Here is a 144,179-nt window from a genome sequence, read left to right as displayed (position 1 = left end):
AACCGGTGAGTCTGACCTCTGGTTGGTAAGTTGATGGACAGGATTTATGAGCATTTAGAGAAGTTTAGTATGATCAGAAATAGTCACCGTGGCTTTGTCAAGGGCAGATCGTGCCTTACGAGCCTAGTTGAGTTCTTTGAAAATGTGACTGAACACATTGACGAAGGAAGAGCAGTGGACGTGGTTTACATGGACTTCAGCAAGGCATTTGATAAGGTCCCCCATGCAACTTTTCTTGAGAAAGTGAGAGAGCATGGGATCCAAGGGGCTTTGGCCTTGTGGATCCAGGACTGGCTTGCCTGCAGAATTCATGATGTGGACATGCCGGCGTTGGACTGGGGTAAACACAGTAAAAAGTCTGACAACGCCAGGTTTAAGTCCAATCGATTTTATTTGATAGCTGCTCCGTCTGAGGCCAGAACTCTCCATTCACCTGACGAAGGGGCTAACCCCGAAAAGCTAGTGAGTGTACTATCAAGTAAATCGGTTGGACTTAAACCTGGTGTTGTCAGACTTTTTACTGTGTTTGCCTGCAGAAGGCAGAGAGTGGTTGTGGATTGGTCTTTTTCTGCATGGAGGTCGGTCACCAGTGGAGTGCCCCAGGGATCTGTTCTAGGATCATTTTCATAAATGACCTGGATGAGGAAGTGGAGGGATGGGTTAGTAAGTTCGCCGATGACACGAAGGTCAGTGGTGTTGTGGATAGACTGGAGGGATGTCAGAAGTTGCAGCGTGACATAGATGCAAGACTGGGTGGAGAAGTGGCAGATGGACTTCAACATGGACAAATTTGTAGTGGTCCATTTTGGCAGGTCCAGTGGGATGAAGGAGTACAATATCAAGGGTAGGATTCTTAGCAGCGTTAAGGAGCAGAAGGACTTTGGGGCCTGTGTCCATAGGATTCTTAAATTGGCCTCGCAGGTGGAGGATGTGGTCAAGAAGGCGTATGGTGCGCTGGCCTTCATTAATCAAGGGATTGAGTTTAGGAGTCGGGAGGTAATGCTGCAACTGTATAGGACCCTTGTCAGACCCCACTTGGAGTACTGTGCACAGTTCTGGTTGCCTCACGACAGGAAGGATGTGGAAGCTATTGAGAGGGTGCAGAGGAGATTTACAAGGATGTTGCCTGGATTGGGAGACATGCCTCATGAAGATAGGTTGAGGGAGCTAGGTCTCTTCCTGGAGAGACAAAGGGTGAGAGGCGACCTGATCGGGGTTTGTAAGATGTTGAGAGGTGTAGATCGGGTGGATTCTCGGAGGCTATTTCCAGGGCTGAAATGGTCGCTACGAGAGGACACAGGTTTAAGGTGCTGGGGAGCAGGTACAGATGAGATGTCAGGGGTAAGTTTTTCACTCGGAGGGTGGTGGAGTGAGTAGAATCGGCTGCCTTCAGTGGTGGTAGAGGCAAACTCACTGGGGTCTTTTAAAAGACTTCTGGATGAGTACATGGGATTTAATGGGATTGGGAGTTACAGATCGTTCTGTGGCCTGGTTTGGTATGGATATGATCGGCGCAACTTGTGGGCCAAAGGGCCTGTTTGTGCTGTAGTGTTCTATGTTACCTGATAGGCTGCAGGAAAGGATGTCCCAAGGCACGGTACATTGGGGAGACCATGCAGATGCTACAAAAATGGATGAATGTACACTGCTCGACAGTCACCAGGCAAGACTGTTCTCATCCTGTTGGGGAACACTTCAGCAGTCACAGGCGTTCAGCCTCTAATCTTTGGGTAAGTATCCTCCAAGGTGGCCTTCACGACGCACAACAGTGCAGAGTCGCTGAGCCAAGTTTCGCACACATGAGGACGGCCTCACCCAGGATTTTGGGTTCATGTCATTACTATCTGTAACCCCCACAACTTGCCTGGACTTGCAAAATCTCTCGAACTGTCCTGTCTGGAGACAATACACATCTCTTTAATCTGCGCTTAATGCTCTCTCCAGTCGCACTGTCTGTACCTTGTAAAGACTTGCGTTCCAATCATTATTCTGTGAATTGAGTTTGTCTTTATATGCCCTGTTTGTGAACAGATCTCCCACCCACCTGATGATGGAGCAGCGCTCCAAAAGCTCGTGGCGTATGCTACTAAATAAACCTGTTAAACTTTAACCTGGTGTTGAGAGACTTCTTACCATGTTCACCCCAGTCCAACGCCAGGATCTCCACATCATGTTTATGGCTTACCCATATCCAAAGCCAAGAAGTCTATTGACTTTGTCTCCAAGTTTGAAATTTACGAAAACAGAACTGGAGCAACCAGTTAAACACAAGTAGGTATGGATAATCATCATTGTGTCTCATTGTGGAGCAATAGCTTCAGACTTGTTTGTGGACAACAGCCATTTATCATGTGACCATAACTGTCTAAAATCATGGCAATCTGCAAAGAACACCCACGACAAAATACCAGTTACAGAAAAGGGCAGTAACACCTATACCTTTTTAAACCTGGTGACATGTCCATATTAAGTTTCCCAGCCTCATTCCTATTCAAGTTCACCTGAGAAGAAACGTGATCTGGAAAGAAAAACTGCTAATGACTAACTGGCCGATCTAATGAACGTTATCTCTTCTAGGGATTCCTACAATGAATTTGATATCTGACTCCCAACTATTGATGCCACCTAAACTCCAGTGTTGCCTGCAATGATTATTCTTCCTCTGACAAGCCAAGCATGTGAACTATAAACTCTTCTGTTTTACAAGTTGGTTAAAAACGAGCTCTTCTCTTAACATGTATCTTTCTTGTGTGCTGTCAAGTTTAGAATTAAGGGGTGAATAATTAATCCAGTCATTTAAATCCATATGAGTTTGCTGATTTTGTTTATCTTGACACTTCATTGGAGCTAGAAAACACGCATTGTTGGACAGTAGTGGAAAGGGTACAAGGATTCCAGTTCTTGCCTGACCTTGTTTGGCGGCACAGTGGGACCAGTACAAATTGGACAGTCTGTATCTGGGCAGGACTGGAATCCGTGCCTTAGGGGGAGTGTATGATAATGTTGTTGGGGAAGGTTTAAACGAATGTGGTGGGGGGAATGGGAACCAATGCAAGAAGCCAGGGAATGAAAGTGGGAACAGAAACAAAAGGCACGCGAGGGAAAAGTGGAAGGCAGAGGAACCAAAGATAAAAATCAAAAAGGGCTACAGTACAGAGTAGAGAGACTGGAGAACTGAGTGAATGTGTCCAGTAAGGCTAAGAGCAATAAAACGCAAGCAGAGTGCACAAAACATGACAGGCCTATAAAATAACGAGGGACATAGATCAGCTAGATGGCCAATATCTTTTCCCAAAGGTAAGGGAGTCTAAAAGTAGAGTGTGTAGGTTCAAGGTGAGAGGGTCCCAAGGGACAGTTTTTTCACGAAGGGTGGTGAGTGCCTGGAATGCCTTTTAAAAGACAAAATTGTATCCACCTCTGCAGCCTCTGGTGGAGAAGCCAGAGGCAGTAGTAGAGGCAGATACAATTTTGTCTTTTAAAAAGCATTTTGACAGTTACATGGGTAAGATGGGTATCGAGGGATATGGGCTCAATACAGGCAATTGGGACTAGCTTAATGGTAAAAATTGGGCAGCGTGGACAAGTTGGGCTGAAAGGCCTGTTTCCATGCTGTAAGTATCTATGATTCTGTAGTTAGCACTGCTGTCTCTCAATGCCAGAGATCCAGGTTTGATTCCTGGCTTGGGTCACTCTGAAGTCTGCAGCGTCTGCGGGGGTTTCCTCCCACTGTCTAAAAGATGTGATTCGGTGTATTGACCGTGCTGAATTCTCCCTCGTGTACTTGAACAGGTGCTGGAGTGTGGTGACGAGGGGATTTTTTTTTTTAAACAGTAACTTCATTGCAGTGTTAATGTAAGCCTGTTTGTGACACAAATAGGCTTTAAACTGTTTGGGATATTTGCAGATTTTCAGATGAGGACAAGTTGATGTTAGATGGGAGGCTGACCAGGACAGCATTGCTTTATGTATTCTAGAGATCATGATCACGAATGAGACGAGGTGGAATTGGATGATGGAGGTGGAAGTAGGCAGCTTGAGTGATGAAACAGATATGTTGGGGAACTGATTTAAAGCAGAAGCAGAACACCAAAATTGCAAATGATTTGGCTTGACTTCAATTATTTGCGTTGGGAGTAGGATGAAAGCAACAGATAAAGAATAGAATTTTGATGACCAGAGGCAACAGTCAGTCTGATCAATACTTCATTGGAGGAAATTTCTACTGGAAGTCAAACAGTGGGAAATCCAAGAATGGAAAGGCCAAGAGAGGTGAGGGTGCAATAGAGTAGTGTATATATGGAACTTGATGTATTCATGGATAACATTGCAAATATAAAACTGGAAAGGGATTGAGGATTGATCATGGAGGAAGAGACTCTGTTGTTAGTAGATTTGAGGATGGTCTGATGAATAGAAGGGTAATCGCTGTCGCCCTGAGAGCATATTCAAGAACTCTTTCTGATCCTTCTGAATTGTTGGGTAATTTGCAGTCAAATGGGGTTTGTTACAATAATAATTGGTATCATTATTTGAAGTGGAATCTTCTAAGCACCCTTAAAGTAGGACACTTTTAAAATTGCTATCTGCTTTGTGCTTAATCCTGATGGTGATCTATTATCAGAAAAATCTCAAGGTGTTGCTCTTCATGTGACAATCAGTTGCCCCCCATTTGGCCAATCACTTGCGACAACCAGTTGAATGCCAGAGTGTTACAAGGTTGAAAAATACTTCTCTGTGCACATTTTTAGTATGGGACAAGACATATAATTATCCTACTGGGTGTTGTTCCACATATGAAATGTATACAAATGCAAGGTATGTGAACTCCATCTCCCAAAATTATATATAACTCAGAGCCTCATGGCAGAGCTGTGTCAGCAGACCTTGATCCGTTTAAAGTGGAGTCAGTATGCAGAACTGTTCTGTCACCATCTTGTATTTTTGTCAGAATCCTCTTAGTCTCTGGCCATGGTGACCTGTGCTTGTTGGCTGTGGGTTTGAGAAATGTGGTGATGTTGTTGAGCATTTTGTGACTGTACAATGCTGGGATTTGAATGTTGACAGGCTGAGAAATTTTCAGCTACTTGCTACCTGGCCAACCCTTTGCTCCCTGCAGGTCAGGGATAGGTGCAATCAATTCACTGTAGTAACTTTTCCCTTCGGTTGAGCAGCATAAAACTAGTCTGAAGCCAAGCTGATTGAAGATACCATGGTGGGGAAAAGTACTGGAAAATGCAATTTGCTTTTCATGAGATCAGCAAGACTCAACAGAGCATTTTTCTGATGGTCTGCTTCATGTAATCCTCTGGTGTTATGTGTATTCAAACTCTTGATCAATTGCAGCAGAAACCGGAATAACAACAATGTGTCTTTATCTCCTGCCTTTGCGCAATAACGTGTCCCGAGGCATTTCATGATTCCACTGTTTGCAAGCAGTCAGATGGCCCAAAACTTCAAAAGAGATTGTTTGAAAAGAGGGAATTCATATAGTAGGAAGCATATTCCAGAGAATAGGCTTCAGTCAAATGATGGTGCATCCACTGATGGTTGAGCAATTCAAGTGTCCAGCAGGCCTGATTTAGGGGAGCATACATAGCTCAAAGGGTTGTTTCGGTGGAAGTGATTATAGGCATGGGGAGGGGCGAAGCCATGGAGGGATTTGAAAGCAAGGAAGAAAATCTTGAAATCGAGATATTTCACTGGGAGCTGACATTGGTCAGCGAGCATTGGGGTGATGGCAATGGGAATTCGTACAAGTGAAGACAGGCAGCAGAATTTGAGAAAGAAGCAATGAGTACATTTTAGAATGAGGGTTTCGGTTTTGGATAAAAGTGGACACAATACTGAGAAGTTACGGTGTGAATGAGATCAGCATCTTGGATCAGGGTCAAATATGACATCAGGGCTATGAACAGTCTGATTTGATCTCACTGCTGTCAGGGAGGGAGGATTGAGTTGGTGGCTGGCAAGTGGGGACCGAAGACAATGCCTTCAGTCTTTCTAATGTTGAACGGGAGGGAAATTTGTGTTCATCCAATACATTGCAAGTCTTCTGAAGTAGTCTGATATGCTAAAAGTGGAGGATTTGAGAAAGGTGGTAGTGAGAGAGCTGGGTCTTGTCAATGTCTTGTGGAAATTAACATTTCAGGTGATTCATTAAAGAGAGCAACAAGAGACAGTGAAGGATACATGTGCGGAGACAGCAGGGGTTATGGTCTAAGAACAGGAGACAAGTATTTCTAATGAGATTTCTTTTTTGAACGGAGGTGCAAGAAGGACAACAATGGGGAGAGAATTTTCAACAATATCAGCTTGGGGAAGGCCAAGTTACCGGTGAGCAGTTTGGTGGACATGGGTTCAAGGGTGCAGATGGTGGCTCTCATCTCGAAGGCAAGCTCGAAGAAATGAAGGTGGACAGGAGAGAAACAATACATAAGTGAGATTGTGCATCGGTCATTGGGAAAATTTGGCACATGACCTCCAACTTTTGTATATTTTTTTCTGATGGGAGAACGTCGAAGTCCAGGTTACGTGAAGCCCTTGGTTATGCTGGCTGTTTTTCCAAGGCAGTGGGAAGTGAAGACTGAGTCAATGAATAGGAGACTGATTTGTGTGATGGACTGGGCTTCATTTACGACCCTTTTGTAGTTTTTTGTGGTCTGAGAGCAAGAGTCACACCAAGTTGTGATACATCCTTTCTATGGTGCATCTGTAGAAGTTGGTGAGAGTTGGCACGGACATGCCAAATTTCTTTAGCCTTCTGAGAAAGTAGTGTTGGCATGGATGGACTAGGACAATTTTTTTGGTGATCTGAACTCCTGGAAACTTGAAGCTCTGGACTATTTCCACTTCGTCCCCACTGATGTGGAGGACATACTCCTGTCGACATCATTTTCTGAAGTCAATGACGATCTCCTTCGTTTTGTTGACATTGAAGAAGAGATTATTGCCATAGCACCAGTTCACAGATTCTCTATCTCTTTCGCCATGTCATCAATGTTTTAAATCTGACCCACCATGGTGATGTCATTAGCAAACTTGAAAATCAAGTTGGTGGGGAATTTGACCCCACAACCATAGGTGTATGAGTACAGTAAGGGGCTGAGGATACAGCCTTGTGGGGTACTGGAGTTGAGGATAATCATGGAGGAAGTGTTGTTGCCTATCCTTACTGTTTGCAGTCTGTGGGTTAGGAAGTCTTGGATCCAGTCTGAGGAAGAGCCAAGCCCCAGGCCATGGGGTTTGGAGATGAGTTTTGTTGGAATAATGTTGAAGGCTGAGTTGTAGTCAACAAGAAGCAATCGTGGGACAATATCAGTCGCTCCGCGTCAGTGCTATGGTTAAGAAAGCCCACGAACACCTCTACTTTCTCAAGAGGCTAAGGAAATTTGGCATGTCTGCTCCAAGTTCCACAGATGCGCTGTTGAAAGTATTCTGTCTGGTTGTATCACAGCTTGGTATGACTCCTGCTCTATCCAAGACCGCAAGGAACTATGAGGTCGTAAACAAAACCCAAATTGGCTGTGATGTTTGTACGATGATCCATTACTTGGTTGAGGAATAAGTGGGCAGTCGCAACAGAATTAATGGGATTATATGATGCATACCGTGTTGCCAATATTAGCAAAATAACATTTGGTGTAAGAAATTGGATTTTAGGGTATTATCATTCAATTTAATCCTTAGAGGTTTCCAGATTGTGTCTCCTGAGAGGTGTAATTGGATATTGTTTTACAAGTTGCTTAAAAATTGACTTACAGCTACGTCATTGCTCTTTTAATTCAGTTACATTGGCTGGTATTTATCTCATGGTGACCTCCTTACAGCAACTTGAAATCAATAGAATAGTTTCTTTTTGCGAAGATTGGAGCTATCTTTCTTTCCCAGTCGTTTGAGATCAAAAGCTGATGAATGCGTCAGAAAAATGTTGTTCTGACTACTCCAGTGGTCCATTAAGTTTTAAATAATTAGTGTTTAATGTTTTTGTTTGTGGAAAAGTGGTGAACTGTTTGCTGTTGTGCGTGGCACAGACTGAATCTTTCTTCTTCCAGTAGATCTTAAAGCTCGTTGCATGCAGCAATAGCTGCCAAATGTCTCCATTTGCTGATGATAATAAGCCTGTTCCTTGGGTTCATTTGGATACTCAAAGGGAAAGCTTTTGCTTCACATAGCAAGTTGTGTATGAGGAATTGAATCAATTGAATGTAATATATATTTTGAAACAAAATTCTTTTTTAATAATGTGTTTTGTCAGTATTTGCCTGAATAACTATAAATTGAGCTTGCATGTTGATTCTTGACAAACCCATCTGTCAAGCTGTGATTCGTGATATAACATTTTTGATTCAGCTATATTTGCTAGCCAAGATATTGAAGGATATGAAGCCAAGTAAGATGAATGCATCCAGATTAACTTGTGGAACAGAATCAAGGGTCTGGACAGACGACTCATTTACCTTGTGTTGACAATTGTCATGCTTTCAGTCATTTTAAAAGCAGTATCCAATGGAACCTGAAGCATCTCTGGCAGATCTAACACATTATCGTTCCTTTCAGTTCTGACAAAGAGCCAAGGTTTCAAAACATTAACTCGTTGTCGCCTTGCAGATGCTCCCTGACCCACTGAGTTTTTCCAGCATCCTCTGAAAATTTGCAGCTTCTTTCTTTTATCTGTTTCAGATGTGCACTATTTTCACTGCTGTGATAGAGGAGAAAACCAAATTAGAGGAGTTCAAACATGGAATTGTGACAGAGGTATGGATTTGGGAAGATTATGGAGAGCAGAGAGGTTAGAGGGAGAGCAGTGGTTTCCATGAATAGCTTGTCGTTTTTTGTTGTGGAAAAGATGGGTGACGGCTGATTGGAAAGACAGGAGAATAATGCTGTATGTAACATTCAACAAGTATCGCTTCTCGGCCTTTTGGCTAAGATCAGGTGTAGTATGCTGTGTGTGCTTGGTTGAAGTCATTCGGTGGCATTTGGCCTTCGTTTGCTGCAATTTTTAAAAGCGGCATCTCGGCCTTTTGGCTATGATGCAAATGAGATCAAGCCTTGGAGGAGGAGCTAAGCCTACTCCAATCAGCTTGGATCATGTAGATCAAGCCCAAGACAGGAGGTGAGAGCCCTGTCTTGTCAGTTTGGATCGGGAATGTCTCAACTTGTTGAGACTTTGAATTGAACTTGATTGAATTGGAATATAAAAAAAGTAACATTCAACAAGCATGAACTGTTATGAGGGCCAAAAAGGGTTTTGGAAAAAAGCAGGAGCTTGTCAATCAGATGAACTTTCAAGGCATGAAGATTACTGAGAGGTGAATGAGAGAAATGTGAGAATTAAGAGTGTAGGTGGGTGGAGAGGCAGGCTGAGAAGTTGGATTTGGCAGGCAGGGAAAGAAAGAGGCGGCTGAGCAGCTCTCTTAGTTTTGCAGACAAAGGTCCGTTTCAGAACAGCCCTTTAAAAACAAAACAGTCAAATACAATTATTGTTCTCGTTTTATACTTCTCTTCCTGTCACACTCAACCTGCCCTTTATTTGGCAACAACTCTCGGTCAGTAACATGATTAAGGTTAGGAGTTCAAATGAGGAAATGGCAGATTTACATCCTTGACTCCATCAGACATGTTTACAGTACAGAAGAAGGTCATTTGGCCCACCCTGTCTGCCCTGGCTCTCTGAAAGAGCATTCTACCTAGTCCCATTGCTGTGCCTTATCCCTGGAACCTTGAATATTCCTTCTTTGCAGATAGCAATCTAAATCCTTCTCGAACACCCTGCTCAAATCAGCCTCCACCATTCTCTCAGGAGGTTTCTTGTAGACTCCAACCAATCTTCAGTGAAAACATTTTCATTCTGTTACCAAAATTAATCACTATCTATTCTGCACGGAACTTGATCTATCACTTGTCTACCGAGTCCTTTCAAAGTTCAAGGCTTTCCTCATTACAGTTAATCCTTCAATTGTCATGTCATTTGCAGATTTTGGAAAGAAGCCCAAGACACTACAGTTACGGTGTTTATCAGGAAGAAGAAGCGTCCCAATACCCCTGCACAACTCCACTCCAAACATTCCAGTCTGAAAATCATGCATTTATCATGACTGTTCTTGTTGCTCTGCCAATTTCATACCCAATTGCTTTTATATACGCTTTTCCATGTTGCACCATTTTTAAAGATGGGTTTTAATGGAGATTGTGACCTTGAATATTGGTCAATTGTCTCACACAAACTTAAGTCTTGATTTCTTGCCATTTATAGTGCCACCTGAACTCTGGTAGCAGCACAGTTAGTTGATGCCTCTTTTGGACAGCTGCGAAAGCAAAAATGAACGTGTCGATACCATATTTTTGGCATATTGTGCCAACTGTTGCATGTTTTTATGTTTTGTGCACGTGACGGGTAACTTGAGGAGAGATTCTGGAAGTGAGGAGAATGCTGCCGAGCTGTTCTTGTGTAACATATTGCTGACCAGTGTGAAATAGTATGACAGTTGTCAGAATTGCTGAGGTACTGTAATGTTTGGACTTCTACAGTTGGAGGTTTTTTAAAAGGACATGACAGTTAATAACTTTGTGGTTCTGGGGAGTCTTTCAATGAAAATTATAGCAAAGCTTTTTTGTATTAGATGGGTAAACAATTGACTGTGTTTGATAAAATGGACATGTCCAAATATTTAACAGTTATTGCGAGAGCCATCAGAGGGCAATAACTGAAGAGTGCTGATACAGCTGCTGTTCAGCTAATTACATATTTCAACTATTGTCTTTTTAATGCAATGTATTTTTTTCTTTCCATTTTGTGCTGCAGTAATAAGCTGTTCACTCTCCACCCATTATGTAATCATGTTTGTTCCTCATTGGAACAAGGTCTTTTGTCTGATCTTGTGATGGTGTGGTTAGCACTGCTACCTCACAACGCCAGGGAGTTTGATTCCAGCCTTGGGTGACTGCATTCTCCCAGTCTCTGTGTGGGGTTCCTCCTGGGTTCCCCAGTTTCCTCCCACACTCCAAATATTTGTAGATTAAGTGGATTCACCATGATGATTGTGCATGTTACAGGGGATAAGGCAGAGGAGGTCAGCCTGGGTTAGATGCTGTCAGAGATTCAGCGCAGACTCAATGGACTGGATAGTCTCCTTGTGCACTGTAGGGATTCTGTGACATTAATGACATCAACCATTTAAAGGGGCAGTTTACTCCAACACTTTGAGTGAGCACATTTCTAATAAAGCTCTTGTTTGTACCTCACTGGTCAGCAAGCCTATCCTCAAAAAATAACACACTACCGATCTACCCCAACCCCTGTTAGCAATTCATTTTGGATTTCTCTCATAAGTATCCAAGTACTAAAGCTTGTCCGTTCAATAATTGTGACAAAAGGTAAGGACACCAAAATAGGGAGAGAATGGTCTGGAGGACATAATGAGTTCACGTCCCATTGTGCAGTTGATGGGATATAAATTGAACCACTAAATCTGGAATATCAAGGTCATCTGAGTCAGTGTGACCATGACAACTATCAGCACTTAGTGTCAAAACCCATCTGATTCACAAATGTTCTTTTGGGCAGGAAAACTACTTTCTTGGTCTTGCCTGGCTGTGACTCCAAACCACAGCAATGTGATTTGACTCTTAACTGCCTCCTGAAATGGTCCACCTTGCTCGAATTCAAACAGGGGTTTAGCGTATGTGGCAAAAGGTCTATATATTCTCCAGGACAGAGTATATCTCTGGTGTGTGGACTTCACGCAGTGGTGAAAACGCAATGAATCAATCCCACCTGATATTGTTAAACCTGTCAGATGTTGTGTTGCAGAAGTTCACTTTTTATTTTAGTGCTGTGGCAACTACACTGGCAACTGATTCACTGTGAATTTGGTATCTTCTAACTTTCACTTTTTTAAAAACAGGCTTACCTTTGGCACTTTGTATCCTGCCTACACATCCTATAAAGCTGTCAAGACAAAAAATGTGAAGGAATATGTGAGTACTGTATCTTTAATCCAAAATGTTTTTAATTAAAACAGTGGTAATTGGTGTGCAACCATTCGCATATTACCTTGAGGTTCAAACTGTCAGCATGACAGCTGTGTCAGAAAGAGGAGGGTGACTGAGGTTCCTTCCCTGGTCTCGGTTGACTTTGGCAGTCTCAGGTGATGCACTATAGTTTGCCTCAACACCTGCAGTTAAGGCTAAGATGAGAAATCTGTCACGTTTCTAGGTTCAAATGGCTAATTGACAATCTGAAGTTGAAGCACTATTAATGCAGAAACTGGGATGTGACTGGTCCTGGTTGGACACAAGTTGAGGTGTCCATTGCTTAATCCAAGCAAGGAACAGCGCCATCAAACTGGCAGCTATTTGATTCTGTTTATGGAATAGTGATTGAATAACATGGTGTGCACAGTGATGGCTATGTAATTGGTTGGCTAAAAACTATAATCCCTGATTACTGGAAACTCCACAAGTGTATTAACCTTTGGACAAAGAGCTGCGAGTTGATGTTCCTTACTTTAAAGCATTTGTTGAAACAAATGGCTATTTGGCTTTTTCCATGTTGGGCTGAGTGTTTTGTCAATTCACTCTTTTTTACCTTTGAAGGGAGCAGTTATAACTTAGAGCTTTGCTTGTTTTAACTGATGCTTAGAAAATCAATTGGACACATTTAGAACCAAGTAACAACTTGGCTGGACTTGAAACACTGGCCCAAAAATTGCTGTTTAATTGGCAGAAAGCCGGGTGGGTTTGCTGATGTGAAAATACCACAGCACCTTCAGGAGAAGACAGATGCCCCTTTAAAAAGAAATTGAGAAATTACTGTTGGTGATATACCATTTGCTCACCATGAGCTTTGTAAAAAGAATAACTTAGTGGCTGGCTTCCCATTCAGATGAGTTATGTAGCCTGCAGTTCTTGATCTTGTCTGTTGGCTTCCATGTAATGAGGCTGTAGAATTGCAATTGAAGATTTTTTTTTTCTTTCTTGTGCTTTCTGTGCCTCATTTGGCAACGAAATTGTCCTTCTAATTTTATTGTTCAGATCTTGTTTCACCCTGTTTGACTTTGATTAAAGAGATTTGTTAGCTTAAAAGCTAAATACTGCAGATGCTGATAATCTAAAATAAAACAGAAAATGTAGGGAGAAAACCCAGCAGGTTTCACAGTGCCTGGAGCGAAACTGAGTTTCAACTCTATGACTCTTCAAAGCTGAAGGGTCAAATTGGACTTGAAGCATTAATTGGGTTTCTCTCCACAGATGCTGCCAAACTGTTCAGACTTTCCTGCATTTGCTATTATTTACCCAGTCAGCTTACCTGTAAACTGATATCCCACAGATTCCAGAGGCTTGGCATCCATTTCATCAGCAACTGACATAGACAGGCTGAACACTGAGTTCTATTTGTTGGCTTGGGTCATGATATTGTGGTTGCTGTTGTTCAGAATCTAAATAATAAGAGGTGTAGGATCTTTGAACACAGCCATGTGACTGGGATCTGAATTTGGAGGTTTGAACATATAATTGATTCTTCAATTGAATCACTTTATTCTGTAGTTCATGAACAGTTTAAAAGGGTATGTATGATGCAAGCTGTCTTGGTTGCTTTCCCAGTTATTTACTGTACAATGCACCTGACATTTGTTGCTGTGATGCTGTCTGTGGGAAACAGGCATTGAAACAAAAGATAGCTACCAGCAATTATGATGCTCTCATCCTAATTTGCAATGAAAGCCTCACATAGCAGGCAGCCTGTTACCAGATGATTCGTTATCGATTTGCTGAGGAATGTTCAACTGAATCTGTTGTAACATTGTTAACTGGGTTGTGAATCTTTTGAAATTCTTTATCGCAGATGGTTGTGAATGCTCCATTGCTGAATACATACAAGGTTGAATTGAGAGATTTATGGTGTCATGGTGAATGAGGGGTTATGGGGAGTTGAAGCTCAAGATCAGCCATGATGGAGCAAACTCAATGGGCTGAATGGTCTGCAACTCCTGTATCTTGTGTCCCTGTACTGATGCATCTGAAAAAAAGAGCTAAATTGAGGAAAATTATTAATTTCTTGCACTCCAAAATCCCTTAAGTGAATCTGGGTGACCATATACAAAAATATTTCAGCAGTTATTTTTTCTAAGAATTGAGACTTGCATACTTGGTATGTGGCTGAAGATTTAGCAAAACAAGCAGCCCTCCATCTTAACGTTTTAATCCTCCTTCAGTAAAGCTTAAACTTAAGCTCTCCATCTACAAACAATTTCTGCTTTCACAATTGCAGCATGCTAATTGTACTTTGAATTGCCTGCTTAACTTGTAACCACTTGCCTTGAGCATCAGAGAAATTAGCTAATTTAAAAATTTTGGGTTCCCCTTTGTGTGACCTCCAGACGGGATTTGCAGTATCAGCATGAGGCACCTCTCTCCTTGAAGCCTCCCTCAAAGTTTCATGTTTGACAAGATTAGCAACTCAAATAAATTTGCTGCGCAATAGAATGATGTATTGTTTAGATGTCTCTGTGCATTTTTGGTTGTACGCACAGACCATGCAGAAACTCAAGCTCATAATTGCTTTCTTGGGAGGGGTGCAACATGTAAAATAAATCCATTATTAAATGGCATTTGATAGGGCATCTATTGAGGTTCAGAAGCAGGAAGTGCTCCAGGAACCAAATGTAAACAACAGGAAATCACAAATCTGACTTGGAAAACTGAATCAAATTGAATTGGCAATACAAGCAGCTCAGTGAATTGCTGTTAATTATCTTTTTGGCAATCATAATGGCAGTATATGAAAATGAAGGCTAATTCTTGAGGCTTTATTTGCAAAATATGATCCCTCAAATTTTCTAGCCCTTACAGTACTTATAGTATGCAGTGATTTTGAAATTGTTGTAACTGAGGAAAGGCTCCCTCTAATGGCTCCCTTTTTAATCTGCACCAGTGCAACAAACAGAGCTAGAGAAGGTTGAGAAATCAGACAAAACACTGCAATCATGAGGTTTAGCAGTAGTTTTGATTCATCCAGTTGTTGTGTTACCTTGAGTACTAGGGAATCTGCATTAAAGTCAAACAAGTTTGAACTCTGGAAGTTAAGATAAAACTTAGTGTTTTGATTTTGTTTCTGTGTACCATGTAAAGGTACACAATAGTCTTCATTGCAGAAGCATTGTTAAAGGAATTGAGAATATTTGAGTGTTATTAAAGCTTGAATTCCAGACTGCACAATCTATAAAAAAAAAAGTTAATTTTTATATCCATTGACTGTTTGCAACATATTTTGAAATGTAGAGAACAAAAATTACTTCCTTCACACTGGCAACTTCAATGCAAGAGTGTACCTGTACTTTCTGGTCCATGGAAAATGACGAAGAGATTTTGTAAAAACAAAGTCTATCTCTGGTGCGTGCGTCACTGATTTAGGCCAGTATTTTTTGCCCATCCTTAATTTTCGTTCTGTTGCTGGTGGTGAGCTGCTGTTTTAACCCACTCAAGGTCATGTGTTGTACATACATTCCACCATAGTGACAATAGTGTTCCAGTATCGGGATGTTGTGTGGCTTGGAGGGGAGCTTTCAGGTGGTGGTGTCCGGATGCATCAGCCGTAATAGATATTGCGCAATTGAAATGACTCCACTACTTGACGGACTACAACAATGACCTTCCATTGTGGTTTGGAAGCGGTAACAGCAGATGGATCACTTACTTACTGATCAGGTGGCCACAATTTGCTACTGTTTGCATATTGCTGCCAATAATGTCTGTCTTTACTGCTTGCATGAATGTGACACGAACAATGTCAACAACTTGCAAGGTTGGCTCAAAACACTTCACAACATTTTGACAGGTATGTATTGTCAGCTGTCGTCAATGTCTCTCGTGAGTTGACAGCGAATGCTGTCACTTTTCAATTTCTGACATGCCTGCAAAGCTGATGTCATCCCCACCTCATCTCAGCAGGCAATGGCTTCAGTGGATGGGTGCCCCTTTTCTCACTCTCAACCAATGGATTCTTAGCTTTGAAGCCTCAATTACCGTCCAGAATGAAAGCCCCACAAACCTAGAACTGTTTTGATCTGATGGGCACAGTCGTTTTGGGTGATGTAATTGTTCATGTCAGTAACTTTGGTGAATGTTGTGGTGTTGCTCCCAGATGTGTATTTAAGGTGAGAATAGGAAACTTAAGGAAATTAACTATTGAAGGAAACATCTTTTGGCTGGCGACTTTGGAAAATATTTTACATATAAGCTCAAATAATGACCATTGCTGAAAAATTTGACTTGCTTATTTTTGATTTCATGCTCTGTGGAGGGTGTATATTAATCTTAGCCCAGCAGTAAATTTTAATGTGCATTTTATTTAAATCGAAGATGGAGCATCATGGACAGTTTTGGCCCACAACTTCCTATCTCTGGGCAGCCCTCATGTACGTTATGGCAGTTAGTGCTGTAAAAAAGATGGGGTGTGTGTTTACTACCATCCTCTCAACTGTTCTTGACAAAAGGCCTCAGGAAGCTGCTGCACTGCAGCTTTCTTACCTTGACCAAGTTGGCAGGTTCGGCAAGAAAGATGCAGCTGCATTGCATTTCCAGAGTAAGTGACTTGAGGACTGCGATTGTCACTCTACAGAAGCTTGGCTCTTTTATTCCCTTACTCCTTCAAAAAAAAAGTCTCTTCATTGAAGTTGTTTGCTGTACTCTGTTTTCCACTTCCATGTAATTTAAGACAATAGGAGCTTGTATGCTGGGCTGTTTGGAAAGAAATTTTGTGTTTTGATCGTGCGTAAAGCATCTAATTTCTCCTTAGGTCCGATGGATGATGTATTGGATTGTGTTTGCAATCTTCACAACCATAGAAACCTTCACAGACATATTTATTTCCTGGTAAGTTGTAAAATACATTCAATGTTTTGAAGATAGCTGAGAGATTACTGCACCTTTTCTTCTACACTGTTGGGAGAGAGGTATTCAAGAGATTTGATCGGGGTGAAGAAAGGTAGAAGCTGTCCAACTTGCTCTAAAATGGGCAACTTGACTTCATGCTGACATGAATTGTTTGCTGGAAGAGGATAAATAAGTCAAGTTGCTTTAATAGCATGGTGGGAGTTAAGCAGGAGATCTACACACGGAATCTTTTTGGATGAGGTGAACTGGCACCAAGCAAATTACCCAAGTGGATTTAACCTGTGAGGCAGAGCCCTGCTGCCAATGAAGTACATGATCAATGTCAGTGCTGCTTTACTTTTTGGTTGCCCAGGCAGAAGGCAACCCAGGTGAATTTGACATGACTGCCCTTGCGTATCCTTCCTTTATCACACTTGTGAGGTGTAATCTTGTGCTTTTTCCCAAAGCCAGTTGGTTGCTGGTATTGCAGAATCAGAGGTAGGTGAATGCAAGACATAAAAATGGGATTTTATGTATTAACTTAAATGAGTTGTCAAATTCTATGTTGAAACCAAACTTGAATACATTGATTTTTCTCCCCTTGGTGAACGAATCTTAATCTAACCTTTGCGGAATATTGTTGTCATGGGAGATGGAAGATTATTTTATTCCATGTGTGTAATTATTTGTGATAACTGACTTGAAGTTCTCTCATCGACAGGTTCCCTTTCTATTATGAAATTAAGGTTGCGTTTGTTGTCTGGCTGTTGTCCCCATACACCAAGGGCGCCAGCATGATTTACAGGAAGTTTATTCATCCCACACTTTCTTCTAAAGAACAGGTAAATAAAATGAGTTGAATGTTTCTCTTCAATGTTGCTGGGGTGCAGTACGAAGTAACATTGTGCTTTGATGGAAAGTTGCTCCTGAAGCTTCTCAAAAACCTTATCCATTTTTAAAAGTGAAGTAATATGATAGTCAAATGGTTTTGAGTGTCTAGTTATAACTGTAAAGTGCTAACTTTAAAGAGCACACCCTACATATGGGACAGCTTAAAATTAACAAATATTTTGCTTCGTTGCAACATCTTGGCTCTGTACATGGTTGGGCACTTGGGTTGCAAAATGCATCTGGTGCATTGCATTTTTTTGCATGTCAGATATTCACAGATTATACCTTGTCAAATAATTAGCTGCTTTTCTGTAATCTCTTTAAATTTAACCTAAAAATACTTTTTGCCAATCTTGTCAACATGCCCCACACTGCAGGTATGAAGCTGGAGCTATGAAGCATTAAGATTATGACCACATAACATTGTGTGGCGTTAGCACACTGCTTCAGTTGTACCTCTTCCTTGTCACTTAAGACCAAACTACCATGATGCTCGTATACCAAAGCTCAAGTGTCTAAACTGGAAAAGTGTTCTGTTGCCCTACTAATGGTCCGCAAAATGGAAAATAAAAATTGCAGTAAACTACTCCAAAGCTCAATGTATACAAGTACTTGTCCATGCAATGAAATGTTCCAGAATATTTTGCAGGACTATAGTAAAACAAAATATAACACTGAGCTACATCGGTTAGAAGGAGAAATTAAGTAGGGTTTTAAGGGAGGCCTTTGCAGCAAGGAATTTGCAGGAAATTCCAAAGCTTGCAGCCTTGTCAGCTGAAGGCGCAGTTAGCAATGATGGAGTGGTTAAAATCAAGATTATTGAATAGGCCAGAATTGCAGGAATGCAGACATGAAGGGTTGTGAGATTCACGGGGATTACAGAGATTGAGAGGGGCAAGAATCAGAACTTTAAAATGATGTTTGACAAAGAGTCAGGGTAGGTCAGTGAACACAGGAGTGAAAGAGGAATGGGACTTTTTGCGAGTTTACGGGCAGAACAGTTTTGAATGACATTGTTCACTAAGCATAGAATGTGGGAGACCAGCTCGCAGTGTGTGGGTAAAGTTGAGTCCAGAGATAGTGAAGACATGAATGAGAATTTTAGCAGCAGAGGAGCAAAATATTCAACCCAATGTAAGTGAAATGAAACATTTTGGCACAAGTCTGAAACATCAGAAACAGTACAATTCTTATGACTGGATGACCAGAAACACATCAATTAATCCAGTTGAGTTCTGATCAACCTAGCAAATAAATTTTTGCATTGTAGCCCATCAGTCAGCTGAGACAAGCCACTGCTTCATTCGGCTTAGCTGTCAGACTGACATTCTTGAAGTAGGAGGATGTTGGTTTGCTTTAGCAGTGCCAACTCTATTTATACTTGTGTTGTATATGCCCATCGATGACTGGATTTCCAATCACCTCTGGAGGGAAAACGAATTGTTACGAAGCGAATATTGATGGATTTTATTCACAATTGGCATCGTATCTAAGGATGCATCATTTCTCAAATGGACTGTTTTTTAAAATGAGGAACCTAAGTTTTGCAAGATTTGACATAAAACACGATTGGGGAAGGAGCGATCACAATTGCTGAATCATCAGTCACGATGTTGTGTGCTTTGAAGATAATCATTGGATTTTTCTTCTGGATCCAACTGCAAATGGAAGGGGGAAAAGCAACATGCTGCTTAAGGGGCTTGCAGTTTATATACATTGGGCCTGAGGGGGCCTTTGTTTCGTATCTCAACTGAAAGATGGCACTTCTGACAGTGCAATGCTGCTTCAGTACTAAGGTGGATTTGTGGCTGACATTTTTGTTCAACTCAGGAATCTCAAATTTTTACATACTTCAGACTTCTCTGTACTGAGGTGACTAACCATTGTTTTGCTGAGCATTTTTGCATGTCCAAGTGCTATCTCCAATACTTGGAATATGTGGCCTCCCTAGAATTGTGATCATTGTTGTCTGATAGGTTACTCAGCATTAGGCAGCACAAACAAGCACAATGATACCCACACCTGCTGCTGATATGGTTCTGACTATGAAGTCAGAAGCTAACAACCAGGAAATCTCATGCAATTTTTTGCCAATCACAACGCAATTGCAATCTTGCTTGAAAATCCTATTGTTAAAATATCCACCTGCATTGCAGTAAATGTATTGCATACAACCCGTTCCATTTCTATAATAAGCCCACTGACTCATTTCCACTTTGAATGATACTGTGGGGGAAAAAAAGAAATAAAAATGTATTGTGTCCTTTGTGTGCCCTGAACATCGTAAATTTTTTGACACGCTGAAGTGCAGTCACTGTTAACTGCAGGCTTATTCAGCAGCAAATCTCAAATAGTAAATTCATGAGCAAAGCAAGTTTTGGTAATATTGGTTTAGGGATAAATGGTGGACTGGATGCCAAAACAAATGCCTGTTCTTCACCTACATCAGTGGTATATTTTCCTTACAAAGAAATGCAGTCTTTATCTCGTCCAAACTCTCTGCAGTGGAGTGTCACTGATATTTTACCTTCAAACACACCTGGGTTTTAGTACCAACTGGACCACAGCAGGGTTGATGCAATTTGTTTTGCATGAAGGAAAAGCACAACCCAAGTGCTGGGCTGAGTAAATTGCTGTGTTAACTCCCCCTTCACCTTCAAAATGGAGGAGGTGCTAAAATAAAGAATTTTTTTTTTATTCATTCTTGGGACATGGGCATTGCTCGCTGGCCAGCGTTTATTGTCCATCCGTAGTTGCTTGAGGGCAGTTGAAAGTCAACCACATTGCTGTAGCTCTGGAGCCACACACATTAAGAAGTCTCACCTGATAAAAGGGCAGCAAGCGCTTTGAAAGCTAGTGGCTTTTGCGACCAAGTAAACCTGTTGGACTTTAAACTGGTGTTGTGAGACTTTAGTGTGTTTACCCCAGTCTAATACTGGCATCTCCACATTATGGCCACACAGAGGTCAGACCAGGCAAGGCCAGCAGATTTTCTTCCCTGAAGGACATTAGTGGACTAGATGGGTTTTTCTGACAATCGGCAATGGTCTCACAGTTATCTGTAGATACTTAATTCCAGATATTTTTATTTAATTCCAATCTTTCTATCTGCCATGGTGGGATTCGAACCCACGTCCCCAGAACATTAATCCAGAAATTCAGCTAGTAGTCTCGCAATCATCCTGCTAGACCATCACCTCCCTAGAGTAAGATGGGAGAAAGCTTTTTGCTGCTTGAGAATCTATTTTTTTGGGTTATTTCAAAACTAGGAACTTAATTCTGTACCTGTTAGCTTTTGAAGTGAATTTCATCTGGCCCTGTTTCTGGCTGCCAAAGTGATGGCTTTTTTTAAATTTGTGGAAGTGGTCAGCTTTCAATTCCATGAACCGAAATGAGCATATTTTAGAAATGATCGTTAGCTTTCAATGTCTTTGATGTTGAACTGGTAAACGTGTAGGGGACAACCTGCGTAATCACCTTTTTTTTAGCAAAAGAGTACTTTAGTTTTGCTACAGTTAGTGATTAAAAACACAAAATGCCAATAATGTGCAACCAGTTTGGTGTCAGAAAGAGAAGGTAATGTTTCGGTTGATGGGAAGATTCTTGAGACGGAAGAATATGAAGGAGTGACTGTTTTGCATTTGATTTTCTGCCTTCCTTCTTAGGAAATTGATTGCTACATAAGTCAAGCCAAGGAGCGTGGCTATGAAACCATGATGAATTTTGGCAGGAAGGGATTAAATATGGCAGCAACTGCAGCTGTGAGTGCTGCTGCAAAGGTAAGTAGTCGTAAACTACAATCATTACACAGTCATTCTTGTAACTTTTCAGTCATTTTCTCCAAACCATGATGGCTGTGCTGCAAATTGTTCATTGTATGACTGGACTGTGTCATTATGAATTAGTCAGCAAGACAGGACCTCGTTGCAGAGCATGAAGGAAACACCATATCAACTATCCTGTGAGGCCATTAAGAAAGCACTTGAGTCAAACAGGTAGAATGGAACTTGAGTCACAGGGGAGACAGATTCCCTTCATAAGGTTTTCTGACAACCATTGACCAGAATTACAGAATTTTTTGTACATTTTTCTGATCTGCAATATAGCCAGTAAACTGGGGATATGTTATTAATTGTTAATGGAGTTTGTTTTTCAGAGAGTTTATTCCTGGGATTGTTCTCTGAGCAGAGACGAAATAGATTGGGTCTGTATTGTTTAGAGCTTGGCGGAATGCAGGGGGATCTCATTGAAACATGGAAAATTCTTAAAGGGCCCAACAGGGTAGATACAGAAAGGCTGCTTCCCTTGGCTGCGCAAGCCACTTAAGACTGAAATGAGGAGGAATTTCTTGACTGAAAGGATGATGAGTCTTTGGAATTCACTTACCCTGGGGGCTTTGGAGGCTTCAACATTTATATTCAAGAGTTGAGATCAGTAGGCTTCTGCATATTTTTAAAAAAAAAATCAAGGGCTACAGGAGTAGTGCAAGAAAATGGTGATGAGGCAGAAGATGAGCCATGATCTCATTGAACTGCTCAAAGGGCTGGGTGCCTACTTTTGATTCTTTCTTGGAGATTTTCAGTATGTTCAACACTGATTGCTTATTACCTTGAGGGCTGCTGCTCCACCCTTTTTTCAACTGGGATTACATTTGACTTGTCTAGTGGCATGACAACACTTCATGCTGCTTCATTTAGACAAGTTTCAAAACAGAACGCATAAAAAGAACTTGTTAAACAAGTGCTTCCCTGCATTGTAATATTAACCATGACCAAAGGAGAAAAAGCATTGGAGATGCCCATTGTGTTTGACAATTATTTGGGTTACAATTTAATTCTGTTACAGTGCTATGTGACTGTCCTTTACATTAAAGTGCTGATCACCTGTGCATTTTCCTTGATAATTTTAATTTCACTTTAAGGTACCTTGCAGTATGAACAGTTTTTTCTGTGCTTGAGTGACATGTCCTCCTTGTTCTTATGTTGTAGAGTCAGGGAGCTATTGCCGGACGCCTACGCAGTTTCAGCATGCAGGATTTAACAAGCATTCAGGGGGATGAGCCAGTACATTACAGAGACCCTCTTTATCCTGAGGAGGAGATGAGGGGAAGGAAACCCATCTCTGCTGCGCGAGTGGAGTACTGTGAGTTTGAATCAATTTTGTGATGTTAAGAAAACATGGGACAGTCAAGCAGAATCAGTTTTGAGACTCTGTTTATTTTCCTGTTTGGATGTTAAAAGAGAAGTGGGTTGTATGATCTTGCAACTTAATATACCAATACACTCCACACCATAATTGCAATTTTCAAAGGAGCCTTCAGTCCAGCAGTGCGTCATTTTCTGTTGAATTCAAGGATTCAAATTACTGTGTTGAATATTGACTGCTGTTTGTCTGGAGGTTACTGACATCTTGGTGAGTATCTTGTGGGCCTTATGTATTCAGTCAGGTGCTCGTGCCATAATCTGTTATACCTGTATGTGGATATGAAAACGTGGACTTGCAGATTGTGAATAGATTGTTTGTTTGCTGGCAGTTCAGTGCTGCAGCACAATCATGTTCCGAGTGTTATGGCTAAAGACTGGATGAAACCCAACCACAATATTGCAATTAGTTTTAACCGCTTCAGTGTTCAACCCACGATGCAAATACTGAGGGACAGTTAAAAATGAAGTAAAATTCAAGTACAAATCGATTCCAGTGGTATTATAAAGTACATAATTCATCATTAGTTTTGCGTATGTCATCAGAATTCCAAAGTTTGAATTATTTGTTATTTTGTCAGCTTTATTTTACCAAATTAAAGTGTGTTTCAGTTATCTTTGGTGTTTAGGATTGATGGACTGAAGTATCTGTAGAGGGAAAGAGGAAAAAAGTGGTTTTCGATGGTGGTCTGTTCAACCTAAAGGGCAGTTGTAGGCCTTTATAGTCTGGGTGGGGCATCTGTATCTTGTCCTGCATTGTTTGTACTGGAAATTCAAGACTTTTGTGGACCAGGTAGGAAGTCTGTGCCCACGTAGCAAGTTGAAATGTTATGATCAGCTGCTTTAAAAATGTACAAATTCATTCTAATATGCCAAAAAGAGTTAGTAATGGTTAAATGCTCCGAAGTGCTATCTTGTGGGATCTGAAGTGAACTGGTTGAATGACATTTTGAGTTATGATCGATTTTTATCACACACTGTTGAATGGCATTGGTGGAAATAAGCCCCGCAGAAAAAAGGCATTGGCTGCCCTTTCAATCTTTGTTGTTTGTTTGTTAGCTGATTTCAGCAGTTGCAGCCAAACAGTGGTGCTAAGCATTACTATTGAGAAAAGAGACAGTCCTATTGACTAACCAGTGGTGCCTACCTCAGTGCTCATTTCTGGAGAATCGAATAGACTGTGGAGTTGACAAGTCGGCAAAATCTCGATACCCTCACATGGACAATAGCTGCTGAGTGAAAAACCCAAAGATTATTATCAAGTGTATTTCAGCCAAACTCATTGCCTCCAGGAAAGAGAAAGAGAAAAGACTAAATGTTATTTAGTGCTGAATTATAATTTGGGAGGTGAAACCAGTGCTTCGGTTAAGATCGTGTTTCTCAGCAATACTTTGTTGTTTCAGCTTCAAGACTCCCTGTGACTGCCCAAAATGATCGATTCGCAGGTGAGAGTGATTCTCAGGATGAGTACAAGTCTGATGGGGAGGCAGAATATCAAAGAAGTTTGTTGCGTCATCATGAAGCAACAAATGTCAAACGGACCAAACGAGTCCAGACCCACCAAGTGGCCAAAAAGAAACTGCAGAGCAAAGAGGTACAAGTCTCCCGTAGCACTAAAAAAAACCTGCAAAATTATTTGATCCATTCAAATCACGTGTGTTAGTTTCTGTACAGGCTAAATGGTTGCCTTGCTTCGAAAATTGTGTTTCTTAAAAAACACAAATGTCTGTCCAGAGCTAACGTTATCATGTCTGACAAGCACCCTGACTTGTCAGCGTTGCAAGTTGCTAAAAGCAGCGGTGTCTTGGCTGAACTGCCCTGTGCTTCCACGCTGCGGCAGTTCTGTAATCCTACTGCTTAAAAATAGAACTGGTTATAAACAACTTATTGTTTATAGCAGTTGACAACTTCTCTTAATCTTAATGATGCCGACTTGTTCAGTCTTCTGTTTCTATTTTTTTTCAAAATGGGTTTTGGGTTTGTATTTTCTTGGCGTGATTATTTTGATCTCCTGATCTTGCAGTTCACTGGAGGTTATGCTCTGTTTAATACTGAGTTAAAATATCATTTTAACATTTCAATGCAGATCCCGCCAGACATTAATCTGAATTTATCAACCTGTGTTTCTCTGAACTGCGTTCTGCTTTTTATTGAGCTTATTAATTAATGCATTTCACTACAAATGTTTGCAGCGCTCTCAGCTGGATTGCTGAAGGTTAAACCGGTTGAAATTGCAATGCAGATGGGTTGCTTTCTTTGATGCTTTGAGGGCCTCCAGTGGATGGCAATGAGAACTGCATTCAGTTGCCTCCAGTTGCAATCCGTGCTGGTGGCAATGACATATATGTGGTGCTGCAAACCCAAAGTCCTTTGCATCAATTTAAACAGACAAATCACTACCTCGTAAAGTAAATGATGTTGTCCAACTACATAAAACTCTGGCGGTCACCACCACCCTCCTCCTCCTTGGCTTCAGTCCTTAGAACTTCAGTAACTCTCCTGACTCTGTCCCCCAGTTCAAAATTCTTTTTGTGTGAACGAAGATAGTTCTGATAGGCAATTGCACTAGGAGGACATCACCATAAACCTGAATCTTGGGGCCCTCTTGCATTCAACAAGATTATCATTTGGAGTACCATTAGGAGGAAGAGTTGTGCCAAACATTTGTTTGCTTATTTCGATTATCTGCCTTTCCGTCCCCAAACTTTGGGTCACAAACCTTAGAACAGAATATCCAAGTGCAGGAGGAGTCAGTTTGGCCCATCAAATCTGCACTGACTCTCTCTGACAGAATATCTTACCCAGGCCCTTTCCCTCACACATTTACCATGGCTAATCTAATCTACACGCTAAGGGGCAATTTAGCATGGCCAGGCCATCTAACCTGCATGGTCTGGACTGTGGAAGGAAACAGAAGCACCCAGAGGAAACCCATGCAGACAAAGGGAGAATGTGCCAACTCGGCACAGACAGTGACCCATGCCTGGAATTGAACCCAGGTCCCTGGTGCTAAGAGGCAATAGTGCTCACCACCATGCTGCCTCGCCTGTTACTTGCTTTCAAGGACCCAGATGCTGCTTCAAGTTCATTCACCAGCATGTGGTGTTCAGTGGAAGTTGTTCCCACAACAATGGCAGAGTGGTTAGCACTCCTGCCTCACAGCAGGGACTCTGGTTTGATTCCTGGCTTGGGTCACTGTGTGTAGTGCCTGCATGTTCCCTCGCGTCTGCGTGTGTTCCATCCCACATATTGAAAAATGTGCTGGTTAGGTGCAGTGACCATGCTCAATTCTTCCTTGATGTACCCAAACAGGCATCTGTGTGCCGACAATGGGATTTTCACAGTAACTTCATTGCAACATTTATGTAAGCCTACTTGTGACACTAATAAACTTAAACAATCGAGACACCAGTGATGAAATGCAGGGGCATGCTCTATTTTTTTTACTGAGACATAATAAATGTGATTGTTGTCTATTCCTAGGTTGTGATAAAATCCAAAGTTAGACCAAAGAAGAAGGCTGCGCAGTCGAACTTTGACACATTATGAATGTGAAAAAAAAGCATTTCGCTGCTCGTTAGAAGCACTAAGCTCATGGGTAAAATCACCACTGCTATTTTTAATCACAGGCAATTTAAAATGGCCAAATGTTGTATTCTTGTACTACTGAGGCAAATATTTTGCAGTGTTGTTGCACGCCTCTTTTTAAAAAGTAACTGTTTTGTCAATGACGGTACCACGTGCTGGACCTGCATTAAAGACAAAAGCTCTTCCTAAAACCAAAAGATTGTTGAGGCCGAGTCTGTAACAGAATTAACAGATGAGCTTGAAGAGCGCCTTAGATTTTCTTTTTAATGAATCTGTTTCCCCCGTCATGGGATTTCTTGGTGTGGGTTGTTCTGAGGGAGTCTGGAACTCCCCTTTTTATTGTATTCCAACTATCAATGTGCCATGTTTGTAGATTGCTCTCAATTTGCCATGGAACACCTCAATGTGATGACAATGAGTTTGCACTGATCACTTTCGCGAATGTTGATCTGTTATCTACCTTTTACCCATGCTTAGATATTAATAGCATCAGAGTTAACCCCCTATTGTCACTACATCAATAATTTAAAGAGTTAAGCTCCTCTGGTAATAGTACATCTTCTCACGTGATTTGAGTGGATATATCACTACATTTATCTCACAAGGCAATGTATGAAAAACTGTGGACGTTTTGGACACCTGTGTTTTGAAGTGCAAACACTGTCAAAATGAAGGGCCTCTTGTCATTTGAATTTATGCAGCAGAACATGTCATATTCTTGTGATGAATTGTTTCATGTCATGAGTTCAGCATCTGAGTTGATGCATGGAAGAGTTGGACATGAGGGCGAAGCTTCAAGTAGTCGGAAACCTGAAGCAGTGGTTCTTGGCAATCCACCTACCTGGTTACTGCAAATATTATATATCTATTCATGAGAGGTAATTGTTTAATTTAACTTCAGTGTTAACAGCAATTCAAACAAACTGCTGGCCACTTCATGTTGACATGATCAGAGTTTCTGCGAAGGGCTCTGTCGTTAGCGGTAAGACTGCAGTTTCAAGCTGTCCAGTGACAGAGTTAGCACTACCTTGTAAGCCCACTCTCAGCTAATTATAGTGGATCACTTTAAAATTGACCCAGTTCGAGGGTGTTGGAATTGTCTGGGTGGCTCTGTAGTTTCATTTGGAGCTAAATTTAGACATGTTCTCGAGTCATTCAAAACATCTAAATGTTTTATTTTTATCTGCTTCGTGGATCCTCTCTGAGGCTCCTCTCCAATTCAAAAGTAAGCTCTGCATGTACACCTTATCGTTCAGTCAGGAGAGTTTACCTGTATCTTGGGAATCTCTGCCACAAACTAAAGAATTTCCTTGTTCTGCTGCAGCTTATTTCAGTGATAGTTGGCGTGCATCATTAGACTAACAGTTGTTCCACCAAAATGGTGGCATCTGTCCACACACATACCGTTCAAACTAGGTAGAAAATCTGCAATTTCCCCCCTGTAATATTAGCTACAGGTGCATATGGTCACTTGTCTCTCAGTCTGTTTGCCAGCTTTACATTCTGGAGCAAATTTTGAAGTGTCAATTCAAACCAAGTGACATTTATTTAAATCAAGGTGTCTTAAATAGCTATATTTTATATTTAAGAAATAGTTTGCTTGATTATTTGCAACTATAAGTTCATATTGCTGCTGAAAACAAGTCATAGTCTGTTAGAGAAAGTTGTGACCTTGCAACCTTTCTGACATAGAATGAGTGTACGAGAATGGGCTTGGAACAAAAAAGAAATTTCAACTCACCTCTCTCCAGTTTTAGTTACGGCAGAAGCTGTCCTGTTTGTCTGGACATAGGTTCTTTGTTTTGTTCTGACAAATTACATACTTACATCTCTTGAATGTTAAGGTTTTGCAATAAGCATGTGAATGCTGTGGACAATGTGATAAATGAGCAGGTTCTGAAGCAGCAAGCCTTCCCATCAGATACTGCAGCTGCTAGATATCATCATTGATTTATACAAGTGAAGTGAGGACAATACCAGCTCAAGTACCAAGTCTGCTCTCATCACTCACTGCATGTTCCTTTCTTCCTGTATTTACAATACACTGAAAAGAGGAAGAACACACCAATTTACCTGAGGCCCATTGCTGCTTGGAGCTGTCAATGCAAACTGCTTGAAGATCACTGGGAAAAAAAAAGCACAGGATTCATTGAGCTGCATGAGAAGCTCCACGCAATTGAATCGCAGGGAACAAAATTAGTCACTTGGGATCCTCTTGATATCTACTTATATCCTTGCTATTTATGTATGCTGTCCATTGTTTCTTAATCCTTTGAGTGGGTCTTTTCAAATCAATATTGTTTTCACAATAAAGTTGTTGGATAATAGTTGTATGGTGTTCTTAGTTTGTCTCATTTCATTTTATCCAATTTAGTCAGTTATCATTTAGGGAAAGAAATTTGCCATCCTCATGTTGTATGACTCCAGACCCTCCGCTGTGTGGCTGATTCAGTCGCAGCACTAAGCAGAGCTAATCATGAGATATCAACTGGGTAAAACTGCAACACAGGACTACTTGCATGCCAAACAGCGCAAGCAAAACTCAAGAGACAGATCCTACAATCAGCCTATCAAATCAGAACTTGGCAATTCTATTACAATCCACCATGAAGGCGGTAGAATGTCCAAAAACTAGCTGGAGGAAGTGGTTGTATAAAGCTCCCCATCTTTAATGACGTGTGGGAGGCCGGCACATCAATGCAAAAGATAAAGCTGAAATATTTGCAACCCTCCACAGCCAAAAGGGCAGAGTGGATTATCCATCTTTGCTACCTTCTGAGGTCCCCAGCATCACCACTGCCAGTCTTCAGCAAATTTCATTCACTCCCTGTTATCACGAAATGGCTGAAGTACGGACTACTGCAGATGCAGTGGGCCCTGGCAATATTCCTGAACACTTGTGCTCGAGAGCTAAGTCCCTGAACCAAGCTGTTGTAGTACAACTGCTGCACTCCAGTCTATCCCATCATGTGAAAAACATTTCAGGTATGTCATACTTGCAAATCCAAACTCCAGTTACTGCCCTTTCTTGGCATTGCAATCAAATGGCCCCCAGTAATAACCTCATTGTTCAGTTTAGATTCTGCTAAGATAACTTGGCAGAACCTAAACTGTAACTGTGTGTCATTCATATGAATGATTTGGATGAGAATATAGGAGGCATGGTTAGTAATTTTGCAGATGATACCAAGATTGGTGACACAGTGCACAGTGATGAAGGTTATCTCTGATTGCAATGGGATCTTGATCAATTGGGCCAGTGGGCTGACAAATGGCAGATGGAGTTTAATTTAGACAAATGTGAAGTGATACATTTTGGTAGATCAAACAAGGGCAGGACTTAATCAGTTAATGGGGAGAACAACAGAACAAAGATATCTTGGGGTACATGTTCATAACTCCCTGAAAGTGGAGTCACAGGTGGACAGAATGGTGACGAAGGCATTCAGCATGGGTCAGAATATTGAATACAGGAGTTGAGACTTGTTGAAGTTAGACGTAACATTGATCAAAGCTACACTTGGAATACCTGCTGTGATAGTGGAGTCGGACACTTTTGGAACTTTCAAGCGGTTATTGGATAGACACATGGAGCACTTCAGAATGATAGGGAGTGGGATAGCTTGATCTTGGTTTCGGCACAACATCAAGGCCAAAGGGCCTGTACTGTTCTATGACTAATGTATACAGTTTTGGTCACCTATTATAGAAAGGATATTATGAAACCAGAAAGATTTACTAGGGTGCCACCAGGACTTGATGGATTGAGTTATAAGGACAGGCCAGATACACTGGGACTTTTTTCTCTGGAGCGTAGTAGACTGAGGGGTGATCTTGTAGAAGTTTAGAAAATAATGAAGGGCATAGATCAGCTAGATAGTCAATATCTTTCCCCAAAGATGGGGAAGTCTAGAGGGCATAGATTTAAGGTGAGAGGGGAGAGATACAGAGGGGCAATTTTTCCATGCAGAGGGTGGTGAGTGTCTGGCACAAACTGCCAGAGACAGTAATAGAGGCGGGCACAATTTTGTTTTTTAAAAAGCATTTAGACAGCTACATGGGTAAGATGGGTGTAGAGGGATATGGGCCAAATGTGGGCAACATTGGGACTAGCTTCAGGGTTTTTAAAAAGGCATCATGGGCAAGTTGTGCTGAAGGGCTGTTTCCATGCTGTCCTCTATGACTAACTTATTTTCAATTCATTACAGCCTTGGTCTGAAACATTGAACTAAGTGAGGTGGCATTTCGGGTGGGATTTGACTGAGTGTCTCATAAATGGAATTGATGAGAATCAGGAGGGGGGAACAGCGGTGATGAATTCCCACTGGTTAGAATCGTGTTAAGAACAAAAACAGTTGTTTGGAGGGCAATCGCATTAGTTCACGGATAACACTGCCAGGCTTTTTCCTTACCCTAACGTAACTGCGTTATTACCTTCCCTCAGTCAGAATGTCAGGGTGTTAACTGATAATGCAGTGTGTGGCGCCATGAGTGATAGTGAAGCAGTCAGTGTTCATAACGCAGCAAGAACCGGATGCCATTCAAGCTTGAACTGGTAAGTGGCAATTAAGTGCGAGGCAAGAACCATCCCAACCATTGTTTCTTGATAGCCAATGCAATTATGGTTTCTGAATTCTCTACCAGCAACCAGGAATTACCATTGATCAGGAATCAAACTGCACCAGCCATATAAATACTGTGGCTTCAGGAGCAAGTCAGAGGCTGAGAATATTGCAATGAGTAACTTCTCCAGAGTATGCCCAATATCACTAAGACACAAGTCAAGAATGTGTTGGAATACTGTCCGTTTGCCTGTACGAGTGTAGCTCCATTAGCACGAGAAGCTTGCCACTGTCTATGGCAAAGCAGTCTGCTTGATTGTCACTCAGTCCTCCACTCATTCCTTCCACAACTGACATGTAGTAACAGTGTGCCATCTCCAATATGCAGGGCGGAAACCCATCAGACTCGCTTTTAACAGCATCTTCCTACTCCAGATAGATCAGGTCAGTGGATACATGGTAACCCAAAGGATGCTGGAAGTGCAGGATTCAGTGCTGGTAATGCCATTGAATATCGAGGGGTGATGGTTACATTGTGTCTTTTTTTTGTAGATGATCATTGCCTGGCTCTTGTGTGACATGAATGTTACTTTCCACTTAGTCCAAGCCTGGATAGTGTCTAGGTCTCGCTACACTTGACATGGATTCTTTCAGTATCTTGCGAATGATACTGAGTATGCCACAGTACGATGTAAGGGATATCAAGAACTGTATACTATGAGAACAGAGTGCTGAGTGGTTGGCAAATGGCCTCGGTGCAAGTATGCTCATAGAATGTACCAGTTGATGCTAACTGACAGTTAACCACCAGGCACTGTCTGAGAGTTAAACCAGGCAGCATGACTCTAATTATCCTGAGGAATGAACCAGAAAGTGGCTGTCACTTACTTTGTTAAGCTGAAACAGGTACCATGTGTGAATTACTAAACAACTATTGACTGAAGACTGGGATCTATGATGACGTGGATATCAGAAGGAGGCCAGGATGGATCAGACACCCAACACTTCTGGCTAAAAATGGTTGCAAATGCCTCAGCTTTGTCTTTTGCACTGGTGTGCTGAGATCGCCAGCTTAACATCTCATTTTTCAGTATGCCTGGTATTTCTCCTGTCCTCCTGCACTCATCATGCATCCTAGGAATCATGCCAGCCTGCCTGGCTTTCCAAAGATCAGGATGGTAGTTTTAAAGGACACCCTGATTTCCACGCAGACAAATTACACCCCCTTCCACCCCCCCCATTCTCCCACTACCATGATGGTTATGGCAACCCAACTGTAAGAAGTCTCACAACACCAGGTTAAAGTCCAACAGGTTTATTTGGTAGCAAACGCCACTAGCTTTTGGAGCACAGCTCCTTCATCGGGTGAGCGGGAGATCTGTTCACAAACAGAGTATGTGAAGACACGAACTCAATTTCCAGCATAATGATTGGAATGCGAGTCTTTACAGCTAATCAAGTCTTAAAGGTACATTGTGAGTGGAGAGAGCATTAAACACAGGTTAAAGAGATGTATATTATCTCCAGACAGGACAGTTAGTGAGATTTTGCAAGCCCACACAAATCGTGGGGGTTACAGATAGTGCGACATGAACCCAAGATCCTGGTTGAGGCCGTTCACGTGTGTGGAATGGAACATGGCTATCAGTCTCTGCTCAGCGACTCTGCGCTGTTGTGTGTCATGAAGGCCGCCTTGGAGAACGCTAACCCGAAGATCAGAGGCCAAATGCCCGTGACTGCTGAAGCGTTCGCCAACAGGAAAAGAACAGTCTTGCCTGGTGATTGTCGAGCGGTGTTCATTCATCTGTTGTCGTAGCGTCTGCATGGTCTCCCCAATGTACCATGCCTCGGGACGTCCTTTCCTGCAGCGTATCAGGTAGACAATGTTGGCCAAGTAGCCAACTTTGGCGACCTGATACGTTGTAGGAAAGGACGTCCCGAGGCATGGTACATTGGGGAGACCATGCAGACGCTACGACAACAGATGAATGAACACCGCTCGACAATCACCAGGCAAGACTGGTCTCTTCCTGTTGGCGAACGCTTCAGCAGTCACGGGCATTTGGCCTCTGATCTTCGGGTAAGCGATCTCTAAGGTGGCCTCCACGACAGTGCAGAGTCACTGAGCAGAGACTGATAGCCAAGATCCCCACACGAGGACGGCCTCAACCGTGATCTTGGATTCATGTCACACTATCTGCAACCCCCCGCAACTTGCCTGGACTTGTAAAATCTCACTAACTGTCCTCTCTGGAGACAATACACATCTCTTTAACCTGTGCGTAATGCTCTTTCTACTCACATTGTACCTTTAAGACTTGATTAGCTGTAAAGACTTGCATTCTAATCATTATTATGTGTAATGAGTTTGTGTCTTTATATGTCTTATTTATGAATAAATTTCCCACTCACCTGCCGAAGGAGCAGCGCTCCGAAAGCTAGTGATGTTGCTACCAAATAAACCTGTTGGACTTTAACCTGGTATTGTGAGACTTCTTACTGTGTTTACCCCAGTCCAATGCCGCCATCTCCATATCATGACAGCCCCGACTGTGGGATGGGGAACACCGCCAACCCATCAGCAGAGAGGGACATCCTCTTCTTCCCCTACCCACCCCTCATCAGTGAAAGAATGGGTAATCTACCCCCATACCATTCAAGCATGAAGGTGACCCCCCCCCCCCCCTCCCCCCAAACACACACCAACCCACAAGAGAGAGACTCCAAGCTGAGGGCCCCTCAGGAAGACCAGTTGAACCTTGCACAGAACTCTGGCAGAGATACCTTGACCTGGCGTGGTGCCTTGTCCTGCAGGGGTGGGTGGGGCAGGTAGAGGCAAGGAGTTAAGTAGTGTTCCATGTTCCCCTCTGCCAGGCTGCAGAGGGAAGGTCCCCTAGGAGACATTGAGTTGGGGTGGGTTTGGGCTGCAAGGGAAGGACTTGACTGCAAGACTTTTCCCTGTGATGGGGGTCTCATGGCTGCACTTGTCCTGGGAAAGGATGCAGTTCAGGTTCAGAATGGTGGATTCCAGTCCACTTCTGGAGCACAATATTCGTTATTGTCTGTCCTGTGAAATCTTGGAAGTGCACTTTGATATGCCTGTTACTTGGACACCTGTAAGTTTTCGAAATCACCGCAGCACTCCATTTCACAATCAGGTTTGGCCCAAGTGTTTAAAGCCCTTTTTACAGTCTGTCAGGATTTCCTGGGCGATCCCTTAGCTTTCTCTCATAGCCTACAGCTACTGTGAAACCCGTATTAACTGCTCTGATGGTCAAATGCACTGGGGAATATCCTTCTGACATGGGAAGATCAGCATCTGGTGTTTGCATCCATTGAAGTGCTTTGATTGATAAAGCAGGATTACTGACTTGCTTGTAAAGAACCTTGTTTGTTTTTCTTTCCTATCATGGTTGAATGCATCTCAAGTGTTTTGTGAAAATTGTGGTGCCAGGTCACAGTGCACTGCCAAGATGCCAGTGGGTAGTGCAAAGTTGGCACTAGACGTCCTGAATGGCAACCTCCCTCTTTACAGCCTGGCAGAGGGAGATATGAATACACCACTTACTCTTGTGCACCTACCCCACCTCCATCCTTCCTTCCCCAGTAGGCATCAGGATCTGCACTAAAACACACCTGGTGCAGTTCATGTTGATAACAGGAGGCCACTGAATAAGTGTACATTATAGAGACATAGACGTTTACAGCATAGAGACAGGCCCTTCAGCCCAACTTTCCCATGCTGCCCTTTTTTAAATCTCTGAAGCTAGTCCCAATTGCCCACGTTTGGCCCATATCCCTCTATACCCATCTTACCCATGGCACTATCTAAACATTTTTTTAAAAGACAAAATTATACCCACCTCTATTACAGCCTCTGGCAGCTCGTTTCAGCTACTCATCCCCCCCCCCCCCCCCCCTCCCCCCGCTGAAAAAAATGGACCCTTTTAGTATTTCTCCCCTCTCATCTTAAACCTATGCCCTCTAAATTTAGGCTCCCCTACCTTTGGGGAAAATATATTGACCATCAAGTTGATCTATGCTCCTCATTATTTTATAGGCCTCTATAAGATCACCCCTAAGCCTTCTATGCTCCAGAGAAGAAAGTCTTAGTCTGTCCAGCCTTTCCTTATGACTCAAACCATCAAGTCCCAGTAGAATCCTGGTATATCTTTTCTGCATTAAGTACGTGTTTGTTAACAGTTTTGCATAATCAGCAGGTTCCCATGCACTCTGGGTGGGAACCTGATCAGGGCCAGAAGGGCAAGCCCAGCAGGAATCCAGCTTTAGGCCCGATACCCCATGGATTCCTGTCAAGGGCCAGCAGGCCCGCTGAATCCCTGACCTTTGTGTCCATAAGGATTGTGCACTGTTTGGTGAGGATGAGATTAAATATGTGTTCCTTGCTGATGGTTCCCTCTCCACCTGTGACAGACTCAGTCTCGCACCCCTGTCATTGTGGGCTGGGCTCACTGGGTCTGGGTCTGTGTCAGTGTGACTCAGCCACTCTTGGTGATGGAGTACATTCTCCATGGCATCACAACAGGAACAATCAATCTTGTCTGGAATGAAACAGCAACTTGCAGGTGACAACTGGCTTCTTCACGCAACAAGTTAAATTTCTGCTGTTTCTTTCACACAACGTTAGGTGATGGTTATTCTCTGCGTGGAACCCTTCTATTGGAGGTGAAATGAATAAACTCATTGTAACCAGGCAGTACCAAGTTGTAAAAACCTATCAATTATAACACGAAAGGAAGGTGAGGATGCAAGTCATCCCAAAAGGTCAATACCTTGGGGAAGAGCAAATTGGACTCATAATCGTATCCTTTCTTCTAGCACACTCCCCAAGACTGCCTTTAGTGAAGCCTCCTTATGTTCCAGTTCATTAGCCATCTTTGAGACACTACATTGTCACCTTTCATCAGTGCCATAGATGATGCATGGTACAGGGCAGTTTGTGCAGTTGAAGTTTAGAAGTAAGAGATTTTGCAGGCAGTGCAAAGACCTGCAGTAGAAACCGAACGTGATGGATTATGATACTATGGCAGAAGACTTGAAGTTACATCTTCATGTTGTGGTGTCTCTTTGAAACTACCATAGTCCCACGTACGTTTGATAAATTTGGCTTGTAACTTCAAACTCATACCTTTCCCTTTGGGATACAGGTTGATATATAAGAGCCCGCAGTGCATTGGGTACGGGATATCATTTCTCCCTGATGTGTACAGAGTATGAGCAAGAGTGCTGATGTCTGAGTGGTGTAAGAGCCACGCTGCATAGCTGCAGAAAACACTGAGTTGTTATGGAGAAATAAAATTAAATGCAGGTGTGTTTCTTTCCTGGTACTGGGAATCTCAAGGACTCTGGATGTTGGTGTGGATTCTCAATACTGCATGAAAAGAGCCTGCAACTATTTTATTTTTTATTGTCACAAGTAGTCTTACAGTAACACTGTAATGAATTTGCTGTGAAAACCCCCTTGTAGCCACACTCCAGTGCCTGTTCGCACACACTGTGGGCAAATTTAGCTTAGCCAATGCACCTAACCAGCGTGTCTTTCTGACCGTGAGAGGCAACTGGAGCACCCAGAGGAAACCCATGCAGACATGGCGAGAAGATGCAGATGATGAAAGGGATGGATAAAGTAGACCTGGAACCGATGGGGCCTTCTAGGAAAAGAGGTCATCGTCTTAGGGTAAGAGGTAGCAAATTTAAAACAGAATTGAAGAGAAACAACCACTCCCAAAGGGTTGTGAATCTGTGGAATTTGCTATCCCAAAATGCGACGGATGCCGGGACAGTGAGTAAATTTAAGAGGAGTTAGACAGATTTTGAATTGGTAATGGGTTGAAAAGTTACGGGGAAAGGCAGAAAAATAGGGTAGGAGCAAATCAGCTATGATCAAATGGCAGAGTGGACTTGATGGGCCAAATGGCCTAATTCTGCTCCTATATGTTATGACCTCCGCATAGACAGTGACCCAAGCCGGGAATTGAACCCAGGTCCCTAGCACTGTGAGGTAGTAGTGCTAACCACTGTGTCACCCTGATACTTCCAACATGTGTTTTTATATGTTTACATGACTTTGTGCATTGGTTACTTATCTTCCTACCCACTATTTCTCACATGAAGGGTTTGACTCATGTTTTGCCTGGGACCAAGTTGCCCTTTGATATCTTTTCTAAGTCTTCATTCTTCACATGGACCAAGGCAGGCCACATTACTTGACCAGCAGAGCGTCGTAGCTGGCTGTTTCGCCATGGATGCAGACAAAACGTTTCACATTCAATAACTGTTCTGAATCAGGAAGCAATGTTTACTTCTTTCCATTCCAAGTCCAGCTTTAAAAGCTGGAGCAACTTGTTGCCACCCAGTCAGGCCGCTCGGCACAAATCATCTGGATTTGGTGATGGTCATGCATTGGGTAGCACTTTGCTCCTTAATCTATAAAGGGAACTCAAGCATGGTTCAAATGTCCATCTCAAATCCTGTGCTTTTTGCCTTTGGCCTTTTTAATTATTGAATGACCTTAACGATTAGCCAACTATGTAAAATGCTTTAAGCACCGATGCTTTAGTTACATATGAGCTGATTTTATTATGCTTTTGAACATGAGGTTACAACCAGCTTCCTCTGCAGGAGTTTGCATTCACTTATTTTTGACAGTTTTATGATTAGTTCAGTACTTAGTGATCAGATGCCAAAAGAAGGGCCAACATAATCGATTCAAACACTCACAACTTGCCGATCTGTTCAGACGTATACTTGATTGGCATTAATTTGCTTATTTTCAATTTACTACTCCTGATCACATTTTCAAGGCTAGGGGCAGCACGGTGGCACAGTGGTTAGCACTGCTGCGTCACAGCGCCAGGGACCCAGATTTGATTCTTGACTTGGTTCACTGTCTGTGTGGAGATTGTACATTCTCCCCATGTCTGCGTGCGGTTTCCTCCCACAGTCTGAAAGACGTATTGGTTAGGTGCATTGGTCTGAAGAGGCACCTGAGTGTGGTGATTAGGGGAATTTCACCGTAACTTCTTACTGATGACTAATAAATAAAATTTTAAACTTTAACTTTAAAGGCTGGCCTAAGTGTCACAGAATAAAAATATTGCGGATGCTGGAAATCTGAAAACAAAAAGTGCTGAAAATCAGGCAGCATCTGTGAAGAAAAGAGAGTTAAGGTTTCAAGTCAATGATGTTTCACCAGAACTTGAGTTGCTGAGTATTTCCAGCCTGCTTTGTTACTATGCCTCAAGTGTTTGCGGGCCTCAGAGTCATACTGTGTGGGCTCAAGGCAACTCCAGAGACTTGAGTACATAATGTCGGTTGAATCTGCAGTGCAGTAACATGGAAGTGCTGCACTCACTGTCTGAGATGCAATCTCACGGCATGGTAACACAGTGGTTAGCATTGCTGCCTCACAGCACCAGGGAGCCAGGTTCAATTCCCAGCTCGGGTCACTGTCTGTATGGAGTTTGCCCGTTCTCCCCGTGTCTGCGTGGGTTTCCTCCAGGTACTCCGATTTCCTCCCACAGTCCGAAAGACGTGCTGGTTAGGTGCAGTGACCCAAATGTGCACTGTAATGTGCCGACTCGGGGAATTTCACAGTAACTTCATTGTAGTGTTAAAGTAAGTCTTACCTATAAATACATTTTAACTTTATCTTTCAGATGAGACATTAAATCAAAGCCTTGTCAATCTCTTCAGGTGGATGGATAAGATCCTGCCATCCTAGGAAGAGCAAGGAATATGTCCCTCATGTTATTTCTTGCCGATTACAGATCAACATATTTTTAAAATGTTGCTTTAAGATACTGAAGGCTAATAACTCTGGAAAAATATCGTACCGACCCATGAAGTTAACTCTGTTTCTCTCTCCACAAATGCTGCCAGTCCTGCCGAGATTTTCCAGCATTTTCTGTTTAACTTAGGTTTATTGTTCCAATTTACTTTGTTCTTTAACCATTTGACAATGTGTTCAACAGTTAGAGCCAGAGTCTTAGTCCATTGTAATGATGTGCTCCTACGTTCTGAAAATGTGGTGATGTGAGGAGGGTGTGGATGTTAAAACATGTCGTAGAGGGTTCCTGGTTCACTCTCATCGCATTACTGATACTACCACGAAACCTGGATAAGTGAAAGCACTGTGGGATTTGTTGCAAACTAAGAAGCCAAAAACATCCAGAGTGCAAATAAATGGCCAAAAAAGAAACCACACCTCAGTTTTGGCTTTCACACGTCAAGAATACTTGAATAATAACCTGCAGATTTCACGTCAATTTAACACTTCAATTTGGTAAGTTAAGGGGGCAACAGGCCATTTTCAACTGGAATGCAGCAAACTGACAGATGGGACACCACTAGAAGTGGATCCTTGTTACTTGAAGGCCTGAGTTACAAGACTGACCAGGCCCAAGTGCTGGCTCAGGCTGAAGTGATGGCTCAGGTTTCAAGTTGACTGGACACAAAATATATGTCTGATTCCTTGCACATTATTTTGTTTAAAAAGATCATCGTGCTTCTGGGAGCTTGCTGTGTGTTCCTATATCACATTTCAGCACAAGCATTTTGGGACATGCTGAGGCAACAGAAACGTGTTGATTGTTCCCGAAAGTAATCTTTTGCCTCCTACTGTCCTTTGGATATTAGATCATAGAACCCTACAGGGCAGAAGGAGGCCCAGGTCCTATCCCCATAACCCCATGCATTTACCCTGCTAATCCCCCGAACATTAAGGGGCAATTTTGCATGACCAATCCATTTAATCCGCACATCTTTGGACTGTGGGAGGAAATCAGAGCACCTAGAGGAAACCAAAGCAGACACGGGGAGAACATGTGGACTCCACACACTGACCCAAGCAGGGAATCGAGCCTGGGTCTCTGGCACTGTGAGGCAGCAGTGCTAACCACAATGCCACCATGCTGACCCTGTGGAATGTGAAATGCATCTCTGCTTCTTTGACAAGCTTGTCACTTTGATAAGTCACTGGTATCCCCTTGCCAACAACCCACCATGGACTAAGTGAATTTTTATTATTTTTTTCTTTGACGGGATGTCGGAGTTTGTAGAATCATATAATCCTGCCAGCTCAGAAGAGGCCATTTGGCCCATTGAGTCTGCATGGGCTCTCGGAGAAAGTATCTTACCCAGGCCCTTTCCCGCACACTATCCCCGTAACCCCACACATTTTCCATGGCTAATCCCTCTAACCTACACATCTTAGAACACTGAGGGGTAAGTTAGCATGGCCAATCCACCCAGTTGCTGGCAGGCTCAGCATTAATTGTCCTTGAACTGAATGATTTGCTAGATTGTTCGTTTCAGAGGGGCAGTTAAGAATCAACCACATTTCTGCGCATCTGGAATCACATGTAGGCCAGACAAGGTAAGGTTAGCAGATTTCCTTCCGAAAAGGATATTGGTGAACCAGATGGGTTTTTATGACAGTCAATGATTTTTTCCAGCCTTTCTCATGATCTCAGTACTACCCAAAGCAAGTTTCAGTCAATAAATTTTTTTGTTTGGAAGACAGTCTCTGAGGAAATATATCAAAACCGTAAAGCCAATTTACAAACATGGGAATTAGGAACAGAAATAGGCCATCCTTGGTTAATAAGAATCTATCTAGCTTTGCCTTAAAATATTTAAAGACTCTGCTTCCAGTGCTTTTGTCAACTCTGGTGAATATAAGCCTATCCTGTCCAACAGTTCCTCATGAAATAACCTGTCCGTTTCAGGCATTCGTTAGTAAGCCTCCCCTGAACTACTTCCAATATGTTTCCATTTTCCCTTAAATATGATGTGGAGTTGCTGGCGTTGGACTGGGGTGAGCACAGTAAGTAGTCTCAGAACACCAGCTTAAAGTCCAACAGGTTTATTTGATAGCACAAGCTTTCAGATCGTTGCTCCTTCATCGGATGAGTGCCTGATGAAGAAGCAGCGCTCCAAAAGCTCCTGCTACCAAATGAACCTGTTGGACTTTAACCTGGCGTTGTGAGACTACTTGCTATTCCCTTAAATAAGCAGACCAGTACTGTACACAGTATTCACTGCGGTCTCAGCAATGGCTGAAACATTTTTTTCCACTTTTGCATTAAAATTCCCCTCGCAATAAAGAATATTCTATTAGATTTCCTAATTACTTGCTGCACCTGCATGCTCACTTTCTTTGATTCATGCATGAGAACATCCAGATCCCTCTGCATCTCAAAACTCTACAATCTCTCACCATTTAGGTATTGAGCTTATTTTTTATTCTCCCTGCCAAAATGGGCAATTTTTCCACATTGTACTCCATTCTCCAGATCTTTGCCCACTCACTTAACCTATATGTGTCCCTTTTATATCCATACATCTGCATCGCAACTTACTTTACTCCTTATCTTTCATCTCGTCAGCAAATTTAGCAACCATACCTTTGTTCCCTTTATCCAAGTCATTGATGGTAATTGTAAATAGTTGAAACCCTGGCACTGATCCCTGTGGTGCGTCTTTCAAATCAGAAAATGACTCATTTGTGTCTACCTTCCACTTCCTGTTAGTCAATCCTCTATGCACGCTAGTATGTTACCCCCCCCCACCCACCACCACCACGATGAGCTTTTACTTTGGCCAATGACCTTTGATGTGGCACCTTATCAAATGCTTCTGGAGATCTTTAATTCTGTTACATTCACCAGATTTCCATTATCCATAGCACGTAATAAGTTCTTACAGCCAGTAGATGCAATATGTGCCAAATCTATGTCAGATATGCTTTCGATATTAATGAGTGCCTGAATAACTGAGTAGTTAAAATCAGCTTCCTGCCTTTGGACGAAACGTAACTACAGCTGCCTGAATTAACTTGTTTTGAAACCAGTTTTCACACCTGAAAAGTGGTGTTAAAAGGTCAGATTAGGTGAGCATCCAAGCATTACCTGTCAAGTCCAGATTGGAATACTATTTAGAAGCATTGCTGTTTTGCTTTCCTGAGCTCAGTGTTTTATTGAACACTGAAGTCGCTGAGGATCTCACTAAGCAAATAGTGATGACGAACTTCAGTTCGATCTTATTTGCTCAAACAGGAGTAACTTTTATGCCATTTCTTCCCACTTTCTCCCTTACTCACAGAAAGTTGCTGACCTTTTTATTGGATTTTGGTTTCAGAGGTGCCAGTCACACTTGATTGCTTTGCGATTTCTGCTTTGCGTGTGTGCAGAAAACAAATGTAAGCAGCCTATTTGATGATGAGCAGTACCACCACTGAGACAGATTTCCAGCCTCGTTCACTGCCTGTGCATACATGCCCTTACAAGCAACTGATAGCAACCAGCGGTAAGAATTCTGGCCATGCTGCCACTTTGTGAGCCAACAGTAGAGTGTGCAAATGATGCTGGAAGAACAGGTAGGCCATGAAGTACATTGTGTTAAAAGACAAGAATGTTAGCATCTGAGCATATTCCCGATATTTGTCTTACCTCCAAAACACACAGTCCTGACCAAACTGTGACTGTGTGCACAGTGAGATCAGAGATAGCATTCCTCAGGTGAACAATGAAGCTTTATTAATCCCTGACGTGTGTTACCAAGACAGCATATTTCGTTGCGAGTTTCACCTCCATAACATCAATGGGAAGTAACATATGTTCATGTACTGCCCTTTATTAAAAGATCGGAAATAATGAGTGAATGGGCTACCATCACAGAATCCCTGCAGTGCAAAAGGAGGCCATTCGGCCCATTGAGTCTACACCAACCACAATCCCATCCAAGCCCAATACCTGTAACCCCACATATTTGCCCTGCTAATCCCCCTAACACTAGGGACAATTCAGCATGGCCAATTCACTTAACCCGCGCATCTTATGCTGAATGCATTAAAAAGTTAAAGTTTATTTATTAGTTACAAGTATGGCTTAGATTAACACTGCAATGAAGTTATTGTGAAATTCCCCTAGTTGCCACACTCCAGCACCTGTTCGGGTCAATGCACCTAAGCAGCGCATCTTTCAGAATGTGGGGGGAAACCAGAGAAAACCCACGCAAACATGGGGAGAATGTGCAAACACCGCGCACAGTCATTGATCCAAGCCGGGAATTGAACCTGTACTAACCAATGTCCTACCATGTAAAACCATGCAATGGAGGATTTCTTCTCCGTACTTTAAAACAGTTCCAAAATGTCATAGTCATCCCCTGAGCCTTAGATTATATCCAAAGAGGGGAGAAAGTCAAGTTACTAAATCCACCATTTGCCTCTGTCATGCTGGTCATCAGCAAATTGCTATTTGTGGAAGCTTGCTTTATGGAAATTGGCTGCAGTGTTTTCCTACATTTCAACACTTCAAAACGACCACATTGGTTGAAAAGTGCTTTCGACATTGTGAACGGTGTTAGATAAATTTCAACTTTTTTTCTTCAAAACCTACCAGCATGTCTTTCTGGCCCTTTCTTCATGTGTTTATCTAACTTCCTGTTCAATATATCTACACTATTCACTTGTGGTAGTGAGTTTCATATTCTAACAACTGTCTGGGTGAAGAGATTTCTCATGTATTCTCAGTGGTAACTGCCTTATATTTATAGTCCTTAATTCTGGTGCCACCTGCCTTGGGCAACGTCTTTCCTGCAGCTACCCTATTGAGTCCTTGTACAATGCTGAAGGTCTATCAGATCAAACCTTCGACTTATTTTTTCAGAAAGTTTATTTATAAGTCACAAGTAAGGTTTACATTTACTGCAGTAAAATTACTGTGACAATCCCCCAATCATTGCACCATGGTGCCTGTTCAGGTCAATGTACCTAACCAGCACGTCTTTCAGACTGGGAGGAAACCGGAGCACCCAGAGGAAACTCCATGCAGACACGGGGAGAACGTGCAAACTCCACACAGGCGGTGACCCAAGTTGGTAATCAAACAGGGTCCCTGATGCTGTGAGGCAGCAGTGCTGACCACTGTGCCACCATGCTGCCCAAAAAGAGCACAATCCTGTTGTTTACTGTTGATAGATATCGCTCCTCTGATAATTAATGCCATTATCTCTTACAACCTTCGATTTGCAGAATTATGTCCAAGCGACCATGCAAATATGGTGATATGGGGTGTGTAACTTGAATATGGTGGGGTACCGAGACATTGCCGCCCTTATCCTCCTCAGTGGTAGAGTTTGTGGGTTTGAGAGGTACGGTCCAAGAAGTGGCACTGGCTCTCTGCCTTGCAATCATTCCACAGCTCTGGGTTTTCTATGGACCATTTACCTAACCCTGACAACTGCGTGTGCACCATTGACTGCACCCTCTGCAGAAGACTGTGCTGCTCCTGCTGCTGCACGGAATTGGTTCTTTCTGCCTGCCGAGAACTCCTCAAATCATTTAAATCATTCTCTGGCAAATGGCATTGGCTTTAAACCATTTTTTCACATGCATCCAGACTGGAGATTTGAGATCTATTGTGGCTGAAAGGAACACCATTGCCCTCACTACTGTGAATAAAGGTTCTTATTCAGTCTAACCCCTCCATTCCTGATCATCAGTACCAAAGGTGTCAGAATATTTCCTGTATTATATTAACCCTGCTTATCCTGCTGCCAAGTGATGAGGTAGAAAAGATGGGCTGAACTCCCTTGTACTCCAGAAGAGCCCTCACCTTGTTTTCCAGTCTGTGCCCTGGATGCTTCTGTTGGTTGCTTTGTTTCCAACATGTTATGTTTCTTGTGTCGTGTCTGCACTGCGGTGCCTTACAAAGACAAACAGGACAGGGTCAGAGACTGGGTTGGACAAGAGTTACTCGTGCCTAGTTTCACAGTCTGGTAGTGAAGCCTCTATGATACTGAGGGGTTATTTCACAACTGGAATTGCTGAATTTGCCTTGCTGTATACCAGAACAAAGAGGCAATATTAGGAAGCAGATCTTATTCTGGATACGCTGCCTACTTACTTGTGTTATTATACTGATAACTGTCTCTCAATGCCAGTATTCAAGTATCTGGCTGGATCAGCAAATCGGCTCCCTATAACACAGAAGAGTAGCAACTCAGAATGCCGAACTAAGCTACTTCAAAGAATCGCTTGAAGGGGAAGGTGCACTTTATCTGTAGATAACTGTTCCTGAAAGTTGCTCACAATGACAAACAGAAGAGAAGTTGCAAGGATTCACACAGTTCTTGACATACTTGAGAGATCTTCCTGAAGGCTTTCAGTCGGTGGACAGCAGAGGCAGGAAGAGATCCATTCAAAGTGTTTGACCAGGGAGGCCAAGGCCAGGATGAGCCAGGGCAACACAGTTGCATGGTCATTAGTATTGCTGCCTCACAGTGCCAGGGACTCCGATTTCATTCTGGCTTTGGATGACTGTATGTGTGGAGTTTGTACATTGTCCCCGTGTGTGTGTGCGTTTCCTCCAGGTGCTTTGGTTGCCTCCCACAGCCCAAAGACATGCAGGTGAAGTGGGTTAGCTGTGGTAAATGCGCAAGGTTAAGATTAAAGGCCAGGAGGGGGTCCTGGGTAAGAGGCTGTTTCGGAGCATCTGCACCAACTGTCCAAAAGACTTGATGGGCTGAATGACCTCCTCCTGCACTGGCAAGATTCTATGAAAAGAAGCATTGTGCCTGAGTTCTCGCAGGGGCACATTATGACCATGGTTGCTGAGGTAAGATTTTGAACTCAATTCTGCATTACTCTCTGTTAAATTCTGCATGACCAATCGGACAAACACTCAGAACCCTTTTTCCCCCCCACTGCCCTCAAACCTGCTCCCCCACCCCTTACCAGACAAATTACCAGCACATTTCTCTATTCACTCTACCACCATATCCCAAATCCTGCTATTCCTTCTGCTGCAATCTACATTGACTGATCTTGCTCTTGCCTCCTATAGCTCAAGGCATGTGTGTTTGAACTTCGCCTGCACCTTGTCAATACAACTCAGTGGGCTGGAGCTCTCACACTGTCCCCACTTGTGATAGGAACTAGCAATTCAGAGATCCAGGGCAATCCTCTGGGATCCGGGTTCAAAATTTAAATCCCAATCAAAATATCTGGAATTAAACATTTAATGATGATCCCGAAACCATTACTGATTGTTGCAAAATCCCATTTGATCCACTGACGTCCTTTAGGGAAGGAAATCTGCCTTCCTTACTTGGCCTGGCCTCTCTGTGAATCCAGAGTCACTCTTAAGTGCCCGTTGAAATGACCTAGCAAGCCATTCAGGCAATGTGGGATGAACAACAAGTGCTGGACCAGCCACTGACAGGAGGAGGACGCATATGCATGAATACCTTCTTCCTTGTTGAGGAGAGTGTTGTCAAGATCATAAAAATGGGTCACGTCAGGCCTGGGGGAACTGGTCTGCCCTTGCACATCTCAGCCACAGAACATTTGACAAAATGCTCTCAGCAGTTAGTTTGATGTGAAATGCCTTTGTCCCTCTTTTCAAGCAAAGCATATGAACAGAATACAGGCAAAACGTATGAACAGAATACAAAGGGCAAACAAAACACCGATGAAAGATGTAAAAACAAATGACTTGCATTTATTTAGTTCCTTTTACCCCCTTGCAATGTCCCATGCACTTTCCAGCCAATGGAGTACATTGAAGTGGAGTCACTGCTGCATCTGGCAAGGTCCCACTATCCCAATGAGAATGGCTAACTTTTTATTCATTCTCAGGGTGTGATTGTCATCGTTTAGGCTAGCCTTTGTTGTTTATCCCTAATTACCTTTGAGAAGGTGGTGGTGAGCCATCATCATGGTACAGGTACACCCACAATGCTGTCCAAGAGGGAGTCCCAGGATTTTGACCCAGCGACAGTGGAAGAATGACAGGGATACATTTCCAAGTCAGAATTCTAAGTGTGTGACTTGGTGGATAACTTCCAGGTGATGATGTTCCCCGTGTGTCTGCTGCCCTTGTCCTTCTAGCTGGGAGTAGTCGTGGGTTTGGATGTGCTGTCAAAGGAGCCTTAGTGAGTTCCTGCAGTGTATCTTATTGATGGTACACACAGCTGCCATGTGTGTCAGTGGTAGAGGGAGTCAGTGTTAGTGGATGGGGTTCCAATCAAGCAGGATGCTTTGTCCCTAGATGGTATCGACTTGTTAAGTGTTGTTGGAGCTGCACCTACCCAAGTAAGTGGAGAGTATTCTCTCACACTTCTGACTTGTGCTGTATAGATGATGGACAGATTTTGGGGGATAAGGTAGTGTGTTGTTTTCCACAGAATTACTAGCGTCTAACCACTTCTTGTCGCCACAGGACCTACTTGGTTAGTCCTGTTCCATTTCTGGTCAATGGTAACTTCCAGGATGTTGATAATCTGTTTTAATGTTAACTGCATCCCTGGTAATATTCTGTTAAATTTCTGTACTCTTTGTAAGGGCATGAAATTTCTCTAAAAGCATGGTGCCGAGAATACTTGAACTGGGGCTGAGACAATGCATGAAACTTTCATGTAACTTGCTTTTGTTTTATTGGTTGTGGGTGTTTTTGGCAGGGCCAGCATTTGTTGCCCATTTTTATTGTCCCCGAGTTAGCTTTCTTGAACTACTGCAGTCCATGTGGTGAAGGTACACCCACAGTGTTGTGAAGAAGAAATGACATGGAAGGAATGGCAATATAATTGCAAGTTGGGATGTTGAGAAGTCTGCAGGCAATGGTTATAATATAAAGGGCCATGATGTGGAGATGCTGGCATTGGACTTGGGTGGACAAGGAGGAAGTCTCACAATACCAGGTTAAAGTCCAACAAGTTTATTTAGAATCTCGAGCTTTTGGAGTGCCGCTCCTTCGTCAGGTGAGTGGAGGTAGGTTTCACAAACATGGCATATATAGGCAAAGACACAAATGTAAGATAATTACAGATTAGAATGTGAAGAATGGTTGGAATGTGAATGATTTCCCCAAGCATGAAGATGGCCTCAACAGGGAACTTGGGTTCATGTCACACTACATTTAACCCCCATCATACTGCCTGGGTTTGTGAAATCCTACTAACTGTCCTGGCTTGAGACAATTCACATCTCTTTAACCTGTGATTATTCCTTTCTCCACTCAAACTATTTGTACCTGTAAAGACTTACATTCCAACCATTATTTATGTTCCAATATGGAATTATCTTGCAATTGAGTCTCTGTCTATATATGCTGTGTTTGTGAACCTATCTTCACTCATCTGATGAAGGAGCAGTGCTCCGACAGCTCGTGATTCCAAATAAACCTATTGGACTTTAACCTAGTGTTGTGAAATTTCTTGTTCGAATATAAAGGGTTAAGAGATGGGATACGCAAATGTAGGATGTAGATGATGATGTGCCACAGATATTAGTCAGTCATGTGTTAGACTATGTTTCACTCTCTTTGTCAAGAGAAAGAGAAGTTACACTTGTCTTGGAGCCATTCCATAACCTGGTTAGAGGTGATGAAATCGTGTTTTAAACAGATACCAGAGTATGTGTGCAGTCTGTTGAAGAACCAAGTTCCATTTCTACACCCCAAGATTGAAGAGCTAGATCAAAAAGATCTCATTGAGACGTATAAGATGATGAATGGGATGGATAGGATAGAGGTGGAGAGACTCTTCCCGCTCAAAAAAGACAGTAGGACTAGGGGGCACAGCCTCAAGATAAAGGGGGGGGCGTTTTAGAACGGAGTTGAGGAGGAACTTCTTCACTCAAAGGGTGGTGAATCTCTGGAATTCTCTACCCGTTGAAGTGGTGGGGGCTGCCTCGCTAAATATTTTCAAGAAGCGGGTTGATGGGTTTTTGATAAGAGAGGGGATTAAGGGTTATGGGGAGAGGGCCGGAAAGTGGAACTGAGCCACGACAGATCAGCCATGATCTTATTGAATGGCGGGGCAGGCTCGAAGGGCCAGATGGCCTACTCCTGCTCCTATTTCTTATGTTCTTATGTTCTTAAAAAGAAAGGCATTTTCATCTGCCTTGTCTTTCTGGGTGGTTGGAGGTTACTGCAGTGCACTGTATGGATAATGCAGACTGCACCACTGGTGGAGGGAGTGAATCAGGTTGGAGATAGGATGCCGACCAAGAGGGCTATTTTGTCCTGAATGGTTTTGAGCTGCTTGAGTATTGTTCAAGCTGCACTCAACCAAGCACACTCCTGAATTGTACCTTGCAGATGGTGGACAATCTTTGGGGAGTTGTCAGGTGAGTAACTTGCCACAGGATTCCTAGTCTCGGACCTGCTCTTCTGACCAGATAATTTATCTGGCTAGTCCAGTTCAGTCTCTGATCAGCGATGAGACCCAGGATGCTGATGGCTGGGGATTTTTATTTGTATTTTTTGCACATTCATGGAATGCAGCTGTCACTGGCTGGGCCACATTTATTGCCCACACTGGTGTGAATCTGGAATCACCTGTAGGCCAGGCCAGGTAAGGATGGCAGATTTCCTTCGCTAAAGGACATTAGTGAACCAGATGGGTTTTTTCACAATTGACTCCCTCACAGCATCATGTGCTGTGCATGGCATCATGATCACCATTAGATTTTTAATTGACCAGAGCATTACTCTCAGTCTCTGGATTACTCACCCAGTGACAGTAGCATTGTGGTACTATCTCCCCTTGAGTGGGTAATGTTCTTTAATATCGAGGGGAGATGGTTAGAGTCTCTTCTGTTGAAGATGGCCATTGCTGTGAGTTTCCACCCATCAGCCAAAGCCTGAGTGTTGTCCAAGTCCTGCTATATTCAGGCATGATCTACTTTCTTAGCTGCAGAGTTTATGAAGCCAAACATCCTGTATGCCTCGAACAGCATTCTTACGTTTCCCATGTCAGCTTTAAAGTTTTGTGTGCCTCAGGTGTCTGTTTTTGCACTCTTTTCCAAATTGAGGGTTTCAGCAGTAGATGAGCTAAGACAAATTCTGTTATAGCAAGGGAATAGGCATGCTTTGCAACTAAGAGGAGATGTGAGCAGAGCCTCATCAGAAGGTCAGTTAGGATTCCAGAGTTGGAAGTAGTCTATTCAGACACTGATATGTGAGAGGGTCAGAATCGGTGGCTTGACACAAGAGATTGTGGCATGGACCAAAGATGGTCAATTTCAGTCTGAATCATTTGCTAAAGGAAATTTCTACTCATGCAGGACTCATTTGATTTGATTTGATTTATTATTATCACATGTATTAGCATCTAGTGAGAAGTATTGTTTCTTGCATGCTATACAGATAGAGTATACCATACATAGAAAAGGAAATGAGAGTGCAGAATGTAGCATTACTGTCACAGCTTGGGTGTAGAGAAAGATCAACTTAATGCAAGGTAGGTCCATTCAAAAGTCTGATGGCAGCAGGGAAGAAACTTTTCTTGAATCGAACGGGGCGTGACCTCAGACTTCTATCTGACTGAATGTCAGATACATCAGCTTGATTAAATTATAAAAAAGGGAAAGGTTCAGAGAGGGGGTGATGAGGAGGAACTGGTTGTCCTTCGCATACAGATGGAGTCTCTAGTATTATAGAACAAAGAAAATTACAGCACAGGAACAGGCCCTCTGGCCCTCTAAGCCTGCATCGACCATGCTGCCTGACTGAACTAAAACCCCCTAACCCTTCTGGGGACCATATCCGCTTCCACGACCTCCCCGGCAACAAGTTCCAGGCACCCACCGTCCTCTGTGTAAAAAATCTGCCTCGTACATCTTCTTTAAGGCATCCCCTCTCACCTTAAACCTATGTCCCTTAGTAATTGACTGTTCTACCCTGGGAAAAGGCTTCTGACTATCCACGCTGTCCATGCTTCTCATAATCTTGTAGACTTCTATCAGATCTCCCCTCAACCTCCGTTGCTCCAGTGAGAACAAACAAAGTTTCTCCAACCTTTCCTCATAGCTAATGCCCTCCATACCAGGGCAACATCCTGGTAAATCTTTTCTGTACTCTCTCCAAAGTCTCCACATGCTTCCAGTAGTGTGGCGACCAGAATTGAACACTATATTCCAAGTGCAGCCTAACTAAGGTTCTATAAAGCTGCAACATGACTTGCCAATTTTTAAACTCAATACCCTGGCCAATGAAGGCAAGCATGCCATACGCCTTCTTGACTACCTTCTCCACCTGGATTGCCACTTTCAGTGACCTGTGTATCTGTACATCCAGATCCCTTTGTCTATCAATACTCTTAAGGGTTCTTCCATTTACTGTATATTTCCTAACTGTGTTCGACCTTCCAAAATGCATTACCTCACATCTGCCACCTTAACACACAAGTCTCCAACTGATCCCTGCTGTATCCTCTGATGGTCCTTTATCGCTATCTACAAATCCACCAACCTTTGTGTCATCCGCAAACTTACTAATCAATCCAGTTACATTTTCCTCAAAATCATTTATATATATTACAAACAGCAAAGGTCCCAGCACTGACCCCTGAGGAACACCACTTGTCACAGCCCTCCATTCAGAAACACACTGTTCCACTGCTACTGTCTTCTTTGACCAAGCCTGTTTTGAATCCACCTTGCCAGCTCACCTCTGATCCCATGCGACTTCACCTTCTGCACCAGTCTGCCGTGAGGGACCTTGTCAAAGGCCTTACTGAAGTCCACGTAGACAACACCCACTGCCCTACCCTCATCAATCATTATGTTTGCAATAATCTCGCCAAGAGGCTGGGTGTCGAAACAATGGGAGGTAAGATTGTCTTTTTGCTGGTGGTGTGTGATGTAATCCATATCAATGTTAATGCAGAAGGAGAAACATAGCAAATGTGTTTTCCTTTGCAAGCTAGTCTTCATTCTGTTCTACCACTCTCCTTCAACCAAAAAAAGGAACAAAGAGATGGTATCCAAGATAGTAAGAAAGGCTTGAATTTAGATAAGGCCATGCTAGTTAATAAATTTTCAATGGGAGAGGAACAGCAAGTTCCAACGGGGATTGACCCGAGTTGTAATTTGCGTGATGAAAGTGAGAGATAACAATAGAGCGAGGAAGAAACAGGTGGCAAAAGTGGGAAGAGATGGGACTGATTACAAAGCTGAATGTAGAGGAATGAATGGAGTCTGGGTTTGAAGGGCTAGCCCTGCAAAGGCTCTGTCTAATGGTGGTGAACGGAAGCACTCTTTGCAGGGGATAGAATGTGCCATACAGGATAGATTGTTGTCTGTTGTTTCACTTCCTGCACCTAGTGGTGCACAAAGCAGACATTGTTTGTTTTCTTGAAACAGGTTGCTTCTCTGTTGCCAAAGACTTGTACCTTGAAAGGCACCACCTCTCATCAAGCATGGTGGACCAGGAGTCTTTCCCACTATGACCACCACCTATTGGCGTGTTTTGGCAGATTTCACCTGTTTGGACGCATTATTAATGCATCTTCCTTGGCTATCAAGTCCAGGGGTGGCACTCAGACACAAAACTTCTGGCTCAGAGGTAAGAACAATACGTATTGTGCCATAAGGCCTCTGTGGCATAGATAGTAGCCAAGCTCAAATCTTAAGGTTTGAGATTAAATATAAGACAAGGTAGCACATTCTAGTACTCTTGAAAGGCAAGATTAACCAGGAAACTGCTTGAAGATTTATTTGGAGCAATATATGTCCCTCCATCTGAATGTGTTAAACTAATGCAAACCCTGACTTGCAATTGGCAGGCAGTTTTCAACAGCTGTTTCTTCAACTTGGCTTGCATTTTGCAACAGCTGCAATGACTAGTCAAGCAAAAATATCAATAAACTAACGAAAACTGGCAGATCTCGAGAGAAATCAACATCTATTTTAAATCCTCCCCTATTGCCCTGCTATTTGCTTGGAGTTGACAGCAAGTTTAGGGAACCCCTGTAGCTCAATAATACTTGAAGGGCACATGGATTGTTGGGCTTAGCAGGTTTCTGCCTTAAATCCTCTGGTTTGTCCCCCTGCAATCCCTTCAACAATCTCTCCACAGATCTCTTCTGGTTAGTGATTGATTGCTATTAGAAGTATGAACTGAGGCCATTTGAATAGTAAACCACCAAATAAGTTAGAAGCAGGAGTTGACTTCTCAGCCCTTCGAGCCTATTCTGCAATTCAATAAGGTCATGGCTGATCTGACTGTAACCTCAACTCTGCATTCCCACCCACTCATGATAACCTTGCACCCCCTTGCTTATCAAGAACTATCTAGGTCTTGCTTAGAAATATATGAAGTCTCTGCTTCCGCCGCCTTTTGAGGAAAGGAGTTCCAAACACTGACAACCCTCTGTCTGATGTTGGCAGCCCTTATTTTTGAACTTGAATCTCTAATTTGAGATTATTCCACAGGGGGAAACATCCTTTTCCACATCCACCCTGTCAAGATGCCTTCAAGATCTTCTGTATCAACCTTTGGACTTGCAACTGACGGTTAAGCATTCAACTAACTCAGATTTGGGGACTCTGAACTTGGGCCCTTCCTGCTCAGTCAGCCGAGTTGCACTAGAGGGTTTCACGTCCTGTCTTGTTTTCAGTCTGTTTCCCCAGTGTGAGTGTAACTTCTTTCCAGGAGCCTGTGTGCCAGAAATTATGAATGTGGGTCCCCTGTGACAGCAGCTGGAGGGATAGTTGAGAGGGTTTCTTTTCCCCACATTGTAATGATTTCTTCTTAATCTCCCATGTGTGATATGCAGTTTATCTCTGAAGTACTGGAATTAGTTACCCAAACTTTTTTGCTCCTCAATGTCTCTCTTCTCTTTTCCAGTGATCCTTGAACCCCTGCTTCTCTGACCTGTCCTCATATCTCCTTCTGCGATGAGGTATTGTATTTAGCTGGATCACTCCTGGGAAGTTTTGCTATGTTAAAGACATGGGGTGGAATTTTGCCACATTGGTGCGTTGGGGACTGGAGCATGAAACGCAGCAAACCATTCAAAAGTCCATCGATTTCAGCAGGGCTGGAACATTCCAACGGTGGGAGGGGCTGGAAAATTCCACCTATTATATCATCACAAGTGATGGTCCCAAAGCTGGAAAAAAAATCTGAAAACCGATAACATATTGTCTGAGAGTCACAGTTGGAGGTCTAGAATTTGCCTTCCTTTCCTGGCAAGTTTAGTGTGAGGCAAAGGAGAAAAGCAGAAAAATGGAAAACAAAACACATTCACTGTGGGGATACTCACAACTGTGAACTGGATTCCAGCATGATTGTTAATCGATGATACATCTGCCATCTCGGACCAATTGTAGAACATTTCCAGCAAATGTGGACAGCTTGTATCTAACATTGCATTAATCATCTTGCATTTATTGTTTTATATTTATACAACCTCAATGGTTAGAATACAAAGCCACTCAGCATAGCAAGGAAGGACTGGGCCAGCAGCAGTCTTACACCCTGTTGAGTGTCTCATCAGAAAGACTGCCCATTGAGTCGTGCAGCAATCCCTCACTACTGCACTCTGAAATGTTGCCCAAGATTATTCTGTTCCTTACCATCAGTAAGTAGTCTCACAACACTAGGTTAAAGTCCAACAGGTTTATTTGGTAGCACGAGCTTTCAGAGCACCGCCCCTTCATCACTCACCTGATACCAAACAAACCTGTTGGACTTGAATCTAGTGTTGTGAGACTACTTAGCGTGCCTACCCCAGTCCAACGCCAGCAACTCCACAACATAGTTACCATGAGTGGGACTTGAATCCGCAAGCTTCTGGCTCTGAAGCGGAAGCACTACCAACTTAGTGCCCACCAACCTAAGAAGAACAGCGTGGTGAAAAAGAGAGAGATCCTTCAGTGGGAAAGTGTGCCTTTTTTTTTCAACAATCAACCACCACCACTTCAAGGACAATGAGGGATGAACAATTAATATATTAATTGCCTAGCCTATGTTACCCGCATTTCCATGAGTGATTTTTTTTCTAAAATCAAGGTGGCACAGTGGTTAGCACTGCTGCCTAAAAGCAAATTACTGCAGATGCTGGAATGTGAAACCAAAAGAGAAAATGCTGGAAAATCTCAGCAGGTCTGGCAGCATCTGTCAGGAGAGAAAAGAGCTGATGTTTCGAGTCCAGATAACCCTTTGACAAAGGGTCGTCTGGACTCAAAATGTCAACTCTTTTCTCTCCTTGCAGGTGCTGCCAAACCTGCTGAGAGATTTCAGCGCTGCTGCCTCGCAGCACCAGGGACCTGGGTTCAATTCCTGGCTTGGGTCACTTTTTTTAAACTAATTTATTCATGAGATATGAGGTTTCGCTGGCTGGCCAACATTTACTGTCCATCCTAGTTGCCCAAGGACAGTTGAGAATCAACCACATTGGAGTGGCTCTGGAGTCACATGTAGGCCAGACCAGGCAAAGACAGCAGATTTCCTTCCTTAAAGGACATTATAGAGTCATAGAATCCCCACAGCACAGGAAAAGGCCATTCGGCCCATCGAGTCTGCACTGACCACAATCCCACCCATGCCCTACCCCATATCCCGACACATTTACCCACTAATCCCTCTATTCTACGCATCTCAGGACACTAAGGGCAATTTTGGCATGGCCAATCAACTGAACCCGCACATCTTTGGACTGTGGGAGGAAACCGGAACACCCAGGGGAAACCCACACAGACAGGAGGAGAATGTGCAAACTCCACATAGACTGTGACACAAGTTGCGAGCTATACAGACAAAACGTAGCATTCATAGAGTACGTAAGAGAGAAGGGAAGTATAAGACTTGAGAAGCTGAGTTACAGAGAGAGATTGAATAGGTTAGGACTTGATTCCCTGGAGCGTAGAAGAATGAGGGGAGATTTGATAGAGGTGTATAAGATTTTGATGGGGATAGATAGAGTGAATGCAAGCAGGCTTTTTGCACTGAGGCTAGGGGAGAAAAAAACCAGAGGGTATGGGTTAAGGGTGAAAGGAGAAAAGTTTAAAGGGACTATTAGAGGGGGCTTCTTCATGCAGAGAGTGGTGGGAGTGTGGAATGAGCTGCCAGATAAAGTGGTAAATGCGGGGTCACTCTTAACATTTAAGAAAAACTTGGACTAGGTACATGGATGAGAGGGGTGTGGAGGGATATGGTCCAAGTGCAGGTCAGTGGGACTAGGCAAAAAATGGTTCGGCACAGACAAGAAGGGCCAAAAGGCCTGTTTCTGAGCTGTAAATTTTCTATGGTTTTTCTATGGTTTTCTAGGTACAGAATATCGTGTTACAGTTACTGAACGGATAAGGAGAAAGACCAGAGTCCAGAGGATTACCAAATCTGTAAGAGATTTAAAAAGACATTTAAAATAAAAATTTAAAGAATGAGTCAGGGCAGATTGTGCAAACCCATGACACTGAGGGCAGACTGGAATATTTTTGGATCAGCTGAAAAGCAATAGATCATGCTCATCCAAACCTTGCCGAGTCAAGTTTATTCTCAGGATTGTGATCAAACTATTGAACGCTAAGCTAAAGACAAATTACTGTGGCTGCAGGAATCTGAAACAAAAACAGAAAATGCTGGAAAATCTGAACAGGTCTGACAGTATCAGTGGAGAAATAGTAGAGCTAATCTTTCAAGTTCCTCCCCCACTGACCCTTCGTCAGAGTTGAAGACAACTGAATATTCTACACCTGAGAGACCAGACGCAGACTGGGTGACTGCAGAACATAAAAACGTAAGAAATAAGAGCAGGAGTAGGTCATCTGGCCCCTCAAGCCTGCTGCGCCATTCAATAAGATCATGGCTGATCTTTTCATGGACTCAGCTCCACTTACCCACCCGCTCACCATAACCCTTAATTCCTTTACTGTTCAAAAATTTATCTATCCTTGCCTGAAAAACATTCAATGAGGGAGCCTCAACTGCTTTACTGGGCAGGGAATTCCACAGATTCACAACCCTTTGTGTGAAGAAGTTCCTCCTCAACTCAGTCCTAAATCTGCTTCCCCTTATTTTGAGGCCATGCCCCCTAGTTCTAGTTTCACCCGCCAGTGGAAACAACTTCCCTGTTTCTATCTTTATCTACTCCCTTCGTAATCTTATATGTTTCTATAAAATCTCCCCTCATTTTTCTGAATTCCAATGAGTATAGCCCGTCTCCTCAGTATCTCCTCATAGCCAACTCTCTCAACTCCAGAGTCAACCTAGTGAATCTCCTCTGCACCCCCTCCAGTGCCAGTATATCCTTTCTCAAGTAAAGAATACCTTTGGTCCATCCGCAAGCAGGAACCAGATCTTCCTGTCGCTTGTCATTTCAACACTCTCTTACTCTTGTGTCCACATGTCCATCCTTGGCTTGTTGCAATGTGAAAAGTCCAACACAAACCAGAGGAACAGCATCTCATCTTCTGATTCGGCACTTTACAGCCTTCTGGACTTTACAGCCTTCTGGACTTAACATTGAGTTCAACAACTTCACAACGTGAATTCTCTCCTCCACCTTCACCCCATTTCCTTTATTTTATTTTGTCTCGTTTCATTTATTTATTAATTGTTTCAAATTTTTTATCATTTCATTTTTCCATCTTTTAACAAAATCTCGCTTTCCATCTTTTTCCCCCCAGCACTGTCTCCCCTCCTGTCTCCACTTCACTAGGGTCATCCATTACATGTCTCAAGTTGCCCTTTTATACTCTGCTTACCTTTGTTCTGCCATTTACACATCCTGATCTCTCATTGGCTGCTATCAGCACCCTTCTTAACTATGAACACCATTTAAGAACATAAGAACATAAGAAATAGGAGCAGGAGTAGGCCATCTAGCCCTTCGAGCCTGCCCCGCCATTCAATAAGATCATGGCTGATCTGTTGTGGCTCAGTTCCACTTTCCCGCCCTCTCCCCATAACCCTTAATCCCCTCTCTTATCAAGAACCCATCAACCCGCTTCTTAAAAATATTTAGCGAGGCAGCCTCCACCACTTCAACGGGCAGAGAATTCCAGAGATTCACCACCCTTTGAGTGAAGAAGTTCCTCCTCAACTCCGTTCTAAACCGCCTCCCCTTTATCTTGAGGCTGTGCCCCCTAGTCCTACTGTCTTTTTTGAGCGGGAAGAGTCTCTCCACCTCTATCCTATCCATCCCATTCATCATCTTATACGTCTCAATGAGATCTCCCCTCATTCTTCTAAACTCTAATGAGTACAAGCCTAGTTTATTCAGCCTCTCCTCATAGCTCAATCCCCTCAACTCCGGCATTAGCCTAGTAAACCTCCTCTGCACTCCCTCCAGGGCCAAAATATCCTTGCGCAGGTGCGGCGCCCAAAACTGCACACAGTACTCCAGCTGCGGCCTCACCAATGCCCTATACAGCTGCAGCAAGACCTCCCTACTTTTATATTCAATCCCCCTCGCTATGAAGGCCAGCATCCCATTCGCCTTCCTGACCACCTGCTGCACCTGCAAGCTGGGTTTTTGCGACTCGTGCACAAGGACCCCGAGGTCCCTCTGCACCGTCGCCTGCTGCAGTTTTTCGCCACGTAAGTAATAGTCCTTCCTATATTCCCTTTGTTTCTTTCTCGAAGTCATCTTTGTTAATCCGATGCTCCCTTCCCCACCCACCCTCCACTCTAACAGTATAAATATCATCCCATATTTTATTGTGATGTGGAGTTGCTAGTGTTGGACTGGGGTAGGCACAGTAAATAGTCTGACAACATCAGGTTAAAATACAACAGGTTTATTTGGTAGCACAAGCTTTCAGAGCGCCTCTCCTTCATCAGGTGAGTTCATCAGGCACTCAGCTGATGAAGGAATGGCGCTCTGAAAGCTCATGTTACCAAATAAACCTGTTGGACTTTAACCTGGTGTTGTGAGACTACTTATCATATTCTGCCTTCAGCTGTGACGAAGGAACTCAACATTAACTTTATTCTCTCTCCACAGTTGCTGTCAGATCTGCTGAGATTTTCCAGCATTTTCTGTTGTTTTATTGAATGTTAATTTAGTTTTACCCACTGAAGCAACAAAGAGAACAATTGGTTTTGTTGCTCACAAGCAAATCTCACACATCCACGATCACTAAACTGTGCTTTGTCAGTTACAATGTTCCCACAGCCAAATGGTCTGAAGTATCAACAGGAAAGCAGGTGCCTGTGGATTCCAGCCTGTGCCAGAGCAGGAGGGGCAAGAGAGAGACCAGCAAATTCCCCAAAAATCCAATGGGGTGCCAGCACTTAAAGTAGAAAATCATCTCATCATCATCTCCAAAGATGTGTGGGTCAGGTGGATTGGCCATGCTAAATTGCCCCTGAGTCTCAGTGGGACTGGCTAGGGTTAATGCATGGGGATAGGTCTTGGTGGGATTGTGGTCAGTGCAGCCTAAATGGGCCGAATGGCCTCATTCTGCAGTGTAGGATTCTATGATTTTGGTTGTAATGGGAAATCATCAAATGCAAGTATGTTTTGGTGACTAATGATTTCAGGTTAAAATTTACAGCAACTCTGAGCTGCTTGATTGATTAATGTTAGTTTATGGTGTTATGATCAGTGCTGTTGAATTCTTAGTCATTTATGAGCCTATTAAATGGTAGGGTTTGAGTGAATAGAGATGATCAGGTGATCTTACACCAGGATAAATTTCCAGTGTGACTGCAGGGGTTTTACTCATGGTGCCAGTGGGGATTAATTGGTTTGTTACTGAGATTCTGAAGGTGAAAGCTTCTGGTGACAGACAGCAGCAGTGCTAATGGATGATGAGGGGAAGTCAGTAAGCAGGGCTCAGACCAAGCCAAGTGTGGGCTTTGAAAGCCTTTCAAGTGTGGGCTGATTGAAGAAGTTTTGGACATCTCAAGATTGGAGGGAGGTTCAGCATCCCCAGAGAGTGTGAAAGGGAGGTTTGGGTGACGGGGGGGGTGGGGGTGGTTGCAGAACAGAAATGCAGTGAGTTAGGAAGGAAGGCAAGGAAAGAGTTAAGGCCTGTCTGATTTTGTATGCTGCCTTTCAGGGAGATCAGTGAAAGCGGATTAATGACTTCATCCTCTGAATATAGGTGTAAATCTGCCAAGAGCAAAAGAAGAGTGTGGCCAGTTGTTGGGTAACAAAGGTGTACTCACCATCATGAAAACGTCAAATCCAACAAGAGATTGTGGGTACTATCAATTTGTAGCCCCTGCTAAAGAATGGACACTCAAGCTTTGTGCGCACGTGGAGTGCAGCGCATTCACAGCTGGGCACAGATTGACAGAGCCATTCATGACTGAAAGCACACTGTTGCTATGTGCCTGATCTTGCCAAGGCATTTCTTTCATTAAGTCTCCGCATGACTCTTTTTTTCACCTGGCTGTTGATTGTTGTTGCAGTGCCGTTCCGCGGGTGCTTGTGGGCCACAGTTGTACAACTTAATCCTCAGGGGAGTCCGTAGCTCTGGAGATAAGTCAGCAAAACAAAACCAAGGAGGAAATTGATACATTCGCCTTTTGAAAGGAATTTGATTTGATTTATTATTGTCACATGTAATAACATACAGTGAAAAGCATTGTTTCTTGTGTGTTAGACAGTCAAAACATACCGATCATAGAGAAGGAAATGACTGCAAAATATACTGTTACAGTCATAGCTAAGGTGTGGAGAAATATCTTAATGCAAGCTAATCCAGTCAAAAGTCTGACAGCAGCAGAGAAGAATCTGTTCTTGAATCGGTAGATACGTGACCTCGGACCTTTGTGACTTTTTCCCGGCAGAAGAAGGTGGAAGAGAGAATGTCTGGGGTGTGTGGGCATCCTTAATTATGCTGGCTGCTTTGCCAAGGCAGCGGGAAGTGCACACAGAGTCAATGAATGGGAGGCTGGTTTGCGTGATGGATTTGGTTACATTTATGACTTTTAGTAGTTCCTTGCGGTCATGGGCAGAGCAGGAGCCAAACCAAGCTATGATACACCCAGTAAGAATGCTTTTGATGGTGCATCTGTAAAAGTTGGTGAGAGTTGTAGCTGACATGCCAAATTTCCTTCGTCTCCTGAGAAAGTAGAGGTATTGGTGGGTTTCTTAACCTTAGGGGACATAGTAGTTAGCACAGTAGCAGCAGTGCTAACCACATGGGGAGGACCAGGACAGATTGTTGGTGATCTGGACACCTAAAAACTTGAAGCTCTTGACCTTCCTATTTCGTCCCCATTGATGTAGACAGGGGCATGTTCTCCTTCATGCTCCCTGAACTCGAGGACAATCTCTTTTGTTTTGTTGACATTGAGGGAAAGGTTATTGTTGCCGCACCAGCTCGGCCTGAGGGACCCACGTACTCATGTATCACTCATTGCTCCCTCATAAGCGGGGTGGCCAAACTCAATAGAATCATCGAGTCCTTACAGAACAGAAGAAGGCCATTTGGCCCATCAAGTCTATACTGACCACAATCCCAACTAGACCCTCACTTATCCTGCTAATCTCCCTGACAATAGGGTCAATTTAGCATGGCCAATCAACGTAACTGGCACATCATGGGACTGTGGGAGGAAACCAGAGCAGACAGGGGGACAGTGTGAAAACTCTACACAGACAGTGACCTGAGGCCAGGATTGAACCTGGGTTCCTCATGCTGTGAGGCAGCAGTGCTAACCACTGCACCACCATGCTACCCCAATGACAGATGTTAAGCTAACTGGCCTGTAGATTCCTGTCTCCCTTTTTGAATAAAGGAGTTACATATTCTCTCTTTCAATCAAATGGAACCTGCCCTGAATCTGTGGAAATTTAGAAAATTAAAACCAACGTATCAACTTTCTGCAAGACATAACAGGCTATAAGATGAAGGCCTGTAAAATCACCGGCTCCAACACACCCCTCTCCGATGAGCACAATCGTTTCTCTGCCCGTTTTGAGCAAGAGGCCAGCAAAAGCATGCTCTCCACCCTAGAAGCCCTGGATGAACCTGTATCTGGGGTAACAATTGCAGATGTAAGAGCAGTCTTCTCGAAGGTCAACCCACGGAAAGCAGCTAGCCCAGGTGGAGTACCCGGATGTGCACTCAGATCCTCCGCGGACATGCTCAACCTCTACAACAATTAAAGGTCCCTATCTGCTTCAAGAAGATGACCATCATCCCGGTATCTAAGAAAAACTAAGCAGCGTGCCTTAATGACTTTTGGCTGGTGGCTCTGACATCCATCATTATGAAGTGCTTCAAAAGGTTTGTTATGGCATGAATCAATTCCAGCCTCCAGGACTACCTGGATCCCCTACAGTTTGCCCACCGCTGCAACAGGTCCACAGCAGATACCATTTCTCTGGCCCTGCACTCAACTCTGGAACAACGAGATAACAAGAACACTTATGCCAGACTACAGCTCAGCCTTCAACACTGTTATTCCCACAAAACTCATTTGCAAATTCTGTGGCCTGGGCCTCGGCACCTCCCTCTGCGACTGGATCCTGATCTTCCTAACTCACAGACCACAATCAGTAAGGGAAGGCAACAACACGTCCTCCACAATCACCCTCAACACCAGTGCCCCACAAGGCTGTGTTCTCAGCCTCCTACTATACTCCTTATACACCTATCACTGTGCGGCCAAAATCCCCTCCAATTCGATTTTCAAGTTTGCTGACGACACCACCGTAGTGGGTCGGATCTCAAACAATGACGAGACAGAGTACAGGAATTAGATAAAGAATCTGTTGTAGGTAAAATGTTAGAATCCGTCATCAAGGAGGAAATAGCGAGGCATCTTGAGGGGAATTGCTTGATAGAGCAGACGCAGCACGGTTTCGTTAAGGGGAAGTCGTGTCTGACAAATTTACTGGAGTTCTATGAGGATGTGTCTAGGGCGGTGGATAGAGGAGAGCCGGTGGATGTGGTCTTTCTGGATTTTCAGAAGGCGTTTGACAAGGTACCTCACAAGAGGTTATTGCAGAAGGTCAGGGGACATGGAGTTGGGGGTAGGGTGTTAGCGTGGATAGAGGACTGGTTGTCAAATAGGAGGCAGAGAGTGGGGGTCAGTGGGTGCTATTCGGATTGGTGGTTGGTGACTAGTGGAGTGCCTCAGGGGTCGGTGCTGGGGCCTCAGCTATTTACCATTTATATAGATGATCTGGAGGAGGGAACCGAGTGTATGGTGTCGAAATTTGCTGATGACACCAAGATTGGTGGAAAGGCAAATTGTGCGGAGGGTGTGGAGAGTCTGCAGAAGGATCTAGATAGGCTGGGTGAATGGGCCAGGAAATGGCAAATGGAATTTAATGTTGGCAAGTGCGAGGTTGTCCACTTTGGTAGGAATAATGGTAGGAAGGACTATTACTTACGTGGAGAAAAACTGCAGCAGGCGGCGGTCCAGAGGGACCTCGGGGTCCTTGTGCATGAGTCGCAAAAACCCAGCTTGCAGGTGCAGCAGGTGGTCAGGAAGGCGAATGGGATGCTGGCCTTCATAGCGAGGGGGATTGAATATAAAAGTAGGGAGGTCTTGCTGCGGCTGTATAGGGCATTGGTGAGGCCGCAGCTGGAGTACTGTGTGCAGTTTTGGTCGCCGTACTTACGCAAGGATATTTTGGCCTTGGAGGGAGTGCAGAGGAGGTTTACTAGGCTGATGCCAGAGTTGAGGGGGTTGAGCTATGAGGAGAGGCTGAATAAACTAGGCTTGTACTCGTTAGAGTTTAGAAGAATGAGGGGAGATCTCATTGAGACGTATAAGATGATGAATGGGATGGATAGGATAGAGGTGGAGAGACTCTTCCCGCTCAGAAAGGACAGTAGGACTAGGGGGCACAGCCTCAAGATAAAGGGGGGGCGGTTTAGAACGGAGTTGAGGAGGAACTTCTTCACTCAAAGGGTGGTGAATCTCTGGAATTCTCTACCTGTTGAAGTGGTGGAGGCTACCTCGCTAAATATTTTTAAGAAGCGGGTTGATGGGTTTTTGGTAAGAGAGGGGATTAAGGGTTATGGGGAGAGGGCGGGAATGTGGGACTGAGCCACGACAGATCAGCCATGATCTTATTGAATGGCGGGGCAGGCTCGAAGGGCCAGATGGCCTACTCCTGCTCCTATTTCTTATGTTCTTATCTGGTGAACTGGTGCGGCCACAATAATCTCTCCCTCAATGTCAACAGAACGAAGGAGATGGTCATTGACTTCAGGAAGTGTAAAGGAGAACATGCCACTGTCTACATCATTGGGGAGGAAACTTCAAGTTTTTCGATGTCCAGATCACCAACAACCTGTCCTGGTCCCTCCATGCCAAAATTATGGTTAAGAAAGCCCAACAAAGCCTCTACTTTCTCAGAAGACTAAGGAAATTTGGCATGTCATCTACGACTCTCACCAACTTTTACCAATGCACCATAGAAAGCATTCTTTCTGGTTGTATCACAGCTTGGTATGGTTGCAAGGAACTACAAAAGGTCATGAATATAGCCCAATCCATCACGTAAACCAGAGTCCCATCCATTGACTCTATCAACACTTCCCACTGCCTTGGCATAATTAAGGACCCCACACACCCAGGACATTCTCTCTTTCATCTTCTTCTGTCGGAAATTCTGAGGTCACGTACCATCCAAATCAAGAACAGCTTCTTCCCTGCTGCTGTCAGATTTTTGAATGGACTTGCCTTGCATTAAGTTGATCTTTCTCTACACCCTAGCTATGACTGCAACACTACATTGTGCACTCTCTCCTTTCCTTCTCTATGAACAGTATGTTCTGTGTATAGTGTGCAAGAAACAATACTTTTCACTGTGTGTTAATACATGTGACAATAATAAATCAAATCAAATATCTCATTAATCACTTCTCTCAAAACCTGAGGGTGAAGTCCTGGTGGAAATGAAAAATGAGGAGAACTTCAAGATTAAGACATTACTACACAGGGAGCCACTGCAGGTTAGCAAGCACAGGGATGATGGAAGAGCAGGACAATGGTACGAGTTAAAATATGGATACCGTAGATTTGGCTAAGCTGAAGATTATGCAGGGTGGAGAACTGGAGGCTGGACAGGAGAATATGGGAATAGTCAAGTCTCAAAGCTAACATCTGCTGTTGTAATTTTGTCAGGTTGGGTCGATAATTTCCCCTCCCTGTGCTCTGTAGCTAGACACTCACTATAGTCCTGCCTTTGCAACATTCATCTCTTGCCAGATGTCATGATGGAAATTCCACTGTGGCTCAGTAGGAAGCCATTTCAATGCCATATAGAAGGGGAAGAGTGTTCTCTCCTAACCAATAGGTCGGCACAGTGGTTAGCACTTCTGCCTCACAGTGCTAGAGACCTGGGTTCAATTCCGGCCTTGGATTACCGTGTAGAGTTTGCACATTCTCCCTGTGTCTGTGTGAGTTTCCTCTGGGTGCTCTGGTTTCCTCCCACATTCCAAAGGTGTACAGGTTAGGTTGATTGGCTGTGATAAATTGCCCTTAGTGTCAGGAGGACTAGCAGGGTAAATGCATGGGCTTATGGGGATAGGATCTGGGTGGGATTGCAATCAGTGTAGACTCGATGGGCCGAATGGTTTCCTGCTGCACTATAGGATTCTGTGATTCTATTCTATGAATATTTATCCCTCAGTCAGCATAACTGAAACAGATTGTCTGAGTGCTATTGTTTGTGGGAGCTTGCTGTGTGCAAATTAGCAATAGGGACCAAATAAATTCAAATCTTATTTTCCTGATGTAGGGCTCAAGGGTGGATATCACAAAAACTAGACAGTGCCTTCTCAGGTCAGCTTCTCTGTGGGTGTGAGCCACTTAGGGGTTAATTCTGAGTGTGTGCGTGTGTGTGTGTGTGTGTGTGGCTGCTTGGCAACTCATCAAGAAGCTCTGCAGTCGCTGCTGTGGGCTGGCAGAGTGCCAACAAACAACACAGAGTATCTGTACAACTTTAAACTCTGCAAAAGGTCATCTCCCTTGCACCATTTTCAAAGATCCCTTTATTGCAGTGTAACCTTGGCTGATCAGAACAAGAGCATCTGACTGGTTGCACAACACCCTGCCAGACATGAATCAGAAATCCGGTTTATCGGCCTGTTCACACATCGAGACATTTACAGTGGTTGCCAAGCACAGGATAGCAGTGGGGAAACAGGCACTCAGAAACCTGTGCCAGCAACACACTTCCCTTCCATCTGCTCACTCCACTTGTTGCTCGCACGGCTTTGAGTTTCAAAGCCTGTGAAACCCGAGATTTTTGTCCCACAGCTGACTCTCAACCTCAGTGACCCACATTTCTGAAGGTGCTATCCGGAGGATCTGGGATGTGAAGCAAGCACACCGCAGGCTACTGGAGTTCAGTGCAGTTAATTTTTAAGCCATTCAGAGAAAGAAGGTAAGAATAATACAGCACTTGGGCCTGTTCCTTTTAAAAGCCAGTCTCTTGTATTTTGCCGAGCTTGTCTTTAGATTTCCAAGCCAAGTACTTTGGAGGGGTAACTGTAAAGGTTTTACAAAGGTTATGAGTTTATTATTTACTGATTTGGTTTTATCTGTTGGTTAAACATCGGGAACATCGATCATTCTATTGTAGCTTCATGAGTTTAGTCAGCCCACAATAACAGCACTGTGTCACTGCTTAAGAGAACAAAGTTGATTTTTGTATTTTCTCCTCCTCTCCTCATGTTTTGATGTTGCTCATGCTCTGGTTATCTTGTCAAATCCTTAATTGGGCCTAATTACCTAGCTGTTTGACTCTGAGATGCATCACAACCAAACATGTGCCTTAAGATTGAGGGAGGGAAGTACCTGAGGCCAATTGCAGTAACTCCACTATCTCAACTCTGTTAATCAGTTTGTTCACTCCAGACCATAACTGACACTTCAGATGCTCCCAGCCAAGAGTCAAGTCCACACTGGATGGTCATGTCATCCACTCAGCCAAAGGGAGATTTAGTCCCTTATCCTGGGACCTTTTCTGGGCTCTCCGGTTCCCCTACAGTGTAACATTGGTGTGCAGGACGTGTAAACTAATGTCTATACATAAACAGACAGATCAATACACGCAGCTAGGCAGAAGCACCTTGGACTTAGAAAAGGTCTTATAACTTCTACAGTCTGTGCATAAATATCTCTGTCACGGACTCTCAATCCCCCGACTGATGTCGAGCTGTGGAAAAGATCAGTTTGATCTATTAGTTGAACAACTTTCTGTTCCTAAAATAATTCTCATGTTCTTCCTCATGCTGTGTGTGTGTGTGTGTGTGTGTGTGTGTGTGTGTGTGTGTACAGAGCAGAGCAGAGTTCACTGAATGGAACAGGATGAGGAGGAGTAACTAGGCCTTTTTAAGCAATTTAAAACAAGCTGAATATTGGCAACCGTTAGTTCCTTTGTTTGAGCATTAGTCGTGAATGTCAGTTCTGGATACTAAAGCCACCTCATGAAGCCCTCAGCAGTCAAGCACTGTGGTGCCTATTCTCTCCCCCTCCCAGGACCTTCATGATCAGTTGTGGGAGATCTGGGAATCCTCAACATGATTTCATTTCAGAATGTACGTTAGGCAGTATCGTACTTAAAGCAGCTGGTTCCTGTTATCACTTGTACTATTTCTCAGAAATAAAGTCTTGCATTTTGATAGCGCCTTACACTACTGCAGCCAATGTAAATGGTTTCTCAGCTCTGAATATAGAAGGCTTGTGCAGTGTCGTCAGTATTATAATGGTAGAAACAACAGTCGATTTGAAAACAGCAAGCTTGCAAGGAGCAGCAATGTGATAACAGCCAGCAGGCAATTGGTTTCAGTGATGTTAGTCGAGGGATAAACATTAACCAAGATATCGGGGTGAATTCACCTGTGAATCTCCATAATATGGCCATGGAAGTCTTGGCTGAAACAAGGCACTTCCAACAGTTCAGTCCTCCCTCGGTTGTGTGCACTTTGTGCTCAGGTCCCGAGGGCACTCACCTTGTCTGCAAGTCTGCTATCCACTGAACCATGCCTGAGTCACAATTGTACAAGGCATCAACAGCAGTGACTCAGGGAAATGTTGTGAACTTTAAAGGTTATAGATTATAGAGTCATAAAGGTTTACAGCATGCAAACAGGTCCTTTGGGCCAACTTGTCCATCCTGTTCTTTTTAAACCCCTAAGCTAATCCCAATTGCCCGCATTTGGCCCATATCCCTCTATTCCCATCGTATCCATATAACTATCTAAATGCTATTTAAAAGACAAAATTGTACCTGCCTCTACTACTACCTCTGGCAGCTTGTTTCAGACACTCGCCACCCTCTATGAAAAAATTGCCCCTGTGGACACTTTTGTATCTCTCCCCTCTCACCTTAAATCTATGACCTTGTGTTAGATTCCCCTATGTTTGGGAAAATACATTGACTATCTAGCTGATCTGTGCCCCTCATTATTTTATAAACCTCTATAAGATCACCCCTCAGCCTCCTATGCTCCAGAGAAAAAAGTCTCTATCCAGCCTCTCCTTATAACTCAATCCACCAAGTCCCAGTAGCATCCTAATAAATCTTTTCTGCACTCTTTCTAGTTTAATTATATCCTTTGTATAATAGGGTGACCAGAATTGCACACAGTATTCCAAGTGTGGCCGTACCAATGTCAACAAGACGTCCCAACTCCTGTACTCAATGTTCTGACCGAATGGAATGCTGGCCTTTATAGCGAGGGGGACAGAATATAAAAGCAGGGAGGTCTTGCTGCAACTGTACAGGGCACTGGTGAGGCCGCAGCTGGAGTACTGTGTGCAGTTTTGGTCGCCGCACTTGCGCAAAGATATTTTGGCCTTGGAGGGAGTGCAGAGAAGGTTCACTAGGCTGATACCGGAGATGAGGGGGTTGGACTATGAAGAGAGACTAAATAGACTGGGTCTGTACTCGTTGGAGTTTAGAAGGATGAGGGGGGATCCTATAGAGACGTATAAGATAATGAAAGGGATGGATAGGGTAGAGGTAGAGAGATTCTTCCCGCTTAGAATGGATAGCAGGACTAGAGAGCACAGCCCCAAGATAAGGGGGGGGGTGCACTTTAGATCGGAGTTGAGGAGGAACTTCTTCACTCAAAGGGTGATGAATCTCTGGAATTCTCTGCCCGTTGAAGTGGTGGAGGCTGCCTCGCTAAATATATTTAAGTCACGGGTAGATAGGTTTTTGACAGACAAGGGAATTAAGGGTTATGGGGAGAGAGGGGGAAAGTGGAACTGATCCACTTCAGATCAGCCATGATCTTATTGAATGGCAGGGCAGGCTGGAAGGGCTAGATGGCCTACGCCTGCTCCTATTTCTTATGTTCTTATGACCAATGAAACCGAGCATGCTGAATGCCTTCTTTACCACTCTGTCCACCTGTGACTCCACTTTCAAGGAGCTATGAACCTGTACCCTAGATCTTTGTTCTGTAACTCTCCCCAACACCTTACCATTAACTGAGTAAGTCCTGAGCTGATTCAGTCTACCAAAATGCACCACCTTGTATTTGTCTAAATTAAACTCAATCTGCCATTCGTCAGCCCACTGGCCCAATTGATCAAGATCCTGTTGCAGTTGGAGATAGTTTCCTTCACTGTCCACTATGCCACCAATCTTAGTGTCATCTTCAAACTTACTACCGATTATGCAAAGTGTGCTGGAAACTCAGCAAATCAGGCAGCATCTGTGTTGAGAGAATCAAGAGCTTGCCCTGAAAATCATCAGCCTGAAATATTAGCTCTGTTTATCTCTTCACAGATGTTATCTGACCTTGGCAGCATTTTCTGTTTTTATTTTAGATTCCTAACATCTGCAGTATTTCGTTTTTGTGGTTACGGAGAATCGTCATCATCTCATGAAGCCACCCTGTCCTGGTTGAAATGGAGAGTTCCTAAGCCACGATGAGAGAGGTCTCTGTCATTGCGGCACCTTTGCTTTGATACCTTGCTGGCTTGTAGCCTCATTCAGTGTTCCAAAACATTTTATGGAAACTGTAATTTGCTGAATAGACACCAACTCACTGGAGCAGCTATTTTTGTGCCTCCTTTTGTGTCCTAGATTCTGAGAGAGGTGGACGTGGTGCAATGCTGCAAGATTCCTGCCTCTTTACATTGCAAAGCTGACAGCACAGCTGTCTCCCTGAATCCATCACATTACAGGGCAGGTCGGCTGGGCAGCTGGGCACTCAGAAAAGTGACAATGGATGGCAACTTGCATGCAAGCTGATCAGTTGGCCAGAGAGGAAGAACAAGCCTTCAGTGGTGCTTTGCAGTTCATAGTACAGCATTGTCACTCAAGATAGACATTGCAAAAAATTGTTAAGCCCTAAAATTTTCATCCATTGGGCACGTATGCTTGGCGGGCCTGGAAGGAGGCGCAAAGTGCACTTCCGGCCACTGTCGATCCCGGAATGTGATTTGACAGTAGCTAGCCAATTAACAGGAACCGGTTTGAAGCACGCGCTGAGAAAGGCTCTGGAAGCTGCTGGGAAGAGTGGGAAGAGGGCAGATGTAGAGAATAGGGAGGATAAAGGTTAGTGCTTCTGATGTGTACAGTCAGGGAAACAGCTGCTGCAAACTGTCTCAGCTGCAGACCTGTAAAAAAAATTGCAATGGAAAAGCTATGCCAAGAGTGTCTAGGTGGCATATTCAGACACAAACCTCAGTCCCCAGATATCTTGTTTAAGCCAGACTGTGCATAGAATCATTAGAACAGCTTCAGTGCAGAAGGAGGCCATTTGGCCCATCAAATCTGCACTGACTCTGACAGAGTATCCCACCCATGCCCTACCTCTATAAACCTCACTAATCCTCCTAACCTACACATCTTGGGACACTAAGGGGCAAGTTAGCATTGCCAATGTGGCAAAAGTGCTGAGGGAAACATGTTTTAGTGAGGAGCTAAAGAAAATCAGCATTAGTAGAGAAATGGCTTTGGGGATTGAAGACAGATAAATCTCCAGCCTTTTTTAAATTCATTTGTGGGTCACTGGCTGGCCAGCATTTATTGCCAATCCCTAGTTGCCCAGGCAGTTGAGAATCAACCCCATTGCTGTAGCTCTGGAGTCACATGCCAGACCAGATGTCAAAGACAGCAGATTTCCTTCCCTAAAGGACATTAGTGAACCGGATGTATTTTTTTCCAACAATCGACAGTGGTTGCAGGTTTTTTTTTTAATTGAATTCAAATTCCACTACCTGCCACAGTAGGATTCAAACTTGAGTCCCCAGAACATTAGCTGAGTTAATGGATGAAGAGTCTCACGATAATACTACCAGGCCATCACTTCCCCTATCATCAGGATCTGGAAATAGTAGGTCCATTGGTCGTTATTTTCCAAAATTCGTTGGATTCTGGAATAGATGCTCCAGATTGGAGGGTAGCTAATGTAAGCCCACTATTCAGAAAGGGAGGTCAAGAGAAAACAGGGAACCGTAGACCAGTGAGCCGAACATCAATACTGGGGATGTTACTTGAGTCTATTACCAAGGATTTCATAACTCGGCATTTGGAAGGCAGTGGTACATGAGACAAAGTTACATGAATTTACAAAAGGGAAATCATACTTGACAAATCTATTGGAATTTTTTGAGGATGCAACTAGTCAAGTTGACCAAGGAAAACCAGTGGATGTGGTTTATTTACCCTTTGGGAAAGCTTTCAGCAAGGTCGCACACAACTGACAACTGTGCTCAAGCACATGGGAGAGCAAGTAATGTGTTGAGATGGATAGAAAGCTGGTTAGCAGATAGGAAGCAAAGAGTTGGCATAAATGGGTCTTTTTCTGATTGGCAGTCAGTGACTAGTGGCGTTCTGCATGTATCTGTGCTAGGTCCCCAATTGTTCACATTGTATATTAATGATTTGGAAGAGGTAACTGAATGTATTATTTCCAAATTTGTAGATGATACAAAGTTGAGTGGGAGATGAGCAGTGAGGAAGATGCAGCGATGCTTCAGCATGATTTAGACAGGCTGAATGTGTGGCATCTGCACAGCAGATGCAGAATAGTGTGGATAAATGTGAGGTTATCCACTTTGGTGGAATAATAAAAAGACAGATTATTAGTTAAATGGGTGTAAATTGAGAGAGAGGTTGATACTTAACAAGACCTTGAAGTCCTCATGTATTAGTCGCTGAAAGTAAGTGTGCAGGTGCAGCAGGCAGTAAAGAAGGCAAATGGTATGTTGGCTTTCACGGTGAGAAGAATCGAGTATAGGGACAGGGATGTTTTGCTGCAGTTATATGGGGAGTTGATGAGACCACGCCTGGAATATTGTGTGCAGTTTTGGTGTCCTTGTCTGAGGAAGTATGTCCTTGCTATAGAGGGAGTATAGCTGATTCCTGGGATTGCAGGTCTGTCATATGAGGAGAGACTTAAGTTGGTTCAGATTATATTCACTGGAGTTTTGAAGAGTGAGAGGAGATCGCATGGAAACTTATAAAATTCTAACAGGGTGAAACAGAGTAGATTCAGAAAGAATGTTCCCAATGGTGGGGGAGTCCAGAACTAGGGGTCATAGTTTGAGGATAAGGGGTAAACCTTTTTTCACTGAGGTGAGGAGAAATTTCCTTCACCCAGAGGATGATGAATCTGTGGAATTCACTACCACAGAATGTAATTGAGGCCAAAACATTGTCTGATTTCAAGGAGAAATTAGATACAGTCCTTGGGCTAAAGAGATCAAGAGATATGAGGGGAAGGGGATCAGGATACTGAATTTGGTGATCAACCATGATTAAGATGAATGGCAGAGCAGGCTTGAAAGGCCAAGTGGCCCAAACCTGCTTCTAATTTCTATGTTTCTATCTTTTGGACTGTGGGAGGAAACCCTCGCAGACACAAGGGGAACGTGCAAACTCCATGCAGACAGTCATCCAAGCCAGAATTGAACTCATGTCCCTGGCACTGTGAGGCAGCAGTGTTAACCACTATGTCACTATGCCTCCTTGGATTGAGATTGAAGCTAATCGTATAAATATTGCCTGGCCAATTTATCCACCTGCCAACTGTAAAAGCAGGCCATGTAAAATTGCTTTCAATTGGCCTCTAATTGGGCTAAATTGCTGACTTGATTGTCGGTAGGTATGCTTCCATCTCTTGTGTGCACCTGCTAACCAGAATGTTGCCAGAGCGCTCAATGGCATTGGATCACACACCTGACATCTTTTCGCACAATTTTATGCACTTCTGAACAATGTAAAATTCCTGCTTAAGTCCTAATTCTCAAATCTAACTCTTCAGTGAGTGGTCACAACACACAGCGACACGGAAAATACTCCAGACATTGAATATTACACTTAAGTATTAGAGTTAATTCTGACTATGGTCGTCATCTGGCACTGTCCACAATGAGATAGAAAATTGTGCCTTTTGCCTCTCTCTGCAATCTTTATTGTTCCTCGCCTCTTTTTAATTCTATCTCACTTCTGTAAACATTTCTCTCAATTTCTTATTCTGTTTCTGTCACTTTGTTTATGCGTAGGTTTCTTTTCCTTGCTGTGGTTGATGAGTTACTGGAGGGCTTGTATTTCCGTTACTGTGCCCGCTCCATCATCCCCCCACCTTTCTGTAGATCCCAATCTCTTGCATACAACATGGCCACTGAGTCCAGTCGACCTTGTGCCCCACTTGTTGTCTGTCCTATGTCCTTAATTTCTTCTGGAACCAAAATAGAATAATAAAGAAATGGGTGATGAGTGAGTTGGATTTGGGAGCGAGTTACGTTATAGATGAGTCAGAAGAGTTGACTTTACTGGAGGGTGCAGGATCGGAGGCTAATGAGAAGAATATAAGATTAGTGTCTTGAACTGGATGAAGATTTCGGCCCAGAAAGGGAGGATATTGGTTATAGAGGTGGAGCAAGTGATCTTCATGATGAAAAGGTGAGAGTAGAAGCTTAGTTTTGGATCAGACAGGTTCCAGGTGGGATTGCTGCATCGAGATCAGGAGTAGGAAACCTGTAAGACTCCTACTGTAGCAGGGACTGCACAGACCTTTAAATTTGCTCATCCAAGTTGCTCAGTACCACAAAGGGCTGTTTATTCCCTCCTAAATTGATGATCCTTCCTCATTATTGGCGACTGCATTTCTTCTTTAAATGTCCCACCATGATTTCAAGTTTGGCACAATTGTACATTCAACATGAGGTGACTCAATACACAGAAAGACATTTACTGTTCGGCATCAATGAATGTTTATCATATTCGTGAATAACTGCATTCTTACAGTTCCAACTTTTTGCGCATTGCATCACTGATTGTCATTGCTCCACCACTGATGGCCATGTCTTGAGTTGATGAAGCCAGTTATCTCTACAATTTCCTTTCTAAGTCACCCGAAAGACACACTTTAAAACCTACCCCTGATGCCAAGCTTCCACTCCTTCTGGGGCTATGTAAAATTTTGTTAGTTAAAACTTCTGTGCAGCACCTTTAGATGTTTTAGCACGAAAGCACTATACAAATTCAAGTTGTTGCAACTGGATGCACATAGCTCAGGATGAACAAGGTTTAATTGTGTGCAGTTGGCTATGTATTGTCACCAGCAGAGTGATATCTTTGCATTGGAAGCTCACGACCAGAAGCCATGGAAACCTTTTCTCAGTCTGCTTGAAAATTGATTTTTTTTTCCCCTCTGCAATGTTTACTGGGCAACAGAATATATTCTGCTGAACTTCCTGAACAGCAGTTATAGACCCCTAATTACCCCTATTACTACATTATTCAAGTGGTTTCCACCCAATATGGTTCATGGTCCGCGCAGAACTTTTTGGGTTGTGTTATTCCGGACTACTCAGTGAAGAGCCCCAGGGATAAGCAGGGTCTTGCTGGAGGCCTCAGGATTACCTTTGTACTCAATGCAGCAGAGCGAAGGTGACAAGCAGCATGCCAGAAATTTGGATGGTGAAAAGTCAAGGTTGTGTTGGGGTGATTGGGGGGGCAGGGAATGGAATTATTGCTGACATGCTTCAGGAACATGCTTTGTGGGTCATTGATTTTCAGTCATGTTTATTCAGTGCAGATAAGCTCTTGTGTTTGGCTGCAATGTCAGTCATCTCTGGGTCAGTCACCTCCTTATAGCATCGGCTTGGCTCTCTTCAGACATTACACCTTTGTTTGTACACTGAACGGAGCATGTTAGGTAAAAAAGCTCAAGCTCAAAACTGACCTGTGGGCCAATGCCAGATTTAAAATGTTCTGGCCCCATCCCCAGTTATACTCATTCACCATTGGCAGCTGTGCCATTGCCCTGTGCTCCAGAGTTTCCTCCTGCAAGGTCTCCACATCCAAATCTCTGACCACCTTCATAATGTTGCTCAAAACATTGACCAGGCTTTTAAACTTCTCACATCATTGCCCCTCAAATCACACGGCGCACAAATTTTGTCTGATAATCGTTCCTCCAAAGTGCTTTTGGTGTTCCACTTTCAAGGTGCTATATGTTGTTGTAAAATGATAAGTTACGGGCCTTGTACTGCTAGTTTTGTGTTGTGTTCATGCTGTAAACATGTTTAAAATTGGCAAGTTAAATCTGGATAGTTAAAGAGCTGCCAATGATGCATTCTTTTTCTTTTTATCACATTTTCACTGTCGCTATCTCTCCTTCTCTGTTTATGTCAGTGCCCACTTGGTGATCAGCTTGAGTGCTCTCTTATTGAAGAATTGACAGTGGAGACAGCCATTTCAGCATTCTGGCATTACAAGCATTCTGTTCAGAATGCAGGCCCGAGATCTGACTGTTAGCTCACAGTTGGCCAGACACACTTGCCTCAAAAGTGTACTTAGGCGAATTTTCACTGTCCAGCAGGAAGAATGAGAGATTGGCAGGAATCGGAAGTGAGACTCGTGTACCACATGAGAGTCCTGCCACATGGGAGAGGCTTTGAGGCTTGAGTCACAGTGGGTGATATGCTGAATGTATGTTGTGCAATGGTATGAGTTCACTGAAGCTTACAATGCAAAAGAAGCCAATGGTATATTTTACTTATTTTTTTGAACACATCTGATCTGCCTTCCATTTCAGGAAGATACCTTGATAAAACTGGAGGTGCTGTCAGTTAAAGGAGATAGGAATTGAGGTGTGTGGTTAGCAGAATCCAGAATGAGGAACCGCATCTGTGAAATCAGATCTGGGCTCTTCAGAGAACTGTTTCAGGAATCACAAAGCCTGGAATCAGGCTACTCAGCCCATCGAGTCTGCACTAACTCTCTGAAAGAGCATTTTATGCAGCTCCCCCCACTCCCGTAACCCTGCACGTCTACTATGGTAACCAACCTGCACATCTTTGAGGAAGTCCATGCAGACACAGGGAGAATGTACATAGTCACCCAAGGCCGGAATCAAACCCGGGTCCCAGGAGCTGTCAGGCAGTGGTGCTACCCATGGTACCACCTTGTTGCCCACTGAATAAGATGAACTCAATCAGGTCAGTCGCCCAGGGGGTGAGCAGTGGCATCATTTTCCTGGGATAGGCAATGGGGGATAAAATGCATCCGACTGCCATCCAGGGCAACTGTGAACGGCAGGACTGTGCACAGACAGTGAGACAAAGGTTGAGCTCATCTGTGACCTTCTCCCAGGTTGGAATAGTCTGCCAACAAAACCTGCCCACTTACCCACCAGTGAAACAGATAGCCAGGATGGTTTCTTTATCAAAAAGAGGAACAGGTGAAAAAGATGGGAATAACTCGGAAAACATGGATTCACTTTCACCCCCGTCGCAGGTCTTGTCAAAAAAATACTGGCAATTTAAACATTGCCACCCAGTAACATCCTGCTTCAATCTCATTATAACTTGCAAATTCACGCAGCAAAGCAAGCCACACCTGACCCAGAGGTGATTTTTTTTTCAACAGAATCTCGCACAAGGCTCGGGAACACTGCAGGCAGACCAGACACTTGATTGGTGATTACACAACTTGTATCTAAGAACACAGCTGCTCGCTCTGCAAATTCCACATTTGACATGTCTGAAAATTGAAGGCGGGGGGGGTGCGTAGAAATCAGAGACATTTCCAAATGCAGCTCAGAGACGGACATTAAATTAGGTTTTCCTTGAAAAATGCTTTGCACATATCTACACCCTTCCCCCAAAGCCATGTCAAATGCTGAGAATCGGTGAAATAACAAGTCTTTGGAAATTTTAAAAAAAGTTTTAAAAAATCTTAGCATTTGTGGGCAGAGAAGTCAGGTTACCATTTCGTGTCAGTGGCTTGGCTTCAGAAATGTGTTGGAGGCAATTCTCCCAAAGGTGGGAAAACTGTTTGAGATCAATCATGATTGTTTTCGCAGTTCAGCTCCTCAAAACTCCCTACTTTGTGCACTGCAGAGGCCCCAATTATGAATTTCATTAAAAATCCAGGGCTTGGAGCCTATTCACGCCCAATCGCTGGCCAGTCCTGGACCACTGCTGTGCTACCCGTCCAGCCCCCCCACAGCCCTATCGTGGCCCTCACAACAATTCCCAGGCCGCAGGCCAGCCCTGACCTTACCCCCACACCCCCCCTCAGCAGACCATACACCACACACACCAAGCCTACCCCAATCACTGCTCTCTCATCCATTGACTCTGTCTACACTTCCTGCTGCCTCGGCAAAGCAGCCAGCATAATTAATGATCTCATGCATCTCGGACAGATTTACTTCACTTTCTTCTGTTGAGAAAAAGATACAAAAGTCTGAGGTCACATACCAACCGACTCAAGAACAGCGACTTCCCTGCTGCTGGCAGACTTTTGAATGGACCTACCTCGCACTAGGTTGATCTTTCTCTACACCCTAGCTATGACTGTAACACTGCATTCTACATTCGTTTCCTTCTCTGTGAATGGTATGCTTTATCTGCATAGTACGCAATAAACTATACTTTTCACTGTATGCTGATACACGTGACAATAATAAATCAAATCAAATTCCTCCCTCTCTCCCACTGTCAAGAACATAAGAACATAAGAATTAGGAGCAGGAGTAGGCCATCTAGCCCTTCGAGCCTGCCCCGCCATTCAATAAGATCATGGCTGATCTGTCGTGGCTCAGTTCCACTTTCCCGCCCTCTCCCCATAACCCTTAATCCCCTCTCTTATCAAAAACCCATCAACCCGCTTCTTGAAAATATTTAGCGAGGCAGCCTCCACCACTTCAACGGGCAGAGAATTCCAGAGATTCACCACCCTTTGAGTGAAGAAGTTCTTCCTCAACTCCGTTCTAAACCGCCCCCCCTTTATCTTGAGGCTGTGCCTACTAGTCCTACTGTCCTTTCTGAGCGGGAAGAGTCTCTCCACCTCTATCCTATCCATCCCATTCATCATCTTATACGTCTCAATGAGATCTCAAAATGTTGCTGGCGGGGGGTGGGGGGGGGGGGGGGGGGGGGCGGGAGCGGATGGTGGTGCTCAGGTTACCAGTGCCAGTCTTGAAGGTTGGGGCAAACAGGGATTGGATTAGAAGAGAAAAATGGAAGTATGATTTCTGCCAACAGTGGGTGAGATGGTTTTCATCAGATATCACCCCACAGCTGGATATAATTGAGTTGCTTGGGTTAAACATTGGCAATCTGAAGGTGCCACCTGACATGACACTGCATCAGGCAGACATGCCAGGACTGAAATACCATTCCTAACTTGTTAACCAGACTATAAAGACTTCGCTTATCCCGGGCTGGCAGTGTATGTGACCCAGCCTCCACAGCCTTGCCTGAGAGATGGGAAGCAGCAGCCAGCTGCCTCTCCCCTGAAGGTTATCCATTGGCATCTGGCTGGTGCAAAGTGGATGCAAATGGAGAGGATTGCACAAGACTGTGATGCCGACTGAGACCAAATAATTCTTCAAATTAGAGGACGATCCCAACCCCAGCAGCGATAAGGGTCTTTGGGGAAGAGGGGTGATTATGTTTTCATGGGGACAAGGAGGGAACAAAACTGAAGCCCATGTGTGACTGGCATGTTATGGACAAAAGGCAGTATACCTCCAAACTGAATTAAATGACCGTCAAAGCACCACCCCCCTCAGCCCCCCTCCCCACCCCCCTCAGCCCCCCTCCCCACCCCCCTCAACGTCTATCAGGCATCTGTTACCCAGCTGCTGGTATGTTTGTGGCCTCACCCATTTATCTGCACATTCTCTGCATAGTTAACTGTCAGAGCAGAGTGGCCCTGTGTTGCTGTTCTTCTCCTCCTTGTTGTGACAGCAGAACTATGCTTGCAAGGGACTGGCTCTCCCTAGCTCAGTAACTCCTGGCAGCAGCAGATGGCAGCCTGCCCTCCTCATGGCTGATGTCATTACTTTTCTTGTGAGTCACTCACTGAGCTCGATTGTGCATGTGAAGCCGGCAGCACATGCCTCTTCCCTCGGGGAGAGAGGAAAAAGGACGTTCAGAGGAGATCCTACGCCACCACGCCTTGTGCTTGCATCAAGCTCTTAATGAGGGCCGTGCCACAAGCAATTAAGCTTGCCTTTTCTGTCTCCCAAGTGATGTGAGCGGTGGCTGCAAATCACAGCTCCACATTGTGAAAAGAAGCTGAGATTTAACTGCCTTTAACAGCAGGGTTTCTCCAGAACACTCGGAACAAGACACTGAGGAGTCGATACTCTGGAGAGTCACCAGATTTGTTAATAAATCGTTGCCCGAGGAAAAAGATCTTCCACAGCTTGAAGGTGAGCGTTTAAGTGCTTTGATTAGACTTAATTCATTTTAAAACTTGTTTTATGGTGAGGATGCGCCTGTTAACTCCTTCTTTTGACCACACAAACTGTCTCATCTTCAGTCAAATGTTTTTAAAATAACCCCACGGCAGGCAGAGCCTCGGGCTCATCAAAGGGTGTTGTGTTCTCTTCAGTCCTGCGATGCTTACATTGTGTACTCACGTCTAGTGTACAGCTTGAACCCATAACCTTGTAACCTTTGACCGAAGACCCCCGTTCTCTTCCCCACTCACTGAAATGCCCTTTCATCCCCGAAGTCAGCCAGACGAGACACACTATCTCGGGTCTCTTTGTTATCTGGATGTCTTTGCAGTTGTTGTTTGTTTTGACAGGGCTAAACACACGGCAGGGCTGGGCGTGAGTGCTGCCTCCCTTAATTTTAAAAGTCTCAGTGCGAAAGTAGTCTCCAGAACTGGTTGAGTCCTTCTCTGTCCAAACCCTCCCAAGGTCGTTTAGCCAAGCAAGAAAAGTCTCCTTGTCAATCCCACAAAGTGTGCTCCTGGTACAATACAGCCCATTGTGGATTGAAATTACCTGTCATTGGTAGATGGTGGCTTTGGCCAGGGTGAGTACAGTGGGCTTGGTGTGGGACATGAGCATCAAAGTATAACCCTTTCAGACTATGCTGTGGAAGCAGGAATAGGAATCTTGGATCACATCTCGGCAAAATTTTAAATCCACCATCCCCGGAATTGTCTTGAGTTTGTTGCTGAAGTGGATTGGGTTTTTTTTTCAAACAGGCAGCACTAAGTGAAATACTGAGGGAGGGAACACTTAATCCAGCTCGTTCCTCACACTAGGTCGTGAGACGGATTCACCGCAGCGTTTTATTAAAATCTCACCAGTCTTGATCCCACGGTGCGAGTTTAGCTTGAGTTCTATTGGTTTCTGGGGGGTGGGGGAGGCGGGTATGTGGGTGGTGGCAACTGTGTGTTGGAGAGGGAATATTTGTGAGGTGGTGTTCGGGGAGTGTCTATGGGAAGTGGAGGTCTGTGGGAAGATGGTGGTGGTGGTGTGTGTATGTGTGGTGTCTCTGTCTCTGTGTGCATCTGTTTGTGTGCGTCAGTGGGAATGGCTGTGTCTGAAAGGGTGGTTATGGTGGCGCAATACTCCAAAGCAGCAAACACTCCCCTCTGTGTCTCTGTTGTGGAAATAGTTTGGTATCTGCAAACAATGGGAAAAGTGTTGGAATATCCTGAGGCAGTGCTGGGCAGAGCCAAGACTTAGTCAATTTCAGCTGCTAGTGCTGGTTAACTCTTTGAGAGTGCTGTCAAAGGCACACAGCACTGGAGTAAGCTGCTAACTGACAGCAGGATATACAGAACAGGATTAGAACACAATGTTCGGAATTTTCCAGCCATTCACGCCAGCGAGATTCTCTGGTTTCCCCCGCCCCGGCTGTGAAGAGAGCTTTGGCTGAATGCCAAGTTCTGCATCTCGCTTGCAGCAATGACAGGGCGTGTATGGCTGGAAAATCCCGGCCATTATGTGGCAAACACCTGCGGAGGGAGGTAGTTCCCGACTCTTCACCCCCCGGGATTCTCTGGTTCCGGCACCAGCGCAGCCTGGTGTGGCATGGGCTAGTTTCAATGGGAAATCCCATTATCAGCAGCAGGATCAGATAATCCCGCCACCTGCAAACAGTTTGCCACCAAGAAAAGCTTATTTACGAGTCACAAGTAGGCTTACATTAACACTGCAATGAAGTTACATGAAATTCCCCGAGTTGTCACACTCGGGCCTGAAGGAGAGAGGGAGAATTTAGCACGGCCAATGCAGCTAACCAACAGATGTTTGCGACTGTGGGAGGAAACCCACACAGACACGGGGAAAATGTGCAAAGTTTTCACAGATCGTGACCCCAGTTGGTAATCGAACCAGGTCCCTGGCACTGAGGTAGCAGTGCTAACCACTGAGCTGTCCCAGAAACACGCAGTGGGAGGCTGGAGAATGACATTCACTGAATGAACAAATTAATACTGCATGATATACAAATAGCCTCTGTCCCATTACAAATACTGGTGGCTTATCAAATTCACAGTTGGTTAATGCTGTGTATATTATTGAGTAGTGCACTTATATATCACTAATAGTGATTATATAAACACTTAGAATATATTTCAGAATATTACTCATTAACACGTATGTTTTGCGTTATGTGAATCCAACTGCCACAGCCCAATAACGTGGTGTTTTAATTACCTATTAGTCATCAGTATGATATGTCTTCCTTTTTGATATAAAAGTTATACAGCTAGCAAAGATCAGTCACACTCCAGCCATTGACATGCAAGTATCATGTTCCAGACACCATGCTTAAAGTGCACCAATCGTTTTTAAAAAAAAAATAAACAGTCTGGATCTGGAGCCTTAAGTGGTTACAGTTGGCCCCAGTTGTTAGCAATCGTTTCGAAAGAACTAGAATTCCTTGGGCCTGTCTCTTGAGATTCATTTTGCCAGAGGAACTTGCCAAACAATGTGTAAAAAGGGGCTGCATAGTTCCACTCCTGTTGCAGGCAGCTCACGAGCAATGCAATAGGACATCCAATGGTACTTGGGCAGGAGAAGAAGGTGGCAAGGTATAGTGGGAAGAACAGTGGGACTGTTTGTCTCTTAAAGATCTGGCTCGCACACGAAGGATTGAATGGGCTCCTCATCCGAAGATGTGCAGGTTAGATTGATCGGCCATTCCAAATTGTCCCTTAGTGTCAGGAGGTTAGTGGGGTGAATAAGTAAAGTTATGGGGATAGGGGCTGGATGGGATTGTGGCTGGTGCAGACTCGATGGGTCACGTGGCAAGGCATGTTGCAGCTGTATAGAATCTTATTTGGGCTGCACTTGGGATATAATGTTCAATTTTGATTCAGAAGGCAGTGGAGCGGGCACAGAAAAGATTTACTGGGCAATATCCTGGTAAATAAAAGACATTTTGCTATGAGAAGAGGTTGGAGAAACTTGGTTTGCTCTCACTGGAATGACGGAGGTTGAGGGGACAATCTCATAGAAGTACACAAGATTGAGAGGGACATGGACAGAGTGGATCGTCAGAAGCTTTTTCCCAGGGTGGAAGAGTCAATTACGAGAGGCATCGGTATAGGTGCAAAGGGCATGGTTTAAAGGTGTTTTTTTTTGAGGGTGGTGGATGCCTGGAACTCGCAGCTGGGGGAGGTAGTGGAAGCAGATACGACAGTGAGTTTTAAGGCGTGTCTGGGCAAATACATGAATAGAATGGCAATAAAGGGATATGGTTTTACTTCAGTCGGGTGGCATGCTTGGTGCAGGTTTGGCAGGCCAAAGGGCCTGTTCTGTGCTGTAATCTTCTTTGGCCTCCTTCTGCACTGTAGGGATTCTAGGCTTCTATGCCGTATCATTTGTGATTGTGAGAGTCTAGCAGTTATTCAATTTGATAGTAGAATGTCTCATAGTGGTCGGAACTTTCCAGCAGTTCTTGCCCCTGCCAGCAAGGGAGGATGGAGAATTTAGATTGGCAGCTGAATCTCTGGTCACTAAGCGGGACCGGAGAATCCCGCTGGTGTGAATGGCTGGAATTTTCCATCAATGTATTTAATGTGTATAGAACCTTACTAATGCCTGTTGGCTGTTCCATGATATATTGTTGGTCACTGTGCAAGTTACATGCAGTGTGTTTATGTACTGGAATGTTTTCCCTTAACAATGCTTTGTGTATCACTAAGAAATGCAAGAGTGTTGTTATCCAGGCCAATTCGAACCAAGAACTACGGTCTACTGCATAAGAATAGTATACCCAACGTCAAATGGTGTCGGACAAAAACCGAGGCAGGAGTGTGCTCAAGGCTCCATATAAGAATTGGGGTAAAAATCGTGCCAACAGTTCGCAAATCTTGCTATGACTTCAACACTGACAGAATGTGTTTCAGCCTTGAAACAAGTCAGGAAGGTCTCCTGGGCCTGTGTCTCATTCCTGGAAACACAGTAAAAGGAACAGCAGATTACTTGATCCATTTTTGAACTAGCTACTTGCCCTTGACTACCTTAATTTCCCTCTCACACTCAACAATGGTCAGGGCTCCATTGGACTTTCTTCTCTGCTCTCACGCTCCAAATACCACACCTTATTTCCTCCCTATAGTCAAATGATGCTAGTCCAGTTCAGGACATCATGGCCTCTTAGACTTTGTTTCTTCCTGGCAGCCATAAGCTGTGGAACCCCTCCCCTCCAATGAGCTCTCATTGTCTCCTCTCAGCCCCTTCTCAACTCCTTTCATTAATCCTCTCCTCCCTTGGATTCCCATCATTCCTCCCCGACTCTTAAATCTCTCCCCTCTTCGCCTTGTCCACTCCCATCCCCACGCTCTTCAATCTTTTCCTCAATACCTTCCTCTTCCATCTACCTCCAGTGTCCAAGCATGGCCTCTCAATTTTCAGGTTTGTTCCTCCCTGCTGCTCTTTTCAGTCTTAGTCCTGCCACATATGGTTTTTGTTTGAGATGTGGCATAGTAAGCCCAAGTTTCTACCATCTGTGGCCAAGAGATTGGAGATCAATAGGCTGCCAACAACAGCAAGTTAGCATGGAGCCAGCCTGATAGTCATTTCCACTTCAATCTATCCACAATAAACTGAACCACGCCTTCTTTCCTCTAGCCAAGACCACCTTGTGCTCCTCCGATTAAAAGACAATCGTTCTTCTATTTGTAGCCAGCCACCTTCCCTTCCACCTCCAACAGCAAGTGTAGAATTGGTTTCCTTATCTCTGAGATATGTGCTGGAATGTTCCTGCCTCTTCTGCCCAAGGGCATTGGAGAATGCCATTCTGCGAACCACACCTGCCTCAATTCCAGAGTGGGTGTGGTGGTAAAATTCTGGCCACAGTCTCATTCATGCAGTTCCCCCTGCTGTTTACCATGCTTTCCCCAATGATCTTTGATAGCCCAGTCCCCTGTCATTCTGGATGTCCTTTGTCATCAAATTGAGCCTAGGCCTCACCTCCTCGATTTGCTTTTTCCAAATTATCTCTTGACTGGAGACATTTCCTTCTCCCTTTCCCTTAACTGGCTATTCGCCCAAGTCTTGGCTCAGCTCAGCTCACCACCTATTTATTTCAAGGTGATGGCTGTCTTTAAGGGGACCACGTTCTCCTCTTAGCCAGGCTCCTCCAATGTGTAGGCATGAAGAGGTTTGAGAAGAACTCTGGATAAAATGAGTGATGGGTGGTTTTTGACCACCAGGATAGTCTTGACATTTTAGAAAAGGTTTGTGCCGGGGAATAGATCTACATCTCGTGTGTGTGTGTGTTCCCTGATATCCTGGTCATTATCACTCTCTTGATCAACACCACAGAAACAGATTATCTGGTTGCTCTTACATTGCTGTGTTTCCCTGAGCGCAAAAGGGACATTGACTGGAAAGTGCTTGGAGATGGCCAGTGCTTGTGAAAAGCACTACGGACATGCAGTTCTTTCTTTCAAACCAGCATCAGTGCATGTTTCTGAAGTCTGCCAAATCTTAGGGTCGACTCGAACTGTAAGTTGAACCCTCGCTTTGCCTTTAATAACCTTTTTAGATTGGTGTTCTGTGTGGCTTTGGAGATTCCATTTGTAATGTTATGGAATATAGGTGTTACTGGAGTTCTGTACGTCTTTATGTGCACTCTGTAGCAGACGTTCTCCTGCTGACTATACCTTATCATACAATCTCAAGGTCATAGCTAGAAGAACTTTGTTTCACACGCATCATACTGTCATCTATTTAATTCCTCCTGCCTCATTCGGCATAGTGTCTTTACCCTCCCACTCCCCCATCTGCACTCGCGTAATAACATTATCCAGACATGGACTCAGCTCCCATTATCTATGATGAGTAACACCCAGCAGTCCCCCTCTACTACTTAAGGCTTGACTTCTGTGTGCTGCCAAATATGTATGATAATCAGTGATCAGTCAGTCAAACTACTTTTTTTTTTCCCTGCTTCCAGCCATTATAGTGAGGACATGTATGAATGGTTTACCTTGCTGAAGTAAATGTTAGCTCCCTTTTGGTTTTCAAAGCACATAACTTCCTGCTGTGACCCCTCAGTTAATTATTAGGCACTTTAGATGGACCCTGTAAGCTCTGCTGGAAGCTTGAAGCAACACACATTCTTAGGGAAACTCTGGGATTCTGAGGTATCTTCATATATTGTGGCTGTGTGCCACTCCAGTTTGTGTCATTCCCATGAATTATCTCATCCTCAAATACAAGTTCCAACCTGCTTTCCTGCATTTCCTTTTCCATAGTAAGTTGTGATAGGTTGTGAAGGTGTAATGTACAATTGAGGTTTCATTTATTCCCAGCATGATGGTTGTGAACAAACTTGAGGCTGCAGCTCTGTCCTTTGCCAAATGTACTAAAGGATATGCTGACCCAACCAGTGTCGCCCACATTCTGTAAATGAATTGTAAAAAAAAACCTGCCATTCTTTATCGCCAGAGAAAATACTCCTGTGACTGAGGTTCTTCAATTCACCCTAAAGTTCATCACCTCAGTCCTTTAGTAGTCATTTTCACCCAGCACATGGATTTGGACATCCTCCTTATGTGAGAGGCTGAGAAGTGTTGAACTTCAAGGGGACTTGGATGTCTTGTCCATGAACCACTGAAAGCCAACATGCTGGTACAGCAAGAAATTTACTTTGGCCTTCGTTACAAGAATTTTCAATGTAATGTTTGCTTGTTAAGAAGTTTTACTGTAATTATTTTGAGCCTTGGTAAGACAGCAGTTGGAGTATTGTATGTAGTTTTGGTCTGCTTACCAAAGGAAAGATGTACTTGCTGTGGAGGAAGTGCAATGAAAGTTCACAAAATTAATTCCTGGGACAAAGGCGTTCTCCACTGGAATAATTAGACTGGACTTCTATTCTCTGGAGTTTAGAAGAATGAGAAGTGATCTCATTCAGACAGAAAATTCTTACAGGCTTCAACAGAGGGGACGCAGGAAAGATGTTGTGGTGTCCAGAACCGGGGACATGGTCTCAGAATCACTGGCAGATCATTAAGCCTGGGATAAGGAGGAATGTCCTCACTCAGAGGGTGCTGAATCTTTGGAATCCTCTGCCCAGGGAGGCTTTGGAGGCTGAGTTTTGATTATGTTCAAATCTGAGAGCAATAGGTTTCTACATGTCAAAAGTATCTAGAGAAATGGGGATATTGCAGGTGTTGAAGATCAGCCATGATCTTGTTGAAGGGCTGAATTGCCTACTCCCTTTCCAATTTCTTATGTTCTTAATAGCGGGTTTCCCAGAGACCAGGGTCTGAATGAAAGCAGCAACACAAGGGGTGAAACCAGAAACAGGTTTCAATTTGTTACTCCCCAACCATGAAACAGAAGACCAAAGTGGATATTGTCCAAGATATTCCTTGGTTAAATATATTTGTGGAATTTCTATTTCAACCTACTCATTAAGGAATTTGAGGGGTGGAGGAGGGAGAGGAGCAAAGACAGTGCATTGACCTCCTACACTGAAAGTTTCTGGCTTTTACAGACATTCAAGTTCACTGGTGCCAGCAGACTTCTGGCCTTGTGGAACAGGGATCACCTGGAACAAGAGCCCTGATTACTTGAAATGCCCCCTTCCCACAGGGCTCATCTGAGATCTGATTATCTCCCTCACTTAGAGCATCAAAGTGAGCATCAGCTGGAGTTGCAACCTTCCAAAAGCACAACTTGTGGAGGGGCAATGCCTTCACCAGCTGACGTGCCATGCTTGAAGTGTTGTGGGGAGGGGTGACTACAAACAATTGTGTGACATAAAATTCCCACAGAGGGAGACTTCTGTCCAAGTTACCCCTGTGTAACACATTTAGGAATATTATGAAGGAACAGCTAATTTTTGCAGTTGAGTTGGGGGATGAGTGTAAGTCTCGACTGATAGGCACCACAACTGTCTGCCCATTAGAAGGCTGTGACTCAATGAGATGGAACTGGGCCTTGATTGTGCGAGAATTTGAAGGGCTGCCAAGACAGTTGGGCTTTGGGCCTCGAGCTTTCAGAAAGTTGGCTGTAGGCTGGGAACTGCTGTCCTCCCATGCCCCCTGGACTCCCAGGCTTTCCAGCCACGTACTGCAGGCTACAGAAAGTGGACTGTCTGGGAGGGCTGTCTTTGTTTCATTGTGCGTACAATGCTCAGGTAAAAGTTGTTTTCTATTAAACAAGAAGCCATTTATCAATCGTCAGATGCCCTTTTAATGAGAAGGTTGACCGAATGTTCAGGGTTACAAGTCGAGTTCTGATCTGTGTGTGTTGTATTGCTTCTCTCTCTCTCTCTCTCTCTCTCTTTGTTTGCAGTTGGTCCGGTTTCTCTGATGTGCATGGTGTATACTGCAAGAAAAATGTGTTGCTACTTGATCACATCAGTGGAAACATGTTTTGCTGGCCAGTGAGGGTACTCCTATCAGGAGTTCAGCACATTTGAGCACAGCAGTCAATACTGGGCCAATGCCAGGTCTGAGATTCACTCACCAGCTTTGGCCCTGACGTTTTGCTCCACAGACGCAGTTGGAAATAGCAAGCTGACCACATGGGCACTGGCCTAGAATCGCTTGGAAATATTTGTCTCCATTTTTTGTTTCTGACACACAGACACACATTCTCTTCCCTTCTCCCCCTCACGCACACATGCCAATCAGCCCTTTCTCACTGTTGTGCACTCATCATCCCTCTCTTTGTCCCCAACAGAATCAGGCAGTGGGATTTTCATGTGTTCTTTTCTTCAGTTTGCCCGAGCGAAGAGGAGGAGACAGCTGTGGTGGCTGGTTATATTTTGAGCAGAGGTTTTTGGTAATGAGTGAATTTTAAGCCAATGGCATTTCCTCAGTGCCTTCTCTTTCCTGGCAAGAGTGATATTGAAAGGTAGTGGTCTACATCACAATGATAGGGTGGGAGATTGCACATTCCATTACAAGACTGCCATGGATTTCCGGGCATGTTGATTCGCTCCCAAAAGCATCCCCTAAGCACTTTGGACAAATTTTGGTTGCAAAGATGTGTTGGTCACAGCTGTCAACAGTATGTTAGAAAAGGGTACCTTGTAAAATTAAAAATGTAGTCATCTGGTGAGCACCACCATTTTTCAATAAAAGCAAATTACTGCGGATGCTGGAATCTGAAGCCAAAAGAGAAAATGCTGGAAAATCTCAACAGGCCTGGTAGCATCTGTAAGGAGAGAAAAGAGCTGATGTTTCAAGTCTAGGCAACTCTGTCAAAGTTGACAAAGGGTCGTTTGGACTCAACATCAGCTCTTTTCTCAACGTTTGCTTTTCTCCTGGGGAATTTTCCTTGCTTGAGACAGAAATGTGTCTGAACTGAACTGCTGTCCAGTAAAGCACCACAGCAAGATGAAGAGTAAGTCAGTCATTCAACCAAATGCATGATTACTCGTGTTTGTTTAAACCCTGGGCTCCCATCTCCTGTGTCAGCCATGGCTCAGTTGGTAAGTGAATCACAAAGTTATGGGTTCAAGTCCTGGTCAAATGACAATTTCAATGCGGCACTGATGGAGCGATGTACTGTCAGAGGTGCCGTCTTTTTGGGTAGACTTGAAACCAAGATTCCATGAAAAAATTTCTTGAGCAGGGAAGTTATTGGTAAGGCCACACTGGGAATACTGTGCATAGTTCTGGTCACCCTATTATAGAAAGGTTATTAATAAACTAGAAAGAGTGCAGAAAAGATGCTGTCAGGACTTGATGGTTTGAGTTATAAGGAGAGGCTGGATAGACTGGGACTTTGCTCCCTTAAGCATAGGAGGCTGAGGGGTGATCTTTTAGAGGTCTATAAAATAATGAGGGGCATTGATCAGTTAGACAGTTAACATCTTTTCCCAAAGACAGGGGTGTAGCTGGAAAATGTAGCTGTTCTGATGAGCAAGTTTGTGAATGATACTAAGATCACTGGAGTTGCGGGTAGTGATGAAGTTTGTCAGAGAATACGGCAGGATAAAGATAGGCTGGAAAATTGGGCAGAGAAATGGCAGATGGAATTTAATCTGGACAAATGTGAGGTGATGCATTTTGATAGATCCTGGGAGTGACAAAATAAATGGCAGAACTATCAGGAGCATAGATACAGATGTCTAGAAGTACAGGTCCACAGATCCTCAAAAGTGGCGACACAGGTGGAAAAGATAGCCTTCTTCACCATAGCATGCTTGCCTTCATTGGCCACGGCATCGAATATAAGAGTTGGCAAATTCTGTTAGTTGTATGAAATGTTAGGCCACGTTCGGAATAGTGTCCGATTCTGGTCACCACATGAATGGAAGAACGTGGAAGCTTTGGAGGGAGTACGGAAAAGGATTATCGGGATGTTGTCTGGTATGGAGGATATTAACTATGAGGAGAGACTGAGTAAACTGGGATTGTTCTCCATGGAAAGATGGAGGCTGAGGAGTAACCTGATCGAATTTTATAAAATTTTGAAGGGTATAGATAGGGTGAACAGTTGGAAGCTTTTTCCCAGGGTAGAAATGACAATCATTAGTGGGGAAAGATTCAGTGGAGATGTGTGAGGGGAGCTTTTTACACAAAGGGTGGTGGGGTCTGGAATGCACGGCCAAGTGAAATGCCTGAGGCAGATATGTTTGCGACATTTAAGATTGATTTTAGACAGACACGTGAACAGGCAGGGAATAGAGGGATCCAATCTGGACAAGACAACGTGATGGGCACAGGCTTGGTGGGCCAAAGGGCCTGTTCCTGTGCTGTACTGCTTTGACCTTTGTTCCCCCGAGGTTGCATTCACCTTTGTGTGTGGTCTTCCCACAGGCCTGCAACATTGCAGTCGTTGAAGGGACCTCAGAGTGAGTCAGGAAGGCAGCACCATCTAGTGGCCATCATTGAATGCATGTCCTTGTACCCAGTTTCAGCAGCGTGATGATCGTGACGAATGATAAGGTGAGGGAGTATTCCACTTGACATAACTCAGTGGGTGGAACTGTTACCTCTGAGTCACAAGGTGGTGGGCGTGAGTCATGTTCCAGAAACTTCAGCTCAAAACCCAGACTGAACTGCAGTGAAGCACTGAGGAAGTGCTGCATTGCCAGAGATGCTATCTTTTGATTGAAGTCAAAGAACAAAAAAAATTAAAGCACAGGAACAGGCCTTTTGGCCTGCCAAGCCTGCACTGACCATGCTGCCCTCCTGAATTAAAATCCTCTGCCCTTCCAGGAACCATATCCCTCGATTACCACCCTACTCACATATTTGCCAAGATGCCCCTTAAGTCACTATTGTACCTGCTCCCACTACCTCCCTGGCAAAGAGTTCCAGGCACCCGTCACCCACTGTATTTTTTTTAAAAACCTGCCTCCTGCATTTCCTTTAAATCTTGCCCCTTGCATCTTAAACGTGTGCCTGCTAGTAATTGACTCTTCCACTGTGAGAAAAAGCTTTTGACTATCCACTCTGTCCATGCCCCTCAATCTTGTAAAATTCTACCAGGTTGCCCTCAACCTCCATCGTTCCAGTGAGAACAAACCAAGTTTCTCCAACCTCTCCACATAGCTAATGCCTCCATACCAAGCAACATCCTGGTAAATCTTTTCTCTACATTCTCTAAAGCCTCCATAGCATTCTGGTAGTGTGGCGACCAGAATACTCCAAGTGCAGCCTAATTAAGGTTTTATAAAGCTGCAATATGATTTGCCAATTTTGAAACTCAATGCCCCAGTTGATGAAGGCAAGCATGCCAAATGCTGCTTTGACTACCTTCTCCATTAGTGCTGCCACTCTTTGACCTGTACACCCAGATCCCTCTGTTCATCAATACTCTGAAGGGATTTGCCATTTACTGTATATTTCCTACTTGTATTAGACCTTTCAAAATGCATTATTTCTCATTTGTCCAGATTAAACTCCATCTACCATCTCTCCGCTCAAGTCTCCAACCGATCTGTATTCTGCTCTATCCTCTAGTCCTCGCTATTTGCAATTCCACCAACCTTTGTGTCATGTAATCAAACCAGTTACATTTTCCTGTCAACCATTGGTATGTATTTCAAACAGCAAAGATGCCAGCACTGACCCCTGAAGAACACCACTTGTCACAGCCGTCCATGCAGAAACGCTACCCTCTGTCTCCTGAGCCAGTTCTGGATTCATCTTGCCAGCTCACCTCTGATCCCATGCGACTTCACCTTCTGCGCTAGTATGCTATGAGGGACCTTGTCAAAGACTGAAGCCCATGTAGATGACAGCCACTGCGTCCCCTAAACAATCATTTTTGTCACTTCCTCAAAAAACTTGATCAAGTTAGTGAAACGTGATCTCCCCTTCACAAAACCATGTTGCTGCTCACTAATATATCCACTTATTTGCAAGGGGGAGGTAATCCTGTCTCAAAGAATCCTGTCCAATAATTTTACTACCACTGATCTCAAGTTCACCGGCCTGTAATTACCTGGATTATCCTTGCTACCCTTAGACAAAGGAACAACATTGGCTATTCTGCAATCTTCTGGGACCTTCCCTGTAGCCAGTGAGGATACAAAGATTTCTCTCAAGGCCCCAGCAATTTGCTTCCTTGCCTCTCTCAGCATTCTGGGGTATATCTCATCAGGCCCTGGGGACTTGTCTACCTTTTAATGTTTCTCAAGAACCCCAATTCCTCCTCCTTTTTGATCTCAACAACACCCTTCTCCAGACTCCTCATTCACCAAGTTCTTCTCTTTGTTGAATACGGACACAAAGTACTCATTTAATATCTTGCCCATTGCCTCTGGCTCCACGCATAGATTCCCTTTTCCTGTCTTTGAGTGGGCCAACCCTCTCCCTGGCTACCTCTTGCTCTTGTGTATAAAAAGCCTTAGGGCTTTCCTTAATCCTGCTGGCCATTGACCTGTTTGAGACCCCCTTCAGCCCTCCTTATTCCTTGCTTAAATTTCTTTCCCCTTTCCTTGTATTCCACGCTTGCTTCATGTTTCCCAAGCCTTGACAAATGCTTCCTTTTTCTCTGACTAGGCTCACAATATCTCTTCTTATCATACTTGTCATACTCAACCTTCATCTTTACAGGAATAGGCCAGTCCAGAATTCCTATCAACTTGCACTTGAAAGCTTCCCACGTGCCAGATGCCCTCAAACATCTGTCCCCAATTTGCATTTTTTCAGTTCCTGCCCAATATTGTTGTAATTGGTCTCTCGCTCTCACCACCACCACCACCAGACTACGTTTATCTTTATCCATCAATACCTTTTAAAATTCACTAAATTGTGGCCTGAACTGCTCTCCTACTGAAACGTGGACCACCTGGCTGGGCTCATTCCCCAATACCAGGTCCAGTACGGCCCCTTCCCTAGTTGGGCTATCTGCACACTGTTTCAAAGAGCCCTCCTGGATGCTCCTTACAAACTCTGCCTCATCCACACCCCTAGCACTAAGTGAGTCCCAGTCAATGTAGGAGAAGTTAAAATCTCCCCCCACAACAACCCTGTTACTTTTTACACCTTGCCAAAATCTGCCTACATACCTGTTCCTCTATTTCCAGCTGGCCGATGGTAAACCCCCAATATCGTGACTATACCTTTCCTATTCCTGAGCTCCATCCATATTGCCTTTATTGTTTGAGTCCTCCGAGGTGTCTTCCTGCAGGACAAGTGTGATATTCTTTTTAACCAGTAGTGCAACTCCCCCATTGCATTTACACCCCTCTCTTTCCCACCTGAAACATCTGTATCCTGGAATGTTAAGCTACCAATCCTGTCTCCTTCCCTTTAACTAACTCTGTAATGGCAACAACATCACAGTTACAAGTTCTAATCTAAGCTCTAAATTCATTTGCCTTACCTGTTGTACTTCTCACATTGAAATCAATGCACTTTGATCCACCAGACCCTCCTTGATTAGCAACAACACCCTTCCTGCTCTTCATCTGAGTCTTAATGGTCCTACTCTGTAATTCCCCTTCAGATAATTCATCTTTGCTTTAGTTCCCTCCCTCCCTCCCTCCCTCCCACACACACACACACACACACACACACACACTGCCCCCTCCCCAAAAAGCTAGTTCATAGAATAATAGAATCCCTACAGTATAGAGAGAGACCTTTCGACCCACCGAGCCTGCATAGACCATATCCCACCCAGCTGCTATTCCCTTAACCTCACTCTTCTAATCCCTCTAAAGAAAATTTAACATGGCTAATCCACCTAACCGCACATCCCTGGAGTGTGGGAGGAAACCAAAGCACCTGGAGGAAACCCACACAGACATGGGGAGAACATGTAAACTCCACACAGACAGTGACCCGAGGCAGGAATTGAACCCGGGTCTCTGGTGCTGAGAGGCAGTTGTACTATCGTGGTTAGCAAATCCTCCCATGTCCCATGAGCAAACCTTCCGGCCAGAATATTTCTGCCCCTCCAGTTTAGATGCAACCCATCCTTTTTGTATTGGTCCCACCTGCCCCAGAAGAGATCCCAGTGGTCCAGATATCTGATCCTGATAGCTCTGACAGATAGCTGGACAAGCTCCCAATGTGCAGCAGTGTTCCCTCTCCTGTTCTGGCCAATATTTATCCAACACCAAATCACAAAAAGGTTGTTATCTGTGGTTATTATTACATTGCTATTTGTGGGTGCTTGCTGGGTGAAGATTGGCTGCTGCAATCCCTACGTTGCAACATAAATGACATTTCATGTGATTCATTGGCTGCGAAGCACTTTGGGATTCAAGATCATCAGAGGCGTGAGACAAAACATTCTCTGTCTTTTCAGTTGGAAATACTTCAGTTGATGAGTTGTATCTTTAGAAATGGCTCTCACTGTGTTACTCGCTAAGCTCTTGGCAAGGAGTGCATGACTAATCAATGTGTTTGTTTGAGGGTCCCGCTGCAGGATGTGAATGGCCAGAGATCACTCACTCGATGGGATCGTGCCAAGCAGATGAATATGGGAGTGTGATCAATATGAATAAAGAAGGAGGCCATTACCCCTCTCAAACCTATTGCACCATTTACTTGGATCAATGCCAGTCACGTGTGCAATTCAAATCAGCCTCATTATCCTCACTTCAGCAGTTTTATTTAATCAGCCCTTGCCTTTTCATATGGGTTGGGATGTCTTTTCCTGATTGAAGAGACAGGAACAGGACTGAGTCCTACCTCTGCCATTGCATTGGCCAGGGAATGAATGATGGCTTGGGGTATGTCAAGGAGCTGTTGGGTGCCAATGATGAGGAGGTCAGTAACAATAACATTGCAGTGTGTTGAGCAGCGCAGATAGTGAGAAGAAGCAGAAAATGTATTTGACCACACAGTCATCATGCGCTGAATAGCAACACTGAAGTAGAAGCACACTGACTATTTGTGTGACCAGGTGCAGGTAAAGCCTCAGGTCAAGAAGGGACAGAGGTGAATATGATCAAAAATTGGGGTGAGTGGGGGAAAGTGGGTGCGGGATGGGCAACAGTCTAAATTAATCACCAGTGAATCACCTAGACAAATCTTACTTTCCACAGTGTTCAAAATAATGCCACTCCCTCCTACAGAGTGTTTTGAGGTGAAAAGGTAAAGTTATAATCCCAAAAACTGGAAAGCACATCAACAAAAACAGCTTCTCAAAACCTTTTATATTTAAAAGATGTTGTAAATCTCCTTCATGGTTTCTGGAAATAGGCCTGTAAGTTGGCTAGTATGAATTAAGGTGAAGCTGGATAAATAGGTGAGGTAGAAAATAATTGTGCGTTGGATGGAAGCAGTGAGTGACCAGTTGAGCAGAATGGCCTGGTTCTGGGCTTGTAAACTCTGTGCAATATGTAAACGGTGGGAAATGTTGATGAGCGATGCAGAAATCTTCATCCAGTACTCTGGGCGATGGGTTTTTACACACATACTTTCTCATGAGGAGCTGCATCATTCAGGCCTAAGGTTCTGGGATTAGTTCTTGATTTAATGCTGAGGAAAATTAGCTCTGCAGAGACATTGTAAGGGAAGTACAATCGTGCTCAGATCATCATGGCATTGACCCTTCTAGAATAGGAGTGAATGAAGATTACTTGAACTGACCTGCACTCGGGATCAGCCCGTCAAACAGTTGTAGATGGGCTAGCTCAGTATGTGATGAAAGAGTAACATCAACTGAGGGGAAAGTATGTGACACACAGATGAACAATAGGGCTGAATGGCCTGTCTCTGTGCTTTTTGGTACTTGGAAATTGAACTGAGAGCTTGGTGTTATTGTGTTCAGATTCTCGATGCTCACAATGTAGAACCCACTCTGATTCGTGTGACTGTGCGTGGAGATGAGGGTCCATCTCAATGTGAAGGAAGCAGCTTCGGGACACCACCTTATCAAGGCAGCCCAGACAACAGCCATGTGAGTATCTGGTTACCAGTTTCTGATCTGATCTTCCTTTCCAAGAGAACTTTTCCAAACAATGGATTTGAACCTTCAAGCATAGGGACGAGTGTCTGGGTGTGTGGGAGAATCAGTGACTTTAGAATACAAATGAGATTGCTGAGCAGAGGTTTTTGTCTATTTTATAGACACGATTGTAATTGGAAGAAATTGTGTGCATGTGCAGGTTTTAAGATCTCCATGGCCTTATCCATTCCCATCTCTAACATCCTTCAGCCCTTCAACTGTCCCAAGACTACTGTGCACAGTTCTGATTCTGGCTTCTCGTTCCGGCTTCTCATTCCTCCACTGTTGACCATGGCCATAGGCTGGGAATTCCATTTCTAAATCTCTTCACCTTTCTCTACTTGTCTGTTCCTATAAACTGACCTTTTTGGATCAGATTTTAGGATTATTTTTATTCTCTTGACCCATGGAGCATTTATCGCTCATCCCTAGTTGGGCAGCACAGTGGTTGGCACTGCTGCTTCACAGCTCCAGCGACCTGGGTTTGATTTCCTAGCTTGAATCATTCTGTTCTCCCCATGTCTGCATGGGTTTGCTCTGGGCACTTTGGTTTCCTCCCACAGTCTTAAGATGTGCAAGTTAGGTTGATTGACGAAGCTAAATTGCCCCTTAATCTACACTTCCTAGGACATTAGAGGGATTGCAGGGATCAGGCCTAGGTGAGATTGTTGTCAATGCAGACACATTGGACCAAATGGCCTCCTTCTGCACTAGAATTTCTATGATTCTAGTTGCCTGGATGGTGTTGAGCTGCCTTCTTGAACCACTTCAGTCCCTTAGGTATAGATACACACAGTGCTGTTCAGGAGGGAGTTCCAGTATTTTGACCCAGTGACAGTAAAGCAATGGTGGTATAGCTCCAAGTTGGATGGTATATAGCTTGAGGGGAGCAGTTGGCAGTGTTCCCAGGCATCTTCTGACCTTGTCCTTCAAGGTGTCAAGCTTCTTGAGTGTTGTTGGAGCTGCACTCATCTGGGCAAGTGGAGATATTCCATCACAGTCCTGACTTGTGCCTTACAGATTATGGATAGGCTTTGAGGGGGGTGGTCAGGAGGTGAGCTGTATGCTGCAGAATTCACAGCCTCTGACTTGCTGTTGTAACAACAGTGTGTCTGATTTTAATCTCTTGTGAATGGTAACCCCTGGGGTGTTGATTGTGGAAGGATTCAGTGGTGGTGATGCCTTTGAATGTCAAGGGGAGATGTTGAGCTCTCTCGGGATTGAGATGATTGACCTCAAACAGCCAAAGACATCTTTTTGCGAGGCATGACTCCAAATAGAGGCAGATTTCCCCTCATTCCCATTGACTCCAGTTTTGCTCGGGCTCCTTGATACCACACTGAGTTACGTGGCCTTGAACTCAAGGATAGTTACTCGCACCTCACCGGTTGAGTTCAGATCTTTTGGAATCGGACTGTAATTAGGTTAAGAGCTGAGTGGCTTTGACGGAACCCAAATGGAACATCAGTGAGCAGGTCATTGCTAAGTATGTGTCATTTGAGAGCACTATCAACAATCCCTGTCGACAATAACTGTTCAAATATATCTATATGGCTCAGTGTTAAACTTAATGTTTCCTCTTCCATCCTGACAGTTCCTTGCTCTTTAATTTATCCCTTTTCCTCCTCCCATTGTTTTCCTCACGTGACCTTTTGGCATTGTCTTGATGTAGAAATGATCCTGAAGCATAATTGCCATCTGCATTTCTGGAATACATGATGAGCTGAGCAGCTGTTTCTGTGGAAACTGTGTAGACTTGTGAATTGTGGGTTTTCACTGGAAATTGTGTCAAATATGAGAAACCCGGCATGGACAGGAATGTGGAAATAAGGACCATTTTCTGTGCTTCCTTGTGGCTGTTGTAAGCAGCCACTCATAGTTCTAATTGGGGTAATCGCCTTGGAGCAGAGCAGACAAGGAGGAGCTGCCGTAGAGGTGTGCCAAATCATGAATGGTTTTGTTCCAGTCAATTGGAGAAACGGTTTCCAATCACATCAAAGCCAACAATGAGAAGTCAAGGCAATTGGCAAAAGAACCTTGGGAGACATCACATGGAACATTTTTGACACAAGGAATTAAGATGATCTGGAAGGTGGTGAAGGCAGGATCAGTTGCAACTTGCCAAAGGCAATTGAAAGTATAGCTCAAGGGAAAATTATGGGGAAAGTGCAGGGTAATGTGGTTAATTGGAAAGCTTGCCCGAAGCCAGCATAGATGTGGTGGGTTGAATGGTCTCCTGTGCAGTATCATTCCATAATTCTATGTTCTGTATTTTCAGAAACAACTCTCAAGTCTGCCCATGCACTGTCAGCCCACATTTCCAAGTCAATCATGGGACCAGTACAACACTCAGAATAGAAAGGGCTCCCACACCTGTGAGGATTCAGCAAAGTACAGCAGAAAAGGTATGAATATCTAAATATAGTCCACAGCTCCTGGGCTTTAGACAGTAAAGGTGTCACTTTTTTATAACTTTCTCTTTGTCCCAGCCCCCCTCAAAACACTGATTCCAGTCCTGCTATTGACACATGCTGCTCTCTTACCTTTATGCCACTATTACCACCTTATTTAGTCTTAACACCACTAATAACTCTCCCTTTGACAAATTTTTCTCCTGAGGTCGAACCCAAGCCCTGTCCTATTGAGCTCCACCCCCCTCTTTCAAGTCCAGATGACACTGAGCTTTGACAAAGGGGTATCTGTACTCAAAATGTCAACTATTTTCTCTCCTTACAGATGCTGCCAGACCTGTTGAGATTTTCCAGCATTTTTTCTCTCTTATGGTTTTCAGATTGCAGCATCCACAGTAATTTGCTCTTTTACACATTAAACCTAAGCTGAGTCAGCTTCACAGTACATCTGATGTATGCTGTGCATGAGCCGGGAGTGGCTGGTGGGGCAGAGGTTAGAAGTGAACTTGATAGTGGATGTCTACTGAAGATGATAAAGAAACTACCAGTGAATGCTACAATAATAGTGTATCATCTTGAGTGTGCTTTTGATAAAATTGCTCCATTACATGAATGGAGAAAAGATTTATTTCAGTTCTCTTTACTGAGAATTACCTGGAGGCGTGACCCATTTGGAAATTAGCATTTCAAAGTGCTTGCATAGACTGTTCTGAAGAATGGCAAAAATAAAACCCAGATCTGGGACATCAAGCCCATTGTTTCCACAGGCCATGTCCAAAATATTTGTTCCACTTTTCGATCATACTTTAATACCCTGAGAGCAAGAGCTTTGCAAATATTTTGATTCCCAAATGTATTGGATCAAGTTCCAGAACACAAGTCAACACAGGGAAAATGCTGCTCATGTTGCCACTTCCTTCAGTTCCCCAGCAATCAGTAACATGTCACCTTATCAACAAGTGGCATTTATGTAATGCCATAATAAAATGACAGATTGCGATCAAATTAAATTTGGCACCAGTGCACAGAAGGAGATATTTGCACAGAAGGTGACTGAAAGCGTGGTCAAAAGGTAGGTTTTAAGGCATCTCTTTAAAGAGGTGTAAGAAGTAGAGGGGTGGAAAAGTGTAGGAAGGGCTTTCCAGAGCTTGGGGTCTAAGCAACTGAAGGCATGGTTTCCCATGGTGGTGTGATTGAAAAGCCCAGATGTCCAGGGATCAGAATTTTGAGATGTGCAGAATATCTGGAAAGTTTAGAGAAGGTTACTGAGATACCAAGACCGTGGAGAGATTTGAACGCAAGAATGGCAATTTTTAATTTGTGGCTTTTGCTGGACCAGAAGTTACTGGAGGTCACTGAGCACAAGGGTGATAGTTGAATGGAACTTGACGCATGTTAAGATACAGGCATTTATTTTCATGGGGTGCAGTGACACGAGTCAAGGTTGATGCTACAACAGTGGTATATTTCACCTAGTTTTGTAATCTAACATGACCATGGCAGCTGCGCCCAATCTTGTTATCTGTATTCACTTCTGCCTGGTGTTCCTGATAATTAAGGTTCCTGGTTTGCCTTTGTCTCTCTGTCATGGTAGTGCTGATTTGGCACAGTCTAAGAGCAGCAGTTACATAGCATCTTGCAAGCAATAAAACCAAGGTGGCTCATAGCAATAATTGCCTGTCAAAATTTGACACACAGCCACAGAAGGGAATATTAGGACAGATGGCCAAAAGCTTGAACCAAGAGAGAGATTTCAAGTATCACCTTTTCAAAAGGAGTAGAAAGAGGCAGAGAGGTTGAGTGAGGGCATTCAGAGCTTAGAGCTGAAGACATGGCCGCCAGTGGTTGAGGAATAATGAGGGATGTGCAAGAGGCTTTCTCTGCCCGAAATTGGCCAAGGTGAAGCTGCTTCAATGAATCATGGAATACTGGCTGGGATGATGGCGCAATTCACTTGCCTGCCAAGATAAAAATACAATTGAATGCTAAGTTTTGAACAGTTGTAATGATAGTGATTGTATTAATACTCAGCCTTTTCTGTTTCCAGGCAACATATGCTCTGAAGAAGTAGAAATGAAAAATCATAAGAGGAAATTGAACCACAGTGAGGGAAATGACATCAGTCCAGCAAAGCTGCCAAGAACATGCCATAACTCTGATCCAAGATTGGAAAATGGCAATGTGTGGCTTGCACTGGGCAGTCAGGAACAGGATAGAAAGGGAATACCATTGCCTCGACATGAACTCCACAAACGAATGGAAGAAATGGGACCGGGCATGTGTGACAATAGCAACCAGCCTAAAGCTTCTCCACAAGCAGGACAGTTTGTGGAAAACAGGCCATCGCCATCATTATCCCAACAGGATGCAGGAAAGCAGAACAGTGACGATCAAGTGGAATCGAAACCAGGTTGCAAAAGTGAAAAGAGATTGGTGCAATCTTCTTGGACAGGTGATGACAGTCAATCCATTCACAAAAACCCCATGACATTTCGGAACCATCCGGAAGACATTGAAAAGTCGCCAATGACGTTACCCATGTATAATCCAAAGAATGAGAACTGGAGAGAGAGTAATAGATTAATTACGGTGCAAGATAAAAAAATGGACACCTTGAAAGGCCCTTTGCAAACTTCATTTGCAGATCAAGTGCTGCAGAGTTCAAAAGTCGAATCACAGGGTTTGTTGAGTTTACTTGGTCGCTCAGGTTGCAATAAATCACCTGACCAAGAAGAGCAGATTGCCAGAGATGCACTTTGTAAAGTTTCTTCAACTTGCATTGACAGTCAGCAGCTAAGACCGAGTTCCCAGCAGAACTTGCAACTCCCTTTACATGAAGGTGATACAGCAGAGAAGTCATTATTGTTGAACAAAAGTGACCCACTATCATCTTACAATGGATCGAGAGTGCTGGCGGGCACATGGCATCCGCTTTACTCTTCAGCTGTATCCGGTGCAGTTGGTAACCCCATGCTTGCTTCGCACATGAGCACGGGCATGGCATTGGGCAGCTATTCACATTTAAATACTGATTTTCCGCACTTGAGCACCAAGCTACCCAGTGGAAATCCATCATCTCTCTCCTCCGTGTTTACCAGCAAGCCTCAGTTGGATTCCGCATACAGCAGTAGTTTTGGACCTCAGCTCTTTGCTTATGGCTGCTACCATCCAAAGCATCTCCAGACCTCCAGTCAGGCCCACCTAACTGCAGCCTATGGGCAGCTCAATCTCCATCCCATGATGTGGCAAAATGTGAACACGGACATCCACTCAGAGCCAAGGCTTCCTGTCCCTCATCAGGTTTATGTGAACGGGCAAAGCACTTTCAATATGGTTAGTCTTTGCACTCTACCACCTTTTTTTAATGAATTTTTTTTGGGGGGTGTGGGGGGGGGGGGGGGGGGGACAAAATATTTGACTGACCTTTGCAGTTCCAGATCTGATAGACAAAATTGGCTTTGTAATGGAGCTCAGCTTGGCAATGAAACCAAAGAGGGCAGAGGGCAATAACTGGTAGTACAGGCATGCAAAACACTTTCACAAATAGGACATAAATGAGCTTTAATAGTTTGTAATCAGACTTTAGAACACAGGAGCAAAGTCTAAAGGACTGGGCACTTGGGAAAAGTAATTATATGACATTCCCAATATCTTGTTCTCCCAACATTTAAGGAATAAATTGTCCTTTCTGTTTGACCGTGCATGACCACCATACATCACAACCAATGAAATACTTATTGAAGTGCAGGCAGTTACATAATGTGAGAGAATTTGGTAGCCAATGTACTCAAGCAAGATCCCATAGGCAGCAGTTAAGTAAATAAGGAGATAATGCATTAATCATGTTTGAGACATATCAGTTAGAACACCATAAGAAATAGCCTTTTCTTCAAATAGTTCTCTCATATCCAGCTCAGATGCCTCAAGGCTTCAGTTGAACGAATTATCTGGTCCAGTTTCCATGTGCAGCCTTTGCTAAATTAGCAGGCAGCGTTGCAAATACATTTGGCCACAATGCAATTCGCTTAAGCGAGAAAAGGGGACATTAGTCAGAGTGCATGCCTGCTCAATATCCAGTGATGCTTGCACGCATGATCAGGGAGTGAAAACCAAATGGAATATAGATATGGTTTAACAGCCCAAAAAAGGAAACTGCTCTGGGTTCAAATGAAATATCACCACTTATCACAATATTGCCATTTATATCTGTCAGGAAGCGAACAGGCAAAGAAAAAGTTCAAGGGAATGATCTAATACTGTTGAAAATTATAGAAAGTTTTTGACAGTCGACAAAGGGGAGTCCAAAATTAAAGGCTGTAAACATAATCGGGAATTCATCAGGAACATTTTCACCCAGAGAACATTTAAAATGTGGAACTGCCACATAGATGTGTTGCTGAATATTATCTGTGTGTAGAAGTGGAAGCTAGGAATAAACAAATGAAGGATTAAAGCTTGGCACTGAGTTAAATGAAGGGTGGAGGAGGCTCAAGTGGAGCATGAATACCAGCGTGGAAAGGTGGATTGAATGGCCTGGACATTCTGATTACGTGTTCTATAAAACAGCTAATACCAACATGAGGACAAGTGCTTCAGTAAATGAAAACTCCATGAGGCACTTTGACTCTGACTCTGCTATTTGACTGAGCAATTGATTAATTTACATTCTAAAACTTAGTGAAAGAGTTATGATATAGTTGGGTGTGATCTATTGAACAGGGCCTTCTGAATCCATGGTCGTTCCATCAGTTCCAGAATAAAATTGCCGACAACCAACCAGCATTAAGCCAGTTTGCCAGCAAATCCAACAGGAAGGAACTCTTGACAACTTCAAGTTCCACTTACTTTTACCAAGAGTAAGTAGAAGTTTTTTTTTTCAATTCTGGCCTTGGGTGATTCTGTGAAGAGGCTGCAAGTTTTCTCCGTGTCTGCATGGGTTTCCTCCTGGTGCTCTAGTTTCATAGAAACCCTAAGGTGCAGAAGGAGGCCATTTGGCCCATCGAGTCTGCACCAAGAGTCATCCTAACTATGCCCTATCCTGCCGCATTTATCTGGTAATCCCCTCTAATCTTTGCAATCTATACATTTAAGAGGCAATTTAGCATGGCCAATACACCTAACTCGTACATCTTTGGCATGGGGGGGTGGAACCAGAGCACCCAGAGGAAACCTATGCAGACGCTGGGAGAATGTGCAAACTCCACATCAACAGTGACCCAAGCTAGGAATCGAACCCAGGTCCTGGAGGTGTGAGGCAATAATGCTAACTACTGTGCTATCATGCCACCCCAAAGTTTATTAATGTCCCAAGTAAGCTTACATTAATACTGCAATGAAACTATTGTGAAAATCTGCTAGTCACCACATGTTGGTGCCTGTTCAGGTACACTAAGGGAGAATTTAGCGTGGCCAATGCACCTAACCAGCACATCTTTCAGACTGCACAAGGAAACTGGAGCACCTGGAGGAAACCCACGCAGACACAGGGACAATGTGCCTCCTGCAGCCCAACAACATGTGGGTTAGGTTGATTTAGCCATGGTAAATTGTTCCTGAGTATTGGAGGGATGGTGGTCGGGGGTGTTTAGCAAGATAAGTGTGTGGGGTTACAGGGATAGAGCCTGGGTGGGATTGTCGTCTTGATGAGCCAAATGGCTGCCTCCCTTCGTTGTAGGGCTTCTATGAACTACGGCAAGCCAAGTGGGACATTTTGTACACGATTGCATTTCAGTCCAAATACTGGCTGAGCTGATAGTGACAATGATAGAACTTAAAGTCAAAATTCTTCTCAATACCTCATTGGATTTGGTATGCATTGTGGTGTTTTTCCGTTTGTCATCACTCACCCTGTTGTACCAGCTACTTGCTTAAGTTCAGGTTTGAGTGTTGGAAGGCTGAATTGACCAACCAGCTGTACAGTGACTGACTGGTTTGTCAGTACACCTCAAGCTGTGCCATTGCTTCCTTAGCTAAAACTGCCTGCTATTTCGAGTTTGTGCAAGCTTTCTGCACAAGCCATCAAAACTGGGCCCCTCTTAGCTCCAGACTGCTCATCCTCATTTTGGGCTGTAAGTACAGTGGCTCATGGACCTGTGTGGAAAATCAAAGGCATCGCTCAGCTGATACTGTGTCGTCATATCTGTTCCCTTTTCAAACTGCCCTCCACGGGAAAAACAGCCATAAAAACAAAATGTTGGACACAATCAGCAAATCAGACAGTGTATGTGGAGATAGAACCGCACAATTAATGTTTGACGTCTGTGACCTTTCATCAGAACCAGGTGAGAGAGACAGCAGATTTTAAACACGGTAGAGAAGCAGGGGAAGGAAAAAACAAAATAAAGATCTGTAATAGAGTGGAAGACATGAGAGATCAGGGGTGGCACAGTGAAGAGCACTGCTGCCTCAGCACCAGGGACGTGGCTTCGATTCCCAGTTTGGGTTATTGTCCATGAGGACTTGCACGTTCTCCCCATATCTGCATGGGTTTCCTCCCAAAGATGTGCGGGTTAGGGAGATTGACCTGAACAGGTGCCAGAGTGTGGCGATGAGGGGAATTTCACAATAACTGCATTTGCGTTGTTAATGTCAGCCTACTTGTGACTCACAAACTTGGGGAAAAACATGACCAAAGCATTTGTGCTGAGCAAAAGAAGATGGCATTGGGATAAGTCAAAAAAAAAACACAAGATTGGTCTTGGAAGTGTCAATGGCAGTCACAGCATTACGAGAAATAGCTGCCATGTAAAGTTTAGATGGTTTGAAATTCCTTATCTTAGATTGAAGTGATACCACCCCCTGCCCTGCTCCCTCATTATAGCACTACGACTGCCTCACTCACCATTATGTCGTCTGTCGAGCCCTCTCAGAATGATATACTTTTCAATGGCATTACCTCTCTTTCTTCCAAGCTCCAGAGAACATAGGACATAAGCATGGGTAGCTGTTGTCGGGGTGTGGGGTAATTTGCTCTTTATTCAGGGTTTGAATTCCATCCTTGCTTAGTATTTAAACGTTCTGCGAATGTGGAGGTTGCCTGCAGTCCAGTAAAAGGCATCAAAATAAGCAAAAGACTGCCTCACTGAAATGTCCTTGCACAATGAATTAGAGATAGAAAATGGGGCTAGTTTTTAAATGATAGCAGTTGTCAAAGCTGACAGTTTCTCCAGTGGCTTAGTGGGGAAATCAACCACTGAAGCAAGGAGTTTTGCAGCTTTAATCCTTGTATGACATTTGTACCAGTCTGGGTAAGATGGAGTGATGCTGATTGTATGTGAACCTGAATCTCAATGCCCTGCTGTCCAAGAGACTGGAACTTCCCTGAAAATAGGTTTAGAAACAGCACTGAGCATTGTAATTGTAAGAAAGTCATTGTCTGTGAAATAACAATGCATCTTCCCTTCTGCTTCCAGAGATGTGAACGACAGCAAGCCGTGCAGGGACTTCTTGCATCCCTTTCCGCATAGTCTGAAAATCCACAGTCCGCCAAGTTCAAAAGCTGCCATTCAGCCGTCCTCGGAGGTCCAGCTGTGCAACAAAGTCCTGTTCAAACAGAACTTGGGTTCTCGTGACCCACTAGAATCAAGAAATGCTAAGAGAGACAATTCAGTGATAGTGGCAGAGGCCAGAGACGCGAAGCCACACTCAATGAAGAATGAGCAGAAGACCAAATCTGAAGAACATCCTTCGGTGTCTCCCAACTCCAAGCCAACTTGGAGCAGTAAAGTATCCTCCACATCTGCTTTGGACTTGACGTTGTTGAAATACACTCCTGATTTTTCCAGCAAGGTAGAACTTAACACTCAACACCAAATGTTTGCCAGTGATGGAGTGCGAAGGAACCTAAATTTAGAAGCAACTTCCTTGTGTTCAGCTGTTGGTGATACTATTCTACAACAGTCTTCCTTGCCTAGACTGCCAAGAGAAAATGCCCAGAAGACGAAAGATCACAATGTCCAATATGAAACATCCATTTCGTTGCTTCAGCAGAAATCACGAGACAGCAAAGAGCCATTTCGAGACATGAGTTGTGGTTACTTTGAAGAGAAATGTGACTTGGCCAAGGTCCAAACTTTACCTCTGCTTGTTGCACCACATCAGCCCAGGCAGCACTCGTTGATAATGCCAGCATTGAAAGCTCCCACATTAACTAAAATTTCAAAAGATATGATAAACACAGATTCCAATAGAAATTGCAAACATGGAAGACTGGTGCCTGAGGAAATTAGTGATACATTTGGCATCTCTAACAAAGCTTACGTTTGTAGTCAAATACCCACAACACTCTACCCTCCAACAAAACAAATTACACCGCAGATGGAAGTAGGTGGAAAGATAGTCAAAGACACAAATACCAGGACTGATGTTAACAGGGACATACATCAAGAAGCAGACAACAGTGGCAATTCTTTCAAAAAAGAAGATCTTTCCAGCTCACCAACCCCCGTGCAAAGTATTCACAATTTGGAACACTGTAAAGATAGTTTGTCTCCCTTAAGTGGTAGTTTAAATCCTGAAAGAATTAGCCACGTAACCAGTCCCACGGATTACTACACACCCAAAAAGTACAAGGCATCCAGGGCAGACATTTCCTGTTGCAAAAAACCCTCCGATGAGTGTCTGCTTTCTGCAGGGGAGATGAGAAACAATAGCGCAAAAACGGACATGAATTTGCCAGAAATAGTATCGCCCAGTGTTTCTCTGGTCAAGCAGTTGTCTGGTCAGGATACTTTGACTGCTGGGTCATCTTTGCGATCCAATCTGCATAACTGCCACACAAAGTTGAAGAAAGCGTGGCTTACACGGCATTCAGAACAAGACAGCACAAGAAAGCAACAAGAAAGTCATGGCAATGGGACACTTCCAGGACAGGTTGCTTCTGAAGGATTAGAGACAGAACCCACTGCCCTGCTAAATAATTCAAAGCAAAGGGAAGAAGGTGTGAAGAAGCGAGGAACCAAAAGGAGCTGTGACATTGAGTGTAATGACCTGGCAGAGAATAGACACTGGCTAAGGACAAGGCGAGAAGGCAAGGTCTCAGACCAATACCAGTCAGGTCCAGCCTTGGAGAAGAAGGTGAAAAATAGCAAGAAGGAAGATGAAGAACTGGGAGAAGATCAAAATCTGAGCAGAAAACTGGACAAAGAAAATGGCCACATTAAGAATGGTATGAATGGTGTTGAGGTTTTGAAATACATAGAGACAGGCCATTCAGCCCAACTTCCTGTGTTTTATGCTTTACATAAACCTCATCTGACCTACTTTTATCTGAGCCACCAACATGTTCTCTTCTATTCTCCCTTGTGTTTAGCTTCCCCTGAAATGCTTCTCTTCCTGTGGTAGTGATGGTCATCACTCTCTGGTTAAAGATCGACCACCGAAATACCCCCTATTGGATTTAGCAGTCATGATTTGATATTTTGGTCTTTGCAAGTGGAATTATCTTCTCCACATCTAACTGACCAAAATGGTTGGTGATGATCTCAATCGAGTCATTCCTTCAGCCATTTCCTTGCTGAAGGCAAAGCATGTTTAGTTGTAACCTCTCAGTCCTGTTAAGTTAAAAAGTTGTTGCCTTTTCTATAGTGCCTCTATATCCTTGAAGACTAGAATTGTGTACCACATTTCAGTGTAGTTTCAAAGGTTCAGTCCAAGTTTAACATGACTTCACTTCTTTTCAATTCAAACCCTTGAAAAATGAACCTCCCAGGGTTTTGTTTTTAATGGCCTTATTAAGATGCTTTTATGGTTTGTATAATAGACAATAAATTGTTTTTCCTGTTTTTTTTCACTCTTTGTCTAACGTGGAGGATCATGGTTTCATGTATCGTCAGGAAGTGGTGTGCATGTTTGTAGGATATTTTCTTTCCCACAGGTGTTGCAGGAATGCTAGTTCGGTACTTCATTGCCAGCTCTGTTTGACAAAGCCCTGCAGTTTGTATCAGCATCAACTGACTGGTCGAATGCTGCTTTCCCCCATGTCAGATAAATGCAGGTTTGCAGAGTAAATGGATAACTGGCCATTTCACAAATTGCTTGCAAAGTGTCCTGGAGATTAATCCTTTCATCCTGAAAACTCCAAGGTAACCCTGGAGGGTTGCCCACTCCATGTGCAAGGGGCGGGAGGGCATATCTAGCCTCATGTTCTGTGGATGTGACTTCCGCCTGTCTAAGGGAAGGAATGGGGCAGGGAGGGGTGGAATCTCTCTGCTCCATGTGGCTAGTGCTGCATCAAGTGACAGGTCAACCCACTGAACCGTGAGGGTTTATCACAGCAAATGGTTGGGTGAAGTGATGGGAAGAGGAAAGAGCATTTCCATGTGGGTGAGGAGTTTGTCCCCATTCATCCAAATTTACCTTGCTGCAGGAACCATGTTCCTGCTAATATCATAGAGAATTCTACCTGGAAATTGACCTGAATGATTTTTTTGTTTGAAACTTGGCATATTTGTGAAATGGTGAGAAAGGTCACTCTGACTGCCTTTTCCTGTGTGTTGCATAGGTCAGTCGGATATGCCATCACCCATGCTTATCAAGAGTGCAGGCGATTCCTTCCTCCAAGACGTCCCTTGCACGGAACTTTTCACCAATATCCCTCGCTGCCGAGACTGCTGGCCAAGTCGTGCACGCAAGGGACAGGATTTCCCTCCACTATCCTCTTCGTGCAGGTTCATGCATCTCCGCAGGTATTTCACACAAAGAAATGTGAGCTTCATGAGGAGTTGTTTAATTTTGTCAGAGTTTTCTTTTAATTTAATTCATGGGATGTAGGTATCACTGGCTCGATCAGCACATATTACCCATCTGTGGTTGCCCTTGTGAAGGTGGTGGTGAGCTGCATACATGACCTGCTGCAGATGTGTAGGTACACCCACAATGCTGTTCGGGAGGGGGTTCCAGCATTTTGACCCAGCGACAGTAAAGGAACGGCCTTTCTATATTTCCAAGTCAAGATGATGCGTGACTTGGAGGGGAACTCCCGGGTAGTTGTGATCACTCGTATCTACTGCCCTTTTGAGGTGGTTTGGATTTGGAAGGTACTGTCTAAGGAGCCTTGGTGATTTGTTGCAGTGCATCTTACAGGTGGTACACACTGCTGGCCCTGTTCTTCACTGTTGGCAGGATTGAATGTTTGTGGAAGGGGCAGCAATCAAGCAGGCTGATGGTGTCAAGCTTTTTGTGCTGCACCCAGCCAGGTGAGTAGTGTATTCCATCACACTCCTGACTTGTGCTTTCAGGAGTCAGGAGATAAGCTATTCTCCACAGGATTTCTAACCTCTGACCTTCTCTAGTCAGCATAGTATTCATATGGTTAATCCAGTTCAGTTTCTGTTACGACTACTCCCCCTCATTGACTGACTCATGACAACCTTTCAATTCTTCAGCTCCACAGCAATGTAGAATCATTAGAATTGTACAGTGCTGAAGGAGGCCATTCAATCTGGAGCCATCCAGCATTGGCCCACAACAGAGTGGAGAAATATTCATTGTTTGCAGCCAAGAGCTTGTCACCTCTCACATGTCGGTCTGTTTCTTTTTGGTCAGGCTGTCCGTCAGTCGGAACGGAGGTCTGAAGGTTGAAGGATTCTCCACAGAAGAGCAGGTCAATGAAGAAGCTCCACTGGAGCCAATAGCCAGCACCACAGAGACTGTTTTAGATCCTGAAACTTCTGCCTACATTTTGACACATGTGAGCGATCCATTCTGTGACCTTGTACTGTTCGAACAAAGCTTGCTGAAGCAGATCAGTGAAAGCTATGACGGTAAGAATGATAAGGACACCTGGCTTTTATGAATGATCGCACTAAATGGGCAACTTCAGCCAAATCTCTCCCCTACAATGGGGCCATTCAAAGTAGAGAAATCACAGATTGGTGAACTACAGAATGAGGCGATTTGGGTCGTCATATTAATGCTAGCTCTGTGCAAGAACTCGATTCATCCTTCTCCCTTGCCCTTTCACCAAGTGCTGCTATGTTTTTCTTTGTGAAAACACGATCCAATTCTCTTGCGAAGGCATTGATTGAATCTAGCTCCACCACACCCTGAGGCAGTGCATTCCAGATCTTTACCACTCTCAGCATAAAAATATTTTTCTCGTGTTGCTGTTGGTTAGTTTCCCAAATATTTTTCATCGGCGTCCTCTGGTTTTTGACCCTTCTGCCAATGGGAACAGTTTCTTTCCATCTCCTCTGTCTCAATCTGTCATGATTTTCAAAACATCTATCTTCTCAATCTTTGCTTCTCAAAGGAGAACAACCTCTGTTTCTCCAATCTGTGCGTGTCACTGAAATCCCTAATCCCAGGAATTGTTCAGATAAATCTTTTCTGCACCCAATAAGGCCTTCACATCCATCCAAACGTGTGGTCTCCAGCGTTGGACAAAATACTGTACTAGTATTGCTTTTGTACTCTGTGCTCCTATTTGTAAAGGCCAGGACTGTTTGCACCTTTTTTAACTGCTTTCTCGATTTGTCCTCAACCTCAATCATTTGTGCAAGTAAACCCCCATGTCCCTTTGCTTTTGCACCCCCTTTAGAATTCTACTTTGGTTGTTACCTTTCCTCTTTGCTTCTAACATTTAAATTTTGTCTGCTGCATGCCTGCTTGGCTCACCAGCATATAAACTCAAGAAGCCTATCATTATCCCCCTCCACAGTTCACATTTTCTTCCAAGTCCTGTATCATCTGCAGATTTTTGAATTTGGCACCACATCGCACCCAAGACTAGGCCATGAATATTGAACAAGAAAAGCAGCTGTCCATGTACCGATCCCCAGGAACCCCACTGAGTACCTTCCTCCAGTTCGACTGACAACCGTGCAGCAGTTCTGTTTACTGTCACTCAGCCAACTTCATATCCAGACTGGCATTTTATTTTCCCTTTCTATTCCACAGGGCTTCAAGTTTGCTGACAAGCCTATTGATGTGGATGTGCCAGTCAAATCGGTGAACCATATACACTGCAGGGGGGAGACTCTCAGGGTCCTCGGTGCTTTGTGGTTTGTGCTCCTGTAACATTTTTGTCCTGCACCTTTTTCTCAAGGCACTGTCTTTTGAGGTGCAAGCCTCTCGGCAGTCGTCCAAGTGCTTAGTCCGCATCCATGATTATCATTCCTGAGTGGCAGCAAGCTCATGGATATCTTGACACAGGGTCATCACACAAAGCCTTTCCGAGTCGGCTGTCTGACTGGGTTGCAGTACCAGAATTTCCCTCCCACGTTTCTGAAATTTAAGTTCTGCAGTTAGTGTATGAAATGAAATCATTCGTGCAGTTACCAATTGTTGTTTCGCAGGGTCAATAGCCTGTAAAGCTGCATTTGGAGAGAAGGAAGAAACCTGTGACAGCTGCCACTCTGTAGTGTTCAATCTTCACTGGGTCTGCCCGAGATGTGGTTTCTTCGTTTGTACAGACTGTTTTGACCTGAAGCATAAAAAAAAGACGAGAAATGAAAAAGGTGAGAGGGGCATATATGTGTTCACGTGTGTGCACATGTACCAGCAACCAAGCTGTGGCTTAATGTGTAGTGCACACACCTTGGATGGAGTCAGAAGGTTGAGGTTCTAATCCTGCTCCAGAGCCATGAATGTGAAAGCTAGGGTGATGCGCCTTTCCCTGAGTTTTTTAGGACCCCAGATTTATTGGCTGGATCCAGGTCATCAATCTTGGAGAACTTCCACATGCCCCTGGATGAGTGGAAACTGCCCCATGTGGGCATCAGCCCTGGGCAGGTGCCTGCTCCAAAGCTTCTGGTGGCACTTCACTGGAATTGTGGTCTGACATGGGCATACACCTGGTGCCTGGAAATCCTGCTTTTCCTATTCTCCGACCAGAAACTAAACTGCCCCATGCCTTATTGAATTGCTTTGAAGACTCGGGCACAAACTTAAAACAAAAATCTGACAATCCGGTCGTTTATTTGAACTGAGTATCATTGTTCATTTTTTTTTAATTGCATGGAATCCACATCAAGTATGCAATCTGCAATCAAAAGACGATAAAACCTACTATTTACAGGAATTGGAATTGAATCAGCATTTTGTTTGTTTTGGCCACCATAAAGGGATCGCCAAGAGAGTGATGAGATTTTTATTTGTTCATGGGATGTGAGTAAGGCCAAAATTTCTTGCTAACCCTACTTGCCCCTATGAAGGTGCTGGTGAACACAGTTGTCCATCTGCTGTAGGAACATTCTGGAGCTATTTGGGAGTTCCAGAATTTTGACCCAGTAACAGTGAAAGAATGGCAATGAAGTTCCACGTCAAGAAGGTGTGAGTTGGAGGAGAGCTTGCAAACACTGGTGTTCCCATGTCCTTGCTGCCTTTGTCATGCTTAGTATGAGAGTAAAAAATGTTCTCTGCAGTTATAAACAGCTTTAGCTTTTTATTATTGCCGAGCTGTCTGCTTAGAAGAGTTTTTATTGCTGGTTCAGTGATTTAAATGGGATTTTGTTTATTTTCACTCTGGGCCTCGGGTACAGTCTGGGATATTGTGTTATGACCTCTGAACTATTAGAGAAATTATTGGCAGGTCAGGTGACAGGAGTTCTTTCACTCTCAGATTTGGGCTGCTGGTTGCTGTTTTAGTTTCAAAGGTGTTTGGACATCCAAACTGAAAGTACTGTTTCTCTTTCCCCCGAGTGCTTGAAGTTCTGCTGGCTAGTTGGAGCAAGTCTTCTTGCCTTGGAGTGAGGATTCTGTCACTTGCAGTAGTTCACTGGTTGAAAGTTAGAGGCTAGCAGTGGCATTATCTCTACCTTGAGATCTGCTGGAAGTTACAAGTTTGGGAAGTCAGTTTCAATTTTTTTCCAGCCCTTGGGCTAAATTCCAGCATCACGTGATCATTTGTATTTTCTGTGTTAAACCTGTGGCAAGGGTTCTTTTGTTTTGAGAAGTCTTGTTTAGTTGGAACATTGCATGTATTTATCAAGGGTTAAACAAGTAATGTTTCTTTTTACCGTGTTTTGTAATTGATAAAAGCTCCCGAGTGGGTCAGTTGAATCGTACCTGAAGTGAAACATGTCATGCTCAGCCTAGCCAAGTTCAAATCCTAAAAATTAGGATCCAGGTGGACTTCATAAAACACTTTTTTGGAGTTTCTGACCTGAGTTATAACACCTGGTGATAGAGGATGTGGGTTTGGAAAGTGCTGTTGAAGAAGTGATGTTAGTTGCCACAGTGAATCTTGCAGATGGTGCAATTGTGAGAATGGGTGAATGTTGGGGGGGTGTTCCAATCAAGCAAGTTTTATTGTCTTGGATTGTGTTTGAGCTTCACCCTGTATTGGAGCCACACTCATCCAGGTCAGTGGTATTCTATCACACCGACATGCCTGATGTTGGGCAGGATTGGGGAGGTAGGAGGTGAGTTATTCAGCACTGTATTCTAACCTTTGATCTATTTTTGTAGCCTCAATATTTATATGGCTGGTACATTGCAATGTTGTTTGTTAAAACAGTTGGCAACAGTTAAATCTGTTTTGTACTTCAGTTAAAAATGAACAGGTTTTTATAGAGATGGAATGCATTAGACAAATGTTGCTTGTTACTATGTCAGATTACAGGATGTAGATTTTATCTGGCAAACTCTGATGGCATTCATATTTCCATTCAGAACGAGGAGAGGATGTGACAGCCTGGCTTAAATGCGTTAAAGGACAAAATCATGACATAAAAATCCTGCGGCCAACACAGCTGGTTCCGAATGCTGGTAAGAGCTTCCCGAAGCTGTTTTATTGATACAAATCCCCAAGTCAGCAATGGGACTGAAGGTGCAATCTTGCTCTCCTTTTGCATAGTGACTGAAAGTGATGTTTTATGTTGATTGTGAAATGAGAAGAAAATGTGGTTATGCTTCTGAGGCCATGGGATGTATTTGAATATGTGGTATTTGTGGGATTGGAATTTCAGTGCTTCTTGGCATCACTGGACTTGCAGTGGGAGGAGTGTGGGTCTGATGTAATGCAACGTTTGTCTTGGTTTTTCAGTAGGCAGTGCGTCCTGTCATGCCTGACAAGTTGATTTCCATTCATGCTTCATGGTTAGGTCACTCTGCTGGTTGAGGTGGAAGGGATGAATTGCTACTGTTGGCATTGAGTGAGTTGGCTTCAGCAAATCCCCAGCCATGCCCTAGTTCTAAATTGTGTGTAAACCAATCTTAATCCAGAACTGTGCTGCCCATATCCTAGCTTGCACTGTATCCCATTCGCCCATGTTGGTGATATATTTTGAATATTGACTGCGGTTAAGCAATGCCATTAGAACATAAGAAATAGGAGCAGGAGTAGGCCATCTAGCCTTTCGAGCCTGCCCTGCCATTCAATAAGATCATGGCTGATCCACTTTCCCGCTTTCTCCCCATAACCCTTAACGCCCCTGTCCATCAAAAACCTATCTACTCGAGTCTTAAATATATTCAGCAAGGTAGTCTCCACCACTTCAACGGGCAGAGAATTCCAGAGATTCATCACCCTTTGAGTGAAGAAGTTCCTCCTCAACTCTGTTCTAAACTGTCCCCGCCTCCCTTATCTTGAGGCTGTGTCCTCTGGTCCTGCTATCCTTTCTAAGCGGGAAGAATCTCTCTACCACTACCCTATCCATCCCCTTCATTATCTTATACGTCTCTATAAGATCCCCCCTCGGCCTTCTAAACTCCAACAAGTACAGACCTAGTCTATTTAGTCTCTCTTCGTAGTCCAACCCCCTCATCTCCGGTATCAGCCTAGTGAACCTCCTTTGCACTCCCTCCAAGGCCAATATATCCTTGCGCAAGTGCGGCGACCAAAACTGCACACAGTACTCCAGCTGCGGCCTCACCAGTACCCTGTACAATTGCAGCAAAACCTCCCTACTTTTATATTCTATCCCCCTCACTATAAAGGCCAAGGCCTTGAGTATAAAACTAGTTTTGTTATTGTCACAAATAGGCTTACGTTAAGACTGCAATGAAAATCCCCTAGTCACTATGCTCCGGCGGCTTTCGGGTACACTGAGGATAATTTAGCAATGCACATATCTCTTGGACTGTGGGAGGAAATCGGAGCACCCAGAAGAAACCCACGCAGACACAGGGAGAACATACAGACTCTGCACATTCAGTGGTCCAAACCATTAATTGAACCTATGCCCCTGGCACTGTGAGGCAGCAGTGCTAACCACTGTATATCTATTAGTGTCACAGCTATGATCCTTCAACATAGCTGTACTACTTCAACTCTGCTGCTACACATGCCTGATTTGTAATTGTTCCACCATTGGCAATCTTGTTTTCAGTTGCTGATGTCCCAAGCATTTATAATCCTCTCCTGAAACTTTTTTTTAACCATTCTCTCCCTTGAAAAACACTGAAACTCTTTGGTGCTTATGTAGCTGGTTGGGAATCCAATTGTTTTTGACAAAGCTGCTATGAGATGCCTCAAATTTTTACAACACCAAAGGTATTGTACAAAAGCAAGTTGTTGATTGTGACTGCATATGACTGGTGTGCGTGCGTATCCCTGTTATTTCTCCACACCCTGTGGTATTTCTGCCACATATTTGTGTGGGAAGCATAATGACTCTTTGTCAAACCAAGGTATAGAACATAGAACATTACAGCGCAGAACAGGCCCTTCGGCCCACGATGTTGCGCCGACCAGTTTAAAAAAAAACAATGACCCACTAATCTAAACCAATCCCTTTTCGTCCATAAACCTATCCATGGATCTCTTAAATGCCCCCAAACTAGGCACATTTACAACCGCAGCAGGCAGGGCATTCCAATCCCTCACCACCCTCTGGGTAAAGAACCTACCCCTGACATCCGTCCTATAACTACCCCCCCTTAATTTAAAGCCATGCCCCCTTGTGCTAGTTTTCTCCATCTGAGGAAAAAGGCTATCACTATCCACCCTATCTAAACCTCTAATCATCTTATATGTTTCAATAAGATCCCCTCTCAGCCGCCGCCTTTCCAGCGAAAACAACCCCAAATCCCTCAGTCTCTCCTCATAGGACCTCCCCTCCATACCAGGCAACATCCTGGTAAACCTCCTCTGCACCCTCTCCAAAGCCTCCACATCCTTCCTATAATGTGGGGACCAGAACTGCACACAGTACTCCAAGTGCAGCCGCGCCAGAGTTGTGTACAGTTGCAACATGACGCTGCGACTCCTAAATTCAATCCCCCTACCAATAAACGCCAAGACACCGTATGCCTTCTTAACAACCTTATCTACTTGATTCCCTACTTTCAGGGATCTATGTACACATACACCTAGATCCCTCTGTTCATCCACACTATTCAAAGTCCTCCCGTTAGCCCTATACTCGACACATCTGTTATTCCTACCAAAGTGAATCACCTCACACTTCTCCGCATTAAACTCCATCCGCCACCTCGCGGCCCAGCTCTGCAACCTGTCTAAGTCTCCCTGCAATCTATGACACCCTTCCTCACAATCTACCACACCTCCGACTTTGGTGTCATCAGCAAATTTACTAATCCACCCAACTATACCCTCATCCAGATCATTAATAAAAATTACAAACAGCAGTGGCCCCAAAACAGATCCCTGAGGCACACCACTCGTAACCGAACTCCATGACGAATATTTACCATCAACCACCACCCTCTGTCTCCTATCTGCTAGCCAATTCCTGATCCAATTTCCTAGACTACCCTCAATCCCTATAGTTGAGGGAAGCATGTTCATGCAGCTAGTGATGCAAGTAGTGCCAGACCTTTAAGTGCAGGGGCTCCTTGGTGTCTGCAAACACAGGATACAAAAGGGCTGGGGCTAGGTCCCTCTTTCCACCCTGCTTTCCCACTCGTCAGCAAATAGCTTATAGCTTGCCAGAAGAGGTGTCCTTGTTCATGGGTAGGGGTTTCGCTGTAGTTGTTTGGAGCCTGTGGGTAAGATCATGACCCTCCATTCAGTGAAAACTCACCCCTTGGAGTCAAACCCTATACATGGAGAAGGATGATACAAAATATTTAGATGGTGCTCTGCCTTATGAATTCACACCACAGGAAGAACAGTGTCTTGGGGAGGCACAAGGGGCAAATGGTTTCACTCACTCACTTTCTGTTTACTTGGATTACTTTCACAGCCTTGCTGAGCCTATGTGAAAAGATGCACAACAGTAAGAAGAGACTGGGCATCAAATCAAACTGCACTTGTGTGGATGGAGATGTGAAGTGTCTGAAAAAAACACCTGGCGTGAATAACCGTCCAAAGGTAGCGACTGATCTCAAACATAAACTGTTAATTGCAAACTCACATGAACAAGAAAGATCCGACCAAACTATCTCCCACTCCCACAGAAAATGAGCTAACCTTGATACCAAGGACAGGAAATCATGCACTGGTTCCTATCTCAGCTCCTCACAAAGAGCTGGCACAGGCACAACAAATGGACTGTGCTGTAAGCTTCTCGTAGTTTTCCTGGTCCCTGACTTGTGTTTGAATGTTTGTACTGTGCTTGATTAGGGACTGGGGGCTAGGCTGTCAGGCCCACTACCACCTCTCATTACTCTTCACCCTTTAGCTTAAACCAGTCATGACGTGTTTGGGTGGGGGGATTAGCAGGGTAAATACATGGGGACAGGGCTGCCTGGGATGCTCTGTTGGAGTTGGTGTAGACTCGATGGGCCAAATGGCCGCCTCCTGTACTGTAGGGATTTTGTGGATTATACGATTCCTATCAGTTAGCAAGGCTCACCAGTCCTTCAGGAGAGGCGGGGGAAGGAACTGGGAAGTATCCCTGAAATAATGGTGCAAGAGTGTTAAATGGTGGTGATTTTGTGTTAATGGCACAGTTGTTTCCTGACTGTTCATTTCACAGCCCTAGAAACGGTAACAATTCTTCCAATGCTTCTGATTTTCAGTCACAGACAAAAAGCAAAGTGGAACTGACTCATTCCCTGACTTCTGAAGAGCAGTCTGCCAAATCCACGTCAACAGCAAACCTCAGCCAAGATTCAAGCAGCAACCACGTCAGCTCCAACTCCCAATCACCACTTCACTGGCTGGCTGAATTAGTTACCCAGAAAGCCAAACAGCAAGCAAATGGTAGGTAACAGTACAAATGAGGAGGATTTAATCGGGGACAGTGGATTAAAATCCTCAATGGTGTGACCTCCACACTCAAGCAATCGCAGGCCTTTATTCTTCGCAATCAAAATTCAAACCCATATTCTACCAGCCTGAGATTGTTGAGCTTTACTCTGTGTCTAACCCCGTGCTGTACCTGTCCTGGGAGTGTTTGATGGGGGACAGTGTAGAGGGAGCTTTACTCTGTATCTAACCCCGTGCTGTACCTGTCCTGGGAGTGTTTGATGGGGGGACAGTGTAGAGGGAGCTTTACTCTGTATCTCACCCGTGCTGTACCTGTCCTGGGAGTGTTTGATGGGGAACAGTGTAGAATGATACTGAGAATGTGATTTATTTTTTTTTGCTCATGAATGCTGACAATGCTGTGAAATAGATTTGTCTCCATGGTCGTCACACAGATAGAGAAGAGGTGCCTTGTCACAGGGACAGAAGTGCATCAGCGAGCAGCAGCCCAACTAACCAGAGAGCAAAATCGAAGGACCAATGCTCAACCTTGTGTGACCTGCTCACCACGACAGCAGGGAAACTGCGCCTGGGATCCACAGATGCTGGCATTGCCTTTGCCCCAGTCTATACAAAGTTGAACAATGTAAGTACTGATTAGTGGAGAGATTTCAGTCGGTTCTGCAGATGTGGCATAGGAATAAAAGTTAGAAGTATGATTGCATTTTGATCAGCAACATGGTGGTAAACTCCGTTAGCTATGGTGGGGCTCAGTTGATACCAACCTAGTCAACATGCAGTGCACTGATGGAGAGCATTGGCACTCGTGGTACATTTACCTCTGTCCTCCCATCAGGACTGTACCAATGGGAACTCCTTTTGTTTGATGCAGTTGCAACAAGCGGAGGGCTTGACTGTAGCTTGCCAGTACGTCGGGTCGCAGATGAGTTTTTTTTTGTTCACCCACTGCCTCTGCCTGTTGAAGGAATCAGAGTTCACTTGGGCAATCTGATTGTGAAGGCGAAGGCTCCCACTCCTAATGGAAGCTTGACAACTGATGCTGCTGGACGCTATATGCAAGCAACACTTCTAAAGTAGATTTGAGAACATCACTGAAAAGCTGAAAGAAGACGTAGTGGAATGATCATTGCCTGATGATGATCTGCTGACCATCACCACCTGCGAGCAACCAGTGCCAATAGTCACAAAGAGCTATCTTGACATGTCAATAATAAGGCTGCAGAGCTGCCTTAACTAATGGAATTCTGCAGCAATCATGTCGCTTGGGGTCTGAACATCAACAGTGAGCTGTAGCCTGAAATTTCATTCCATGTCCCACCAAGAAAGCTGAGCTGTGATCATCCAGTACCTCCTGTCCTCCAGTAACAACAGAAACACATGGGCTGCATTAATGCTTGCTGATTGACTGACTCACACTTGACTTCCGAGTCTCCTTCAGCCTTTGTTTCTGCTCCTTACTACTTAGCCTTGTGCTTCTTCAATCTTGACAAAAAAAGCCATACCAAAATATCTGGAAGATTATCCTCCAATTCTTGGTGCATTCCTCTCAACACAAACAGGTGAACCTGTGATCCATTTTGGGCTGTGTGTAAACTAGCTAATGTCAATCGTGACTGCAGTTGCAAAATGTTTGAGTTTCCGGATCTCCTGAGGATGTGCAAGGCACGTTTTAAAATTTAAATAATCTTTATTGCACTCCAGCCTTGCCCTTTTTCAGCCTCCCCTTGCCGGAGCCCATCCCTGGAGAATCTGAACTCCATATCCAAGTCTCACCTGCACTCCTGTCCCGTAAAGTAGACAGAACTTCCCTGGGTATATTATTCTTTAATCTGTATCTGTTTAATATGTCCCTGTCTAATGAACTGTTTTTTTCTCTTTGCGGGGGGGGCGGGAATTGGCAGTGGAATCTTGCAAAACAGAGCGTGCCAAACATTCTGGATGACATAATTGCATCGGTGGTGGAGCAGAAAATCCCAATCAACAAATCACAAAAGCAGAGCAAGGAAGATGCAGTTCCAAAGCAGACCCAAGAGGAGGATATTCGGAGCCCTCATTCGTGGCTTTCCACAGGGATTTGTCCATGGTTTCAGGGCCCAAATAATAAGAACTGGAAACCATTCCAGGAATACTGGATTAAGGGCCTGGTGAGTTATGTTTTTATTTAACAGATTCTAGAATTTCTTAGGAACAAGCCAATAAGAACTTGAGATCTATTTTATTAATAAGGTTAAGGAAAATGCAGGTGGAGGGCATGGATTTGTTTAACTACCTTGCGCACATGAACAGAGACTTCCGGGACACAGTGTTGTTTCAGGAGAAGGCAGAAGTATGAGATGTTGAACTTTGTAATGAATCTAGTATTAAGTCAAAGATTTGAGGTCTGGTTTCCTTCTTCACCACGTGGGCTCAGAATCAATTAACAATAATCTTCCTCTGCAATGCAATATCAACTGCTCTAACAGCAGGTAATTTCTTATCACACACTAGGCAACAACACATGTTTAAGGTGTGTGGGGCAAGGTTTAAAGGAGATGTACGAGGCAGATTTTTTACAGAGGATGGTGGGTGCCTGGAACTCATTGCCGGGGGGTAGGGAGTGGAAGTGGATATGGTGGTGACTGTTTGGTTTGGAGGATAGGTCTTATGAGGAAAGGTTGAGGGAGCTACGGCTTTTCTCTTTAGAGCGGAGGAGGACGAGAGGCGATTTAGAGGTTTATAAGATGATGAGGGGGATAGAGTGGGTATGCAGAGATTATTTCCTCAGTTGGATGTAGCTGTTACTAGGAACATAACTATAAGGTTCATGCTGGGAGATATAGGAGGGATGTCCGAGGTAGATTCTTCACTCAGAGTGGCTGGGGTGTGGAATAGACTGCCTGCTGTGATAGTGGAGTCGGACACTTTAGGAACTTTCAAGCAGTTGTTGGATAGGCACGTGGAACACACCAGAATGAGAGGGAATGGGATAGCTTGATCTTGGGTTTGAACATAGTTTGGCACAACATCAAGGGCTGAAGGGCCTGTACTGTACTGTTCTAAGGGGCATCTTGACAAATACATGAATAGGATGGGAATAGAGGGCTACGGTCCTCAGAAAGATAGGGGATTTTAGTTCAGTCGGACAGCATGGTCAGTGCAGGCTTGGTGGGCCAAAGGGCCTGTTCCTGCACTTGTAATTTTCTTTGTTCTTTGTCCATAGAGGTGTGCACCGCTGCCTCGCAGCGCCAGGAACCCTGGTTCAATTTCAGACTTGGGTCACTGTCTATTTGCACGTTCTCCCTGTGTCTGTGTGGGTTTCCTCTGGGTGCTCTGGTTTCCTCCCATAGTCCAAAGATGTGCAGATTAGGTGCATTGGCGATGCTAAATTGACCATATTTACTGGGTGAACAAGTGGGATTGCAGGAAAAGGGCCTGGGTGAGCATTAGGTCTGTGCAGACTTGATGGGCTGAATGGCCTCCTGCACTGTTGGGACCCTATGATAATGTTCCCTTTACACTGGCTCCATCAAAATCGATGAAGGACTTGTGCCTCAAGATAAGGGGGGGCAGTTTAAAACAGAGTTGAGGAGGAACTTCTTCACTCAAAGGGTGGTGAATCTCTGGAATTCTCTGCCCGTTGAAGTGGTGGAGGCTACCTCACTAAATATATTCAAGACGTGGGTAGATAGGGAATTAAGAGTTACGGGGAGAAAGTGGGAAAGTGGAACTGAGCCACTTTAGATCGGCCATGATCTTATTGAATGGCGGGGCAGGCTCAAAGAGCTAGATGGTCTACTCCTGCTCCTATTTCTTATGTTCTTATGTGATGTTCTTATGTTTCTCCTGAATTTCCCTGTTCAGCCTATGCTGGTATCTGGCGTCCTGACATCAACTGACAGTAATTCCTGGACACCTGAATGCTTGAAGGAGAAGTTGGGAGAACAGAGTGTGAGCCTGGTTAACTGCAAAGACCAGTCTGTACTGACCAGGGCAAGGAGCAAGGAATTCTGGCAAGGATTCAAGAGTAACTCTGGTAAGTGCCTGAGTAATGGATAAGAGTTCACAATTCATATAGTAATAGGATCGGGTATATTGCCATGAATCTACCATAACCTATGAGTGAATTCACAAGTTTAACTCTTTATGTTTACAAGTTCAAATAGTATCTTACTGTTCTATTTCTGAAGCGTCTGAACTCATCCATTAGATTTTAGTGTGTAACTCATAAAAGCAGGGAATCTGAAGTAAATATAAAAAATGCTGGAAAAACTGACCAGCTGAAGCATAAACTCTTGTTTCTCTCCACACGGATGCTACCACAGCTGCTGAATAATTCCAGCATTTTCTGTGTTTTATTGCTGGATTTGTCAGCATCAGCACCGGAAATATAAAGCCTCAAGTTCTCAATTCGATTCCAGCACTTGGTTCACTCCTGGTATTTTTCTGTTTGTGAAATGAACCCATTGAACTCTGAGGAGACTGGTGCTGTGAGGAAGTGAGTTTCAGACTCTCCTGCTGTCACAATGCAGATTTATGAAGACAATCTGTTTTTCCTGCAGACTGCCACAGGCCCAAGGCTAGAGGCACAAAGATCTTGCGGTTAGATTATTGCACTTCAGAAAAGGAGTTCAGTGAACGGATGCCTGCTCAGTAAGTCTGGACCATCTAAAATGGTGGCTGCTTCTACTATCATTAGAAGGAATGTTTTTTGTTCCCCTATAAAGACAGAATGTGATCATCTGCTATTGTAATGTGGTAGAGCCCTCAGTAGAGAAGATCATAAGAGTCATGGAGGTTTACAGCATGGATACAGGCCCTGAGGCCCAACTTGTCCAAGCTGCCCTTTTTTTCTAAATCCCTAAGCTAGTTCCAGTTGCCCACATTTTGGCCCATATCCTTCTTTTCCCATCGTACCCATGTAATTGTCTAAATGCTTTTTAAAAGACAAAATTGTACCCACCTCTGCTACTACCTCTGGCAGCTTGTTCCAGACACTCGCCACCCTCTGTGTGGAAAAAATTGCCCCTCTGGATACTTTTGTCTCTCTCCTGTCTCACCTTTAAACCTATGGCCTCTATTTTTAGACTTCCCTACCTTTTGGGAAAAGATGTTAACTGTCTAACTGATCTGTGCCCCTTATTATTTTATAGCTCGTATGTGATAGGGAATTCCTAAGAAATTTGTTTGCTCTGACAGTATTTAGTTTTGAACTTGCTACCAGACGGATTTATTGGAGTTAGTAGTATCAGTGCATTTAAAGAGGAAGCTAGACACACATGATGGAAAAACAAGGGTATATGTTGATGTAGAATTTTGTATACCAATCAATATGAGGTTAACTGTATGTATTTATTAACTACAAGTACATGTCATACAGTAAAGAGTCCAAGCTAGGAGCTGTCTCCATTATTGCTTGTGCTCACAGCTCTGTCTGGCACTGACTCTGAGATGCAGGTCATGTGTTCTCTTGAATCACTGTGTGTGGGCAACACTATATTCAGTCTCATGTTAACCCGGATATGCCAGACCCTTTTCTACTACATTGAAAGGGTTGTATGAGCAAGGGTGAGAGGGAAATCATGTAAAGCATAAATGCTGGCATTGACTCATTTGAGCTAAAGGGCTTCAAGGTATTATAAGTAATTGTAATGGTGATTTTGGATGGCCCATTACCCACGCACCCAACCTTGCCCACACTATTGTGAAAATGTTTTTAAGATGGCAAATTCCATGGTCTTGCTGTCAGCTGCAGACAAAGTTCCACTTTCTTCCCCTGATAGTGACAGAACTGAGCTTGTGTCTTCAGTAGAGCAAAGCTCAGACACACCCCCGCCCCTTCCACAAATAACTTTGGCATGATCTGGAGTTCAGACAAATGAGTGGGGAATCTCACAGAGGCATATAAAATTCTAACAGGACTATTCAGGGTAGATCCAGGGAGGATGCCCCCGATTGGGGGTTGGGGAGGCAGGGGGGAGTCCAGAACCAGGGGTCACAGTGTGAGGATTCAGGGTAGACCGTTTAGAACATAGAACATAGAAAAACTACAGCACAAACAGACCCTTCGGCCCACAAGTTGTGCCGATGATATCCATACCTACTAGGCTTACCCATAATCCTCAATTTTATTAAGTTCCATGCACTCATCCAGAAGTCTCTTGAAAGACCATATCGAATTTGCCTCCACCACCACTGATGGCAGCCACCACCCCCTGAGTGAAAAACTTACCCCGATATCTCCTCTGTACCTACTCCCCAGCACCTTAAACCTGTGTCATCTCGTAGTAACCACTCCAACCCTTGGAAAAAGCCTCTGAGAATCCACCCGATCTATACTTCTCAACATCTTATACACTTCTATCAGATCACCTGTCATCCTTCATTTCTCAAAGGAGAAAAGACAGAGCTCCCTCAACCTATCCTCGTAAGGCATGCCTCCCAATCCAGGCAACATCCTTGTAAATCTCCACTGCACCCTTTCAATAGCTTCCACATCCTTCCTGTAATGTGGCAACCAGAACTGAGCGCAGTACTCCAAGAGAGGTCTGACTCGGGTCTTAAAAAGCTGCAACATTATCTCCCGACTCCGAAACTCAATCCCTCGATTGATGAAGGCCAGTACACCGTACGCCGCCTTAACCACATCCTCTACCTGCGAGGCCGATTTTAAGACCCAGATCCCAAGGTCCTTCTGATCCTCTACACTTTAGGACAGAGATGAGGAGACGTTTCTTCACCCAAAGAGTGGTGAGCCTGTGGAATTCATTACCGCAGGATATAGTTAATGTCAAAATATTGAATGTGTTCAAGAGGTGGCTGGATATAGCACTTGGGGTGAATGGGATCAAAGGTTATGGGGGGGAAAAAGCAGGATTAGACTGTTGAGTTGGATGATCAACCATAATCATGATAATGGCAGAGCAGGCTCAAAGGGCAAAAAGGCCTTCTCCTGCTGCTATCTTTGGTTCTATGAATGTGTCATCTTCAACTTGGGGGACAAGATGAATTTGTGATATTGTTTGATTGCAGGTTTGATGAGCTTCACAGACACCTGCCATTACCAGAATACACCAGGAACGATGGAAAACTGAACCTAATATCCCGACTTCCAGAAGAGACAGCCAAGTCCCAGCTGGAACTGAGGGTGTGCAGTGTATACGGTCAGCAATGTCTCGCAATAATCAAGAGCTGTTCCAATGTCTTTTCTTCACCTTGCATCAGTCCCACAAAGACCAATCGTTGCTACTTAAATATTAATGCAGGAGCTTTGTTTAATGATGACTTTGCCTGTTGCTGCCGAGTGCACGCAGTTTGGGAGGGGAGGGCATTCCATGGATATTAGAGTTCAATTCTGTTCACTCCTTGTCCTGATATTATGCATGTCTCACTGACTGTTTGTTTGTTAGATTTAAATGAGCATGTCTGCACACAGGGAATCTCAGCCATTTCATCCCATCTTGTAGTGGATCATACCTTTTTCATAAACTGACAGCCAGGGTTAACTGAGGGCTCCCTCTCTTGGGTGCTCCTCAGCTTAAGAAAAATTTACAGGATCAAGAGAAACCTCAGCTTAAGGCAAGAAAAATTGTTGGTTTCACGTCATGTGGACATAGTACAGACTGAGATGAGAGATCTTGTTTGATAATCAAAGGAATTTTGGCTGTTTTTTTAAAGTGGAACTGAAATGTATTTTGTGTTTTGATGCACTATTGGTCATTTTTCTGATGGGAAGGTGCCTTGCTTTTACAGGGCTTGGACTGGATGATAGCAATGCAGGAAGTACCAGCTTGTGTCTCGAACCAACGGATACCATTCACGTCCTGGTTCACGCAGAACCGCTGCAGGAAGACCGGAATACGCTTGAGAAAGGTTCATTCAAAGCCCTCTGTCTCTTTTTTTCTGCTCACGATATTTGTGTGAGTCACAGATTTGAGTATGAAAGCTTTTGGAATTCTCCAAAGAATAGCACATAGAACAGTACAGTACAGTACAGTACGGACCCTGAGGCCCTCAACGTTGTGCCAAGTTTATGTCTGAACCCAAGATCAAGCTATCCCACTCCCGATCATTCTGGTGTATTCCATGTGCCTATCCAATAACTGCTTGGAAGTTCCTAAAGTGTCCGACTCCACTATCACAGCAGGCAGTGCATTCCACACCCTAACCACTCTCTGAGTAAAGAGTCTACCTCGAACATCCCTCCTGTATCTCCCACCATGAACGTTTTGTAGTTACGACCCCACGTAACAGCGACATCCACCCGAGGAAATAGTCTCTGTTCGTCCAATCTAGCTATCCCCCTCGTTATCTTTTAAACCTCTATTAAGTCACCTCTCATCGTCTTCTGCTCCAAAGAGAAAATCCCCAGCTCAACTTTTCTTCTTAAGACCTACCCTCCAAACAGGCAGCATCCTGGTAAATGTCCTCTGCACTCTCTCCAATGCTTCCACATCCTCCTTATACTGAGGTGACTAGAACTGCACACAATATTCCAAATGTGGTCTCACCAGGGTCCTGTATAGTTGCAGCATAACCCCACGGTTCTTAAAATCAAACCCCCTGTTAATAAACGCTAGCACACACTATAAGCGTTCTTCACGGCTCTATCCACTTGAGTGGCAGCCTTCAGAGATCTGTGGATATGAATCCCAAGATTGCTGTGTTCTTCCACATTCCTCAGAACCCTGCTGTTGATCCTGTAATCCGCATTCAAGTTTGTCCTACCAAAATGAATCCCCTCTCACTTAGCAGGGTTAAACTCCATCTGCCACTTTTAGGCCCAGCTCTGCATCCTTTCAATGTCTCTTTTGAGCCTGCAAGAGCCCTCCACCATATCCACTACTCCACCAATCTTGGAAGAGGGGGCTGAAGGGTGGGTCAGTAAATTTGCTGATGATACCAAGTCATTGATTAAAAATCACAAATAGCAGAGGACCCAGCACTGATCCCTGTGGTACACTGCTGGTAACTGGCCCCCAGTCTGAAAATTTTCCCACCACCACCACCACCCTCTGTCTTCTATGAGACATGATGTAGAGATGCTGGCGTTGGACTGGGGTAAACACAGTAAGAAGTCTCTCAACACCAGGTTAAAGTCCAACAGTGTATTCGATAGTAATCACACAAGCTTTTGGAAATGCTGTTCCTTCGTCAGGTGTGTGGAACCTTCCAAACACCTAAAGAAGGAACAGCGTTTCCAAAAGTTGTGGGATTACTATCAAATACACTGGTTGGACTTTAACCTGGTGTTGTGAGACTTCTTTCTATGAGACAGCCAGTCACTTATCCAATTGGCCAAATTTCCCCCTATCCCACAACTCCTTACTTTCTTCATGAGCCTATGATGGGGAACGTTATCAAACACCTTACTGAAATCCATGTACACGACAACAACTGCTTTATCTTGATCTACACGCTTAGTTACCTCCTCAAAGAATTCAATCAAATTTGTGAGGCAAGACTTAGCCCTCACGAATCCATACTGCCTATCCTGGATTAAGCTGAATCTTTCCAAATGGTCATTTCAATCCGATCCCTCAGGACCCTTTCCATTAACTTAACTTTCTGTTTTGATGCACATAGTCATGTGATGTGGGTCCACATGGTTGGCAGGTCAATCCATGTGGATCTGACCTCCAATGTTTTCATCACAGCTGAGAATCCGTGCAAAGTACAGTTTGCATTTCCACAACCTCAGGAAATATGCAAGTCCTCTGGAGCAAGTTGTGCCCAATGGTGTTGACTATTACCATGGTTGCTGCCCACCTTTTTATCTGGCTTGTTTTGTGTGTATGGAATATCCAGAGAATCTCAGCTGGTTGTGACACTGCAAGGACGATCTACGCCTGTTCTTTCACTCACTGAATAGTATTGCAAATCAAAGGAGGGGAATTCAGCCTGAGCCAAGATTGTAAAGCTAGAGGCTGTGGTCAGCAACAGGTATCCTTCCAGCCTGACACAGAGGAGCATGAACATAGTTTTTGGAAGGCATCAGTGGACAGTCTTGATCTCTCCAACTGCCTCCAGCTGAAGATCAGTGAGGTGTCTCTGACTATGTTAGTGTGGTTAGAATTTTGATGCCACAGCGCTGTCTCTTCCATGTTTGAATGGAATGGGGCCATCACCGATGCATAATTAGCAGTCACTGAAGCCTATGCATGTAGGCAGGATATTCATTTACCATTCTGTTGCTCAGGGGACAGTCAGGTTGGCACTGAGGCAAGATATGAAGTTGCCGTCTACTGATATATTCACGCAATTCCTCAAATGACCAGAGGTCAGCTGGGACACTGGTGGTGGTGTCTAATGAGGGATCATGAAATTAAGCAAGGAAGCTGTGTATCTGGGACTCTGACAACAGGAGAACTAGGTCAGCTGAGAGGAAATTCTTACTGTTTGTACTGGGCAATTACAAGCTGCAGTTGATCGTGGTGATGTACATTTGGTACAAAAAGACCATGGTGTTACAACAGTGTAATGGTTAGTCAAGTTTCTCAATAACTACTGGATTGTTAGTAGTTGGCTTGTCGAACTGATGAGCAGAATCTTGAGTTGAAATGTGTAGATAGAAAAGAATACCTGCTGAGAATGTTAGGTTGAGTGGCCACGCTAAACTGCTCCTTAGTGTCGAGGGATTAGGAGGGTAAATGTGAGGTTAATGGGATAAGACCTGGGTGGGATTATTGTCAATGCAGGCTTGATGGGCTGATTGGTCTCCTTCTGCACTGCAGAGATTCTGTGATTTTTATGATTCCAATGAATGGTTTGAAATAAAGTTGGAAGGTAGCTGGTATGTGGCCTGCCGTCAGTAAAGTTACTGTGTATTTTGTGCAGTGATTCTTGCCAGTATGGAGGGCGACACTGTCGATGATGCAGCAATGAGAAGACTGAGAGATTCGAGCGAGAGGCCTGGAGCCCTCTGGCATATTTACAGCACAGAAGACACAGACAGGATAAGGACTTTTTTGCAGAAGGTAAGCTTGGATTGTGACTGCTTCTGTGTGAATTCTTGATTGGGTTGTAGACTGGGCGCTACACATACGGTGTGAAACTTGGGAAGCAAAACAGGGTGAAGATTGAAAGTCAGTCACGATTCCACAGTGAACATTTGCCTGCCATGAGACTGCCCAGTGAGGATTAATTGGTGATTCGTGAAACATTTGATGCTTCTCATCAAGTGAGGCCATTTGGCCTGTACTGCTTTGCCAGCTCTCAGTAAGAATAATTTGCTGAGTGCCTCTCCCACCCCCTGCATGCTGTGGCCAGAAATCTGCAAATGTCTTTCTCTTGAAATAATTATGTTGAGATAATTAGCCATTTCTCTTGAGAAGGCCTTGAATGAAACCTGCCTCCATAACACAGAGAGCATTGCATTTCCGAAGCTAATTTCCCAGTTCACTTAAACCAGCTATGTATTCATACCTTTGTAATTTGCTTTCTTTTGACCCAATCTTTGCCTCAAAGTGAATGTGAAATGTTGTCATGTTAATGATCACTGCCACCTGGAGGCTCCTTTATAATGAAGCTATTAATTAATCCTATCTCATTGTACATTAGCAGGTCCAGAAAAGCCTGTTTTCTGGTTGGGTTGGGTCTAGCACACACTGTTCTAAGAAATTATCCTGAAAACACGCTGTGAACTCATCATAGGTGGTTAAAGTGAACCGGGAAATTAGGTCAGTGGAGAACCAGTGGCAGGTATGTAAGGTGATATTTTCCACTGAGAAAGACAGAGTGGGCAAAAAAAATTGTAAGTCCAGAAACGGGTGTGAAAACAGGAGAATTTCTGATCAGTAGTTTTTTGGGGCGAGTCCAAATCTGCAACCTTTTGCACTTAAAGCAAGAAAAAAAATCCTTCAATTGGTTTCTTACCAGTAGGGAGAGAGAGGGCAGGGCTTATATCGCCTGAAAGCTGGCAACTCCGATCAGAGACCCCAAATGTGCATGTGCGCAGCAGTCATCAAAAGGGCAGCTCTCCTGCTGGAACCCCCCTCCCCAACCCTGGTCTGCTGTAGTCACAGCCTCCCCCTCTCCTCTGAACCATCAGACACGCTCCCCCACCCCTGGCATGCCAGCCTTGCACTGTCCCTCTCTCTCCCTCAATTGCAGAATGACCCTCAGTCCTCGCCCTCACCATCGCCCATGTCCATTCCCTCTCCCTCCATGTTATCAATGATTGCCTCCCATTTCGCACACAACCCCCCCACCCCCAAGTCCTTCCTTGTCTTCTCACTCAGTACAACAAAGCAAACTGCATATAATCTTGCTAGAATGCCCAAACAGGCACCTGACATGCCTGAACTGTCTTAAAAAAGGTGACCTATATACAAACCCAAGGATAGACAGACAGGCAAGCAGGGTGAGAAGATGGCTGCCAGACATACGGCCCTTCGATTATTCAGAGGGAAAGCTGGCACGTCTCCAGGAAAACGCAGGAAGAAGTCTCACAACTCCAGGTTCAAGTCCAACTAGTTTATTTGATAGTAAACCCACAAGTTTGTGTGGAAAGTTATGATCAGAGAAGGGCTTACAAAGGCGCACAACCCAGTCCAGTGCCAGCATCTCCACATCATGTCTCCTGGATGCAGTGGAGGAGAAGAAGGACAAGTTATTCCCCTCAGATGGGCATCAAGCCAAGGGAAGGCAAGACAGAGTGGCCTAGGAGGTGGTGGCAGTCAACACCAAGGTCACTGGCATGGAGAACTGGCTGCTAGTGCAGGAAGAAACTGAATGACCTTACTCGGGCAGCAAAGGTGAGTGCACATCCTGTTCTGGCATTGTTATCCCCACCTCTGTGCAGCACCATCCCCACCCCCCTTCCTGAAACCCTAGCACCACCACCCTGCAGGTTTTTAGCCCCGAGCACCTGTCCCAACTCCCCCCTCACCTCCACCCCCAAGCACCTGCCATGACCCCTCCACTCCTCCATCCCTCACCTCCACCTCCACCTCCACCTTCACCACCCGCCCCCCCCACCCCACCAACTTTCACCTCCAACCCCACCACCACCACACCACACCACCCCCCCCCCCCCCCCCCCCCCCCCCGGCCCGCCCAACCTCTGAGACCCACTCTCTGACAATCTATAGGCTTCTTGCCATCAGCCTTTACAGCCTCCTTCCATCCCCACAGAAGAAGAAAACCCATAATCATCAGGAGCAGGAAAAGACAGGGGTGATGTGCCCAGAATAATCCCATGTCCTTTTGAGGAGCGGCACTGGATCCAGCAGGAGAGGATGATGACCACACAATCAGTGACAGCCAGGCTGGGCTGTGCCAGAGATACCAGCGTCTGCCAATCCTCCAATTGTTTGAGAGTATCATCTCAAGAAATGTTGCATGCAACCCAGATTCAGGCTTGTGTCCTGTGTTGCAGGGAATTACCCTGATGTGCTGGACCTGTCTGGCGTTGTGCACGTACACCCACATTTTTCTCTCACACACACACACAGCAGCGCACCCCCCCCCCCCCCCCCCAAACACTGCACCCGACGAGATTCCCCTAGATAGCTCTGAAGACGCCTCAGGAAGGGCAGGAGGAAACCTCTAAGGCCAGCACCAGTTTTTCGATACACGCTTCCACATCACATTCACCATCCCAGAGACTACCACCTCAGTGGTGAGGCTGCTGGGTAACACTGGGTGTGCACAACACATCAACTGACGTACATCGTTTGGAGGCAGGAACATCCGAGGTCTCTGGCATGAGGAGGCCTGCTGAAGATGAGGACTTAGCTGGCCTTAGGCTACAAGCTGGGCTCCCCCTCAGCTGCTGGAGATGCAGCAACAGAGCTGGGGATGTCACCATTAATGCAGCAACTGCAAGGCTGTTAGTAGGAGTCCCAAAACTTCCGGGTGGAATGGCCAAAACCATTATTGCATAGGACCCAGGCCAACACTGCAAGTGGGGCATCTGTGGTGGAAAGTCTGGAGCGGAAAATTATTACCATGAGTGGTAGGATCCAAGGCATGGCTGAGGCACGTAGGGAGCCTTATTGAGAATCTGTGGCCTATTGCTGAGAGGCTTGAGAGATCGGAGGAGACCCAGCAGGACAGTACCAAGACACAGCAGACCATGGCTGCAGTCCTTGATTTGTGGCCCACTCACAATGGGGCATGGCTGAGGGACTGCAGAGCGTGGTCTCCTTTAAGATGGCCCCAAACCCAGAGGACCATTAGCAAAGGCTCACACACCATGAGGCAAATGCAGGTGAGCCTCCAGTACTGGCAGGGTCAGATATGTCAGAGGTTTTGGAGCTCAGTCTAGAAACTCTCCATCCCATGGAGCAACCCAGGAGCCCATTGGCACTCGAAGGAAGGATGAAGGGCAGCAGCCTATGCCGAGGCCTTCCACCCGGGAGACTGCGGCCGTCACTATGCCTTCCCACACCCCAGTTCCTGACACCAGGGCAGCAGAATAACCAGAGTAGCATTGCTCCATTTGTGATACCAGAGAAACAGCTGAGGACCTCCCCAGGTATCAGCTCGCCTGAGGATGCCCATTCAGGGGATCGCAGACCACAAGCCGTGGAATGCAGCTGACTGCCTCCATCTTCAATGCACCTAGACAGAGTGAGAGGTCATAATGTGAAGAAGCTGTACACTTACCAAGAGGACACGGGTGAAGGAGTATACCACCTAAATTGAGGGAATTGGCACAGTTAAGTTTCACAAGCATGTGTTAAGTATGAGCACTTTGAGTTATTGCACTGTTAATGTAAAAAATAATGTAATTGCACCCCCAACATGTGACTAATATCGCTGATTATCCTCCAGCAGGGATAACTATACCCTGTCCTTTGGTGGGATTGTGTGCGGGGGAGGTCCCTCAGCACCCCGCGACTGCAATCCCCAAATCCAGGCTCATGTTGTTTACCTGTCACAATCGAAGCGCACAAAATCATCACTGCCAGTTCTGGGTGCCATGCAAAGTCACAGAAGCTGCCATGGCATCCCCAGAGCCAAGCAGACACTGGATACCCCCTTCCTCCACCTGTCGCAAGGCCCTGTAGCTGTGGTTCTTGACCCCCCGCACCCAGATGTGGGCCAAGGGTGCCAGCGTGCATGCAGAGCTGAGGTAGGAGTCAGACATGTTTGCACTGGGGTGCCATCGCAGTGTGCTGCACAGCGAGTCGTCATCATTCTCCTACCTGCAACAGTCACTTGCTAACAGGGCCTACCAAGGTTCATTACTCTGGTGTTACCATGGCCCGGAGAGTGACTAGGGTTAATGGGAGTACAGGGAGGGGTTTGGTTTCCTCCTGTAGTGTAACACACATGTGAAAGCCTCCAACAATGTGGAACAGAGAGATCATTTACCATTCTCAGTGTGTCGGAGTGAGTCAGGATCCACATGGACATGTTACTGTTCAGGCAATTGTTTTCTTTAACACTCAACTTGGCTCAGGCAATCAACCCTTACTTGGGCAATCTCATTCCATCACCCATTAGGGTGTTTAATGCAGCAGATAATATTTGATGTGCCCCAATTGGTGGACCACAGTCGGGTCCAATTGAAGCCCATGTTAGTCAGCTATAAAGGAGAACATCAAGGTGACTGAGGTGCTGTTGGGAACTCTCTTTTGTGCTGCTTATCTGCAGTTGCTTGCTTAAATAATGAGAGCAGACGACCAATCCACCTAACCCGCACGTCTTTGGACTATGTTAAATTTGCCACTTAGTGTCAGGGGTCGAGCAGGATAAATATCTGGGGTTGTGGGGATAGGAGCTGGAGATGGGATTGCAAAGTGGTCTCCTGCATTGTAGGGATTCTGAGTTTTCCAATGCATTTTGCTATTCAGTTGCTTTATGATGATTTTTTTTTGAAAGGGTATACTTATTTCTAATAAATTATGGTTCGTACGTTTTGTAACTTGTAACTTTGATTTTGATTCACAAAGACTAAAAGGTACAAATGTTCCCGATCAAAGAGGGACCCAGAGCAGATTATTTATTTTTTTTTCCAAAGTGTGTTGGCATCACTGGCACAGCTGCCACCTATGTATCAGTGACGCTTAAGCCACCAGTGTGCTTTTTTTTTGCTCATATCCAATTCAATCCAATCAAAGTCTCAGCAAATGAGACATTCTCAATCTAAGCTGACAAGACAAGACACTCACCTCCGATTTTAGGCTTGTTCTACATGATCCAAGCTGATTGGAGCAGGCATTGCACCTCCTCCAAGGCTTGATCTCATTTGCATCTTCACCAAAAGGCCAAGATGCCGCTTTTAAAAATTGCAGCAAAGTCTCAGTGGAACCTCGGGCCGTGAACGAAGTGCAGCATGCCAAAACTACACTTGATCTGAGCCAAAAGGCCAAGAAGCACATTTGGTATGGGTAAACCCACAGTGCTGTTAAGGAGAGAATTCCAGATGTTTAGCCGGTGGCACAGTAAAGGAATGGCAATGCATTCCGAGTCAGGATGGTGTGTGACCTCTTGGAGGGGAACCTTTCCAAGTGGTAATGTTTCCATGCGTTTAGAAACATAGAAAAACTACAGCAAACTACAGGCCCTTTGGCCCACAAAGTTGTGCCGAATATATTCCTACCTTAGAGATGAGGAGGCTTATCTATAACCCTCTATCTTGCTAAGTTCCGTGTACTTATCTAAAAGTCTCTTAAAAGACCCTATCACATCCAACTCCTCCACTGTTACTGGCAGCCTATTCCACGTACCCACCACTGTCTGAGTGAAAAACTTACCCCTGACATCTCCTCTGTACTTACTCCCTAGCACCCTATCTGTCTGTTGGTGGCAACCATTTCAGCCCTGGGCAAAAGCCTCTGACTATCCACTTGATCGATACCTTTGAACGTCTTATACACCTCTACTAGGTCACCCCTCATCCTTCGTCTCTCCAATGAGAAAAGGTTGACTCCTCATAATAATTCTCCCCAATCTAGGCACTATCCTTGTAAATCTCCTCTGCACCCTTTCTATGGCTTCCACATCCTTCCTGTACTGAGGTGACCAGACATGTGCACAGTATTCCAAATGGGGTCTGACCAGCGTCCTATATAACTGCACCATTATTTCTGGACTCCTAAACTCAATTCCTTGTTTGATGAAGGCCAGTATACCATACATCATCTTAACCACAGCTTCAACCTGCGCAGCTGCTTTGAGCATCCTACGAACTCGGAACTAAGATCCATTACTATTCTGCTATCCTCTTTGACCTGCCAAAGTGAACCACTTCACACTTATCAGGGTTGAACTCCATCTGCCACTTCTCTGCCCTTCTCTTTCAAGGTGGCACAGGTCATGGGTTTGGACAGTGCTGATGAATGACCTAACCCCACAATAACTTCATATCTGTTGGAGATCAGGTATCGTATTGTGCAATCTCATCTGGTGGATGAAGTGTAATATAAAGAAACACAAGATGATTTCTTCCCCTGCAAGTCGCGGGGGGTGCATGTGCATTGTCTAGAAAAAGATGAAGTGGAACACAAACTTGGGGTTCAGAACTTTTTGTTAACCAAATAAACAAATTGGCATAAATTAAAAATGCAGTTAGAATCAGAGTTCAGGAGGCCATTCAGCCCATCAAGTCTGCACTGTCAATTCCACCCCAGGCCCTATCCCCACAGCTTTACCTCACTAATGCCTCGAACCTACACATCCCAGGACACAATGGGCAATTTAGCACAGCCAGTCAACCTAACCCCCACATCTTTGGGCTGTGGCTGGAAACCAGTACACTGGAACTAACCCATGCAGACACAGGGAGAATGTGTAAACGTCATACACTGTCCCTTAAAGTAACCAATGGTACTGGAGGATCAGAACTCCCAACAGGTTATCTTGTTTCGATGCCGAAGTGGCATTTTTGACTTGAAGCTGAAATTAACTGAGAGCTGAGACAAGAAAATTGGAAGTTTTTTTTTTAACTTTATGATATGGTTTTAATATACAAGTACTCCCCAAAAGTACTCTTGTTAAGCATGTGTTTGGTGGCACTGCAGTTAGAGAGTTTGGATAGGATCTGAAAGGTGTTGGGTTCAAGTCCCAGTTAGGGCCTTAGATAGACTAAGATAGGATAGGCTAGATTAATTAATTTAATGGTGGGGTTAGTGAACTTTGTGCTGAGTAAGATCAAGTGCAAACTCAATGATAACTGTAGGGAGTGCCACCAAAGGCTGCTGGTTTTACTGAAATTCACAATTTCTTTAAAAAAAAATCACAAAAATCCCACTGCGGGATTTGAATCTAGGATGATACCTTTTAAAGGCCATTGCTCTAGCTCTCTGCCACCACACCTTTTGCATCAACAAGCTTTCGGAACTTCTACTTATCATTTAAGTTGCACAATGGGTTCAGCAGAAGACAAATATACGCAGAGATGCATAAAATGCTGTAGCCCTTGATAGCTAAATGGAGAGAGCACTCACAAAGTATGCAGGAGGCCCTGTGCCTGTTGTCAATGGTTCAAATCCTTACTTGTCACAATGTACTTTTCAATTAATTATAATTGGATAATTAATGGCTTAGTTTTTGTGTACTGCATCACTGAGTGAAACACAGACATCCCTTATCAACAGGACACTTGCACAGCAGAGCAGTGGCAGACTCTGGCCATTGGGCTCACACTTAAACCAGCTGAAAGCTTCCCATCTCACGCAATGCAAAGGGCAGATGTCTGCACATTTTTTTCCACAGAATAGAAGAATCGTAGAAGCCTTACTGTGCAGGAGACGGCCATTTGGCCCATCGAGTCTGCACCATCCACAATCCCACCAGGCTCTATTCCCATAACCCCCACATATTTAGCCTACTAACCCCACTGACACTAGGGTTAATTTTGCATGGCCAATCCACACATCTTTGGACTGTGGGAGGAAACGCAGAGACATGGGGAAGAATATGCAAACTTCACCCAGACAGTTGCCAAGATTGGAATTGAACCTAGGACCCTGGTACTGTGAGACAGCAGTGCTAATGACTGTGCCACCCATTTAAATGCTTGGCATTGTTCTTGCTAAGTGGGGCAATCAGTCTGACTCTCAGGCACGCCAAGTCATTGCCTGGTGTGGTGTCCTTCACTTTGAAAACCTGTATTTCTGCAGCTGGCCACAGGCCAGACTGGCTGAAACCGAATAGAAAACCAGGCGTCTGCTGTGACATGGCCAAGTACAGAGGTGACTGTGCTGCTCATCAGCATGTGTGTACTCTTTATCATTACTGCTAATGGGAACAGATTTCCTTCCTCTATCTTTATCAAGTCCTGTCATAAATTCCCACACTTCTCCTGCATAATCTCCTTTGCTCTAAGGAGTACAATGCCAGCTTTTCCAACTTAACCTTGGAACTAAAATTCCCCATCTGTGGAACTGTCTGTTAAATCTTACATTGTTCCTAATATTGGCCAAACCTGTGTGTTTTAACTTCTAATAGTGAAAAAAAAGACTGAGTCAACTTTAAATATTTAAACACAATATATTTATTTCACACTTTGGGTACCAAGCTCAAATTTTCAACAGTTGCGACACTAACTTTTCACTGATCATTAATTCCTGAACTGAACAGTAACTCTTCACTTAACATTCTTTCACTGAAAACACACAATACCATGTTGAGAACACAGTTGCCAGGTCTGTTCCCATTGTAGATTCCATCCTTGTAGTTCTTCTCTGAAAATGCACTCTTGCGACGGTTGATTTGAGTTATCACTGAAGGGTAGAAATACACCCCTTGATCCTAAACTTTCAGATTCTTCCAGCAAGTTCTCAGCGAATAGGGTAAGCGGAAACCAATCACAGTTCAACCAGGTCAATGGAGTTACTTAGTTGACTTACTGCTTAGTTTAAATGGCATGTAGGTCACATTGGTTCAACCTGTATACCAAAAAAGCTTATTTATTAGTCTCACAAGTAGGCTGACATTAACACTACTGAAGTGACTGTAAAAATCCCCACATCGCCACACTCAGGTACACTGAGGGAGAATTTAGAAAGGCTGATTCAGCTAACCAGCTCGTCTTTTGAACTGTGGGAGAAGATCGGCGCCCCTGGAGGAAACCCATGCAGACAGAGGAAGAAAGTGCAAACGCCACACAGACAGTGACCCAAGCCAGGAATCAAACCTGGGGCCCTCAGACTGTGAAGCAGCAGTGCGAACCACTGTGCCACCCTTCTGAAGGTGCTGACTCCTGACAGTTCTCCCTTTTACTCTCCAGCACTCTGTCCCTTAAGTCACTGGTCATGAAGGCTACTCGGGGAGATCAGCAGATTGGCATCGCAGGGGTGGGGACTGATTCTGGTCGATAGCACAGGCTGGATGGGAAGAGTGACCGCCTGTTGCAATCTGAGTAACTCTTTTGGGCTGGCCATCTGTTTCACTATGTCAGAACAGAAGAAATAGGCTAAATAGGTCATTTAGCCATTTGGATCTGCTCCATCGTTCCACAAAGTCATGGCTGATCTGTATATGGCTTAGACTCCATTTTTCTGCTTTCCCTCCATGACTTTGCATATTTCAGTGAGATCACCTCTTATTCTTCAGTGTTCCACACGTATAGACCCACCTTCCCTTATAAAACAAACCTCTCATCCCAAAAACCAGCCGAGTGAATCTTCTTTAAACTACTTCCAATGCAAACTCTGTCTCTCTTTAAGTAGAGTGACTGAAACTATATACAATATTCGCAATGTGGTCTCACCAACATCCTGTACAGGTGTAGCCCTTTATATTCCATTCTCCCTTGCAATAAAAGTCAACATTTTGTATTTGTGCTTTAGTGCTAACTGCAAATTAATCTCGAGAATCACACAACAGCAGGCTATAGTCCTAGAACCTGGTGTCGTGTGACCTCTTATCTCGTGCACCCCAATCCGACATCGGCATCTCCACATCGTATGAATCTTGTACAAGGATACCAAACTCCTCCTCACTGCAGTCTCCATGAAGAGGGTGTTGTATTTTATCTATTCTTGCCCAAAGCAGCTTGCATTTTCTAACATTACACTCCTGCTAACTATTTGCCCTGTAACTTGATTTAAAATCCCTTTGTAGACACTTTATTAGTCTCCTCTCACTTTGCTTGCCTGTTTATCTTTGTACCAACAGCAAACTTGAGTCCAGTATAGCTGGTCCTTGAATCAAATTTATTCTAACAGGTCGTTGTGGCTCCAGTACTGATCCCTAGGGAACTCCATGAATAACCTTTTGCCATCCTGAAAATGGCCCTTTTACCCCAACTGCTGTTAGTTACCAGTTTTCTATCCTTCCAATATATTACTGTCAACATCATGAGCACTTTTATTTGGCACCTGATTCAGAAGCCAATAGAAAAGGCGCGTTCAAGACATCTGTTATTTTCTCATTTTCCATTACTCACAGCCCTCCACTGCAAAGCTCTTGCAAACACTTACTCTTTTCTCTATCATGTGGACCCCCTGCACCATGCACTGTGTTTTAAAACCACAGCCAAATCCAGCAGTCCAGTACAAAACACCACATTACACTGAAATGTCTGTCACCGAAAGTGATGTATTCCAGTCAGCCTCCTTCTGAAATCATGGCCCACACACTATGACATTGAGTGGCTGAAGACACACCAGTACAAATTGAAATTATGAACAATTACACATCAGCTTTGACCTGGAGCCAGACAAGATCATTTCATCAACCTGAAATGAAAAACTGAAATAAAGTCAGTCGCTCAGACTAGGCTTTTAACAGAGGAATAACCCTTACGGGACTGAACTGTTCGGTGTTTGCAAGTGACCTTCCTCAGTAGACATGGCCCTGCCAGGGGAAGCAACCTGAGGACAAGAAAATACTATCTTTCACATCTGCTTAGGTGGCAGAATCTGTTACAATGGAGTTTTCATCTATAATGTGGATGTGCCGGCGTTGGAGTGGGGTAAACACAGTAAAAAGTTTGACAACACCAGGTTCAAGTCCAACCGATTTATTTGATAGGAAACTCACTAGCTTTCGGGGTTAGCCCCTTCGTCAGGTGAATGGAGAGTTCTGGCCTCAGACAGAGCATATAAAGCACAGACAGTTTACAGATTACTGATTAGAATGCGAATCTTTACACCTAACCTGCTGTTCAAGTCTTAAAGTGGCCGACAATCTGAGTGGTAGGAGCACTGATCACAGGTTAAAGAGATGTGTATTGTCTCCAGACAGCACAGTAAGTGAGGTTTTGCAAACCCAGGCAAGTCACGGGGGTTACAGATAGTGCGACATGAACCCAAGGTCCTTGTTGAGACCGTCCTCATGTGTGCGGAACTTGGCTATCACGACACACGACAGTGCAGAGTCGCTAAGCAGAGACTGATAGCCAAGTTCCGCACACATGAGGACGGTCTCAACAGGGACCTTGGGTTCATGTCGCACTATCTGTAACCCCCGTGACTTGCCTGGGTTTGCAAAACCTCACTTACTGTGCTGTCTGGAGACAATACACATCTCTTTAACCTGTGATCAGTGCTCCTACCACTCAGATTGTCGGCCACTTTAAGACTTGAACAGCAGGTTAGGTGTAAAGATTCGCATTCTAATCAGTAATCTGTAAACTGTCTGTGCTTTATATGCTCTGTCTGAGGCCAGAACTCTCCATTCACCTGACGAAGGGGCTAACCCCGAAAGCTAGTGAGTTTACTATCAAATAAATCGGTTGGACTTGAACCTGGTGTTGTCAAACTTCTTACTGTGTTTTCATCTATGGCAGGGTTTCCCCAACTTTAAGCCGCATAACTCCAAATGACCTCCGAAGCGCATCAGTGAACCCCAGGCATGCTCATCCTGTAGGCAATCTTTTTAAACCACAAAATAAATGCAAACATAAAAAAATCAAATGCAAGCAAGTCTCTTCTAATTACATCAATGCATATATTCAGAATTAGGATGAGAAACACAATTAAAAACAAATTCACCAGCAATATGCTCCCTTTATATTAACCCCTGGCTAAGCCATCCACCCCTGGCCCAGTAACGTTAACTACTGGAAATAGTATCCACTTCAGGAACGGTAATCTGTAAATAATTAAAAAGTCCTCTCTCTCTCTCTCCCTTGCGCACACATCTTCCTGTTTCTCACAAAATAATCACTGCCTATCCCCCTTTACCCCTCAGCTCCCTTCCATATTCTCCCTTCTCTCTCTCTCTCTCGCACACTCCCTATCCCTGCTTCCCTCACATTCACCCACTCTGCAGCCCGCTTACACCCCCCCGCCCCTCACAAGGACCACGCTGAACAGCCCTCTGCAACTTCTTCAGAATCCAGCCTCTGATTAGGTAGCAGCTGAGTTGTTGTAGACCCCTGGCAGAGACTCCCTGGGTTACACAGACCCCAGTTTGAGGACCCCCTCGTCTATTTCATTTTTTATAAAGTTCTGATAGGGCTGAACAAACTGAATGGGGGGATGATGTTCTCCCTGGATGGCGAGTCTAGCACAAGGAGGTCACGGCCTCAGGACGTAGGGTGGGCCTTTCAAGACTACAATGAGGAAAGTCTTCCTCACACATACTGGTGAACCTGTGGAATTCTCGACCACAAAAGGCTGTGGCTGGAGATCTGAATGTGTTGGTGAACAGTTTTAAATACAGTGTCTTCTTTGTGAATAGGTGGCAGATGAGGGAGATAACAGGGCCACCACTGGTCAGGATCAGTGCAGACAGAGGTATTATCTGGATCAGACTTTGCGAACAAGATTATTTGAAGAATGTGGAATTCGGGGCAGAGTTGTGTTACAATTTGGCGGCGATGCAGTCCTCATTCCTGTAGCAACGAGTTATCAGGTATGCGATCCATGGGAATAAATTGAACATTTAGAACATAACTCTACATTATACAATTAAATATTTATAATATTGTTGAATTTTTTTAGGTCAGTTGATGTTTCTGTGCTGGGGAGTTGCATGTAACCATTTGTTTCACCCTCAGGTACAATACTTCACCAGTTGCATCACTGTGACCAAAGCGTTTGTCTCATCAGAGCATGTGAGATGTTCCCTACAAAGGAGGCCAATATTAGGACGTGAATCTTGGACACCTGAGATACAGAAGCTACAGGTGAGGGGTGCAAATAGGCACCTGAGGGGAACTAGCAGGGAAGAGGGGACACCGAGGGAGGCAGAAGCAGCAGCAGCAGGGTGGAGAGACACCACTGCGTGCTCTGTGCACTAACTAGGGGTCATTGGGCACCTGGAACCCTTGGATGTGGGGGCTGTGAGGCACCTGAACCAGCTGGGGCAGAGTGGCTGTGGGGACAGTGGGCACTCAGAGCTGGGGGTGCCCCAGGTGCAGAGGAAGCTTGGGGCACTCATTGCAGGGTGCCACCTTAACAGAGAGAACATTTGCTCCATGCACTAATTTTCTTCTCCCTTTCTGCAGGTGAAGACTCTACTCTACAACACTGTGAAGGACTGTCTGCATTTCCTTCACCTTGCACCTGGAAGTTGAAACTGGAAGAAGCCCTTCGCTTGGACTGACTTTAAAAATTAAATTTATGTACATTTTTAATATTCACTGACTGAGATTTTCTTTATTTGAAACTGAACAATCCAAATGACAACAAAATTTCACAGCAGCCAGTGCCGTTAAATTCCCAGAATCAGAACCTCTGTGAGCCACAAGGCACTGAACCACCATCAGTCCAAATATCCAACAGTTACTGCTTCACAACACCAGAGGGTGCTGAAATGTAAGAGCCAAACCTATTACTCTCTTTCTGGGACACAAATCCAAGATGCTTACATATCTGTAACCAGTTGAACGACTTCTGTCCCTTTTTTAACAAGCCTAAGTACATGAGAACTCAAACAGCCTGTTCCTTGTGCCTCTCACGCTCAACAAGAGAATTCTGATGTTTCTCAGTGGTGCCTTAACACCTGAAAAATAGGCCATACAATTCAATCTTGCCTTTCCAGTACAGCACAGGATCAACTTACTCAATATCCACTGCTGCAATTGAAAAACACTCCAAATTACATTCATAAATCATAGAATCCCGACACTGCAATCCCCACATCTGCACTGACCTCAATCCCACCCAGGCCCTATCCCCATAACCCCAATATTTACCCTGCTAATCCCCCTGGCACTAAGGGGCACTTTAGCACTGGTAAACAATCTAATCCACATGCCTTTCGGACTGTGGGAGAAAACTGGAGCAGCCGGAGGAAACCCACACAGACATGGGGGCGAACATGCAAACTCCACACAGACAGTGACCCAAGGATGGGTATTGAACCCAGATCCCTGGCGCTGTGAGACAGCAGCACTAACCCACTGTGCCGCCCATGGAACCCAAACAGTTATTTCCTTTCGGATGACTGCCTGTTTATTTTTTGTCAGACAACACCCTCTTCTAGCCTCATGCTCTCTCCTTGCTATCCTCACATCCTTTGAAACACCTCACTTCCCTCTTTATTCTGAACACAAGCCAGAACAAACAGCACATCTGTGCATCTTTCACAGCTGCCAGCTAAAGGTAATGTTCTGTGTTGCAATCAGTTTGCATCTGAGAAGGTCAGCACACAAAGAAGCCCACAAATCAAATCTAATCGCTTCAAAATCATATCAGATGAGAGGAGCAACTCTGGAGTGGGAATGTGGGTTCAATGATGTTGTGAGTCAATCAGGCAGACAGCAAAATACTCTCCAATATACGGGGGACATGCAGACATTCAGTTCAGCAGGGCAGCGAAAGAAGCTGGCTGTATCATAGCTTAGGCAGATCTCTTTAAGGCAGTTTGTTTCCAAACCCCAGACCCTGTAATCCTGACCAAAACAACTCATCGAATGTGCCTATTTGTACGAGGTGGTGGTTGGGGTGGGGGCGGGGTGCGAGGTGGTCAGCC

General features: G+C 44.2%; 2 protein-coding genes across 9 annotated transcripts in view; both read left to right on the top strand.

Moving 5' to 3' along the window:
• The window catches only part of LOC145361319 (receptor expression-enhancing protein 1-like), a 41,791-nt gene extending 12,909 nt beyond the window's left edge, over positions 1–28,882 (top strand). The window contains exons 1-8 of one of the 3 annotated variants that reach the window (XM_080216976.1): positions 6,273–6,333; positions 11,907–11,979; positions 16,799–16,875; positions 17,597–17,717; positions 21,432–21,545; positions 22,755–22,908; positions 24,371–24,561; positions 26,451–28,882. In XM_080216976.1, coding sequence (XP_080073102.1) covers positions 6,284–6,333; positions 11,907–11,979; positions 16,799–16,875; positions 17,597–17,717; positions 21,432–21,545; positions 22,755–22,908; positions 24,371–24,561; positions 26,451–26,516 — 846 coding nt within the window. In that variant the 5' untranslated portion in view covers positions 6,273–6,283 and the 3' untranslated portion in view covers positions 26,517–28,882. Of the gene's footprint in view, positions 1–6,272; positions 6,334–10,436; positions 10,505–11,906; positions 11,980–16,798; positions 16,876–17,596; positions 17,718–21,431; positions 21,546–22,754; positions 22,909–24,370; positions 24,562–26,450 lie in introns of those variants that run through there. The other 2 variants (XM_080216978.1, XM_080216977.1) reach the window with 2 other exon arrangements.
• A 37,078-nt stretch (positions 28,883–65,960) lies between these two features.
• On the top strand, positions 65,961–142,841 carry LOC145361182 (jumonji domain-containing protein 1C-like). 6 transcript variants are annotated; one of them, XM_080216811.1, is made up of 24 exons: positions 65,961–66,238; positions 79,381–79,493; positions 90,320–90,448; positions 95,739–95,867; positions 98,194–98,320; positions 100,374–101,659; positions 103,046–103,182; positions 105,739–107,492; positions 108,828–109,011; positions 109,871–110,088; positions 111,622–111,783; positions 113,939–114,034; positions 117,415–117,542; positions 118,193–118,376; positions 118,817–119,007; positions 120,284–120,526; positions 122,223–122,394; positions 122,921–123,011; positions 125,391–125,521; positions 126,111–126,230; positions 129,195–129,334; positions 141,942–142,115; positions 142,261–142,389; positions 142,711–142,841. In XM_080216811.1, the coding sequence occupies exons 3-24, from the start codon at positions 90,395–90,397 to the stop codon at positions 142,777–142,779; spliced, it is 5,919 nt and encodes a 1,972-aa protein (XP_080072937.1). In that variant the 5' UTR covers positions 65,961–66,238; positions 79,381–79,493; positions 90,320–90,394; the 3' UTR covers positions 142,780–142,841. The 6 variants fall into 6 exon arrangements, with proteins under 6 accessions (XP_080072937.1, XP_080072938.1, XP_080072942.1 ...); XM_080216812.1 differs by lacking the exon at positions 79,381–79,493; XM_080216810.1 differs by lacking the exon at positions 65,961–66,238 and having other exon boundaries at positions 79,016–79,493.
• Positions 142,842–144,179: the final 1,338 nt, after the last annotated feature.

This window comes from Carcharhinus amblyrhynchos, chromosome 34 (genome assembly GCF_965287045.1).
Source record: "Carcharhinus amblyrhynchos chromosome 34, sCarAmb.v2.hapA, whole genome shotgun sequence".
Lineage (NCBI taxonomy): Eukaryota > Metazoa > Chordata > Chondrichthyes > Carcharhiniformes > Carcharhinidae > Carcharhinus > Carcharhinus amblyrhynchos.
Note: the sequence above shows the minus strand (reverse complement) of the source record. Positions and strands in the feature narration are given on the sequence as shown.

Coding starts and splice junctions, on each gene's coding strand:
- LOC145361182 (XM_080216812.1), top strand. CDS start 90,395: ATGCATGTCCTTGTACCCAGTTTCAGCAGCGTGATGATCGTGACGAAT. Junction 90,449..95,738: donor TGATCGTGACGAATGATAAG/GTGAGGGAGTAT, acceptor TATTGTGTTCAG/ATTCTCGATGCTCACAATGT. Junction 123,012..125,390: donor AGTGAACGGATGCCTGCTCA/GTAAGTCTGGAC, acceptor GTTTGATTGCAG/GTTTGATGAGCTTCACAGAC.